This window comes from Phyllostomus hastatus, unplaced genomic scaffold (assembly GCF_019186645.2).
Source record: "Phyllostomus hastatus isolate PE091 unplaced genomic scaffold, TTU_PhHast_1.1 phas_contig_40, whole genome shotgun sequence".
Taxonomy (NCBI): domain Eukaryota; kingdom Metazoa; phylum Chordata; class Mammalia; order Chiroptera; family Phyllostomidae; genus Phyllostomus; species Phyllostomus hastatus.
This window is the reverse complement of record NW_025333872.1, coordinates 57505599-57621307: the sequence shown is the minus strand read 5'-3', so window position 1 is coordinate 57621307 and position 115709 is coordinate 57505599. Positions and strand designations below refer to the sequence as shown.

Sequence of the window (115709 nt, the reverse complement as noted above, 5' to 3'; positions counted from 1 at the left end):
AAATTTGGGAGCTCTCATAAGACTGTCAACTGATTTCTCAACAGAAATTTTGTAAGCCAGAAGGAATTGGCATGAAATAGTCAAAGTAGTGAAAAGGACCTACAACCAATCTTACTCTACCAAGTAAGGCTGTCATTTAAAATTGAAGGAGAGAAAAACATTTCCCAAACAAAAAACAGGAGTTTATCACCACTAGGCCAGCATTGCAAGAAATGTTAAAAGGGCTTTTTTAAGAAGAAAAGATATAAAATATGAATAAGGTGTGGCTTAGTTGGTTGAAGCATCATCCCATAAACTGAAAGGTTGCATGTTGGATTCCTGGTCAGGCACATACCTAGAATGTGGGTTTGGTCCTGGTCAGGGCATGTACAAGAGGCAACCGTTCCTCTCTCACATAGATGTTTCTCTCCTCCCTTTCCCTCACTACCCCTCTCTCTAAAATCAATAACCATGTGCACAGGTGAAGATAAAGAAATATGAATAAGAAAATATAGGAAAAAAGAAAATCCTCACTGACAAAGGCAAACAGTAAAAGCAGTGGATCAGCCAAAGTATAAAGCTGCTACAAACATTAAAAGACAAAAGTAGCAAAATCATATGTAATTACAAAAATAAATTAATACACACAAACACACAAAAGAAGTAAAAAATAATGAGCAAAACATAAATATGGAGATGGTGAGGTAAAATTGTAGTGAGTTTAGAATGTGTTCAAATTTAACCAACTATCACCTGAAAATAGACTGCTGTAAGCATGGCTTGGCAAATATGAGGCACACAGTAAGCACAAACCAAAAATCTACAAGAGATATACAAACAATTACAAAGAAAGGTACCCAAACACCACTATGGAAACTCATCAACATATAAGTGAAGAGAGCTAGAGAATAAGAAATGAACAGAGAACTGCAAAAAAAAAATCAGAAAACAATAAAATGGCAATAACTACATATCTATCAAAATTATTTTAAATATAAATGGACTAAATACTTCAATCAAAAGACATAGGGTTGCTGAACAGATAAAAAGTCCCATACTTTTGAGCTTGCTTCCTGCAAGACACCTACTTGAGACCAAAAGACATGCAGGCTGACAATAAAGAATGGAAGATGATATTTCACGGAAATGGGTTGAGGGGAGCTGGGGTAGCAATACCTTATCAGACAAAATAGACTTTAAAAAAAGACTAACAAGATCAAGAAGGGCATTTCATTATGATAAAGGGATCAATCAAATAAGAGGCTATAACTCTTGTAAACATCTCTCCATCCAATGTAGGAGCACTTAAATACATGAAAAATACAGGGTAGGGCAAAAGTAGGTTTACACTTGTTCATATGGAAAATAATACCAGAATAAACTGTGTTTTGCAAGCTCACAGCTGTAAACCTACTTTTGCCCCACCCTGTACTGACAGACATAAAGGGAAAGATCAACAGTATAACAGTAATATTAGGGGACATTAATGCCCCATTGACATCAGTGGATAAGTCATCCAGACAGAAAATCAACAGGGAAACAGTGGCCTGAAGTGACACATTAGACCAGATGGACTTAATATTTTTGAAGATTTCACCCATAAGCAGCAGAATGGACATTTTTTAAGTGCACATGGAACATTTTACAGGATAGACTACATGTTAGACCAAACAAGTTTCAATAAAGTGTAAAAGACTGTAATTATATAAGGCAACTTCTCTTACCACAGTGATATGAAACTAGAAATCAATTGTAAGAAGAAAACCGAAAAACACACAAACATGTGGAGGCTAAATAACATGCTACTAAACAATGAATGGGTTAACCATGAGATCAAGGAAGAAATAAAAAGATACCTCAAGACAAATGAAAAGGAGCATACAACAATCCTAAATCTATGGGACACAGCCAAAGCAGTTCTAAGCAATTCAGGCTTACCTCAAGAAACAAGAAAAATCTCAAACAATTTAACTTTATGCCTAAAAGAATGAGAAAAATAACAAACTAAGCCCAAAATGAATACAAGGAAGGATATAATTAAGATTGGAGGGAAAATAAAATAGTCTTAAAAAATAGAAAAGATCAATGAAACCAAGAGTTTGTTCTTTGAAAAGATAGAATTGATAAAGCTTTAGCCAGACTCATGAGGAAAAAAGGAGAAGAGCCAAATAAATACAAAGGGCTATATGAAAACACTATGAACAATTATATGGCAACAAACTGGACAGTCTGGAAGAAATCTATAAATTTCTAAAAATATACAACCTTCCAAAACTGAATCAGGAGGGAACAGAAATCTAAACAGACTGATAAATACTAATGAGACAAAATCAGTAATCAAAAAACTGTCCAGAAAGAAAAGGCCTAGACCAGATGTCTTCACAGGTTAATTAATATGTATCCTCAAACTTCCAAAAATTGAAGAGACAGGAAAGCTCTAAAACTCATTTTATGAGGTCAGCATTATCCTGATACTAAAACCAAGACCACTACAAAAAAGAGAGAAAAGTATAGGCCAATATGCCTCAAAAACATATTTAGATGAGAAATCCTCAACAAAATATTAGCAAACTGAATTTGGCAATACATTAAAATGATTATATACAATGATCAAGTGGGATTTATTCCTGGGATATAAGGTTGGTTCAATATCCACATTCAATTAATATGATAAGTCACATAAACAAAATGAAGGATACAAATTATATGATCATATCAATAGATGTAGAAAAAGCATTTTAACAAAATCCAACATCTATTTATGATAAAAATTCTCAGCAAAGTAGGGACAGAGAGAACATATCTCAACATAATAAAGGCCATATATGACAAATCCACAGCTAAGATCACACTCAGTGGTGAAAAACAGAAAAGCTGTAGCTTTAAGATCAGGAACAAGACAAGAAGGTCCACTTCTATTCAATATATTCAACATAGTACTGGAAGTCCTAACCACAACAACCAGACAAGAAAAAGAAATAAAAAGCATCCAAATTGGAAGGGAAAAAGTAAAACTATCATTATTTGCAAGTGGCATGATACTATATAGAGAGAACTGTAAAATGTTCACCAAAAAACTTATTAAAACTGGTAAATGAATTCAGTAAAATAGCAAGAAAAAATTAATATTCAGAAATCAGTTGTATTTTTATATACCAATAATGAACTATTAGAAAGACAAATTTAAAATAATCTCATTTATAATTATATCAAAAAAACAAAATATGCAGGAGTAAATTTAATTAATGAGGTAAGACACTGAAGAAAGATATTGAAGAAAATACAAATAAATGGAAGGCAAACAATTAGCATCATTAAAATGTCCACACTATCCAAAGCAATCTACAGTTTAATGCAATTCCTGTCAAAATACCAATGGCACTCTGACCAGTGTGGCTCAGTTGGTTGAGCATCATTCCACAAACCAAAAGGTCTCTGGTTTGATTCCCAGTCAGGGCACATGCCTAGGTTGCAGGTTCAGTCCCTAGTTAGTGTGTACAAGAGGCTACTAACTGATTCTCTTTCTCACATTGATGTTTCTCTCCCTTTATTTCTCTCTCTCTTTCCCTCTTTCTAAAATCAAACATTTAAAAAAAAATACCAGTGGCATTGTTCACAGAACTAGAATAACTGTAAAATGTATGTGTTATCACAAAAGACCCCACATAGCCAAAGCAATCTTCAGAAAGAAGAACAAGTTAGAGGAATCACACTACCTAATAAGAAACTATACTACAAGGCAATGGTAATCAAAACAGCATAGTACTGGCATAAAAACTGACACACAGATAAATGGAATAGAATAGACAGTCCAGAAATAGACCCACACCTATATGGTCAATTACTCTATAACAAAGGAGGCAAGAATATACAATGGGATAAAAACAGTCTTCTCAATAAATGCTGTTGGGAAAACTGGACAGAAAACAGGCAAAACAAATGAGACCACTTTCTTACTAAAAATAAAGTGGACTAAAGACTTAAAATGTATGATATGAAACCACAAAATTCCTAGAACAAACATAGACAGCAAACTCCTTGACATTGCTCTTAACTGTACACACACACACACACATATACACACACACATTTTGGATATATCTCTCCAGGCAAGGGAAACAAAAGAAAAACAAATGGCACTACATCAAACTAAGGAATTTGGGCACAGCAAAGGAAACCATCAAGAAGATGAAGAGACAGCCTACTGAACAGGCGAACATATTTGTCAATGGTACATCATGTAAGGGGTTAATATCCAAAAGTATGTAAGTAACTCATACATAACGTATGCAAGTAACTCATAACCTATAAAAAAAAAATCCTCAAGCAATGTGATTTAAAAATAGGCAGAAGACCTGAATAGACCATTTTTCCCCAAAGAGAACATACAGATGGCCAATAGACATATGAAATCATGTTCAACATCACTAATTATCAGGGAAATGCATATTAAAAACACAATGAGATATCACCTCACACCTGTCAGAATTGCTATTATCAATAAATTAACAAACTGTTGATGAAGATGTAGGAAAAAATAGAACCCTTGTGCACTCTAGTGGGACTGGAAATTGGTGCAGCCACTATGCAAAAGAGTATGGAGATTCCTCCCAAAAATTAAAAATGTAACTACCATATGACACAGTAATTCCACTTCTGGGCATTTATCCAAATAAATATAAAACACTAATTCAAAAAGATACATGCACCCCTATGTTCACTGCAGCATTATTTACAATAACCAAAATATGGAAGCCTCCTAAGTGCCCATCCATAGATGAATGGATAAAGAAGATGTGGTACATATTCAATGGAATATTACTTTGTCATACAAAAGAATTAAATATTAACATTTACAAGAACATGCACGGATCTAGAGGGTACTATGCTAAGTGAAATAAGTCAGAGAAAAACAGATGTCATATGATTTCACTTCCATGTACAATCTAAAAAAATTTTTTTAAAATAAACAGAAACAAATTCATAGGTGCAGAGAAAAACTGGTGGTTGCCAGCTGAGAGGAGTGTGGGGGAATGGATGAGAAGCTGAAAGGGAAGAATGAATTGCCAGTAATTAAAATAGTCACAGGGATGTAAGTTGCATTATAGGGAATATAGTCATTAACATTGTAATAACTGTATATTGTTGGATGCTAGATTTATCAGTGATCACTTTGTAAGGTATATAGATATCTAATCAGTATGTTGTAAATGTGAAACTAATAAAATATTGTATGTCAACTGTAATTGAAAAATAAATTTAAAATAAATAAAATAGTTTGTAAAATAAAAAAAAATAAAATGAAACACCCCCTTTTTTTTACAAAGAAGACATAAATAAGTAAAATCAGAAATGAAGAAGGGGTCATTTAAATCAATGTAGCAAATAAAGGTTTATAAGAGAATCCTATAAACAACTATACACTGACAAACTGGATAACAGAAACACTCAGCCTGCCAAGATTGAATCAGTAATCAAAAACCTTTCAGGACCACACAGTTTCACTGGAGAATTCTGTCAAACACTTAAAGAAGAATTCACACCAATCCTCCTCAAACTCTTCCAAAAGAATTGAAAACACTTTTTGACTCATTCTGTGTGGTCAGCATTACTTTAATACCAAAGCCAGACAAAGACACTATAAGAAATGAAAACTACAGACCAATGTTCCTGATGAATATTGATGCAAAAATCTTAAAAAATACTAGCCAAGAGAATTCAAAGAGCACACTAACGGGAGTAAGTGTGAAATCCCTAGAGTGCAAAGATGTTTCAACATACAAAAATTGATCAATGTAATATACCACATTAAAGAATAAAGGGGGACAAACCACGATTGTCTCAACTGATACATAAAAAGTATTTGACATAATTCAACACCATTTATGATTAAAAAGAAACACTCAACAAACTAGGAATAGACAGAAACTATCTCACAGTAATAAAAGCTGTACATAAAAAGCCCACAAATGACATCATACTCAATGAAAGACTTAGTTTTTCCTCTAAGATCAGGAACAAGACAAGGATGCCTACTCTTACCACTATACTGAAACTCCTAGCCAGAGCAATTAGGCTAGAAAAAGAAGAGGCATCTAAACTGAAAAGTAAAAGTAAAATTATCTCTGTTTACAGATGACTTGATATTATATATAGAAAAGCTTTAAAATTCTACACAAAAAATCCCTGTTAGAACTAATAAATCCAATCAAATTTAAAGATACAAAATCAGAATGCAAAAATAAGTTGCATTTCTATATACTAAAAATGAATAATCTGAAAAGGAAATAGAGAAAACAATTCCATTTATAATAGATTTAAAAAGAATGCTTATGAATAAACTTAACCAAGAAATTGAAAGAGTTGTACCTTGAAAACAAGAAAACAGTGCTGTAAGAAATTTAAAAAGACAAATAAATGAAAAGACATCTGTGTTCATAAATTGGAAGACTTTATATTGTGAAGATGTCAATACTAGCTAAAGCAAAATACATATTCAATGCAATCTCTTAAAAAATGCCATTTTTATAGAAATAAAGAGACCCATCCTAAAATTCATATGAAGTCTCAAAGGCCCTCAAACAGTCAAAACGATCTTGAGAAAGGACAGAGTTGAGAGTTTCACATTTCCTGATTTCAAAACATATTACAAAGCTACAGTAATAAAAAAATGTGGTATCAGCATAAAGGCACACATATAGACCAAGGTATAGAACAGATAGCCCAGAAATACCCTCACTGTATGATCAAATGATCTTTGACAAGAGTTTCAGGGTCACTCAATGAAGAACAGAAGACAGTCTCTTAAAAAATGGTGCTACCAAAACTGGATATTCACATGTAAAAGAATGAAGTTAGATCCTTACCTTACACCACATACAAAAATTAACTAAAATGGGTAAAAGACCTAAATATAAGAACCAAAACTATAAAATTTCTAGAAGAAAACATAGGAGAAAAGCTTTAGGACACTGGATTGGCCATGAATTCTTGGAAAAAACACCAAAAACAAAGGCAAAAGAAACAACAGACAAATGGAACTGGGTTGCCCAAAAAGTTCATTTGGTTTTAAAGTAAAACTAAAGGACACATTTTTCATCTTAACCAATAAGTTTATTAAACAACATTATTCACCATTCTGTTCCACTACTTTCTGACATCTTTCAGGCAACTTCATAATTTCATCTTCCCAAAACTTTTTATAGTTTTGAGCAAAGAACTCTTCCAAGTGCCTTTTGCAGTCTTCCAGGAAATTGAATTTTTTTTCATTAAGAGAATTTTGTAAGAACTGAAATAAATAACCCAAAGATGAGGTGTCTGGTCAATACAACTGATAAATCAGAACTTCCCAGCCAAGAGAAACATGTGGTCTTGCACTAGTTATCCTGATGGAAAGTTAGTTGACTAATTCCAGTCACTTTTTGTCAAGTGCTGCTTTCAGTTGGTCTAATTGGGAGCAGTACTTGATGGACTTAATTGTTTGGTTTTCCAGAAGGAGCTCCTAATAGAGGACTCCCTTCCAATCTCACCATCTACATAACATCATCTTTGGATGAAGATCAGACTTTGGTGTGATTGGTGATGGTTCATCTCACTTGCCCTACAATCTCTTCTGTTCCACATGCAGGGGTGTCCGACCTGCAGTTGGTGGGCTGCATGAGTCCCAGGATGGCTATGAATGCCAGTATATTTAATGTGTGCCCCAAGACAACTCTTCTTCTTACAGTGTGGCCCAGAGGCACCAAAAGTTTGGACACCCCTGTAAGTATCCACTTGTCATTACCTATCACAATGTTTTAAAAATGGAACACTTTCATTACATTTAAGTAGAGAAATATAGGCAAGAAGGTTTTTTTTGTCACTTAACCCATGTGGAACCCAAACATCAAAGTGATTAACAAAACCAAACTAGTGCAAATGATTTTTGATGCTTGATTTTGATATTTTGAGTATATCAGCTATCTCCCATATGGTATAAATTGATGGTTCTCAGTTAATGTCTCGATTTGATCACTATTGGCTTCCACTGGTCTACTCAACCGTGGAGCGTCATCCAGTGAGAAATCTCTAGCACGAAGCTTCACAAACCACTTTTGACACATTTGATCAGTCTCAGTACCTTCTCCACACACTGCACAAATCTTTTCTTTTTTGCATTTCAGTTGCATTTTTACCTTTCTTGACATAATAAAGTATAGTATACTGAAAATGCTGCTTATTTTCTTCCATCTTCAATATTAAAATGGCTACAAAAATTCACCAATTTTGATAAGTTTTTTAAATACACAGTGATATGACAGCTGTCACAATACAGTATAATAAAATTGGTTCAAATGAAGACATTTAAGTGTTACTAGAGCCAGCACACAGGTAAAAAACAAACAAACAAACTTTTTGGCTAACCCTAAATAATAGAGAACTGCAAATTGAAGCCATAATGAAATATCACTTAACACCCCTTAGCATGACTACTCTCAAAAAACAAAACAAAATAACAACAGTTGGTGAAGATGTGAAGAAATTGGAACTCTTATGCACTGGTGATGGTAAAGTGAAATGGTACAGCCTCTATGGAAAGCAGTATAGAGGTTCCCCTCAAAATTAAAAATAGAACTACTGTATGATCCGGTAATTCCCCTTCTGGGTATACACACGAAAGAACTGAAAGCAGGGTCTCAGAGAGATATTTGCACACCCATGTTCATAGCAGCACTATTCACAACAGCCAGGAGGTGGAAGCAACCTGAATGTCCCTTGATGGATGAGTGGATAAACAAAATGTGGTGTTTATATACGATGAAATGGTATTCAGCCTTAAAAAGGAAGGAGATCCTAATACATGCTACAACATGGATGAACTTTGAAGACATTATAAAATAAGCCAGTCACAAAAAGACAAATTCTGTGTGATTCCGTTCATATGAGGTAACTGAACGTCAAATTCATAGAAACAGAAGGTAGACCAGTGGTTTTGAGGGGTTCAAAGGAGGGGGAAATATTTAGAAGTTGTTTAATAGATATAGTTGCAGTTTTACAAGATAAAAAAGTCCTAGAGATCTGTGGTAGAACAATATGAATAAATATACTTACCACTACTGAATTGTACATTTAAAGACAGTTAAGGTGGTATATTTTATGTTGTGCTTTTTACCACAAATTTTTTTAAAGGCAGGTAGATGGGCCAGCTTGTACGTGAGTCTGAGGGGAAGGAGTTTAGTATGTAAGAGAACAGGTATAATGGTATTCCACCATGAATTATCATATTACTTATAAATAGTGAGGGAGCTTTTTTAGATCAATAGGTTGCCTCTCGCACACTCCAAGCCCAGGTACCGGACCTGCCCAAACTGGAAATCAAACCAGTGACCTCTTGCTTTGTGGAACAATGTCCAACCAACTGAGCCACACAGGTCAGGGCTAGATCCTTAAGTGTTTGTGAGAGATTAGCTCCTAACACTTAAAATGATGTCAACTGTCAGAATGAATCTACTAGCGCATGCGTATGAATTACAGACTATAATAAGGTGAGTGTCCCCAGCAATTTTGCTGAGCCCTAATCGGTATGACCCCCAGATTAAAAGAGCCCTTGGAAAATCTATTTGTTCCTGGAAATTTAGGTTTTTCCTAATAGGCATGGCAGGCCCGTCCAGTCTGCGATGCCCGCTCTTGTCCTGTTAGCCTTGGTCTTCTGTAAAGTGAGAGACGAATCATTAATATCAGCTCTTCTCCAGGCAGAGTAGTAAACCTACTTTAATGTCCAAGTCTTCATTTGGCTGGTATTGCATAATAGTAATCTCAATTTATGTGGTTTTTATTACTTATTCAGAGGCCAAACTTATCCTACAAAGAATAGCAAACTAATAAACTACCATCATAAGGTTATAATTTACTGAATATGTACTATAAACCAGACACTGTACTGGGCAACTTGCCCATTTATTTATTTTTTCCTAAAGTACCCTATAATGAAGTAGGTATCATTCTCGTTTTATAGTTGAAGCTCAAGAAATTAAGTTACTTGTCCAAGGTCCAAGCAGGGGAGAGCTAGAATTCAAACAGTGTATGTAGGCCATACACTTAAGCCTACATTCTTTTTAGTCCATTATATCACCTCCCTAGTCATAGAGAATTACAGTTGGAAGGACTGTCTGGTCTAGTGATTTTATTTCAAATGAAAAGAGGTAAAAATACTCCCTTTTTGACCAATTTTACTTATTTAATAAAGAGTAGATGGCCCAAAAGTCATCTTCCCTATGTTTTTGCTTATTTCTTCTCTTAACATGAGAACCACAAAAATACTGGTGCCTGACAAGAAGTTACTGGATGACATAAGAATCAGCACAGATGCTTATGCAGTAACGTATTCCTAATCGTGTGGACCACCACTCTTTCTATACACAAACTCTAACAGTCCTCATTGCACAGTTCGTTTAACTATTGGATTGACAAGCACTTAAATCCCTGAGTTGTTAAATTGGGGTTTTAAGTCTAGAACTAAATTACTGAATAGAATAAAAGAAAAAGTCATCTACTTAGAAAAACCATGTCTGTATGTTTTATCTTACATTTCTCATACCATAAAGTACATTTGTATTCATTTTCCCCTAATACCTAACAAAAAGGAATGCTTATTTCTTTTACAATACTTCGACTACTCACTAACACCAGTGCCTGAAAAACTTTCGATGTTTGTTAATACTGAAAAAAAAAATGTTCATGTTTGTTACCATTTCTTTAGAATGAAGGTGACCTGATTTCCTGGCGTTAATTTGCATCATGTTAGAAAGAAGGACTAGGCAGGGGCTCCAGGAAGGTACGATGAGTCTGAATTCGTTTTAGAAGCTGCTGTGCCACAGGTTTGAACTCTGTTTCCCAATGGAGTCTGTGATAGTTTTTTAGGTCTTGGTCAAAACTGCTGTCCAGTGCTAGTTCTTCGTCTGTATCAGAAAAATTAAAATTACAGCAATTATTTGGAAATGTAATCCTACTGAATAAAGTTTGATTGTTGATAGCATGAGTTAAACTCATCCTGGGTCATGCCTAATTCCAACATGATACAGACAAGATTTGGGGGTTCAAGGCTTTTTTTTCCTGTTTTTATTTATGATGGCTGTTTTATTGGAGAGTAAAGTTCTTTACTCTCTTCTGTTCTTTGCAAATATTTTAAATAAACATATTTTAATCTCTTAATGAAAAAGGACAATAGTCTTCTCAAAAGAATTCTAAACTGCACTGAGTCTTTATTTCAACTAATCTCTTATGTATATAAAATTCACATCCAAAAGTCAGATAACAATTGCTCAGAACAAAGTATTAATAGGTTACTTCCTTATCTTTGTATTTAAAAAGTTAGTTACTTTTTTAATGCACATACAAGAAATAAAGTGGTTGACAGATATAAAAGGAGCCAGGGAACCTTTTGGGAAAGCAGCACAGTTGAATTTGACAACTAAAACTTTACTAAAAGTCAACTTTGTAGTCTTCAAAGCAGCCTGGACATAATTCTTTAAAAGGACAACCTCTGCCCCTATGTTCTGATCCTCTGCACTACAAGAATCCCAAATGAGTCCATGGATAATGCAGAAAAGTACTTGTAAAAAAATGTGAAATTATAATTATAATTTGCTTCTAGTTCCAAAGACATCCTGAATTCTGTAAGCATAAGTATATCTATCAAAGTAGGAAAAGAAACGGCCACCAGGTTTTCTGCGCGGACCTGCCACTGCACTGGCCCTTGTTTAGACTGGCCCCAGGTGAAGCACTGAGGAAAATGCAGGGGTCTGCCGCTCGGAACACTGTGAACACTGTGGCTGAGGCAGACTGCTAATAGGTAACCACTAAGTCCTAAAATGACCACAAATAGTGCTCCTTACATAGTCTGAAAACTTTCGTCATAGGGCCAATTAAAATCCTATTACATATCAACTGCCTCATGACTGTTTACCTCAAATTTTCTACACTGAATATTTCTGCGCACCATGTACTTTGGCACTGCCGGCATTAGTCCCCACCCGGAATGAGATAAGGCAGTCTGGAATCCCAGCTTGTGCCTTCCCCTCCTCTTCTCCCAACCTAGTGCACAACTATGCAGCTCCGAGATAAGTTCTGGGCACACAAACACTTCAGCAAGGTGCTCCAGCGGGACCTGGTAGGCACACCTGGATCTCCCTGCCCACAAAATAAGCAGGCCCTCGGAAGGAGAGTGCTGATAGTTTGATGCCTCCACAGCCCTTCCCATTGGGCTACTTCTGGACAAGAGGCGTCTGTGAGACTCAGTGGTTTCCGATTTCTAGATCTTCTTCCTGCTCACTCTTTCCAGATTTTCTGAGCACTAAACATCCCGTAATGCCCTTGTTTTCTGTGCTTCTTTCTCAGGATGCTTAGGGCTGAGGGCTGCACAGGCACCTCGCAGTCCCCTCCTCTGCCCAGGGTTTTGGTTGGAGTTGGTGGTTTTAGCAATCTCTATTTTGGTGCTTTAAAAAAATCTAATATCAAGACCATGTTATTTTTCTTGAGGCTCAGACTACAATTAGTTAATAGATACTTGGACCCTATTAATTCTAAACTGGGTTAGACAAGATAATAAAAGTGGCCAAATAGCTAAAGGAAAGAGAAAAACAGGCTGAAATTTCAAAGTAATTATAGCAAATACATTTTCTTTCTTTCTTTTTTAGATTTTTATTTTTTTATTTCTAGACAGAGGGGAAGGGTGGGAGAGAGGGGGAGAAACATCAATGTGTGGTTGCATCTTGTGCACCCCCGCAGGGGACCTGGCCCTCAACCCAGGCTTGTGCCCCGACTGGGAATTGAACTGGTGACCCTCTGGTTCACAGGCCCATACCCAATCCACTAAGCTACAGCCAGTAGCAAATACATTTTCTAAATGCTGTATTCCACTAGGGATTAAAATTTGGAACTTTTATGGAGAAGAGTGACAGAGATGAAGAATTGAAAAATTTTGGAACTTTTATGGAGAGGAGTGACAGAGATGAAATCATGAAAAATTTTGATCTATGATTTTCAAGCTTTTTTGACTATGGCCTAAGATATACATATTGGATTATAACTACATATACCTATACAGGTAAACAAATGTTTTATAATAGAATACTTAACTTTACTACATGTTACAGATTCTAATATTTTCTCCTTGCTACTTCATTTTTTAAAGATACTGGTCACATTGTGGAAAGCACTGATTTAGAAAATCAGTCATTCCTAAGTGTTCTTTGTGCACAGCACATTTCCAAATGCTAGCATTTTAGTCAATCTATCAGAAAGAATTAAAGGACTCAGAATGACAAAGTTGTCGGTGACCATTATAACACAATCTCCATTATAGTTTGTGTCCTACAGCATCAATAAAAGCTTCTCTTACTCACCGCACTGTTTCCTAGCTTGCTGCTCAGCAGCTACTTGAAGGGATTGCCCTCTTTTCTTATAAGGCCCAGTCCTCACTTGTTGCAGAAGCACCTGTTGACCTTTTGGCACAGGCTAGACCCTGCGATCCTCTGACTTGAAGGCTGGGTCCCACTCTGACCCTCGTCATGAAACCCAGATGCTAAGATCCACGTACCTTATAGTGAACATACAAAAACCTAGTGTAGTTTACATTCACAATAATAAACTGCACACACTGATCACCAGTTGCCAGCTCCCCTGAGGGAAGCTCCTGGTAGACTACTGTACTAGGGCATACTATGTAAAAACTCCTCGAGAAACACACTGCTAATGAGTTTAGAAGTGACTGAAATACACTCCTTTTAGGCAACATTCTTTTTAAACCACTTTCCAAAGAGTCAGTCAACATCCCAGCACCCCAACCATGGTGCAGACCATAACTTCATCCTTTTATTTTCCCCCCAGTCACCCATCAAAGGAAAGTCGAGTGACTTACATTACTTCATAAATTGCCTTGTCATTATTTCTAAAATCAGTGCTCACACTTCAACACGAGACTCTGTTATTTAACAACTCATCCTGTGTTTCAAAGTGGCCTGATTTTTAGCTACCTTTGTAAAAGAACTGAAATTCAAATACACTCTCAAACACATACCCATTTTACTTGCAGCTGCCCAGCTGGCCAGAGCCGGCTACAACCCCATCCGGAGTAAGGGTCTGAGGCCCACACTGCAGAGATAAGAGCCAGGAAGCAGCCCAGTCCTCATGGGTCATAAGGAGGGGCTTGTGATCACATGAGAAATCCTGACACTGTGCTGGGACTTGGCTCCCTGGCCGACTGTGTTTGTTTTGGTTATGCATGCTGCAGCCCCCTTTCATGGGGTGGGGTAAGGGTGTACAATGTAATGGGACAGAAAAACTCAGGGCTAGAAGTTTATTTTCTGATGGAAGGTCCTGGCTTTGCTACACTGGGACAAAGAGGGCAAAACACTTAACCCTCTTAGATCTACTTCCCTTGTCTGTCATCTAGCTGATGACCTCAGAGAGATCCTATGAGGTTAAAATGAACATGCTTTTATAAGTAGATAGCACTATTAAAACAGAGGCACCACTAATGTGAGTCAGTCCACAGACATCTATCAAGAACCTGCTTTGCGTGAGACAATATCCTTTCTTTAAAGTGGTTCATCTGGAGAAGGGAAATAAAAGATGCAAAACAATAATACAGAAGTCACATAGTTCATAATTAATTGCTATATAAATACAGATTCCTATGATGAGACAGCGGCCTTGGAAAGCTCATAAGAAGGGCCTGCAAGGACAGACAGCATCTGGCTAGGCAGGTCAGGGATATGCATGGTAAAGCTGCAGAGACTGGGGAAGCACACACAGAAGCCTTTAGTGGGAGGCTGAGCATAGGCCATAGTAGGCAGGAGGCTCACTGCCATGCAAAGCCTGCTGGGAGTGCTGCTCCTGCTGAGAAGCTGGCCATGCCCATGTTCCCTTCTCAGCTGTCCTTGTGCCCCATGGCTCCACCATCCTCATTAGTTATGGTGGATTGCCCCAAACTTTGGTTCCAAAAGAAGTCACAGATAGCCTGTCGGGGAGGCAGCTGCTGCCTACGGCATGAAAGCCCTACAGCCCAGGAGAGTGACTGTTGGACCCAATCAGACCTTCTCCCCAAGGGAGAGACAGAAAGGTGCACCAACAACATAGGAAACTTGTTGCACACTAAAGGAAGCCTCGAGGCAGTTGAAGCTATGACCAAGCAGGAGCCTAGAGAGGCCAAGGGGGAGAAAGGATAATTTCCATAGAGCAGAGACAGAGCAGAGCTAGGTCTCCAGCAGGGTGGAGATGCCTGCTATACCGACAGGGCCACTCCGACAGGGGCTCCGGTTCCATCTGCAACAACCTCCCAGGTCCTCTCTGGCAGGCTCTGAACAATATGCTGGTTTCCTGGCTTCCCTCATCTCTGTGCACCCTTTCCTAAGCTCGCTTCCTCAACCAGGGCATGGGTTCTTCTCAATCCTGGCCGCATAACAGACTCACCTGTGCAGCTTCTTAAAAACACAGATTATCGACCTCACCCCAGAGCTTGTGAATCAGAATTCCTGGGGGTGGGGCCAGAATACCTGTGGGTTTCCTAAATTCGCAGCTGATTCCAATGTTCTGCCGCAGCAGAGCACTGAACCAAGTCAAGTGTGTGAACCTCAATGATTAAAAATCACACTTTTTTTTCTTACTCTTACATAAAATTATATTGATCTGGAATAAACAAATTTCACACCAACCTAGCAAGCTTTCTACTTCTGAGTTCCTGTTTAATATAATGTTATTATACCTGGGGTCTACAAAGCACTATACAGCCACGTTTTGAGGGCTTGCTGTGTGTCAGGCACCGTAGCAAGCTCTGTTCCATGTTTCGGCTCGTTTAACAAGTCGGCAGAGCGGACGTCAATCGCCCCCATCTCAGAGATGAGGAAACACACATTGAGGCAGGTTACAACCTGTCTGGTAAAGGCTAACAGAAGGACTTAAACTCAGAACTGACTTGGTCTTCCCATTGTGCTCTCAGGAGGTTTGTTTGATCCTCAAGATGATTCCCTACAGCAGGGCAGGGATGATCAGGTCCCTGCTTTAGAGATGAGGAGACAGATTCTGAGAAATTATTTTATCAAACGACACCACCTAAACCCCAGCAGCCGAGCAAACGGCACCTTTCCACAAGCCCTGGCTATTCCAAAACGGTGGCTGGAAAACAGAAGATATTCCATTTGGGGAAAAGGATCATTGAACACACTCATTCTCTGCCCCCAATCACTGTGGTTAGACTTAACCCAGTATGTGAACAATTATCCTGAAAATGGAAATCTTAAAAATGGAAGAAGCTATCCTCTTTCCTTTGCTGTGTATCAATGATTTCCCACCTTCCAAGGTATGGACCCCACTATAATGTCAAATAGTTTCACAGACCCTAAACAAAAGCAGACCAGTAAAGCTCAGGGTGTTCAGCTGATAATTAGCACAACTGCTAATTACAATGTATAGATTCACTTAAATGCATGGCTTAATTCAGAGTAGCCTATAGTCATCTTTTCTCAATTACAATGATGTCTGTATACTTTTAAACAGCATTTTGCACCCTATTAAAAATATAAAAAAGAAAAAGCCACAGAAGAAATCATGATAGTGCCCAATGAATTAAAAGTCTTTGTGCCCCATTGTAAATAACATTAAGCCTCTTCCAGATATTTCTGAATTATAATAATATTTGTAGATTATCATAGATGCTTAAAGAACTGTAGCCACCCAAAATACATACCAACCTTTTCCATACAGGGCACAGAATTTTTTTTTAATCTCACTGAGATCACAGAGTCACAGTGAAGAGGCTTACCCAGAAATGACGACAGCAAGACTAGGAGTGTGTTGGCGTCTTCATCTCCAAAACACGACGAAGCATTAGTCATATTTTCACTGAAGTTCCATAATGTTTTGCAGATCAAGCAGGCCAGCTGCCAATCAGTAGGACCAAAATCTCTTAGACACTCAACTAACCTGAGTTAATAAAAGTCAAGTTAACAAGGTATTAGGTCAGAATCTCTTTAACATTTATATTTTAGCACAATAATAATAATCAGTAATATTTAATATATATTGTGTGTAATTTAGTGATTATTTAAAATATGTTCATATCTGCAAATTCAAATAGCTACAAAGTGGCAGTAATCTACTTCTGAGATATTTTAAGTGCAGTGAAATCTAAGTCCCCTTTTCAGTCCTAACTTGGCTCTTCCAGATGTTCAAACACTTCTACCTGGAGGAATGGCGAGAGGGGCCTAAACTCCCTGGAAAACTGTGTCCTCCAAATCCTGAGAGTTGGAACACCACACCTTGAAACTTACTTTTTAATGCCGCCTCCTCCTTTTAGGATGACATGCTTGTCCTTATCCACAGTGAGATTTAGGAGAACGCCACAGGCAGAAAAGCAAATATCCTGATGCCCAGCATCCAGCAGTGCAATCATGAACTTGTGTACTGGGAGGGAAGAGAACAGACGCAGACCACTAAAGCTCGGGTTCTCAGCTGTACCTTATGCCCCCTTATTGAAGGGGAAAGGGCAAAGGGGAAATGGGGAGTGGCTTGCAAAACGGAAGTCCCTACTAGGGGTTTTAACCCTTCCTCCCTAAGTAAGGCATTACCCACTGCCCTGCAGTGGGTTCCCCAGCACCCACCACATCCAGAACCCGATCCCCACCCTCCAGGTCCCTGTCCCCAGATATTGCTGTATCTGACCCAGAAAGCAGCTCCCTCTCCAGGGCAGTGGTGGAGTCCCTGCTGGTGGAAAGGAGGAAACAATGGACGTCCAGTCACACAGGTGATGTTCATTTCTAACATCCCAAGGGCCTTTCAGAACCTCCAGCAGCAATTTTATCTACATACACAGCCCTGGGGGAGGGCTCCCGATGAGATCTTCCCTGAAGTCTTCCAGGGCCACAAGTCTGGATCAGAACACTGGAAACGGGCCTGTGGCAAGGCAGGACTTCCTGGGTAGGGGGCATCTCAGTGGGGACAGGCTCCCTGCCTCTGGGAACCAGTTTCCCCGACACCTAGGAAATAGAACTCTGTCTTGTTTTCAATCCCAGATCAGGGGCTGGGCGAAGAGTTACGGGGGAAGGGATAGCCCTGTGCTCTGCCTCCTCCCGTTTTCCTGCACACCTTGAGAGGTAGCCACCTCGTTCTGACCTTGGCCCTGTTGATGGATTCGACAGTGAGCTTGGCAAAGGCTGCGTCACATATATGTATTTTTAAGAGTCTAGAGAATGTACACCAAAATGTGAAGTTATCTCTGCGGTAGGGAGATAATGGGCGATGGTGTGATGCTGCTTTGTTTTTTTCTCTCTGTATTATCTAAATGTTTGATCGTGAACATGGGTGATTAGGTATTTGTGGACAAAAAAGGGGGTGCTGTAATAAATCGTAAATTCCTAACTGGGTGGGTCATGGTGGGTAGTCACACCCCAGCTCTATACCTTCTTCATGAAAACAAGCCCTGTCTGTTCTTGTGCATCTAGGTCAACACACCTCGGCGATGCCAGAAGTAATACCTCTCAAAGGGGCAATGTTCTTAAGAAAGCTCAGAATCCTGTAACCCTATCCCCACCTTGCTTTCTCCCACCCTCATGTAATTCTTCTTACATTCCCTCCTTAATTTCAAATGGGGAAGAAAAACTGCAAAACTGATATTCTTAGGAGCATTTGAGATCTTGTTCCCCAGTGTATGCCATCAGTTTGGCCCAAATAAACTTGTAAACCTCCTCTGCAGGTTTGGACATTTCTTACATCAACATATTTTTAGTTATTATTCTTACATGAAATATTTGAGACATATCAAGGGTGGTTAGTATAAAACTCTTGTGTACCTGCCACCCAGTTTAAGAAATAAGACATTACATATCTAATTTTATATCTGGGCATTCCTTTCCCTCCAAAGATAACTTCTGTCTTAAATGTGGAGTTTGTCAATTGCAAATACTATTTGTACCTTACAACATGACTACATGAGTGCATTATATAGACAGTACCCAAGATTGTTTTGCATATTTTAAAACTTACCTTAATGGCATCATTCTGTGTATATGCCCCTATCACTAACATTTCTGCTCCTAGATTATAAGTGTTTGAGTTTGAACCATGAACCTCTAGTTCATGTACTTTCATTGCTGTATGCAGAACATACTGTGGCATGAATATACCACAATGTATTTATCCTCTTGCCTGTTGATGGATTTTTAAGTTGTTTCCACTTTTTTGCTATTACAAGCAGTACAGTAATGAACATTCTAGTACATGAAGTAGCATGTCCCTTGAGTCTGTTCCCATGGGTAGAAATGAGAGTATAGATAACTTGTCCTTGTCTGTCTGTCTGTCTGTCTGTCTCTCTCCCCCTCACCCCACCCCCCCGCCCCATCTTGGAACTCAGAAGACTGCTCACGAGGGAGTGGGAACACGGAGAACACTGCCGAGTCCGTCTTGGCATCCTGTGCTGACAGCCTTACGTACGGAAGGAACAGAATGTTAGGCACTTACTCATCCCAAAGCGGAAACAAGTGTCACATTGTCATGACCCAAGCTCCGAGACCGCTTCGTGTTTATTGGCAAGAAGTGCATGTTTATGAATGTAAGTGTCATTCACTCACTATTCTTCTCCACAATGAAATCGCAGACATCATGGTCTTGGGAGAGATTTCCAAAAACACGCACAGCCTCCAGGATTCCATCCATGTTATTACTCATGAGAAGCTTTAAAAGCACTGGGTTGGGTGACCAGAGGAGGGGAAAAATCAGTGAATTGAAGCTTTGATTTTAAGGCTATTAGAAACCAATACCATCAGTTCAATAAATACTAATACTGCTAATTCAAAAATTAAAAATGATAATAAAATACAAACTTCAGGGGACTTCAGTAAGAACTAAGAAGCCAAGCTTTCCCCATATTCTAATTTTCCAGAACCAAATCAGGCTCTTCTGATTTTTTCCAGGAAATCAGAAAATATGAATGCTTCTAGTACAATGTTTAGTTAATAAAACCAAAACCTTAACTGGACATGCATCTACCCAAACCTAACTCTGAACCTTACATTCAGCAATATGTAGCTTTTTGTTTTGAATTATGGAATTCTTCACGTGGTAGTAAGATAAGTTGTTGATTGTTACTGTCGTATTGATCACCAGCTCCTCACAATCATCGATTGACTTGTATTCTGAAACAAAGGAAGGGTGTCACGGACTCACGGCAGGGCTAGAAGCAAGGCCATCCTAACTGCAGCAACAATCCCAGCTGCGGCAGGGGTGAGCCGCTGTCCTGGGCAAGGTCTGGGCAAGGGCAGTGCCTGCCCTTGCTGTTTGCTGCTTTATTTCCAGGACTCTTCCTGCAGGAAGTGCACCAAATGCAGGGGACCCCTTCTGCCCAGGGCTTAGAACACTCTGAGCTCCATCCTCACAGCCAGGGGCTCTGGAAATGTAGGGCTGATCTCGGCCCTGGGTCTATAGTAAAGCAAAAGTGCTAAACACACCAGTGAGCCCACCCATCTCTAATGCCCTCTGGCTTGCCCGGCCCCTAAACATGCAGCACCTGGTCGCTTCCCACCTACTCTGCTACCATCTACCCCATCCCCTCACTAGTTTCTCTTCATCTACCTCTTCCCTCCAGAGTCCATCCTCAGCATGGTGAGCCTTCAAAAGTTAGTCGGATAATGTCATTGGTCTCACTTGGCCCTCCGGCTGTCCCTGGGCTGCCCGGGTCCTGACCTCTCTGGCCTCATTCGGTGCTCTAACCCTCAGGCCCCCAAGGCCAGCCACACTGGTCTTTGTACTCTTTTTGAACTTGTCAGCATGACCCTTCCTGGGAATGTTTGCCCTGCTAACCCCTCTGTCTGGAATATATTCTTTTTCCGGTTATCTGCTTGGCTCGCTCCCCATGTGCTTTGGGTTGTTGCTCAGATGACACCTGGTTGGACAGACTTTCCTTAGTCACCCCATGAGAAGCGGCACCCATTACTCTCTCTCCCCCTTACTCCACTTCAATTTTCCCCATGGAACATGTGACCACTTGACTTGTATGTTTAAAGTATGTATGTCTTCTAGCCCTAAAAACGTGAATTCCATGAGGACTGGTGATTCGTCTGTTTTATTCATTGCTGCTTTCCCAGCACCTTGAGCAGCATCTGACACAAAGAGGGGGCTCAGGAAATAGTTGCTGAATACAAGAATAGGTGAGTGAAGGAAGGAAGGAAAGAAGGGAGGGAGGGAGGAAGAAGGAACCCTTTAGCTTACACACAGGACCTTCAGTAATTCTGTCCCTGCCTTCCACTCAGCCTCCAGACTTGTCTGGCCACAGTGCAGAGAAGGGCAGATGCGAGGATGCCAGTGAGGAGCCTCCTGTGGTATTCAGGTGGCAAATAATGTAGCTTAGGCTTCGGTGATGGTGGAGATGGAGCAGGTGGATGGACTGAAAAACTATTTGGGAAAAACTATTTGGGGAGAAAAATGGACAGTATGTGGTGAAGGCTGGATTGGGGGATAAGAGGGAGGAATCACTCAGCATGATTCCCGGGTCTCTAGATTACATTATTAGATGAACAGTGATCACATTCTCTGATTCAAGGTCATGAGGAGAGGGTCCAGTTGGGAGAAAGGTCATGAGTTGCTTCTGAAGTGCCCGCACTGGGTGAGGAGTGAGGTAGTTGGATGCATGGTCTGACAGAGGAAGATTCACACTGGTAACACTGAACTAGTTACGGCAAATTGAATGAGCATCTGCCTCTCACCTCTCTCACCGTGCCTCCCCCCACCTCCCGTAACTGTTCCAAGCCTGGGAGGGAACCACCTCAGCACCAGCACACACCTTGGGCCCTTGCTTGGTTAGGAAGTGCCTTCCACCTCTTGTATGAAACGAAACTTCCTCAGGGAATAAGAGAGGGGGTGCAGGCTGAGCAGCAGGACTGTGCTAGCTCCTATGCTCTCTGATTCCATCCTCCCTCCTTTTGGCTTTCTTTTCATTAAAGGCAATGGCCTTTTTAAAGCTTACTCTATTACAAAGGAAAATTCAGTCATTCGTATGCTGCAGAAAACATATACTCGTTTGTTGTTTCTTTCTCCAAGTGTTCCTGGAGGGTCTACCATGTCCTGCCCCCATGCTGGCCACCGTGGGGGAGGGGAGCACTGGCCAAAGGACAGTGTATGTGTGAAGAGCTTATGGAATTACTATCAGGCTTTGGACTTGCTTGGGACCTGACAGCCATTCCTTTTTTTCCTGCTTCTCCCTTTTGGAATGAGGATGGCTATCCTGGGCCTGTTCCATCACTGTGTTTTGGAAGCATGGAACTTGCCTAGTTTTAGAGATCTACAGCAGGAGAGAAATTTTTTTTCTCAGGACAAATCATACCTCAAGTCACACAATAGTTGATTTGGAGGGTACTGAAGTGGGATTATGGACCTTGGGTTTTAGAGTTGACGCTGGAAGAGTTAAGACTTTGGGGGCTGTTGAGAAGGAATTAATGTGTTTTGTACATGAAAAGGGGGTTCTAGGGACAGACAACTAAATTGACTAAATCATGTCCTCTCCCCCCAATTCATATACTACAGCCCTAACCTCTAATGGGATAGTATTTGGAGACAGGGGTTTTAGGAGGCAATGAAAGTTAAATGAAGTTGTAAGGATAGAGACCTTGTTAGCTCAAACTGCTGGAGTCATAAGAAGAGGCCATCCCCTCTCCCCTTGTGTGCACGCCGAAGGAAGGCCAAGTGAGTAGGCAGTCATCTGCACACCGGCAAGGGAGCTCTCACCAGGAACCACACAGGCTCACACCCTGACCGTGGGCTCCTAGCCTCCAGAACCCTGAGAAATAAATTCTGTTTTACAAGCCAATAAGTCTGTGGTATTTTGTTATAGCAGCTTGAGCTGACTAATACAGGGGAAAAGATAAGACCTGCACTACTGGGGGCTGTAATGACAAATAATGTGACAACCTAAAAAATAAAAAGATTGGACTTCCAGCCAAGATGGAGGCATAGGTGGACGCACCGTACCTCCACGCACAACCAAGATTGGAACAACAACAATTTAGAGGCAGAATACCATCCAGAACTGACAGACAATTGATCTGAATGGAAGTCGGACAGCCAAGAAGTTGAAATAGATCTGTTCATCCAGACCAGTAGGAGGGGCAGAGACGAGCAGCCAGGAGTGGGTTGTGGCACAGAGAGCAGAGAGAATTGGGCACATAAGGCATCCGGGGGTGCATAAGGCATCTGGGGTGTGCAAGATCGCAACGGGTGGACCCTGAGTATGCAAGCGGCAGCTGGCAGACCCAGTGAGGCAGCTATTTTGGAGCAGGGCAGAGTGTGCAACCCAGGATTCCAGAGAAGGGACTGAGGTCCCAGGAGCTCACCGCCATTGTTCCCTCCCGCCCCCACCCCCATCCCCACATACAGTGTCACAATCTAGCGACTGAGGTGCCCAGCCCTGGTGAACACCTAAGGCTCTGCCCCTCACCATAACAGGAGTGACCAGACCAAAAAAAAAGAGAGAGATGGCTCAAACAGAAGAACAAATCAATGCCCCAGAACTCATCCTTTTGAGCAACTGAGAGATAGCCAACCTATCAGATGCACAGTTCAAAACAATGGTGATCAGGAAGCTCACAGAATTGGTTGACTTTGGTCGCAAATTAGATGAACAAATACAGGTTATGGTAAAAGAGATGAAGGAAAATGCATAGGGAACCAATAGTGATGGGAAGGAAACTGGGACTCAAAACAATAAAGTGGACTAGAAGGAAGAAAGAAACAACCAAACAGGAAAGAAGGGAGAAATAAGAATTCAAAAAAAATGAGGAGAAGCTTAGGAACTTCCAGGACATCTTTAAACATTCCAACATCTGAATTATAGGGGTACCAGAACGGGGAGAGGAAAAGCAACAGATTGAAAACGTATTTGAACAAATAATGAAGGAGAATTCCCCCATTCTGACAAAGGAAATAGACTCCTAGGAAGTCCAGGAAGCTCAGAGAGTCCCAAAGAAGTTGGACCCAAGAAGAAACACACCAAGGCACATCATAATTACATTAGCCAAGCTAAAAATGCAGGAGAGAATCCTAGAAGCAGTAAGAGATAAGGGGACAGTCACCTACAAAGGAGTTCCCATCAGACTGTCAGCTGATTTCTCAAAAGAGACCTTGCAGGCAAGAAGGGGCTGGAAAGAAGTATTCTAAGTCATGAAAGGCAAGCACCTATATTCAAGATTGTTCTATCCAGAAAAGCTTTCATTTAGAATGGAAAGACAGATAAAGTGCTTCTCAGATAAGGTCAAGTTCAAGGAGTTCATCATCACCAAGCCCTTATTTTATGAAATGTTAAAGGGACTTATCTAAGAAAAGAAGATTAAAAAAACATGTATAGTAAAAGGACAGCAAACTAACAATTATTAACAACCACACCTAAAGCAAAACCAAAAGAAACTAAGCAAACAACTAGAACAGGAACAGAACCACAGAAATGGAGATCACATGGAGGGTTATCAACAGGGGAGTGGGAGGAGGAGAGAGGGGGAAAAGGAACAGAGAATAAGTAGCATAGATTGTAGGTTGAAAATAGATAGGGGGAGGGTAAGAATAGCATGAGAAATGTAGAAGCTAAAGAACTTATAAGTATGACCCATGGACATGAACTTAAGGGGGGGATGTGGGTGGGAGAGGGTGTGCAGGGTGGAAGAGAGGGAAGGGGGGAAATGGGACAACTGTAATAGCATAATCAATAAAATATATTAAAAAATAAAAATTAAAAAAAGTGAAAAGATTAAATACACTTTAATACATGGACTAACCATGGAAAAATTGGGGATTTTAAACTCTTTGTGGTTATGTTGGCTGATTTCTGGTAACTTATCACTATATTTTTTAAATATTGCAATATAATTCACATATCACAATATTCACTCTCTTAAAGTGTACATACTATTCAATGGGTTTTAGAAATAATATTACTATGTGTTCATTTTTTAGAAATCTGGATTACTTTTGAGGCAGTTCTGAACAGAGGAGGAATGTTCTTTCATAGGGCTGAGCCGTCTCGTTAAAGTGAGCCGATTGTACTAATAAATCCCTCAGCACACCCAACCTCAGCACAGCCCCTGGCTGCAGGGCACAGCTGCCGCTTGCGTCCACTTCAGCCCACTGGGCTGAGGGTCTTACCCAGCAGGCCGAGGGTCTTACCCAGTGTGACGAGGAGCAGGCCTACTATATACGGGTTGGCAGCCATGGCCGGCCCGATGCCCGGGTGGATGGCCAAGTTGGCGAGCACGCGGGTCAGCTTGATGAGCACGTCCTCCACCTGGGCCTGTGGCTTCGGTGCCTCGGGCTGCTCATCTCCTTCACCAGCTCGCCTCCTGGGATGCAGATCCAGTTTGTAGAACGTGCGGAATAATGACAGCAGAGTGGGGATGCTCCCTTCCTCTTTGAAAAACTGTTCACGAGCCTGGTTATTTTTCGCTGTCAGGTTGCCAAGAATGAAAACAATACGAACAACTAAGTCCTGAAATAAATGAGAGACGACGAGTTACAATTGCATAGCGGCTGGGGCAAATTGTTGGAAAGAATGCTGTATTTATTCATGATTTAATTAATAGTAACATTGGAACATGTCTGGCTTCAACTAACTTGTACAGGATTTGATTCCCAAGGCTGGGGCAGATCGACAGAGGCACTAAAGCGTTTGGCAGCACTGAAAGGAGACAAACTGATTGATGCCGTTAGAAGGTCTATTAACTTCAGATCCTTCGTCTGAAATTCTGGCCAGCATTTTCCGTTTTGTTTTGTTTTTTTCCGGAGACCAACTAATGGAGTGGGATATCGATATGAAGAATAATGTATTACACAAATCTAAGCTTTCATGCTAACAGGTTTCTGGAGCATCAGAATCTTTTCCTGAAAGTCCACCTCTTGCGGAAGCACTGTGTTTCTAGACACCAGGCAATAGATAATGGCTAGTCAGATTGTATTGACAGCAGGGTTTCTCGGCCTGGGCCCCACTGATGTTAGGGGCTGGATAACTCTTTGCTGGGGACAAGGGCACCTTGCGTTCAACAGCATTCCTGGCCTCTTGTGTTAGATGCCAGTAGCAGCTGCCCAGATGCCACAGCCAAACATGTTTAAATGACCCCTTGGGGCAACCACCCCCTCCCCCATTGAGAACTACTGCCTGGTATCTGTACAGCACTTTAATGTGGAACTGTGCTTGTCTTTCTTGACCTGGGTAGTAGGTACATGCGTGACACCTTTATAACTATTTGCTACCTGGTACATATGTGTGCCATGAACTTTTCTGTATATATGATATATTTCACAACCAATAAGTAAATGTTCCTAAAATCCCTAAAGTGTGAACATTTTACAACCAAACCAGACACAAAAACAATTATGTTCTTAATTCAACGACGATATGTGAGCACAGCAGGCCTTACAAGCAGTGGGCGAGGAAGTCCTGGGAGGGAGAAACTTTAAAGGAAAACTTAAGCCTGGCTACAACCAGCTTGGGTGCTAACACTTACTGTGGCTGGTGCTGTGCTATTTTAAAGAAAGGAACAGGTTTGGAGAAGTGCTGGGTCACATAGCCGGCAAGGGTGGAGTCAGGATTTGAACCTAGGATTACCCCAGCCTGGAGTCCTTTCTACACCCATGCCCTACTTTCCACAGGTTTGTCCTTTAATAATCTCCTCCTTGAACTTGCCTTCTTTCAGAACAGTTATGGAATTATCTCCTTTTGAAATGCAAATATGGCACAGGGAGGGATTCCAAAAAACCTTTGTTTATCAGGTTGGTAATTACCGGCAGCCTTCAGAAAAAGGGACAAAAGGCAAAGGGCTGGGCCTGTTTTCACGAGGAGCCAGGTTCAGGTGGGATGGGGGGGGGGGGCAGGAGCAGCGCAGAGACGGTGTGTGGCAAGAGACAAGGAAGATCTAGGACAAAGTATAAGACTTTGGGATTTGCCAATTCCAACTTGTTCCTGCTTGTTTTTTTTAAAAAAAAAGTTTTTCCTGGCCCTGGCTGCAAAGCAACGGGCTGCTGCTTGTGCAGCTGGAAACTATTTGCAAACATGAGGAAAGGACGGAGGCTGGGAGTCTGACACGGTGGCGAGAAGGGGCCCCTGGTCCAGGACGGAGCTCCCTGGGAAGAACCCCACTCAGCTCAGCGTGCAGCCAACTGCCGCAGCAGTCCGGTCGGTCGGGAGAGACCCCGCCGGGGGACCCCCACCCAGGGAGGGCTGAAGCTGGTCCTCACAGAACTCTTGAATGTGGGGGCTTTGGGGGAATGTGTTCTGAGGAAAGAGTGAAGATATGGAATACATAAAATGGAGTCACTGTATCTAAGATGATAAAATTATTAACATCATGAAGGTCGACTTCATTCTTGTTCTAAGTAGCCTGGGAACTTAAACTTTTAAAATCTTTCCAGTCCTGTGTCTATGTGTATGTCTGGAGAATGAATACACACACACACACATATTCTGGAGATTATATATAATCAAAATCTCCAGATTACCTTCAAATGTCCCCTGGAAGACTCACACATCTAGGCCACTGGGCATCCATCATCCAGACTGATAATTATCTGATGATAATCATCCTGGACCAATCCTAGGGCTCACAATGTAGGACTGATTTTTCTTAAGAATGCACTTTTTACTTGGGACACTTTCCTTCTTCTTTGGAACACTCACAGGTTTTGCCTAGCTGTGTTCCCAGTTTGCAAACTCCAAGACCTTTCAATAAATCCTCATCATTTATTCCTTGCCAAAGCTTCCAGACTCTTGGTTTGACAACACACATAAGCAAGCTCGAGGCAAGGCGCTCTGAAGAGCCTCTAACCTACTTGAGAAGACAAGACTAAGGAGGAAGCCGGACACCAAAAGGGATTATGACTCCCAGCTCGAGGGCCAGGCAGTCCGGGTTCATGTTTGTTACTTTGCTTAGCTTCTCTGTGCCTCCATGAACTCATTGGGAAAATGCGGAAAATAATGTATTTTGAGATTGAAGCAAAACATACAAAGCACAAATTGTAGTGAATAATGATTCAGGCATTGTTCTGAACCTTTTTCACGCACTATCAAAAAATTCTTAGTAGCAATAAACGAGGTGGGACGGGCCCCCGTGGTCCTAGGAGAGTTTAGATAAGAGGATGCTCAGTGAACAGTCTGTGTGTGGGGGTGGGGCAGCAACGTCACCACAAATGGGTTTGAGTTCAACTTTGAAAATATGTGAAATGCACATATGTGGGGGTGGGAGGAGGGTTTGCAGGAGGAAAGAATACCCTAGGACAGTTCCTTTGCTGGCGCCTGGGGTCCCCTTTTCTGCCCCTGATCACCAGAGGGTTCCCTGAAGAAGCTGAAGCCTGTGGGTCGAAAATCTAAAACAAGCACATCCAATTCCATTACAATACTTGAATTTCACTTCATGTAAAACCAGCAATTGCTCCAAGTAACTCGGGACAGCTGAGGCTCCTCCCCGGGCTCTGGAAGGAAAGCACATCTCCAGCCTGGCCATATCCAACAGAAAAGCAGACCGTTTCCCAACTAGCACAGGGATATTTCTGAGAATTAGGCTCCTCAAAGGAAAATTCCATTTTATATTTGCTAAGTTGAAGAACAGGAGCTTTTTGCACAAGTCGTGATATATGATTTCTGATTAAAGACATTCTAAAAAATTTCTACCCTGAAAACTGTAATAATACTAGTAGTAGTAGCAACTAACGCATGGTGGCTTACGATGCACCAAGCACTGATACATAAATTAACTAACTGACTCAAAGTGATAACTTCCAGTTCTTTAAACTGAACAAAGCTGTTCCCACTCTCTGCAGTCGGAGAGCAACTTCCCTCACACACTTGACAGTACTTATGTCAAACATTTTTGAACTTCATGCTGTTCCCTGGATTGTGCTCTTCTCTCACTTCCACAAAACATATCAAGTGAGGCAGGAAAGGCACTGCATGTGATTTTAAATGACTTCTTAAAGAATTGTAAGTAGCTGTACTCTATTCACTAAATCACTACCTGAACTAATCAATATACTTCCTAAAATGTCTCTGCCATCTTTTGAAGAATGCTAGATCATTTTTAATCCATATATATACACTTATATATAAACATATATTGCTATATATATAAAAATTACAGCTGGCCTTCCACATTATAGTAGCTTCAGGTGCCCAGCACACTGCTTAGACATTTCTGTAACTTAGAAAGTTCCCCTGTGTTTGCTTTTTCTGGCAGTCCAACTCAGTGGGCACCTGAGGCCCTGTACCACCTCCACCTCTTGTTGTTGACAAGTCAGGAGTATTTAGACCCTGGCTCTAGGTAAAAGCGGATCTCCTTAGAGATCATCATTCTTCAAAAAAAAAAAAAGAAAAAAACAAATGACCTCCAGCCACTGTCACGTGGTCTAATCTAGTTAGAGTAAGTGCTGCTTTTCTTTGAGCAATTTTCTCGGCCCCCTCCCACTGATAAGATTCTTTCATTTTAACATGTCTGTGAGTCCTAACGTGGTCTAGATAAATACAGCTGATGTGGGGAGGCTTTAAGGCAGGAAGAGTTAACACTGCTAGAAAGCCTCTTTCCCTGCCTTCAGAGGGAAAAAGGAGGGGGTGGTTGCTGGCAGCGTTCACGCCAACTGCGGGATGGCACGCGAGATCCACGGATGGGGATGGCAGATTGCGCCGTCTGAGGCAACTCACTTCCAGCAACTGCTGTGCTCGCTGCTTCTGTCCTCTTTACCAGGGTTGGCTAAGGTTTGCTTCCTCCCTCCCCCTTCTCCAATATATTCCCCAAGAATCAAGGGAGCACAGACTAGGCCAAAATGGGAGCAATCCCAAGGAGGTTGGCAGAAGTGGTGTTTCCTTATTCCCAAGCCAGTGCTTGTCTGGACTCATCTGGAGTCCCAACAGCGGAGGCTGAGCAGGGGGTGCTGCACGGCCCCCTCAGCTCGCCGTCAGTGGCCTCTGCACAGTGCAGACCCGCACTGGGACAGTATTATGGAGAGGTTATTATTGTTCCACAGCCACAATTCATCTCGAGTCTACAGAATATCATTTAATTAAAATCCTCTAAAGACTTGAAAAATTGGACAAAGGCCAAAATCACTGATTTGCAGAGACTAATTCCACAGCAGAAAACTCTTTCAATATGCAATTCTCTTTTGAGGTACAGATTCTCTCCTTCATTCTTAGACAAAATCTGAGAACCACATATAAATCAAGACTGCACTTTTATAGCATTTCTATTAAATTTAACACAAAGTTGCATATTCCTACCACAGCTTAGAAACAGCAAAATGAAGATGAATCGGGAGAGAGAATTATTTTTTTTAAAGGCAGTCTAGCCCTGACCAGTGTAGCTCAGCTGGTTGGGCGTTGTTCTGCAGTGCAAAAGAAAGGTCACCAGTTCCATCCCCAGTCAGGGCACATGCCTACATGCCTGGGTTGCAGGCCCGGTCCTTCCCCCCACCCCCTCCCAGGCTGGGGTGTGGGCAGGAGGCAACCAACCAATCAATGTTTCTCCTTTGATGTTTTTCTCTCTCTCCCTCCCTTCCTCTCTCTCTAAGAATAAATAAAGAAAATCTTAATAAAATAAAAGAAGGCAGTCTAGTATAACCAGTTCCTATTGACTTTCTAATTTTGCTTTAAATGCAATTGGCCTAGCAACAGCAATGGCCAATCAGAGCCCAAACAGGTATACCTGCTCTAAGAAGCCTGACCTCAGCTGTGAGTTCCAGTTACAGCCTGTGGGATGTTCTCTGGTTTCACATATGCTGGCCCTAATGAGTAAGCATGTCATTCAGTCTGAATGAGCTCCTCATACTGTAAGTAAAATTACTTTAACTGGAACAAAACAAAGAGGACACGGCTGAGCAGAATGGTCTAGGGAAGTCCAACCTGTGGCCCGCAAGCCATTTGCGGCTCAGGATGGCTACGAATGCAGCCCAACTCAAAATTGTAAATTTACTTGAAATATTATGAGGTTTTTTGTGATTACATGTTGCAATGTATTTAATATGTGGCCCAAAACAACTCTTCTTCTTCCAGTGTGGCCCAGAGATGCCAAAAGGTTGGACACCTCTGGCCCAGCAGCAGTGGTAGGAGTTGTTAAATATTATTTTCCATATGAGAGACTGGCCAAAAGCCAATGAAAGAGATTTCCCCTACGCTGGAAACTGAGGCTTCAAGAGGCTCACTGACCCCATTAGCCCATCTCCTCATTCCCAATGACCCTCACCTTCCAAATCTGCCAGACTCGGCCCTCGGGACACCTTTGATTCCTCCCTATCTCATTCCCCTCACCAACCAGTCACCAAGTTCCCTCCACTCTGTCATTTCAAAATCTCCCCCAACTACCCCCTTCCCATGCTCACTCTGGTTAATCTGTCCAGAGACTCTCATCAGAGACCCTTGACAGGCTCCTCCCCGTGAGATCAACATTAACACCACTTCTTGAACCAGTTCTTACATCATCCCCTTGCTCAAAACATGCACTGCCTATTAAAAGTGAAAGCTAGTATCTAATGCACCGTCTGGCTCCACACGACCACTTCTGGATGACCTCACACTACTACTCCCCACCCACGGCCAGCCGCAGTGAACATATTCTTCCCCGACTCCTACACCCCCCTATTGTTCCTTAAAATAACTGACTTGCAAACTGTTGACCATGGGGAGGGAACCACCTCATGCTGTCACCGAAAGAATAAACTATGTTTAGCGGACTTCACTTAGTAGAGAACTACTTGTAAGTAAAGGAAAACATTCTAGAAAGATTTTTAAGAATGGGTTGAAATTGAAGGGGTTGCAAATGTGCTTAAAGTTGGAAACTTCTCTTAACCAGAAAATTAAATTAATCACCATACTCTATATAAAACATGGTTAAAAACTTCTTGTACAGTCTGGATTTGAGAGCTGAATCAGAATTTGCGATTTACAAAGTTTACCCAACTTCCCACCCTCGATCAAAACCCCAATATAAATTGAGCTTACAGGAGGCTAGAAGACCAGATAAATTTTACCAGACTGCACTACTACAGAAATGCTAATTAACCCCAGGTACTGAAAGTGGGTCAACAGTTTGCATGAGTGCTGAACCACATACAAGCGTCTGAGACATTGGAGACTCAAAACCCAGAATCTAGTAAAAAATCATTTAAAAGCCAGAGGAGATTATGCTTGACACCTCCATCCCTCTATCCATTCCATTGGCAATCATTTACTGAGCATCCACTATATGTTTCTGAATGTGGTTATCGCTCAAAGCACCAAGGCAATGCTAGAATTTCACTGTGTTCCATTCTTTAAGTCAGCAGACATAAATCAGGCATTTGGGATCTGTACTGAGTGGGGGAAGCGCCAGTTCCACAAGGGCAAAACAGCAGGAGCTGGAAAGAATGAACAAGCTGAGGGCTTATTGTGCTGCCCGCCCACCCGGTCAGGGGTGCAGACCAAGGCCAGCACTGAAAAAAAGGAGCGAGCTCAGCCAAATGCTTTCGGCACCCACTGGGAATGTGCCTGCAGAGGGGCTGGGAAGAGAGCCACAGGGCACACTCCTGCCAGGCAGGAGGCAGAGGGCAAACCGGGAGCCAAGTTGCCATATAAAGGCGCCGGGGTTAGGGGTGGAGGGGCCTCCTTAACCAATCCTCACTGGCCCCGAAGAGGATCAAGGGGAGAGAGAGGTCATGTTATCTCTGGACAGCTTCAAGACTGTGCTTGCATTTGAGATGCACGGCTAGAAAAATGGCAGATGTTTGTGTGCATTCGTCCTGCTCTGTCCAGACATTCCAGGTCTCGTTTTCAACACCATGGATGCCTAAGCACTCCAGATCAGATGGTGTTCACATGGTCGGAGACAGCCACTTCAGAGGAAGTCTGAATGGAACGAGAGAGGCATGACATTCAAAGCAGTACAAGCAAGGGCATGTCCAGTGACTCCCAGACAGGGCTTGTGAGGGCTCTCATTATGGTCCTACATCTGGAAGTTATATTTCAACGCCCCTCCCCCCAAATTGACCATTCCTAATAGTGGAGATGTTATTCAGACAGTTACTCAATGCATACGAATGATGAGAATATAGATAAGGATTATTAATTTTTTCGGACGATGACCTTTGCAAAATATTGCCAGTCTTAAAAGTCACATTTGAGATCTTTTACCAGATATCCTGCCCAGTAGGTATTTACAGAAGAAATGGGAAAAAACCTTTTATGTTCTTTTGAAACACAAACCCAAACGTATTTCGCAGAGATGCTAAATGCAGCCACGCTGACGTCAGAGGCACCTCCCGAGGCAGACTCTGCTTTGCAAGGCTGCTATCCACCCTGCTCATTCCTCCGTTACTAGGCCCATCTGTTTCACATTTGGTTTGTAACAAATGCCGTTTCCATCACAAAGTATACAATATGTGCTTATTTCTTAAATGAAATGTGTCATTGAATTGAATTTTGGTCAGCATTTTTAATAGATATTTTACTTAATGCTAAAGTTTAGTTTTCAAACTCTGTTAAGCCCACTGAAATGTTGTGTTTCCCTCTCACTTTGTGTGTGTGTGGAAACTGGAGTTATTAGCTGTACTGTGGATCTTGGACAAATTAACCTCACAGACACGAGCCAAAGACGTTCCCCTCATGCTTCCTGAGGAAGCCCTTTGTTAGAGCTGGGAGGAGTGGATTCCTTTTCTCTGAGACTGTTGAAGAACTAGAAACCGCTGGCTCATCCCATGACCGTCCTATACAGACAGGGCCATGCCACTGGGCAGAAGGGGGTGTAAACCTGACCATGTTTTATTTTAAATAAACTAATGTTCCTCAAATTTACTTCTTGCAAACTTACAAAGCCCAAGCTTTCTCAAAGCAGGATATCTGCAGGGGTATTTTATGATTATTTTAAAATAAAAGTTGGTGGTTGTTTAACAAAGGAACAACTCATGACTGGTCTGGCCAAGTTGAGGTTAATGAGTTCTCCCTTCAGCAGGCAGTTCTTAGGGTCCCAGAGGGGAGGCCCTGTGCTCACCTGTAGGGGAAACGGAGTCAGTCAGGCTCCCTTACCAGGTGGATAAGCAGTATTTCCATAGCCTTGAGGATGGGCCCGCATGCGCAGAATCATGCTTTGTTATGTAATATCTTCGTATCCTGCTGGCTTTGTGTACATTTAGGATATAAGGGAGTCGGGACTTCCCGAGATGCAACACTTGGCTTCCCACCACGCAACAAGGTGTGCGTGGATTGCTCCACCCATGAATAAAGGCATGTCTGGCATTCCCACGGCTCTGTAAATTTTCTTCCATCTTCCTGAATCCCAAGTGAACCTGCCCAGCCTTGAAAGGCTGCAAGACGTCATCGCCCCCATGTAGTACACTCTGGCTTGTGCCTGAAGCCTCATCATTATGATGGTTATCAATCTGTTATCAGTGTTCTCAGTGGGTTTGGTCCCAGGACCACTTGTTCTGACAGAAGTCCAGAGGAGAAAAGTCACAGACAAGTCTACAGCACCATCCCATTTTCTCTAGCTAAGAAAGCACCCCTCAGCTGCTGCTGGTGCAAAAGGCAGAAGGCATGTGGTTGTCACCACTTACTGGGGAAACTTACACCAACCCTTGGCATCGCTTAGTTGGTTCCTACTTGACGAGATTCACTTTCAGCCACATACCTATAGGGAAGGATGACCCTGTGTGGCTCCTTCGGTTAATCACTATAAAATCTCTTGCGGTGTTGTGGAAAACTCTCTGCTATTAATATTGGAGAAAAATTCTTTTAAGGAACCACCTTAATTTATACCATAGGTTCCCAAACCTGCTGTTCATTTGAATCTCTTGAGGAGCCTCTTAAAAAATAGGTTCTTGGGCCCCATCCCAGACTTGAATCAGAATCTTCCAGGGAGGGGCCTGAGAACCTGTATTCTTAAATCTCCCCAGGTGATTGCAATGATGACTCACTGATTTAAATCAAGAAAGAATTAGAAATCTCATCACCTTAATAGCTACTGTTTTTTAATGATATCACTATATAAGAATAATCTTAATCTGTGATCCTTGTAAATAATTCTCACAACACAGATTATGTAGAAAATAAGTGAAAATCTCATAGACACAGATTTAAAAGACCCATCCTATATGCTGAAGTCAGACTTTACCTTGACAAAAATAAATATGCAAAATGTCAAAAAATGTTTACATGCTTACTTGGCTCCAAGCAAGATACCTGAATTTGTGGGCCTTGGGAGCAGCTGACCACAGCTTCCTGCAAAACTCCACACCCAGTATTTGTAAGATATTTTATTTATTACTAGAGAGGGTTTCTTTCTCCCTTCCTTCCTTCCTTCCTTCCTACTTTCCTTTTTTCCTTTCTTTATGATTTTTGTTTCTGTTCTTTGAAAATATAGTTAGCTATAAACATGATTTAAATGAAAAATGAATCTCAGAAAAATGAAATCTCTGCTGGTTCCAAAAATGATCTTCAGGCTTTTATAACAGATACAACACTAACTTCTTAGAACATGGATAAGGTACAAAGACTCTTTCTGACTTCTAATCACTTGGTGGTTGCTGTGCATGTTAAGAGAATACAAAGCTTCTAAAGTCTATGTCTATGACCCATAGCTAGAGTTGCAGAAACACTTCCTGAAGCTGGAACACAAATAGTTATAGGAAGTGATCATTCTATTTAAAAAGTTACTGGAGAGCTGATTTATGTTTCAAAGGTCAATTCCAAGCCTCAACTTTTCAAGTAAATCTCAGGTGTAACAAAGTTTTTAACCATGGCAGACTGCACTCACATCAGATCAGGGTGTGGAATTTCTGGAAATTACTTTTCTTTCTAGGAAGAGACCAAGGGGAATGAAAGAATTTTAAATCGATCACTTCTGTTTTGCTCTTGTGGAAGGCAGCCCACCAATGTGAAAAGTGTGGGGAAAAATTCTTTTTTCCTCCTCCTAGGAAGAAAACTAGGAAGAAAGTAAATATTTATGGAAGTACTAGAGCACTAGAAAAAAATATTTTATAATACTTTACAGACTTCAAAACATTTCACATACTTAAAATTCATTCTTTGAACACTTCTCATGAGCCTACTATGTCAAGTATCATCTCAGGTTCATCAAGACAGGGCTGTGCCCCTGAGGAGCCCCAGGGGTGGATGAGGCAGCTGGACGAGTGATAACCGTTTGTAGAATCACAAAAGAAATATGTATTTGTAAAGACCTATGGGAACTTTGGGTTAATGATTTTAGGAAGTAGTGTGAACACATAACAACTTCCTTGTAGTCTGAACAACTTCCCTGCTCTCCTAAAACAGTTTGGTTTTGAGGAAAATATAAACTATGTATCTATTTCTCTTACTGAAAAAGATACTATGTATCTATTTCACCTTATTATTAAAGATGGTTCAAAGATGGTTCAATATTCTCTAATATATGTAGAAGACAGTAATTTTAGGAGAGTCAACAACATGATCCTCATACAAATATGAAATTAACATATTTAAAAATTATTTATCTCATTAATGAAGAATCCAATACAATGATAAAGTTGGTTCCAAGAACAATCAGAGAACTGGGTGTTCACCAGCACTGAAAAGAATGTTGGGATAAGATTACTAGATTAGATACATATCTGGCTGATAGTCTACAGCAGTGACTTTCAACTGGTGGTCTGCAAGAATTTTTAAAACATATAATACACCTGACTACTTAGTCGGGGGCACTGATCTCTTTTTCCTTAGATTGTCAAATTAAAAAATGACAACAGCCAATACAACAATAGCTGTCCAGTGTGAATGAATCAAAATTATACCTATTTTGTTGGCAGACTGGCAAAAAATACATATTTTTGTGTGTGTCATAGAATTTTAGTAATTAGTTTATGTGTGCCATGAGATGTAAAAGGTTGAAAATTGTTGGCCTACAGGGCAATAAAATCATAACTTTTGAGGTTATCTTGTCTACCAGAGAAAAATCTACAAGCTAATGTGTAACTCACAGAGTCTGGGTTCCAGTCGAGCAGTAAATAGCAAGTTTAAACACAGATGCATTCTCCTAGAGAATTAAGCCCTGCCCTTCAAACAGTGCCCCAGCTTGACTTTGTCAGGACGTGCAGCCTCCCACACCACACCTCATTTCTAAGTTTTGGATAATATTTGTTTTCTTCTTCTTTTAATCCTCACCTGAGGATATATTTATTGATTTTTTTAAGAGAGAGAGAGAGAGAGAGAGAAAGGGAGAGAGAGACATTGATGTGAGAGGGAAGCACGATCAGTTGCCTCCCAGGTCCGCAGCCTGCCCAGGGACGGAACCCGCAGCCTTCTGGTGCACAGGACGACGCTCCAACAGACTGGCCAGGGCTGGAGATCGCAGACATACTGCTTGGATCCCTCACGCTGCGTATACTAGCTAGGTGAACTAGCTACATTAAAGTCTTTAAAATCATGTACTGATGAGGGAGGGATTGACTGGTCCTGAAAGGTTTCACAGAGAAGTGACATGAGAGGTACATCTCTGAAATATAACCTGGCTTTTGAGGATGAGAAGTGACAAGAGGAATTTCATCTGAGTCCCCTAGGCCCTTCTCACTAGGGGCCTATTCATAGTCAATTTTATTTTAGACTTATTAGGTGCTACTTTTAACAAGTTTGGCTATGATGTTTCCCTACTAATTGCAAGCAAAGACATAATTGCCAAAGGCAGGTAACCATTACCAAAGGCAGAGGTAACAACCATTAGAAGGGGAAGAGAGAAGTGTACAAAAAGGAGACAAACACATTGAAAGAACCTCATCAGTAGGCCCATGCTCCCAAGGTAGACGACGAGCCTCTAGAGCGTCAAGATGAGGCTAAATCATTTTTAATAACTTTTGTGATATATTTATAATATGGTTGAATATGATTTTCACCACAATGATTGAAATAAGTTTGGTGACTAAGGGGGTACATTATGGATTTTCTTGATGGTTCTGAATAAACAGCATATCACTATATAGTTTGTGAGGTGAACTTTATTCTTTGGACCAAAATAATTTCAATAGAAACACAAAATTGTAATGTGACTCGATAGAGGAAATACGTCTCTTACACACCAATTTTGCTTTCCAGATAACTATTGGGCCAATAGTTATCTGCAATAGATAACTAAGGAGAAAAGTAGTTCAATGCGAAGTGTGATACAAATGTATGCCAATTAGATTTCAAGTCATTTAGCCTCTGGAACCAGAAAAAGCCTACCTTCACCACACCGACATCTCACATGTCTTGTCTTGGCAAGACACCAGAATTTGTGTGTGTTTATTAAACACGGCTGTCACCTGAGCAACAATCAGAGAAACAAACTGTCTGTTAGGGATGCCATAAGGCTACTTGTCAGTACTCAGCTGATGGGTTTTCCTTCTTTTTAAAAAATTATAGGTTATGACAACTTGAAATCAAACTGTTAAAAACAAGGGTTTTCTTTCATCCACACTTGAACATTCTAGTGCAGAGCAAAGAGGTCCTCTCCCACTATGGTCATTAAGCCATGCATGATCAAAGTGTCAGAGCAAAAAGGAATGATAATACTAATAAAATTACAATGAAAATCCATGAAGTAAACTCATAAAATAAAATTACAAAATAAAATCCACAACTAAATCATTTCTATGTAATCTAAAATAATTCTTTTAATGCTATACGAAACTATCTTTTCTACCATTTTAATTTTTTCCTTAAAAAAGAAAACTAGCCAGAGTTCCTAAGCTTTCCATGTGGTCAGTTCACTTGCCCAAAGATTTCAGTTCTGACAAGATATTACACCAAAATCTAAATTAGTAATGCTTAATAGATACTTACATTAACAGCAGACTGTGAATACTTTAAGGTAGCTTAATCAAAATTCATTTTTTGGAACTTCCAGCCAAGATGGAGGCATAGGTGGATGCACCGTACCTCCATGCACAACCAAGATTGGAAGAACAACAATTTAGAGGCAGAATAACACCCAGAACTGATAGAGAATTGATCTGAATGGAAGTCGTACAACCAAGAAGTTCAAATAGACCCGTTCATCCAGACCAGTAGAAGGGGCAGAGGAGAGCAGCCAGGAGCAGGTCGCAGCACGGAGAGCAGGGAGAGTTGGGCACATAAGGTGTCCAGGGGGTAAGGCATATGGGGCGCACAAGATCACAGAGGGTAGACCCTGAGTATGCAAGTGGCAGCTGGCAGACCCAGTGAGGTGACGATTGTGGAACAGGGCAGAGCACGGAACCCAGGATCCCAGAAAAGGGACTGGGATCCTACGGAGAATGGAGCTACCACCATTGTTCCCTCCCAACCTCGCCCCCACATACAACGTCACAATCTAGCGACTGGGGTGCCCAGTCCTGGTGAACACCTAAGGCTCCGCCCCTCACCATAACAGGAGCGACCAGACCCCCCCCCCAAAAAAAAGATGGCTCAAACAGAAGAACAAATCAATGCCCCAGAACTCATCCTTTTAAGTGACCAAGAGAGAGCCAACCTATCAGATGCACAATTCAAAACAATGGTGATCAGGAAGCTCACAGAATTGATTTTGGTCACAAATTAGATGAACAAATGCAGGGTACGATAATAGATATGAAGAAAAATGCATAGGGAACCAATAGTGATGGGAAGGAAACTGGGACTCAAAACAATAGAGCGGACCAGAAGGAAGAAAGAAACAACCAAACAGGAAAGAATGGAGAAATAAGAATTCAAAAAAATGAGGAGAAGCTTAGGAACCTCCAGGACATCTTTAAACGTTCTAACACCCGAATTATAGGGGTACCAGAAGGGGGAGAGGAAAAGCAACAGATTGAAAATGTATTTGAACAAATAATGAAGGAGAATTCCCCCATTCTGACAAAGGAAATAGACTCCTAGGAAGTCCAGGAAGCTCAGAGAGTCCCAAAGAAGTTGGACTCAAGAAGAAACACACCAAGGCACATCATAATTACATTAGCCAAGCTAAAAATGCAGGAGAGAATCCTAGAAGCAGTAAGAGATAAGGGGACAGTCACCTACAAAGGAGTTCCCATCAGACTGTCAGCTTCTCTTTTGATTTCTCAAAAGAGACCTTGCAGGCAAGAAGGGGCTGGAAAGAAGTATTCTAAGTCATGAAAGGCAAGCACCTATATTCAAGATTGTTCTATCCAGCAAAAGCTTTCATTTAGAATGGAAAGACAGATAAAGTGCTTCTCAGATAAGGTCAAGTTCAAGGAGTTCATCATCACCAAGCCCTTATTTTATGAAATGTTAAAGGGACTTATCTAAGAAAAGAAGATTAAAAAAACATGTATAGTAAAAGGACAGCAAACTAACAATTATTAACAACCACACCTAAAGCAAAACCAAAAGAAACTAAGCAAACAACTAGAACAGGAACAGAACCACAGAAATGGAGATCACATGGAGGGTTATCAACAGGGGAGTGGGAGGAGGAGAGAGGGGGAAAAGGTACAGAGAATAAGTAGCATAGATGGTAGGTTGGAAATAGATAGGGAGAGGGTAAGAATAGTATGGGAAATGTAGAAGCTAAAGAACTTATATGTATGACCCATGGACATGAACTTAAGGGGGGAATGTGGGTGGGAGAGGGTGTACAGGGTGGAGGGGAGTGAAGGGGGAAATGCAACAACTGTAACAGCATAATCAATAAAATATGTTTTAAAAAATTCATTTTTTGACATGGAAATTCTTACACTTTGAAATCTTTCAAAGTATGTAATTTAGAGAAAATATAAAATACATAAAGGAAAGTCTTTGTAAGTCAAAAACTCAATATCAGAAACTTAAGTGCATATTTAAAAATCAGTATTTAACAATTAAATCAAAACTTAAGCCATTAAGTGAGGTTTTATCTTTAAAATGAAGTAATGATATAATAAGAACATAGAGTTTCTCCTGTCATCTATATAACCTAAACGAGACCTGTAACCTTTTAAAAACCAGCTACTAATAATGGAAAGTCTGACGAATTTTGTCATTCTCAGCAGAAGCACTTGGTTGGGTACAAATAAGCTCAATGCTCTTTGTGGCAAATAGGGTTTATGTCTTGAGGTGGCTTTGATGTTGTTAATGTAGTAACAACAAACAAATATTCTTAGTATGCACATAACTTATTTGTCAACTGATGAAACTTACTATGTGATTTTGAAAATTTACCACATATGAAATGTATATATATAATCTTTGTCTATAAAATATCTCTTCTAAAGAGTTGATGTCACTTTAATCATTTATAGAGATAAATAAAATTAGACTTCATTTAATGACTATTTAAAAACTTATAATAAAAATTTATATTTGTACTAAGTATTATAGTTGTATTAAGGGGAAGTCTTTGTGAGTTCTCCCCTGCCCCGCTGCTGTTTTTTAAACTACAGAGGTTTTTGCCCAGTCCATTATAACCTATTTGTTTCCTTTAAATACTTACCTAGAAATTTTATCTAAATTTTCTAAATAAAAGGTCAAAGAACCCAAGAATATCAGTGCTAGAAGAACTTCTAGGGCATATCAAGTGTATAGGTGTCCCAAACCAATCTGCATCAGAAGTCCCTACAGTCTTTGTTTTTTTAAGTGCAGGTGGCCAGGCCCTGCCCTGCCCATCTGACTGAGAAGGCTTGGGGTGTGTTCTGGAAATAACCAGGGTACCCCCACCTCACCCCAAAGTGGTTCTCACGAAGAGGTCTACAGATCACTGAGAAGAACAACACTATGGTGGTCCACTCACTGCCTCCCTAAATCAGGAATCCCCCTACCACATAGACATTTTATTGAGGCCTTTGCGGCCTCAAACAACCCCTTCCCGAACTCCTGCAGGTAACTGCCTTCTGGGGCAGCCCATTACATATCTAATGGAAGCTTCTAATGGAAACCTTTACATTTAAAACAAAGTCATTCAACATGGGCTTGCATGAACACACCAATTAGAAAACACACTGAAAAATCAAATGCATGAAGAACCAACCTGTTTCTTCTGGTATTTGTTTATCAGATTCAAAAACAAGGCATAACATCTGGAGCAGCTGGCCAAAGCAACACAGCAGTCGTGGTAAGTAGTGAGTTTGCTGCAGAAATGCCAAAAGGGAAAATAAAAATAAACTTTGTTCTTCTATAAAATTCAAGTACACATTGTTTTACTTTAAATGAGGACCTTCAAAGCATTGCCCAGTGCATGAAAAGGAGTCTAGAAATACTCCACATTCCAGAGCAGAGAAGCCTCAGGCAGGTTTGCTGTCTGCTGCAGATTCTCGGGGCATGGAGTGAGGGAATGAAAAAAGGTCTTTGAAAAACAGAAACCTGAAGCCTGTAACACATGTATATGGTATGAATATATGCAATCTACAAAACCCACATGATTCAGAACATGCAAGGCAAGAAATTTACACAAAATCTGGTTGGACACCAATCAGTGAGTTCTGGGACCCCCTCAGCAGCAAAGGCTCTAGAGGAATATACCAGCCTGGCAGTTGTCTGGCGAACAAATACCTGGCAAAATAGACCTTAAGGGAAAAAGCCTTGAAAATAGCTTCCAAACTTCTAAAGCAAGACAGCAAGCAGGAAAACAGACAAAACTAATACAGTGAACTCACACCAAATTAGAAGATATTTATAGATTTCTCATTAACTGATAAATCAGTAGGTAAAATATTAATATTTGAAAGATGTGACCAAGTACCAGGCTACTAAGTCTCAGTAAATGTTCAGAGAACTGGTATCTCGTAGATCACATTCTCTGGTCAATGAAATTAAATTAGAAATCAATTTTTAAAAATACCTTAAAAATATACTTTTAGAAATTTAAAAACACATAATTTGTGGGTCAAATAATCATGAAAATAAAAAAGCACTTAGATATACTACTACAAAAACTACAAAATGCTACCAATCAAAAGTTGGAGGATGTAGCTAAAGCAGTCTTTACAGAAAAATTATAGCCTTAAGAATGTTGAAAAGACAGGAATTAAGTTTCTAACTAAAACAGAAGAAAATATATCAAGGACAGTAGATGAAAGGGATTAGTAAGGATAAGAATAGAAGGAATAAAATAGAAAACAACATAAAATAGGGTGGATCAATAAATATATTGGTTCTGCAAAAATCGGTAAAAAATATTGGCAAGACTGATAAAAAAACATCATAAATAATAAAAATTAGGAATTGATATCAACAGTGAAGAGGTGGTAAAGTAAAGGAAGTAGAGGAAGTAAATCATGATTAAATGTATGAATTCTAGAGCCGGACTAGCTGGTGTGAATTGCAGCTCTGTGATTTGCTATCTATGTGACCGTGGAAGAACTACCGAACCTCTTTGTGCCTCAGTTTCCTCATATGTAAAATGGAGATAATAACAGTAGAACCTATATTTTAAATCCGTTATATGGAGTAAATGAGTTAGTATTTGGCAAGCGCTTAGTCTACTGCCTGGCATGTAGTGGGCACCAGGAAGCATTTATTAGATGAGTAAAATAAGTAAAAGGGGACATAATTAGAGATGTAACAGAGATTAAAAGGATAATAAAAGAATATTTGAGACAACTTTATATTGTTTGAAAATTTAGATAAAGTAGATAGATTCATATAAAAATATAAGTTTTTGAAACTAACACCAATGCAATTAGGAAATGTGGTTACATATTCAAACATTAGAGAAAGTACTCAGTAGTCAACAGTATTCACTCCTACATGCACCAGGATAAAAATAGCTTTTCAAGCAAGTTCTATAAGCTTTTCAAGAAAAAAATGTTTAATTTTCACAAATTCTTCTAGAAAAGAGAAGTCCGAATACTTTCCAACACATTTTATGAGGCTTATGCACACCTGACGGGAAAACCAGACAAGGCTGGTGTGACACAGGACAGACAAAGGTCTAACTCATTACTGGGGTGAAATATCCTAAACTGAATGTCTGTGAACCAAGCCTAGCAAGACGTAATGGTTCGACACGAGAACATCTGTTACATGTAATCTACTACATTAAAGACTTAAAAAAAAAGAAAAAAACACATAATATAAATAGGTTCAGGACAATCATTTAAGAAAATCTAACAGCCATTAGTGGGGAAAATTTTTCCTTAACCTTCTAAAAGGAATCTATAAAAACCTACAACAAATATTATTTTCAACTGGTAAAGCCAGAGAAGTACTTCCTTTAAAGTCAGGTTAGAGGCAGCAGGCAAACACTCTCTCAGCTTTTTGTTGGACTAGTTGGATACCCTAAGCAACGTGAGAAGAGGTAGGGACATGGTAGAAGAGTTATAATAACTGGGAAAAAATTATTCTCCAAGAGAATCTATCAGTAAGCTCTTAGACCGAATATGGGGTCCAACACAAATTAACACCCCCTTTTTATGAGTGGTAATCTATACCAAATATTTTATTACAGAATCATAAATATGTAATTCTGCAACATAACAATATCACACTCAAACACACCATATGACATTTTAGGTGAAATGTTCAAATTGCTGTCCATCTCATGTGAGACCCTACCAACCACACTCAATGGCATTACTTCTGCCAGACACTGTATGCATCAAGATGCCTGGATACTTAATAAGCAAACATCAGTATTATTCATAATACCAGGAGCAACCTATTAGAAAACAATTTTTAAAGATTATATTAATAATCACAGCAAAAGCTATGAAGAAACAAATCTCGGAAAAGATGTGCAAAATACTTTTGGAGAAAATTGTGAAGTGTTATTGAAAGATTTAAAAGAAGACATCATAAATGTCTGTGGATGAAGGATTCAGTATCATAGAGATGTCAATCTCCCCACTTCCACACCAGTTACTCTACATACTCAGTGCAAGTCCATGAAAAACCCCAGAGTTTTTGGACCTTAAGTCATGGACCTTAGCTGATTCTCCAATTCAGAAGGAAGAGAAAAGAAGAATTTGGATTTTAAAGGAGAAAAGAAGTGATGGATTCATCTTCTAGCAAGACGAAGTAAATCTGTAATAGTAAAATAGCACGGTGCTGGTCTGAGAATGGACCAAATGAATGCCCAGAAACAGACCTACAAGTGTACGGAACTTTGTGTTTGATTGACGAGGCATTTCACAGCAGTGAACAAAGGGTGGTGTGGTCAGTAGAAGGTCCTGGGACAATGGACCATCCATGTGGGAAAATACCAAATTGGATCCCTACATGCCACCATACTCAAAAATAGACTTTGTAATTTACAGTGCTTCAAAATGGGAGTTATTAAGTACTCAGCACAAAGCTCAGTAAAGTGCGTTCTCAAACTGGGGTCAATCACCAATTCAGTCTTCAGGAAATTCTCCATTTCTTTAAACAACCACAGTAGTATATAGTTCAAGCAAGGGCCAGGTCTCTTGAGAAGGATCATTACAGAAAAACACTGGCAAAGAGCATGAAGAAGGAAATGTAGAGGCATAATTTAAAGACAGTTGTTAAATTTGGCATTTTGCTTTGAGGCAACCTGGCTTCAGGTGATCATTATTTCTGCAGTCAAGTAAGGGTAAACACAACTAGTTAATGAATGAACCGAAGCTCACCCAAACAACTGAAATAAAATAAACTTCTCTTACAAATGGTCAGATCAGACTTTCTAAGCAATAGTCCCCTTTTTTAGTTAAAACCCTTAAGTACTGTTTTTAAGTGTATCCGAAAGTTTGCCATGTTTTGTGATAGAGTTCTTCATCTCCAAGAAACCACAGAATTCGTTTTTGTTTGTTTTGTAAGAACACTAGGATAACTCACAACTCACCAAAGAACTAAAGCAACTTATAATTGATGACTTTAAAATCACATTAGAAATACATAGGAAATGGAGTCATTAGTTTAAATCACTCATTTTAAACGTGGGTTGTTAGATTTACCTTTGTTGCTAGGTAAAGTAAGAAGAAAATAGGATTCCTTGCCTGTCACACACACAAATATTAAAGAGGGCCTGAAGTCTAAGCATTGGCATTTTTGGTAAGGTAATTTGTTTTCTTAGTCTACCTACCTGAATATTCTGGCAATATTGGTGCAGACGTCCTTGTCACTCATGTACTGTTCCATCACTGTGCAGAGCTGGGTAAGGGCACCAACACTCAGCAACTTACTTCTTGCCAGTGGCGAATCGACCAAGTTTCTCAATGCAGCAGTCACCTAGGATAAAAGCATGTTCGGGCCATATTTTTTTAAACTGGAAGATATAGCAACACCAATCAGCACAGCACCATTCACCCCTTAAGTTTCATGGTATCTGTTATGCATCTCCCGCCAGAGACCACAGACCTAAGCACAAATGGAGTAAAAGGAAAACCAAGAAATGAATACAAAGAAAACCTACATGGATTCAAATGTAAAGAGTGAAATACTCATGTTAATAATCAGTTAGTAGAACAACCCATACAATCTTCCGCTGACTCTGCCGCATGCCACATCAGTTCCGCAGATCAGAAACACCTCATTCCAATAATGCTGTGGCCAAAAAATACTATTTAAGATCATTAGTTTCTTTATACTATTTAAGACCATTAGTTTCATTTTCTTCTAAGTGGCAGTTGCTGATTTCTTACAAATTCGTCTTATTTTGTAAAAAAAAAATGTTTGGGAAAGCTCTCTATGGTAGCCTTTGTCTAAAAGTGGAAAAGAGAACAACTTAGTAAAGCCATAAGACTAACATTGCTGTTACCTAATAATGTTATAACATGCACTGTGCTCTTTCCTCACAGGATAGCATAGGCAGGCTACCGGTTAAGAGAGTCACTCAGGCGTTGGAGGGCCTTGTCAAGTCCCAGCCTCACCACACACTAGCTTGAGTCAGTGAGTTAACCCCCAGAGCACATTCTCCCTCATCAGTAAAGTGGGGGCGGTGGTAACTGCCATGGAGTTGTAAGGAGTCGGTGAGATGAGATGTGGGAATGGCTTTGCCAGTGCCGATGACCTAACAATGGCTCAGAAATCCTGGGTGTTATCCCCACCTTTGTTGTGTGACTTCACATCCAAAATGCAAGGGAGAGATCTCGGGCCCTAGAGTCAAATGGTGGAGATGCAAGTCCCAAATCTCTTCCTAGTTATGTGACTGAGGCACTCAGTTTTTCTCAACTTCCCCATTTCCTTACCTGTGAAAAGGGCGTTACAATCCCTGCTCACTTCTAGGGGGCTGTGTATCTCCAGTGGAAAACACGTGACACTGCTTTCGTATACTGTGAGCATTATACCAACATAAAACAGCAATTTTCAACCTTTTTCATCTCATGGCACACATAAACTAATTACTAAAATTCTGTAATGCACTGTAATGTATTGAATCCCCACCCCCCCTGGTTCTGACAAAAAAATAAGTATAATTTTGATTCATCCACACTGGATGGCTATTGTTTTGTTAGCTTTTGTCATTTTTTTTATTTGACAATCTAAGGGAAAATGAGGTCAGTGCCCCTGACTACATAGTCAGGTATTGAATGTTTTAAAAATTCTCACCTATAAGTGGAACCTAATCAACAAAACAAATAACCAAGAAAAATGTAACCAGAGACATTGAAATTAAGAACAAACTGACAGTAACCAACAGGGAGGGGGAAGGGGATAATGGAGGGAAAATAGGAAAGGGTCATTAAGGAACATTTATAAAGGACACATGGGCAAAGCCAACTTGGGTGGCGGGGGATGGATGGGGGGGAGTGGTGGGGGGAACATGGAGAAAACTGTATTTGAACAACAATAAAAAAAAGAGAAAATTAAATAAAACAAAATAAAATAAAAATCTTAAAAAAAATTCTTGTGGCACACCAGTTGAAAATCACTGACATAAAGCATCATTATAGCCATAGTTAAAGTCAATTATTAAAATGATATGCTTCTTTGATTAATTTTTCTTTGTAATAACAGTAACAAAAATTTTTATTAAAGTGTAACTATCTTAAAAGCTGGAAAAAATAAATACAATGCTTCAAATAAATGTGTGTAAGTCTTTTGCAGTCAATTGCACAATTCAGTAAATGCTTCCCTGAAAGTTTCAGCACCCAAAACATGGGAGGGGAAGCAAACCAGGAGAGCATTCCACTTAGCCGTAAATTGACAGTGTGATCTCCTAAGCTAAGGAATGGGTCTTTTGTGAAAACTAATAAACCATTTTAGGCTTCCCAGGCCAGCACCACTATACAATGGAAAATTCTCATCATCCGAGCCTGGCTCTACCTGTTCTCCTTCTTCAGAGACAGCCCAGACGGTCCGGCAAGCGCTGCTGGTTTCCGTCACTCCAAGGGATGACTCACCAGCTTTCCACTCAGACTCCAAAGAGCATAGAGGCCCACATGAATACTGACCTAACCTAAGTGCTCAGAGACCATGGAGACTGTGGGACACTCATTCTGCCCTGGCACACAGGGGCATTCCCTTTTCCCTGGTCCCAAGTCTCCACAGATTGCTACCTTGATCTACAGTCACCTTGCTCCCCACATCTACCCTCTAGCGGAACACACTGTCAGCTGAAGAGACAGCAGCTTTCTTCGGAGCTTTTATTTTCTTGTTTCAACCTCAGTGTTTTCTCCCTCAACCCTATTTCTCACCACATTAGAAAAGATTAAGAAGCTCAAGGTTCTTTTGCCTCCAAAATGCAACTTTTACAAATGGCCCAACATAAGAGTGAAAGCACACGTTCGTACAGAACACACCGTCTGATTGTAGATCCCTGTGCATTTTCTGCACACTATGTGGAATGCTCTTAGTTCAGCCAGGTACAATACCTTGGATATTTCTACACTGGCAGTTGTGATGCTCATGGAATAACATGTGAAGCATATACCTCACACTTGAAAAATACACAGTAATACCTCAATGTATGACACCACCATCAAGTCAGTTGCTTAAGTTCCAGGCCTCAGAGATATCTCAGAATTCTGCCTTTCTGCTTTCAGTCACCCTAAGCCCTGCTGGCTTTTTGTTCATTGCTCTGAGGATAAGACTGAATCTTCTGTCTGAACTGAACCTTCTGTTTCCTGAATATGATTTACAAGGGCCGGCACCATCTGACTATTATTAACCCCTCATATTTCCTCTCATACCATATACAAACTATTTAGTATTAAGTTATTTAACATTAAGTCTTATTGTCTGTCTACTCCTCTATACCAGAAGCACCAGGGAGGGCACGTAACTGTCTGTCTTTCCATCATTTGTCCCCAGACCAAATCCAGTGCCTGGCACACACTGTGTCCTCAATAAACATTTGTGGATGGAATAAATGGAAAGGTGAATGCCTACAAAGAAAAGACTTGGATGAAAACAGAAAGGTTAGGATATCACAAAACCATGGATTAACCAATATTTCTGAAGTAGATGCATTTTAAGATGATTTTAAAGGAGAAGAGGAATAAAAAATAATGGATAAAAGAAAAATGGACTTTCTAAAGGGGGACTCGTCCTCTGTGTTTCCCTATTTTATCTCATTCATGACAGTAACTTTCTTCTAGGTACTAACTCCCTTCCCCCTTTCTTTTGTCACACCCGATGAGTCAACTGGTCTACCTCTTCTTTCCATCACCAGGTTGCTGGTTTCAATGTAAGCCTGCTTTATCTCTTCCCCAAACTCTACAGCTCACTGACCGGGCTCCATCCACAGTCTCTCTCTTGTCAGGTTCATCTCCCCACAGTGTCTCCCTGCTGCCACAGAGAGCATCTCAAGACCCAACCTTTCCTGTTCAAAGACATCCTTTGACTTCCGGTGGCCTATTGGGCAAAATCCATATCCTAAAGGTGCTTTGCTTTCTCAAGTACAGTTCAACCCTCCAGGCTCATCTCCTCCTCCTTCTCCCTGTCTTTCAGACTCTGCACCACACACAATGTCCTCATCCTTTCCCAGTCCCAAGCCTTTGAACAGACCATTGCCTCTGTCCACAATGTCTTCCTCCATCAACTCCTGTGCCCTTTCTCTAACCTGCTCACCTCCTGCTCATTTTTCTGGACCAATCTCAGGCTCACTTCTCTATTGAGAGATTTCAGCAATTGATTATGTCCTCTCCCAGGTTAACAAACCACCCTGTCCATGCCTGCACCACACCCATCACAGAGTCATAACTACTTGTTTCATGCATCTTCTCTCCCATGATTAGCTCCTCTGGGGTACAAACCATTTCTTGCTCCTCTTTCAACTCAAGGGACAATAAATATGCCCACGAAAAGCTGGCTGGATGAAACACAGAAGCAGAAGGGGGAGAAAGAGGAGAGGAGGAGGAGGAAGACAGGAAAGGGGGAGGGAGGAGATAAAGGGACAAGGGAACCGGAAAGGGAGGCTTTTCCCCTGTAAGGAGCCTCTGGCAAGAAAATGCCTGGATTAGCAGAGGCCTGGTGGTAAACTGGAGTTTAAACCCCTGAGGGAGGAAGATGAGGAGGAGGTCACCAGGCAGATGGGGCCACGAAGGCCCCCCATTTTGAGAGGCCGGCTGTGAGCCACCAATCTCACTGCGGGGGTGGTGTGAGGTGAATGCTGAGCACAGTCAAGTGGCTTTTTCTGGGAAAAATGTAAAAAGATCAGTGGGGGAGAGTCTAGCTAAATACTGTGGTAACAGGAGAGGCGAATTCCAAGTCAGCCCACTTAACTCTCAACCTTGTTCCAACTTTTAAGAGAGATAAATTTGCGGAAATCATTATTAATGAGTCCTGTGCTCTGTGGCAGTCTTTGTTCCTAGCCCCCAGGAAAGTCCACCCACTGGGCCTGCAGGAGGTCACCAAAGCTGAGCTTTCTGCTCAGAAAAATGTATCTGTTTCCTTCTTAACTTTCTATTCTAATTTATAATGTTGCTAACTCTACTTAGTTATGTACTTTTATATTTTATGTAATCTTTTAAGCCATCTCAAATAGTTTATGACAAAAAAAAAAAAGAAGTAAAAGATGTCTACATGGATGCTTGATTAGTTTCTAAAGGACTTACTGGAACAATTCCCAATCTCTTAACTCATCTCATAAAGAATGGCAAACTGAAGAACATGAATTTCAATTTTTATTTTTCCCATCTCCTAATCTGCAACCCCTTGGGACAGCTGTACCGAGTCAGAGGGCAACCAGTGGGAAGAAGGAAAAGGAGAATGTGGAATTGATAATCCACATTCTGGATTAATTTATTAATCCTCTTTATTGAGAGGATTAATAAAATTTTAAGTGTCCTTGTTTGGTAGCAGTTGTTAGATGATGTCTGGGATAAAAGGGGACCTAAATTTTTGGTCTTCCTTTATATGTCAAGGAAGAAACATTCCAGTGTGATTCTGGTTACTTATCTGTTGAAAAATGACTGAGCTACCCTCTTCATGGTATTCACTTCGAGGCAGCTCTTTCTCTTTGTATTTCCCCAGATTCCTTGACATAAGAGGCACTACTACTCCTTTCCCCCAGTCAGAATGTGCAAGTGAAATGCCTGGTGAGTTTGGCCAAGCTGTCCTATCGCACATTGAACTCGTTGAGCCTCAAAGTTCTCACTGTGCAGTCCACATTAGGAGAACCCATTTTAAAGGGAAAATTAAATTAAGAAGTGATTAGATGATTTATAAAAGCTAAAACAGTATTTTAACACAGCAAAATAAGAAGGCAAAATATTTAGCATCTATTTTTTTCCAATCGATTATAAGTACTTGATTTTCAAATTTGATTAGTTTTCAATTATTAATTGAAAAACCTTAGTAAACATGAGAAATCTTAAAATATGAAGCCCTTCTGATTTAGAACAGTGGACTGATGAATGACAACACAGACCAGCAGGCGTGGCTCCATTCCCAGCATTCTCTATGCACTGGGGTGGGCACAGGTGGGGAGGGCTGGTTGGCCCACCTGAGCCTCCACATATTTCCCCAGTGGATGACCCTCTCTCTTTTGCACTATTCCTCCATCAGAGTTCCCAGCCTCCAGGGAACCCACCAGATTCTGCCCAAGAAGGCATTTAGCCATCAGAGCTGCCCCAGAACAGAGGAGCCTGTAGCTCACAGGCCCCCACAGAGCTCCTGTTTAGGTGCATCAGAAATTAAAATGGCTTTTTGGCTAGCCTGAGAAATTCACCATCAATCATTACATTGTTTGTTGGAGAAATGTTTTCCCAGTTTCTAAAAACCAGCTTTCAAAGAAATCTTTGGAATGTAATACAATTGAAAACTATGCCATTAATAGTTTGAAAGTTGTTTTTCTTCCTTTACCAAAATTAGCATCAAGATTTAGTTTTATTTATTTTTATACATTGAATGTTATATGAAAGGGATTTGAGCAACCACGTCAGGGTTTTTAAGCTATCTTGTGTGCTTGATCTTATTTGCTCCCTAAACCAACCCCAGGAGGCAGACAGAATGGCATTATGAGCCTCACTTTTCAAAAAAATTATTTATTTTTAGAGAGAGGGGAAGGAAGGGAGAAAGAGACAGAGAGAAACATGGATGGGTGAGAGATACATCAATCGGTTGCCTCTTGTGCTGCCCCAACTGGGGACCTGGCCTGCAACCCAGGCATGTGCCCTGACTGGGAATCGAACTGGCGACCCCTCGGTTCATGGGCTGGCACTCAATCCACTGAGCCACACTGGCCAGGGCAAGCCTCATTTTTCAGGTGAGAAAACTGAAGCCCAGAGAGTTCACCAGCAGCCAGGTCAGTGAGCGTCCGGGGCTCCAACTCCTTGCCTGCTGTTTCCCCCACTTATTTGGCTATCTCTAAAAGCATTTTATCCCTCAATCATCTGGAATATCCATAACCAAAATCCCTTGAGCCTTATCTGAACTTAACTGCTAACTGCAAAATGGTTCACTTCCCACTGATGTGAAAGAATAAACACAGCAGCCAGAGACCACAAATAGTGTCAAATGATTTAAGACCAAAGCCACACCATTTTCCAACCTCAGCAAAACCATGTCCCTCTATTAATAAAAGCACATTCATTTTTTGGATTTGTGCCCAACTGAGACCACATATATGCCCAAACCAAAGCCTATGTGGTAACCCAAGAAGTTTCATATTGTCTCATATATGATTAGTACAGTTCTGGCTGAGAAAAAAGAAACCAATGACAAGATGCTAGTATACACATGAAACTGCCAGTATCAAAAATTCCTAAGCATTTCATTGGAGTTAAGATATATGCATGTGAAAGTAATATTAACTCATAATCCCCGATAACGTTTGGTGCCTGGCTACGGACCCTGTTTGGGGCATTCCTTCCGTGGGTGTCCTGTGTGGGCAGGAAGTGGTTCTGCCCTCCTCTAACCCTCCGTGTCCTACTTTGAGACTCTGTTTAATGTCTGCCTATGTTTATTATTATTTCTCCATTTACTGCCCCTAGGTCAGTTACCTTGGAAAAGTGAGTGGGTAGCTGATTCTTTTAGTTGTGGCTATTAAATGTATCAGTGTAGCTGAAATTCTGAATGTCATATAAACTATATTGAAGGCCAACGCAGTAAAATGAGGAAAATGAGTCTGGAGGGCATGCATAAGAATTACCAAGTAATAACACTGATTTTCACAAGTACATGTTAAAGGTACTGATGTTTCTCTATTGCCACACTAATATGTCTACAAGGAAGAGATGAGGCTGGAGCTGATATGACAGCAAATGAAAGCAAATGGCTCTCCCCAGAAACTTCAGGAGTAGGAATACTTATTTCCCATTCTCGATGTTCCTTCCTTGTGAGGAGACTTCCTGCAGCATAACACTCTCGGCCACTCTCTGCCTCTCACTTCCTCTTGGTGAGCACAGGTGTCCTCTGCTCCTCTAGGGGTGGCAGCTGCCTGTGACTGCGTGGGCAAATCTGACTTGGGGGCTCAGGGGTAGAAGGTATGCCTGCTGCAGCTGAAGCTACAGTCCTTCAACCGCGGTGATAACTGTCTCCTCTTCCTCTTCTGCCTTAGTTTTTCTCTTATTTCCCAGTTCAAAACCTCAGACATTATATCTTTGGGGCCTCTGAGTCTCCCCGAATCTTCCGACATGTTGTCTCTGGAGAATCTGAGGTACAGTGAGTTGCCTACATGTAGCTCCACCCCAAGAAAGGGAAGAGTGAGGCTCTGACTGCCCCCTCTCCCATGGCGATGTGGAGGGGCGGTGGCGGGGGGCGGTGGGGGGTAGGCTGCTGGGTGTCCTTTACAGGCATGCAGGAATGCTAGTAGGTAGGAAACAGCTGTCCTGTTCCCACTAACAAGTACATTGTTAAAACATTAGCAAGCCTAATAAACACTACTAAAGATTGTGACCACAAACATTTTCATCTAATCTCAAACTATATGCTAATAAGCCAAATAAGCCAAATAATCATGTCACACCTGATCACTTTTATCCTTATTTTAGTAATGTACTATAATTATGGCAGAAGCTGGGCGATGGGTACACAGGACCGCTCTGTACTATTTTTGCAACATGTTGTGAATCTATACTTAGTTCAAAATGAAAGTTAAAAAAAGGCAGACACAAAAAAGTACACACTGTACATTTCATTTATATTAAATTCTAGAGCAGCAGAGCTTATCTATAATGAGAGGGATCAGAAAAATGGTTCCCTTTGGTGGGGGTGGGGAGTAGGAGAGTGGAATTAACTGGCAAGAGGTGGGAGGAAAGTGTTTTGAAACCTTCATCTCGATAGGGGTGTGGATTACATGGCTGTATGCTTTTGTCAAAACTCATCAAACATAGGAGATCTGAGCATTTCATTGTATTGTAATAAATTATATACCTCAAGTAAAGCACTTAGAAAATACATAGCCTCATCCGCTGCTTTCTATTCAAGCAAAATCTTTAAAAAAGATGCTTCAAAATTTTTTTTCAAAATTTGTACTGTAAACAGTACAACTTATTGTACTGTTTAATTAATTATCAAATATCCAATAAAATTATCTGTATGAATTTAAGAAATATAATCATGGGAATAGTTGCTCCCACTTTATAGGCATGCAGTTTATTTCCTCCGAACACCAGAGCAGGGTTCACTGGGGGAAGTTACTGCTGTGGCCCTGATCTCATGGTCTGGAGTGAGGCAGGCCTCCCACGGGCAGGTTAAGCCAGAAAATGAGAATTAACATACTTTCCAGCTTATTTATGTATCTCATAATAATTAATTAACTAAATACACATTTGTTAAGCTTTACATTTAAAAACTACTAAATATAAGTAAAGCATGATTTAAAAGACCCAAATCACCTTGGTACAATCCTTAATTACTAATATAATTTAAATCACTGTTTAATCGAGTCCACAGACTTTAGTCAAAGGCCTTGCTTAAACCCCCCAAATCCATAAAGGAGAAAATAACTGCCCAGAATTCTGTTTTGCCAATATAATGCTCCCCTCCCAATTTCAGTTTCTCTTCAGCAGTCTCCTCCACACGGCTTGTCAAAGCCAGGAAAACAAAAAAAGATCCAAGATTTGAAATCTATCTCTAACCCTGTCATCTTAATTTCTTGTGATTATTTTTTTTAATCTTATAAGAAGTCGTTGCTCTTTGAAACTTTAAATTTTGGTCATTCTGATCTTTATTTAATAAATTTCAGTTGAATGCCATAAAAATCCTAGAAGAAAACACAGGCAATAAAGTCTCAGACATTTCTCTGAGTATCAGATAAATATCAGTAACATTTTTATTGATATATCTCTTGGGGCAAGGGAAACAGAAGAAAACATAAACAAATGGGACTACATCAAACTAAAAACCTATTGTACAGCAAAGGAAACCATCAACAAAATAAAAAGACAACCTACTGAATGGGAGAGCATATGTGCCAATGCATTTCAGGGGTTAATATACAAAATTTATACAGAACTTACGCAACTCAACACCAGGAAGACAAACAATCCAACTAAAAAATGGGCACAGGACATAAATAGACATGCAGATGGCCAATAGACATATGAAAAGATGTTTGAAGTCATTAATAATCAGAGAAATCTGTATTAAAACCACAATGAGAAATCATCTTACACCTGTCAGAATGGTTATCATCAATAAATCAACAAACAACCAGTGCTGGAGAGGATGTGGAGAAAGGGGAACCCTCGTGCACTGTCGGTGGGAATGCAGACTGGTGCAGCCACTGTGGAAAGCAGCATGGAGTTACCTCAACAAATTAAAAAGTAACTGCCATGTGGTCCAGTGATTCCACTTCTGGGTACATATCTAAAGGAACCCAAACCACTGATTCAGAAGAATATACATTCCCCCGTATTCACTGTAGTGTTATTTACAATAGGCAGGCTATGGAAGCAACCTAAGTGCCCATGAATAGATGAGTAGATAAAGAAGTTAGGGTACATATAAACAATGGAATATTACTCAGCCATAAAAAGAGAATAAAATTTTACCATTTGCAACAGCATGATTAGACCTAGAGGGTAATATGCTAAGTGAAATAAGTTAGTCAGAGAAATAAAAATACCATATGGTTTCACTTGTACGTGGAATCTAAAGAACAAAATAAACAAAATAGAAACAGACTCATAGACACAGAGAACAGACTGATGGTTGCCAGATGGGAGGAGTGTCAGGGGACCGGATGAAGAAGGTGAAGGGATTGAGGAGTACAGATTGGTAGTCACAGAATAGTCATGGGGATGTAAAGCACAGCCTAGGGAATACAGTAAACAATGTTGCAATAACTGTGTATGGTGACAGATGGGTATGGGAAATATCAGGGGAACTACTTGTGAAGTATAAGATTGTCTAATCAATATGTTATGCACCTGAAGCTAATATAAACTAATAATGAATGCAAACAGTAATTTAAAAAAATTTTTAAAAATAAAGAATTCCTCTGCTCCCATGCGCTCTCCACAGTATTTGCCAAAGCTGACCAATCCTTGCTTTTAAAACCTCTACTCTCTCAAACATCAACATCCTTTCTTAATTTGCCGATCGCTTCTTTTTCCTCTTCCCAAGCCATGAATTTGGACATTTTACCAAGTCTGCCCCCAGCCCTCTCCATTCTCTTTCTACACTCTCCCCCTGAGTAATCTCTTTGTCTTACTGGACTTCAACTCCTACCTCCACATTGATGACCCTAAACTCTCCTCTGGCCTTACTTTCTCCGCTAAGCATCAAATCACGTCTCAAACTGCCTACCAGACAGTCCCATTTGGCTATTCTGCTGTCACATTAAAGTTTTATGTTGAGACTAACTGCATTATTTCTTTCTTTCCTCTCACCAAATCATTTCCTTGTATAACTCTCTAACTTTCAACAATTATATTACTTTCTAAAAGATCCAGGCTCAAAATGTTTGAGTCACCTCTCTTTGTTCGAGTCACTTTTCTTGTGCCCAAACTCAAGCCAAAGCAAAGGGATGGAACAGGGATTGACAAAGGTCTGAGGACAGGCCTTCCGAGAAATCCCCACTCAGGGAACAGGAACGGGAGGAGACTACACTGGAGACATGCTGAGCAATGGGGGGAATAACCCAGATCTGAAGGGCCCCCTGCAGGCTTAGAGGCCAGAGAAGTGAGACAGGTATGAGAGGAGGAAAAGCAAACAATGTTGAGTGGGGTGCTACAGAATGGTTTTAACTTCAAAAACATTGTATTTGGAGCAGGGAAAGAATGTATTTCTCTAAGGATTGAACTCAAAATCAAATGAGTCAGACTGTAAAGAAAAAAGATTGGAAATACAAAAGAATAATAAAAAATAGGAATGTTCTAGTCAATCTGGGTTTTAATAGTTACATTATATACCTTTAAATTTCCCAACTATAAGTGTTAGTACCTTGAGATTTTCTACAATTACAGTAAAGCAACTTTATACATAGTGTTCTCAAGAGACAAAAGGACAAATGAGGTACCAGGGGAATTTGGGATGGGTTGCGATCATAACATAGACAGAAGGCTGTTTCCTACTCCCCAGAAAGGGGGCTGGGTAGAGACCACAGACTTTCTGATGGAGGTAACTCCAGCAAATTTCCTCGCTCCTCTGTTATGCTTTCTGACTGTTAGCCTTTACAAGTTGGAGAGGAATCCCAACACCTCAGGATAATCCATTCTAGCTCAATGAAGACAAATCTCTATTCCCATCGGTCACCTCCTTGGGGCTTTAATTTACTACTGGTACTTTGCAGAGCTTGCTTTTTTTCTGGCTCATGTTTCTCTTTTTCCAAGTTTCAGAGAGCTCTCCCAAAATTCTAGAATTCTGGAATTTTGTGAACATGCACAGTTTAATCTTTATTCTCTTTACAGACATACTCATATCTCAGGACTTGCCAGACTGGAGGTGTTAATGCTTCCATTTCGGTCACAGGTGGTGGCCCCTCAGTTCCTCTGAGCATCAGCAATGATCCTTTCAACCTTCTCAAAATACTATTAGGTATCTGACAGGCAGAACTGAATGCAGCATTGAACATGTGGAAGTACCATGGCTTGGTAGAAGAATAAGGTATCAGAATACTGTTACCTAGATATGAGGATCACCAAAAAGTCAGCTCTTACTGGCAGCTACCTTGTCCTCCACTATCTTATTCAGCACCCAGAACACACCTTACACAGAGCAGTTGCTCCACAAACACTTGTGTCACCAATGTCTCCTGATGGCAGCCACATGGTGAGATATACATATACACACACATGCGTGCACACATATATACATAAGAAACAACATGAAGAAAACCTTCAAAATCACAACACTTCAGTATTATTTCCTCTAAGCAATATCAGCCCATACACTGAGGAGAAACTTTTCTTTCACACCCATTCCTTGATCTCTCTTATTTAGTAGCTCTAGTATAATCAGTCTAAAATCTAACAACTGCAAGCATACATCTTAACCAGGGCTTCTGTGTGTGATATCTTAACTTTCCAATCTGTCCATACCACTAACACATCCTCCTTCTGTCACTTTTCACCTTTTGGTCTTTATCAGTTTAATATCTTGTACACATTCATCTTTCTGCCACTCTGATCTCATTTTCTCCTTCCCACGAATGGACCTCCAATTGCTCCCTGTTGCCCTAACACACTCTGCAGCTGATATTCAAGACCCAAGACCATAGCCTCTGAATCACATCTGCATGCCTCACCCACAGAATCCTTCTAGACTGACCCACTTACCTTTTCAGTATCCCCCAAACACACTTTGTCCCATTCCCTTTCCCTTTCTCTAAATCCTACACAACCTGTGTGGTCCAGCTTCAGATGTTTTCATTCATTCAATGGCCCCCAGTGGGACTGCTTTAGGGAAATAGGATGACTCTAGCACTCTGCCAGATGCTAGAATGTACAAAGTTTTACAATAGGAGGTCCCCAGAAAGGATGCTAAAGCTTCTGAGGTTCTCTGGGTTGAAAGTCATAAAGGACAGGAAGTCCTGGCTGTCCAAAGTTGCCTGCCTTTATCTTTTCTGCCTTGCCATGTTCTCTCTGGCTTACAGATATTATTTCATTAGTGCAGCTACAAACAACTTATTTTTTCAGTTAAAGTTGCCTTTTAAAAAAATGCCTCAGGAGCTAGAGTTACCAGGTTCTACAAGTTGGTGTAAGCAAACAAGTCTGCACATGGCCAGATCTGTTTGGTTGAATTTGCACATGAGCAGGCTGGTCAAAACCCAGTCAGTGTTACACATTCACAGAGTAGAGATTTCCCTCTGCGCTCCTAGTGAAGTTCTGTTGCTTACTTCTTATCATTCGTATAATACAAAACAGTTTCTCTTTGTTTTAATTATACATATATGATGAAATGTCCAGTTCAGGGGATTTTGCAAATGAAACATCCTGAAACAACATCTCCTCCCTGTCCAAATCTGTAGACACACATACTGACATTGTATAGTTGATGCAAAAGGCAGTTGGTGGCCATGGGCCAGGCCCCACTTTCTTTTGCTGGATGTAGAAGTGGGGTGCTGACTATGCCTCTGGGACGGTACTCAGTCATGTGGGCAGTAGATGCCAGGCAAGTTCAGAGGACAGTGCCTGGCGAGAGCTGGTGGGCAGTGAGGAGGACGTCACTACAGGGCTCCGCACCACAGTGCCCTAGAGGGGTGCGTGCATGTGAGGAAAGAAAAGGGGCATCTGACCTAGTGAGTTAGTGTGCACCGGATGAAGCTGAGGTGAGAGAACAGGGAGAGAAAAGAGAAACACAGGGAGAACACTGTACTTGCTGGTATACCAGAGGTCCTAGTTCTTGATTTGATATACTCAATGCTCCTATATATTATATAGTTACATATTTTATTATGTATAAATAAATGAGAAATATAAGTATACATAAATTTATATATTTAAATGTATAAATTATGTAAATATATTTATATAAATATAAAATATATAACATTATATAATTGTTTAAAAATACACAATATTATATATAAAAATAGGTTGAAAAGAGCTCTTTTTAAACCAGGCTATCTATCCACAGATATATAGAGGTATAGACATACAGTCTACTTTATATATATTATAGACACAGATATATAGTCAATTATATATTTGTGTACACACATATATTGAGAGAGTCTGGTTTTAAAAAGCTCTTTCTGAAGATGGAGGCATAGGTAGACACAGTATGCCTCATTGCACAACCAAAAGAAGGACAACAACAAATTTAAAAACAAAAAACAACTGAACTGCAAGAAAATCGAACTGTATGGAAGTCTGACAACCAAGAAGTTAAAGAAGAAACATTCATACAGACCTGTAGGAGAGGCAGAGAGGGGCATCCAGGGCGGAGAGGACTTGTGGCAAGGCAGCGGCCGGTAGACTGGGCAGTCCCACATTTGAGTGCGCATGAACCAGGAGGAGCAACTGGGGAGCTAGACAGACCATGTAACCCAGGGTCCCAACGCAGGGAAATAAAGCCTCAAAGCCTCTGACTAAAAACACCCGTGGGGGTTGCGGTGTCAGGAGAAACTCCCAGCCCCATGGGAGAGTTCATTGGAGAGACCCACGGGGGTCCTAGAACATACACAAACCCACCCACTCGGGAAGCAGCGCCAGAAAAGCCCAGCTTGCTTGGGCGTAGCCCCGGAAGTGACTGAAATCCGGAAGTGACTGAAATCTGGCAGACAGCGGAACAAGGAATTGTGTTCCCTCTTGGACCCCTCCCCAACGTACTGAGTCACAACGCAGTGACGCAGTGACGTGGGGGTTGCTCCACCCTGGTAAACACCTAGTAAAGGCTCCACCCCTTACTACCTAACATCACACCAAGACCAAAAAAAAAAAAATTGCCCAAATCCGAAAGAACAGATGAAAGCTCCAGAAAAAATACAACTAAGTGACAAAGAGATAGTTAACCTATTAGATGCAGAGTTCAAAACACTGATGATCAGGAAACCCACAGAATTGGTTGACTATGGTCACAAAATAGAGGAAAAAATGAAGGCTATGAAAAGTAAAATAAAGGAAAATGTTACAGGGAACCAACAGTGGTGGGAAGGAAACCGGGACTCAAATCAATGGTTTGGATCAATGGAAGGAAGAAATAAACATTCAACCAGAACAGAATGAAGAAACAAGAATTCAAAAAAATGAGGAGAGGCTGAGGAACCTCCAGGACAACTTTACCTTTCCAATATCCTAATCATAGGGGTGACAGAAGGAGAAGAGGAAGAGCAAGAAATTGAAAACTTATTTAAACAAACAATGAAGGAGAATTTCCCTAATTTGGCAAAGGAAATAGACTTCTAGGAAGTCCAGGAAGCTCAAGAGAGTCTCAAAGAAGTTGGGCCCAAAGAAGCACATACCAAGGCACATCATAATTACATTAACCAACATTAAAGATAAGGAGAGAATCTTAAAAGCAGCAGGAGAAAAGGAGACAGTTACCTACAAAGGAGTTTCCATAAGACTGTCAGCTGATTTCTCAAAAAAAGAAAAAAAAACACAAAAAAACCTTGCAGGCAAGAAGGGGCTGGAAAGTATTTGAAGTCATGAAAGGCAAGGACCTACATCCAAGATTGCTCTACCCAGCAAAGCTATCATTTTGAGTAGAAGGGCAGATAAAGTGCTTCCCAGATAAGGTCAAGCTAAAGGAGTTCATCATCACCAAGCCCTTGTTATAGGAAACGTTAAAGGGACTTATCTAAGAAAAAGAAGATCAAAATATGAACAGTAATATGACAGCAAACTCACAACTATTAACAACCAAACCTAAAAACAAACAAACAAACAAACAAAGGAAACAACTAGAACAGGAACAGAATCACAGAAATAGAAATCACATGGAGGGTTATCAGCGGGGGAGTGGTAGGTGGACAGAGGAGGAAAAGGTAGGGAATAAGTAGCATAAATGGTAGGTACAAAATAGACAGGGAGAGGTTAAGAATAATATAGGAAATATAGAAGTCAAGGAACTTCTATGTACGACCCATGGACATGAACTAAAGGGGGGGAATGCGGGTGGGAGGGGGTGTGCAGGGTGGAGGGGTATAAGGGGGGGTAAATGGGCCAACTATAATAGCATAATCAATGAAATATTTTTTAAAAAGCTCTTTCCAATGCATTATATATGTGAATATATAAATATAAATATTTATATTTAATTATACAAATATTTATATTTTACAATTTATGATTTTCTAATTCATTTTATTATAAAAATATACATAGATAAATAATTTGAAAAAAGATTCTTTAAACTAGATAAGAATTCCAGAAATTGTTGAATCAAAACTAAAAACAGAGTGAATATCTCAATAGAAGAATGGTTAATTATTTGAGGTACAGCCTAGTCACAGAATATTATGCTACCATTAAAAAAAATAAAATAAGTATGTGGAATTGACTCAAAGGGGTTTTACTATTGCTGAATGAGAAAAGACAAGGGCTTTTCTACACTTTTTGAAGCCTATGAGTATAATAGAAGGCTCTGAGTACATCAGTGTGAACAGAGATGGCCAACTGGGTGGACCGGAGGAGAAACAAGGAGGGAAAAAATGATGGAAAACAAGCAAATATAACTATTAAAAAAACAGGTTCCATGATAAAAAGCAAGAATTATATATAATTATACATATGTAAGTATACATATGCATGAAATGCTTCAAAGAATGGATACTAAAATGTTGGAGGTATGTTGTTATCTCAGGGAGAAAATAAAAGCTGTTTTATTTTTATACACTTCCTTATACTTTTTTGCATTTTAACAAAAAGTGTAATTATATAACCAAAATAATTATTCACTGAGGGAAAATTTGAATAACTAAATAGTAACGCTGGCAGTGTGAATATAATGTTTCTTAAGTCTTCCTAGCCAAAAGATGGCACAGCCAGCAGAATTGTGAATCATTTGTGACAAAGAGGTTTCTACAATCTTCAAAATGGAGACAAAACCACAAGTCCAAAATTAATAATCATCATAAACACTTTATGCATCTTTATACCAGGGCCTAGATCTAATTTTTAACACATTTCCCTAAGGGCTTCAAGGGCTCTGAGTACTTAATCAATCCTCATTAATTGACAAGCACATTTCAAATCTCATTAATTATTACATCAAAGATGCTATTATCTGACATACAAACGCTATTAAAGAGTAAAATCTCATCTAAAAAAGAATATGAGAGCTGAAGCAGCTCCAGTGAAAATAATTTATCTATGAAATTTAATCTGCCACAAAAGAAGTAATAAAATTCTAACACACAATGCCTTTTTTCTCCCTGCCCTGGTCCTATTAAATGTATTCACTCTTTTCTCCTTCGTTCCTGTAGTCTCAGGCCTGCATGCCATCTACATATGCCCTCGACAACTACCCACTCAATCTCATTAACTTTCTGGTTTTTATTGTAGATACAAGATTCATGACATTTACCACCCATCGTCATGAACAATCTCCATATAATTATAATTCTGATTATGACATGCAATTGTTTTCCAAAAAGGTGCTGCTTTTTCATGCTCCCAGGCCTTCTTTCTCTGCAGGGTAGTGGAAAATTTGTCTGCAAGCTGTGTGGACAGCTGCTCCATGCACAGGCATGGAAGAGCCTTTCCAGGGGAAACAGGCATACGTGGGGAGGAGGTGAGGCACTGGCTGCTGCCCTTTGTCCCCAAGGCCAGGCACCCCCGCCTGGATGTAGGCAACAGCCCACCTGTTGTTACCTGTTGTAGTCACTTGGCAGGTAACTGTTACTAGGTAACATGAAAACTAATTTTACACATTTTACCTCTTTAAGTAAAATACTTACTTGAACTAACAAGTGGCCTGAATCAGGCAAACACGTACTGTGTTTCTTGGTGTTCTCATTTATTTGCTTTATCAAATTCATCAGTATTTCCACAGCACCTTTGCTGACCATTTCATTGAGAAATCCTGGGTTTCCAGAAATGAACTTGATAGCCCCCATACAGTATAAAAAAGCTTCAGTGTTCGCTTGCAGGTCTTCCCTTCTCAGGACCTCCAATAACAACTCTGTCAAAAAGATGGAGTATTACAAATGTGTGATTATATCAGCTGGACAGAGATATATTAAAGTGTTTGTATGTGAATGTCAAATACAATTTGTAGAATGTAAGTCAGAACCTAAAGTCAAATGCTTGTTAGGGATTATTGATTAGTATAAAGAGGAAAACCTACTTTTAGCTAAATCTTCATAATAGTAATGACAGTAAAAGGACGGGCTATAATATATAAATAAGAAAGTGTTCTTTAAATGCTAACCCTTGTCTCTTGCTAACATTTACCAACCTTTATTTTGATTACACACATTTTGAATTATTGTAGAATAATTAATTATTAAAGAAATTTAGGAGTTACATTTCAACAAACCATGAAGTGTATACCAGTTGCTGTATGAATGGAAAATTAATTGAGATAGGACCTTTTAAAAAATCTTGATCACTGTAGAAAGGAATGCTTCAGATATAATATCCACCCTTTCCCAAGACAACTTCAGAACATCCATCCAAAAACATACTATTACTAGGTTTTAGGAATAATCCAAGCAACTCTGATAAGGTTTTTTATGCCTCCCTCATATTTTATTTTATTAATGTCAGAGTGATCATTTATCAGAATCTTTGTTTTTAGTCTACAGTTTTCAAAGAGCTGATTCAGTGTTTGACTGGGCCTGTCCCTGTTTACTGGGGTAGAAAAAAAGCGGAAGACCATTTGCCCTCTCATGTTGCAAAAAGAGGACTCAAAGTATTGCCATGCTGCCTTCCTTTAGATCAGCAATGCTGTTTCATAAAAGACTTCTATTTAGGTAATGATTTAAGCATCTTAATTATCTAAGAGCACATCAAGAATTAGATTTCATTAGCTAGGTAGTTAGAATGTAGTAAAATTTCTCTATCTACATATTTGAAACACATTTGAGACACTTGGATGACAAATTTCTACAACAGTTATAGAAGTCTTCCAAGTTTTAGTCATTCTTACTATATACAAAAGACACGAACTTCAATTATGTTAAATACTATTAAATGTGGTGTGTGTTTTTTTCCTGATAATAAATCTAAGACCAGGAAATGAAATTTTCAATAGGGAACACTTTGCAAAGTCACATATACTACAAGCATTACAAAAATAGCAGACTACCCTCCTAGCTTCCAAAGGATATATTAAATGGAATGTGGAAAACATAGAGAAGGATAGAGTACAAATGTCACATAACTTCCACATAATACTAGGAGATAAAAAATTCCACATGTCGTTAATTTTAACTTTACACTCAAGTGCAACATTTAGTCAGTGGTAGTGCTGAATGATACTCACCCAGAATGCTGTCATTTTGAATGAGAGTATCATTCTTCTCATTTCTGCTAATTTTAAATATAAGTTTGCAGACACTAAGGAGATTCTTTCTGCTCACTTTAAGCTGCAGAGAAGGAAAACACATGTCTGTCACGGAGGGAAGGAAAGGCATGCCATGATTTCTAAACACAAACTTCTCATTTTAAAAGTGCAGCAAGAGTATTTTTAAAATATAAAACAAAGCTCTACAGAAATTAACTTTCAAAAGTTTTGGCCACTTATTTGCCAACTATCTAATATAAATAATATTTAGGATTAGCACATTTTAATAATAAGTGTTTATTTTTTATTTCATAAAGGCACATGCTTATATGTGAGATTACTAGTTACTTTTTAAAGAGTATATGAGGAAAAAGGGGAGATAATGTTGATAAATTTAATTAAATGGAATAGTTGCTTTAAAACACAAAAGTAAAGAAAGATGGATACCAACATTTCAGATTAAACTACCTTCAAAAACATAGTGGAGGTGAAAGTTAGAAAAGAAAGGGGAAAAGTACGATTCTTTTTATCATTTGTATAAAAGAAAATTAAAAAGTCATTCTTTCATCAGGTAATATACATATTTCTTTATTTTTAAGGAATTTTCTGGAATGCTTTGAGATAATGACAAGTAATGTTCAAAGTTTAAAATTACCTTCTAAATCACAGAAAAAATTCAAGTAAATTAAACATAGGGGTGATAAGGAAGTATACAAGGTCTGTCTAGAAAGTATCCAGCCATGTAACACAAGGTACAAGAGACAGGAAACATTGTACACAGGACAATGATGCCTCAGTCCCCTTCAGAGTAGGCACCTTGGGACATCACACAGTTCTCCCAGTCACCGTCAGCTGCCCCATCATATTTTCCCAAATTTCACTGGTGGTCTGAAATGTCTTCCCTTTCCAAGGTGATTTTAGTTTTGGGAAAAGCCAGAAGTCCCAGGGACCAAATCTGGGCTGTAATGGGAGATGAGTCACCTGGGTGAACTGGTGTTTCACCAAAAACTCTGTACGAGATGTGCATTGTTGTGATGAAGCTGCCAATCACCAGTTGCTCATAGCTGTGGCCTTCTGCATCATCAAATAGTTTCTGCAGAGGAATGTTCAAGCTTAATGTAAAATTTGTTGCAGATTCATTGCTCTACTCACTCAGTCATTTTGAATGTGATGGCCACACAGTACACATACTCACTCGGTGGCATCTACCACCCTCACTGACTGGTACAGTGAAGTCATCATTGTTCACACATGTGCATTCCAGTCCCTTCTTTCTTGGCTGCCAGGTTACATCAATGTCCTGCAAAATGTTCTCATTATATTAACAATGGCTAGACTTTTTCTAGACAGACCTCATATGTTTTTTAAAAAGCACAGTATAGCAGGACTAACTGAATCATCTAAATCAGCTGTTTTTTAAATTTAAAGTAGTAAAGATTAAAAAGAAAATCCTAAATATCCAATATCCTAAAAATCCTAAAGATCCCAATGTTAGGGAATAATTTGATAAATTGTGGAACATCAATACTACTCATATTAAGCATTCACAAAAAGTATAACTGTGAACACTATGTTTTAAAAAAGACATTTATAAGCTTTTGATATTTCTATTATAAAATAGAAATATTACATTCCCTCACTGCACAAGTATAAAATAGGTTTGTAGGATTAAGGTCATCTGAGCAAATAAATCTATCTGTGTGAAAAGGAAGGCATAAGGGTCATTATGTTATCATTAAAGAGTATCTTTCAAATTATCTTTAATATTGTTTATTAATGAGTTTTGGTTAGTTTAAAAAAGAGAATGGAATTTGTCAATCATACTTTTTTAAAGACGTGTTTTGTGTTTGAGCCATAAATATTACTGAATGCCCATTGTGCACTGTGCACCCGCTGTAGGAGATACAGTGATGAATACAATCAGCCCCACTGGAGGAGGGGGGGCACATTCTCCATGGAGTAGCTTCTGTCTGGCCCCTGCTCTGGGCCCTTTACCTGTTATGCCAGAGCCACCCTGCACATTAGGTGTTGTCATTCCCATTTTGCAACTGAGGAGTCTGCTCCTCAGACAAGTCATTCAACTCCTCTTGGCATCACCTGGTCAATATTAGAAATGCAGAATCCCAGGCCCTGCCCAACAGGACTGATTCAGAACCTGCACTTTAACAAGCTCCCAAGGGATCCTGCGCACGTTTCAGTCTGAGGAGCCCTGTTGCAGAAGCCTCAGAAACAAGCACATATGGCAGAATGGAGATTCCTGCTGTTCTCAGGAGGAAAAATGGAAATGGGAACTCATACACATTTTTAATGATTGAGTGCTTAAAAAAATATTGTGTAAGCACTCAGAAAACAAGTGAAAGAAAATAGAAAAAAATTCTACATCAATGGAAAATATAATGTTCTTAATACGTAAGAATTTTTAATTAGTCAACAATATTTTTTATATTTTAATTAGTCAACAATCTTCCATAATGTTGTGAGACTTTGAGGTCAAAAATCACAATTTACTGCTCTTTCAATGGCAGTGCGCAGCATGTGCTGCACGCTTGATAAAGCCTGTGGGATAAATGAATGAATACAACCAACCCCACCCTCCACACACCCAAGTCTTATATTCTTAGTGAAAAGTACCAAAGGGGGAAAAAGTGTCAGAGTTTTCATTAAAGAAAACAACAAATAACTCCCAATTTACAGGTCTGCTATAAGGCCAGTTTACATTCAAAGCAAATTCTTATACCTTATCTTTTGAAAACTGCAAAATTATGACTTTGAGACATGAAAAGTTAGTAAAATATTACATTATATGCAAAGCATGTAGACTACCTTACATAAAACAGCACTCTCCCCCTCCCCGCCCTGCCCCCCACACACTGTCCATTCCCTTTAATCTGGTTAATGTTCTTCCCGCAGCACACAGCAGCCCACTGGGCACTTCATGTGTTTACTGTCTGTCCCTCCGGCTGCGGGGCCAGCCTGGAGGGCAGGGGCTCTGCTAGTCACTTGTATTCCCAGTGTCAAGAGTCCCTGGCACAAAGCTGGGTCCTTTGGTGGGGTATTTTTCTTATGTTAAAAATAGTAGTCTTTTCTATTTAAAGCAAATTTGAAAAATTAAAGAGAAGTTTTAAAATCGCTCATAACACTACCACTATATATAATCACTGTTGATATACTGGTGTTTCTTTTCTGTTTTGTTTTGTTTTTTTTTACCCTCATACAGGGTGCTAAATGTTTCCCCCTCCTGAATATAGTTACATTCATAGTGTACATATGCTTATACTCTCAAAAAAATCTGAATATAGACTGATGTGTTTTTGTAAGATTGTTCAATACAAAGAGTAAAATTAAAGTGGTCTGACAAACCTCCACTAAACCAAAGAATGCAAGAAATCAGAACAACTAACATTGCGCTCACTGAATTTTTTAACTACAAATAATTTAAAATGTCTGAATTATTACATTAAATTGATAGATAAACTAAATGTTGGCAAAAGAAGTTATTAAAAACTTCTTAGTCCTATATACCTTTAGTTTTTTGCTGATTGTTTTCAACAGCATTTTATGTGGTCTTTTAAAAATTCACATAGAACCCCATCATCAAGGCCGAAGCGAAACAACATCTTGCCTGGAATGTTAGAGGAGATTCAGGAGGCAAATGGGAAGTTGAGCCTGATGGGCTGGCCCAGTGGGTTTGTAGTTAATTAGAAGGGACAGCCTACCTGTCTCTGCACTCTGGAGTGGGGCCCAGCGAGTCTCGCCCCTGATACAGCAAGGCAGGCAATGCCATGGAGAGGGCTTCATCTAAACGTGCGTTTTGTCCGGAACATGTTCACTGCCTGCCAGACCACTTAGCGGCTTGCCTTAAAATTGTTAAATTGTGTCATGTATATAATTCATTTGAATGGCACCTTTAGTAACCAAGATAATACTTTCTCTGCAAAGCATTAACAAATTCATACCATCTTCCTTCTTTCTCTCACTCCTTGATTTACTGATTTTTTTTGGCTTTGTATGGCCAGGATGTCTAGGATCTGGATGGAAAACCAAAGGCAGTTCCTGGGCAGCTGGCAGCTGCACTGGCAGAGCCCTCCAGACTCACACCGGCGCTCTCTTGGGCCAGAAGGTGCCCCAAGTCCAGGGCCAGAAAGGGAACTGGGCAAGCATGCTGATATCCTGTTATCTCTACTTACAACTTTTGACTTGAAGTCCTCCCTGTGGTTTATGCTCCTTTAGTTTCACTAAAGGGATTGATCAATTATCATCAAGGAAGGGGGACTTAAATAATACTGAACACACTAGTTCAAAGAAATGTTGTTTTCTGAGTCATATATCATATCACAATTTTTACAAGGGGGTTGGTGAATAGTTTAGGATAACAGCTGAATAAGCATGTAGCTGCTCCAAAGAACTGCATAGAGTATACAGTCCGAATATTCTTCCGCATGAAAGGTACCAAAGTAAGAGACGGTGGACACTCTCACTACACTGTCAGCAAGTATGCCAATGCTTACTTTCACTGTGTACTTTAGGATTTTAAATTATATAAATTATGGGTTGTTAACATAATAGCTTTTACTTCTATGAAACTGGGTAAACAAAGCTTCACTTGTTTTAGCGGCTGTCTTAGAACATTCTATAATAACTGTGACTTATCTTTCGGTTCCAACTGTTTATGGCTATGACAACAAAGTGCTCCCCTCAAACAATGATATCATTTTGTCTGAGACAGAGTTTTTACGCTTTCATTTGGTGTCTGGCTTTTTCTTCCGACACCTCACAGGAGCCTTCTATGATCACCTTCCCACGCCCGCATGCAGCTGTTTCTCTGCTTCACGCCAGTTCATAAAGCACCTGGCCACTGTATCCATTGCTCAAGTTATCTTAAGTTATTTATTAAATCACGTGGCAAAATCAAGCACCCACCAGAAACCGCAGAGCAGAAACCACAGCCTGCACTCTCCGATACTGCTCTCCAGTCCAGTTATTTGAGCAACCGTTCTGAATGTATTTGCCTATTGTCACATTTTTAAACCTAGCCACAGTCCACATGTAAGAGTTTTTTGAACATTTTCTGTGTCCTCAGGCTTAGTTCCTTAGACAGTACATTCTAGTCAAATTCTGGGATATAAGTTTAATGCCTTAATTTTTTTCAAGATTCTAAGCAAGTATACTGCATTTCTGATCATCTTTGTAATATTTACAAGTGAAGCATTAAACAAAGCCTTTATGTATTACCATCTACTAGGCCAGAGGAAAGAAGAACTTACTGCTAGAATAATTTTTGCCAGTTTAAGGCTGAGCGGGTCTGAACCAACATCGACTAGCTTATACAAGGTCTTCAGGAGAGTACTTCTTCTCTTAAATTTATTTCCAAGCATGTGTCCTTCCTCTAAAGCGTGATGAAGTTCTGTGCAAGCAGCACACATCATTTCAATGTTTTCCTCTGTCAGGGCAAAGAGAGGGAGGCAGCACTTACTAATTAAGGTCAAGTTCTCAAGTGTGTCAAACACAGACAGTGTAAGTAAAAACCCATAATTATTTCCCTGGACATCTTCAAATTCCTGAACTATGCTCTTCCCCTTTTCTTATCATTGCTATCAACTTGATTTTTTCATTTTGTCAATCCATCTCCTACCAAGTTGACTTACTTACTAATCAGTCAGCTTATAGAGCACACACGGTCTTTTCAGGAGCATTTTGAAGAATGGAATTGTACCTATTTCAGTTGGTCTCTTTTATTCTAAAAACCCTCCACCTCAGCCAGGGCTCTGTTCAGGCTCATGGAAGCAGACCACTTGCACCTCCATATTCAGCCCTTTGGGGCACAGCTCTACTGGTCTAGAATGTTCTCCTCCTCCTTGTTTCTACTGATTCAGGTCCTTCAAGGCTCTCTTGAGGTTCTGGCTTATCAAGAAAAGGTGCACTAGTCCACATACAACAAATGCCATTTTGTACTATTATTTCTCACATGTATGTACATGTATGTTATGCTATATGTCTAGGGCCCTCAAACAGATGTCACGCTTTGTGGTGGGAATCCTGTCTTACGCACGTTTGCATCCATCGTGCGTGGTGCCATGAGAACACTGCACTGACAACCGGCAACACAGACTAATGCATATTTGTTTTCTAATACATCTTTGATTAAATCGATGATCAATATTTTTCTGAGAAGAATGCTCATCATCTGAGAACAGAGGGCTCACACAGAACAAAATCTCAAAGTGTCACCACACCCACCATTATTGAGAGGTGGTTATTAGAAAAGAGGAGAATAAAAAAGAGGTCTTCTGTTAGAATTCTGAGGAAAGCAATTTTTTTTTAAAGTGGCAGCCATTCTAATAGGCACACAAGGAAGAAAAGCAGGAGACATGAAACGGGAGGAGAAATATAAGAATCCAAGGTCTAAGGCCTTCAGTTGAAAAATATTATCTTTGATAGATTCCATCACGAAATTTAAAAGTAGGAAACCAATCTTAAATAAATACCATAATGTGCTCTTAAAAGCCCACATAGAGGAAGTGTGCGCCTGCAGAAGGAAATGACTCAGGCCATTTTTAGCTCTTTTCAACAATAACATCTAAGAAAAAGGTTTAAACCTCAATGGGTAAGTAACCTTCAATGCCTTTCAGTTATGCACTGAAATAAATGAATTGATGGGAAATGACTTGGACTAACTTTAAATAAAGGGAAAAACCTGAGCTATTGTAAAAAACATTTTTGTTGTTTTATTCTTCTGTGACTGGCAGTTTCTTCACAAACCGGAGGCCAGGCCACAGGCCACTTTCTGGCAGTGGGTGTAGACTTCAGTGCATTTTCCTAATACTTCCCTCCACAAAATCCTCAGCCTGGTGGGCTGTACTCAAGAGTATCTGTGTTAGCTTAAAAGAAATTTAAAAAGAAGGCTCAAGGATCACATTTTAAACTATTGATCAAATCAACACTTTATACTCTTAGGTTTTTTATAAATACCATATAGCCTCAGAGACAACTTGAATCCAAGAGCTAGCAAGATTCTCAAGGGGCTAAAGCTAGTGGGTGAAAGTTCAATGAGTAGTAAAAACAACATCATCTCAAACATGGGGGAAATAGTGATTTTCCAGTGGAAAAATCTGGCAGACGCCACCTTCCTCAAGTGATCCAAGGTCACATCACAATCAGTCACAGACCGAGTCGGTTTCACACGCCTCCTAAGGGGGTGCACTGGGGGCCCGGCACTGCTCACCCCATGCACCTGCCTCAGATGCCTACCCTCGATTTATCAGTAACTGTCAGATAGTTACTGATCAGTAACTATCAGCTGGGAAAGTACCAGACAGACCCAATTTGCAAGGCAGCCTGTAAACTCCTCAAATATATTAAGATTATAAAAGAGACACAACAAATAATTGGAACTTGTGATCCAGGATTTTCTTTTATCTATAACGGAAATTATTAGGATAACTGGCAATAATCTGGATCAGATTCATCATTTACTGTATGGTAATTTCCAGATAGGTAACAGAATGCCCTTGTTTCTAAAAATACACACCACAGCACTTAGGGCTATGGGACATCATGTGGGCAACTTGTTCTCAAAGGGTTTAAAAAAAGGAAAATAAACAATGTGCATGTGTGTTGAGGGGTGCGGTGTAGGGAAAAAGTGCAAGAAGGGGAGGAAGAGAGAGAGAATGATGAAGCAAATGTAGTAAAATAGTAATATCTGGGAACCTGGGGGAAGAACATACAAGATTTCTTTGTAGCATTCTTGCAACTTTTCTAGAAGCCTAAAATTACATCAAAATAAAAAGTTAAAAAAGAAAAAAAAAGAATCTCGAAGGGTCAAGTAACCCAGCCCTGCCCCCTTTTGCTGTTCTTAAAGTTGCCCATAAATGTTCCTTCTGAGGAGGGAGATTCACCCACGTTTCTGGCCCCAAGCTCCTGCTGACTCCCGTTGGCATCCGCGGTGGCAGAGCCCTTGGACCCCTCTTGAAATCCTTCAGGCTGAAGACTTGTTCCATGGTGGGCCTCTGCACAGTGGCTCTTCTCCCCGCTGCTGTGTTCTTCCTAGGACACTTTCTTTCCAAACTCCTACCCAGACTAACTGCTCTCCTCACCAGCCTTTGCACACATCTCCTAAAAAAGGGCTGCCGTTGACCTGGTCCACTAACAAGAGGGTGAAAATGAGTCCCTCCAGATGGGACAAAGTCATCCCACTCTCACCCTCAGGGATCTGAGCTGCAGGGGACTGTGGTAACGATCTAGTTTCACTCACTGCTCACCTGGCAGGCAAGAGCCCTACCGAGCACAGATTAGGTGATTCCCTGTGGCCATCTGTCCAGGGCTCCCGCTTTAGCCATGAACACAACTAGGTGCCTACAGGGAGCCAAGGTCATTGGAACCTTTAGGAAGTAGGTCTTCTGCATGACTTTCCTGTTTGGCTTGGCTGCTGCGGGGGGCCTCATTTACCCTACTTCTCCCAGGGCCCCTTCCTGTGGCTACCATGCTGCTGTGCTTATCCAAGAGACACTCAAGCCACGATTCCCAGTGAAGGCCGGTTGGGCGCTGTGCACTGGGCGCTGTGCATTGGCCGCTGAGCTCACCCCTGGGGCCATCACTGCAGCTCCCCCGGAGCCTGTTTTGACTTCAGAAATGGACTCCCCAGCAGAGGCAAAGTGGGAGAAGGGTGGCAGGAGGGGCGTTCTGACAAGATTCCCACAGGTCCCTTTTGCAGAGACCTGCTGATCGTGGGCCTTCCCTGCTGGGCACCGCAGAGTGCCAGGGCACTTCCTGCTCTAAGCGGCATCCCTAATGGGCATGCTTGACCTAAGGAGAGTAGGACATGTCCGTTTGGATCTAGAAAACCAGGGGCATGCCCGCTGGGGATGCCAGTCTATGAGACTTAGTCAGAGTCTCGGAGACCTGAAATGTTTTAATCGTTCGCTTTCTTGCTTAACTGCCACCCTAAAGAGTTCAAATCAGCACTTCCTTGGGCAGAATGGGTGACAGTTAATGTATACGCCAAGGGGAATTTTAGAACTAGGTTCTCTTGCCACATTTAAGGTATAATTTCACTCACTAGAAATTAGGTTTACATGTAATATTTAATACATACAACCCTTGGTAGATACGTAGATGACTTCATTTGCTTTTGAACATGTTCACAGAAGTGATAAAGTATACTAAAAATATCAGGACAATGGGGACATATAAATAACCACAGATATTTTTGATTTAAAACAAAAACTGATTTTTATTACCTTTTTCTAATTTATGCAGAATTGGCACTATCCTTGTATTCCAAAAGACATCGTCTACTTCCATTTCCATGTCCTTTTCTTGCGGGTCAGCCTTTGAAACTGCAAAAGAAACCCAGAGCAGGAGAAACCGCATTGAAAGAAGAACTATAGCTGGAGCACCGTCAAAAGTCTTTGCTATTTATCACTGAAACTAATAAACTCTAGAATTAAATTATACTTTGCTCCCAAGCTCAATAACACTAATTAGGACTACATGTCTTCTGATCAGATCACCCCAAATTAAATTCAGATAAGATAATGGAAAGACATCAGAACTTAAAACTCTGACTGGGACACTTCATAAAAACTCCAGCTTTGTAAATGTTGAAATTATTGTCAATAAGGCAGACAGTTTTGAGTTATTTTTACTTAAATGTATCCCTCTGTAATATAGAAAAAATAAAAAATGATAGATATGTAAAGAATAAAAATCTTGAAGCCCTGGCTGGCGTAGCTCAGTGGATTGAGTGTGGGCTGCGAACCAAAGCATCTCAGGTTCGATTCCCAGCCAGGGCACATGCCAGGGTTGCAGGCCATGGCCCCAGCAACCGCACATTCATGTTTCTCTTTCTCTCTCTCTCTCTCCCCGTCCCTTCCCTCTCTAAAAATAAATAAAATCTTAAAAAAAAAGAATAAAAATCTTGAAAATGTTGAATGAAAAGTTTTCTGAAAGGGAGGCCTGCAGAGATTTTCTGTCCTATATGAAATAAAGTGTCCATGTCACTGGGGACGGATTTTGTAGGGGACAGTGGGACAAACCTGGGCTCTGGGTGCGACAAATCTCACTTCAAATTCCAACTTATTATTGATGCAGTGGGTGACCAGGGGCTGGTTTCTCATTCTTTCTGAGCTTCATCAGCAAAAGAGAGACCAGAATGTTTGCTTTCAGGGTTATGTGAATAGTCTCTGACCCCAGTGCCCAGCATCTAATAACACTCAATAGATAGGAATTTCTTTCCTTGATTAAAAAACAAACAGGCCATCACTGTCTGAAGAGCATCAGGCTGTGTGATACGCCAGATCCTCAGGGGCAGGTTCCCCCCGGGGGATGCGGCTGTAGAGAAGGGACAGCCACCAGTCACTGCGGGCCTCAGATGCAGCAGGCCTGTCTTCAGGTTTTGTAACAACCCTGTGTGAGGTTCGCAGACTGTCCCCATTTTCCAGGTAATGAAAGTGGGGCTCAGGAGCATTAAGTCACCTGCTCAAGGTCAGGTAGCTCCATAGTCTTTGCACTTGACCTCTATGCTGTTATGCCCTGCAGCATATCTGCAAGCTAAAAGGTAACTTTGAAGGGAAATATAAATCATATTAGAAACTGTAAATCGTGATTATATCTCACACAGGAAATATCTCAAGATCCGACACCGGGTCTAGCTGGAGACAGCCCTCAGACTGAGTGTGCTGCCCTCAGGCTGAGTGTGCCACCCTCAGGAGCGGTGCTGGAGGCACATTCTCGGGTCCTTTCCCAGAAGTGGCACCCAGTCTGTACTGGACCAGGAAAGCCATGCCCTTACAGGGTGGACCCAATACCAATTACGTGACCACACAGTGGGTGCCTGGACCCTTAAAATGTCACGTGATGAGTTACAAGTCATAGGGACAATCAGAGGGTTCCCAGAGAGAGAGAGAGAGCACAGAAAGGGTGTGTGGCCTGTATACGTTTAGGTTACTTTAACCAGAAAAAGGGCAAGCAGAGCAGGGAGGCCTGGGAAGAGCACAGGTTCCACCGGCACCCTCTGGGCTTGAGTCCCAGCTCGGCTGCTTTGCTTTCCCTCTGTAAAATGAGATAACAATGGTCATCTCAAGTATTGAGATTATGGGTTATCTCAATTTCTTTTCTGTGCTCTTTTGTATTTTCCAAAACCTCTAATACACTTGTATTAATGTTGAACAGAAAATGTGCAATGCATGTTAAATTTTCCAAGCATGAGGTAACGATGCAGAGAGGCAGTTACCAGCCAGCACACAGGCCTCCCCCCTCCCCTGCACTCACTCCCTGCTGCGAACAGCCACTCCCAGTTGCCGCGAGCTTAGGCTTGCCTTGCCTTTCATTAAACCTTCCTAATACCAGGAGGGTTGGTGTACACTAGGCAGGAAGAGCACTTGAGAAGCAAAAGTAGACAAAAGGCGTTGTCAAAAAAGCTGTAACTAAACAGTGTAGGTGCTGTTAATAGTTTTAATTGCAAGGTTTCACATAGTCTGTGTAACCCATAAGCAAGAATTCACAATAAAACACAGAGTTGAACTGGACAAAATCAGTCCATATCTTCCAGATCATCTATGGACAATCCCTTTTCCAAAGCCTTTGGGTCCAGATGTGGTTTGTGATCCAGAAAACTTTGAATTTTCATAAGGCAATATGGTGCATATACTGCATATTACCTACCACGCCAAGCAGGGTCTTTGGGGCAGCCCCCCTGTAGCAAAACATGTGAATATTCACACTAACAAATCAAAGACTACATCAGCCTTGGATCAGTACAGGTCAGGCATTGTCACTGAATGAGTTTGAAACAGATTTCAGCTTTCAGAGCTTTTGGTATTTTGGAACAGCAGATAAAGGATTGCAGACCACCGCTGCAATCTTTTGGATCATTACTTTTATGAGTCTGCACTCACTGTGATAAATTACGAATATGGATTCTAAAAGTAAACATGAATATTCAAGCAGTATAAAAAACATAGTTGTTCATATTCCCAGGTATGTGACATCTTCAAAGCCCAAAGTATATGAATAAAACCAACATACATCAAGCAAAAAGCCAAAAGACAATGCCAGAAAAATAATTTAATTAACAAATATGCATGATGCACTTAAATTTACTAGAAATACAAATTTCAAGTCCAGTAAGTTCAAATCAGCCTTTTTACCTTCTATGCAATATACTCCTTAACAGAATAGCTTTATGAGAAACCAGGGTTATCGACTCTTCTCTCAGGACAAACAGAATTGGTAACATGCTCACCCCAGGAAGAGTTAATTTACAGGGCTGAGCCAGAAATCACAGAACAGTTTATTTAACCTTCAGAAAGGAAAGGCCCTCATAGGCTCTTCTGAATGTTTCTAAGGTTTGTTTCTTCTCAGAACAGAAGTTAGCCAGACGCTATGGCGTAAGGGTTTGCTTTCAACTCTCTCCTAGACACCCTTGCATGAGCAGTGTCTCCAGTCCAGCTTCTCCCCTTCCCCACCCTCACGCACCTCCTCCAGCTCTGCTCTCCCCACAAATCCCTTTGTACATACTACACAAACTCAGTTTCTGTTCTAGAAACTGAAGCCTGGAATCCTATGACTACTTTTTAGGAGCCACAAAAATTAAAGTTTGTCTCAGTTTTGGGCAACCACCTAACATTATAGAAAGCACTTTTATCTAGGTTTGCTAAATATAAAAATTATGATTCAACAGGAAATTGTGTAAGTTGAGCAGAAATTTCAGCATGTTTTTTAAGATTTTGCTGTCTCAGTGGTTATAGCTCTTAACCACAGCTTTGCGTTCTGGACACAAAAACTTGACACAGTGTTTATTGGCTGGTGTTTTTAGCATGTAGATGTAAAGTGCTCGGCAACAATGCTGACACGGAAATCAGTCTACCTAAGGTTTCTCATTGGCCACAAAAGTCATTTTATCTATAAGAAATTAGTTTTGAAGATAATAAAATATTCTTTGAACTTAATATAAGTTTGGTTTTGTAAAATTTCATGTATGTAACAAAAGTACAAAGAATATAACAAACACCTGCATATCCAAAACTACTTTGGTCAAATATTAACTCTACTTTCATTCTCCTTGTTTTAAAGAACCAGAACGTTACAGAGACACTTGGTGCCCTCTGTGTTACTCCCCCACCTGTCCCCTGCTCCCTCTCCCTCCGATGGTTGCTACCATTTTAAATCAGGAGCTTATTTTTATTTTTATCATGCTTGACTTTACATGTTTACAACATAAATCTGGATCCATGAAAAACATATTTTGCAACTTAATTTTTCACATAATGTTATGTTTATAGTCATTTCACTCAGTACTATAAATATAGCCTAGTTCACTTTTCTAATTGCTATACTCCATGGCATGATACATTTTGTATCATTTCTAGTCTGTGATTTATAGTGTTACATATCTTTTTCAATTAGTTTAAACACCCAGAGGGCAGTTATCATACAGTTGATATAGTTTCACTTAAGTGAGTAATGATTCTAAACTAAATTTTTGAATTCAGTAACCATGTTGGAGTCAAGTTTTGAAACTTTCCAAATACTATCACAAAATAATTTCATTAAGATTATAATCTACAGATATTTGAGCTGGGAATAATGGTAAGAATGGTAAGACTACTGTGAAGATAATAAAAAGTTATAAAAATAAATGTTGGCATGTGACCAAGTTGGACAAATCACCTGGAGTTTTCAAACAAGGAGCCAACATCAGATGTTTTCGGTGCAAATGTTTTTTCTATGAACAGAGATGCTGGAGGTGAAGGCAAGGTGGAGACCTCTGAGAACACAAGCACCTCACCTGCTCTGGTTTCCAGCCTGCTCGGGTCCGAGCTGTTGGGGCACGATGTAGCCCTCGAACCCCTCTTCGCCTGGTCCCTAGGAGGAAGAGGAATACACACAGCACTCAGCACAAAAGCCAAAGCGTTTCTCCTTCTGTGAGTGTCAAGAGTCGGCCATATACAGTTTCTGAAGAAACCACAGAGCCTGTTTATAGAGTGGAGCTTGGTCCTCTATATCCTGTTTTAATCAACTTCTAATTTTCAACTGAGATTTGTGTTTTGAAAATAAGTCACATTTGTTTAACAATATGAAATACAGTTACTAGAAACAACAAAAATAAATCCAAAGTTTACTTTGCAAATCAAAAAATTGATTAAGGATACATGCCACAAGAGGTCACTGTTAGAAAAAGAAAGAATCTACTTTGAATCACAAAAGCCTGGCATTTATGAACTGGAAGCAATCCAGTCCTCTCCTCTCCTCTCCTCTCCTCTCCTCTCCTCTCCTCTCCTCTCCTCTCCTCTCCTCTCCTCTCCTCTCCTCTCCTCTCCTCTCCTCTCCTCTCCTCTCCTCCCCTCTCCTCCCCTCCCTTCCCTTTCCCTTCCCTCCTCTTCTCTCTCTCTATCTCTCTCTCTCCAGACCCCTCCTCTCCAATAAAAAAGTTCTCAAATTTGTCAGATGTGCCCAAGGTCACAGAGCAAGGTCAGATCTGGAACCCAGGTCTCATAATTTTCAATTCACTGCACTTCCTACTACATCACAGAGTGTCCTGTTTCCATTTAAAAATTAAACATATGTTCTCTGAAAATGTTGAATTTTTAGAAATAATTTAAATGTTAAAAAAATGGGAGGTACATTCAGGCAGTCCGAGCTGACAAATATTTTGTTGTATCAAACAAAAGTGTAATGGATAGCCAATAGCAGGGTTATGTACCTGCTATTTTTTAAGTTTACATTCTATATAGAAATGGTTTATGAAGGATATAATTTCTCTTTAGCTAGAGCTGATACTTAAAAGTACTTACTTTGAAATACCTATGTAAAATTCCAAGACAAAAAAACAAAATGAAAAACAAACACCGAGAGAACAGTGAAAGTTTTAAAGCAAACTTTTATTTGTAAAATATGACATTCACTATGAAGGTCGTAAGGGATGCATGTACGTGACACGGCCAGGGCTCCCCGCGAACGTCCGCACGCTCGCGCACCGCCCCTGCTCGCTGTGCCCTGACGCCCAGTGAGCGTTCAGCCTGGTCCTGCTCAACCTTTACTGCTGACCTTTGCTGGGTGGGCTTCTCCAAAGATCATTTTTCCATAGATATGTCCTTTTTCTTTAATACCTGATTTAACACTTCTTTTTATCCTACAAGGGAAAAGATCAAGCTAACCTTCTAAAAAAGTCCAATTAGTTAATACTCTGAAACAATTACTTTATTTTTATACGTATAAAAGCAGATCTGGTAACAAGGTGTCCCTAGTCAATCAAGCAAAGAAATGGGGATGAGATCTTTTTTGTCAACACTCTCAGAGTTGAGATGTAAATGAAGCAGATCTCAAAGAAGATAGAAATAAAGGAAATCAATCCTCTGAAAAGATAAAATGCCAAAAGTTTGGCAGGGTGTGAGATTGGAAGTTTCCATATCTATCACCCCTAGAAATAACAAGAAAGTGTGAGGCCCAGAGAAGCAAGTCCTTCTTTTCATTATTGTCCCAAACAACCGTTAGTTAAAATCGGGCAAGACTACCCTCCCTGAGGACACGGCCAGTGATGAGACTGCCTTTCTAAACACCACATGTGTGTACCCCCATTTCTCAGGGGAACAAAGAAGGGTTCTTCTTACCACACACAGCAGTTTGACAGCACTGGGTCCCACTGGTCCTCGAGAGCGGGGCAGGACTGGAATTCACCAGGACTGCGCAGGACTGCGCCCGACCACCACGGTGCTGAGGTCGAAGCGCAGGCTCTGGGCCCAGCTGACCTAGGTCCAAATTCTGGGTCCAACACTTAACAGCTATGTGGACTTGACCACGTTATTTAACCTCCTGGCCTTGGTTTCCTTATCTTAAAAATGAGGGCAATGCCTCTGTTTGGTACAGTAATCAGTACACTTGCAGAACTTAATAAATCGCCCATATTACTTTTTTCTTTAGGTCTGAGTCAACGAGCACCTGTCCGAGCAGCCTGGTGCTGGATGTCAGTGCGATGCAGAGCATACAAGGAGCTGCCCTAAAGAATTTTAAATCTACTCTGAAGAACTAAGGGGCTTTTTAAATGTAAAATTCCAATGGAGTCTTTACTTCCCAAGTACTAGAGTGTGAAATGGAGCAGGTTACAGGAACCGGAGGGATGCTGAGAAGGAAGCGAATGCTGAGAGGAAGACGTGAACCAAGCATGGGCCTTAAAAGAAGACAAGTTGAACCAGCAAATGACAGGTCTGCCCTCAGGAGGAGAGCAGCATGAGTGAAGGTGGGGAGGGGCAAGTGGAGCCTGGTGCTCGGGGCCGGGGATGACCACACTGGGCCGGCAAGACAGAAGTGGAAGGTTTCTGCTGGGAGCTCCTGGAACCCAGGAATCAATGGACCTAATTCAGTGGGCAATGAGGAGCTGTCGCTGGTGCTTACACAAGCGAGTGAAGATGGGATTTAGAATGTGCAGTGGCAAGAGCATTTAGGAGAGTTGCAGAGGAGTTACAAGGACTAATCCTTTGAGTGTTAGAGGGGGACTCTAGAAGAAAGAACAAATTCAAGAGATCCTATAAAGGAGAAGTTGATAGGACTTAGTGGTTGATTTCAGGCCGAAGAACAAACAGAAGGTGGATAAGGAAGAACAGGATAGTAGGGTTGCTACCAACAAAAATGGGGATGTTAGCCCTGGCTGGTGTGGCTGAATGGATTGAGTCTGCGAACCAAAGGGTTGCTTGTCTGATTCCCAGTCAGTGCACATGCCTGGGTTGTGAGCCAGGTCCCCAGTAGGGGGTGCGCGAGAAGCAACTGTACATTATTTCTCTCCCTCGCTTGCTCCCTCCCTCCCTTCCTCTCTCTGAAAACAAATAAGAAAAATCCTTTAAAAATTGGGAGGTTGAGGTGTAGAACAGTTAGACGGGTAAAGTAAGTTTGAGTTTTGCCACATTGAGTTTCTGATGAAATATGGAGCATCTACAAAGGAGATGTGGTGATCAGACAAGGAGCCCTATTCATCAAAGCAGCACACACAGACCAGTGCCATCAGACCAGGCTGGCTTGGAGGCTGGACTCCCTGAACAGAACTGTCAAATGCTCACAGGAAGAGGGCAGAAAGGGGAAAGGGGGTCCAAAGGAAGAACAGAAATAAAACGTGCTCTCATGTAGGCCAAGCAACATGTCATGAAAACAGGTGTGATTATAGGTCCAAGAAGATGAGGACTGAGGAAGAACTGTCCAGTCTGGCCAGGGTAAACCGGAAATTTTGGGTTGAGTCAGTGGTCTTCAGAAAGAAAATCCCCTCTTGGCTAAAAAAGAAGAGACTAGATGGTCTTATACTCAGTGGAAATCCTCCTGTAACTTCTACCCATTGGTCTCGGTTCTGCTAATCAGAGCCATGTGAAACAAATCTTTATCCTTCTCGAAAATCCAAATACCTAAAGGTGTTGTTGCATTTACCTCTTAAAGCCATCTCCTATAACTAATAAATCCCATGGCTCTGCCACTTATCAGCTGTGTGACCTTGGCTAAGTTTTTTTTTCCCCCTAAGCTTTGGTTTCCTCACCTGTGGATGCAGGGGTGGTAAATAATGATATGCCTCAATGTAAGGTGGTTGCGAGGATAAATGATATGATGTAAAATTGCTTAGCATAGTTCCAGGCACATAATAGTGAGTATTTAAATGTTTACTATTATAACAGCTGCTATCATTGGTGTCATTCATGGGCTTCTCCAGTCCCTTCAACTCTTCCTCATTTGATATGGTTTTAAATGTTCTCACCAGCTTGTTTAGCCACTCTGAGTGCCAGTTTGTCTGGATGCCTTTCACAGTCTGGGACCCAGCACTGAGCTAAAGGCATGGCCTGAGGAGCAAAGAAGAGACATTCTAAATAATGCAGCCTAAAAACGCATTAGTGGTTTTGGTGGTCACATCACAGTGTTGGCCAGTCATTGCCTTTTCTTACACATGCAGCTCATTCTTATTCATATTCTTAAATGCATTCTTACTGAATTTCAGTGCTGTACTTGATAAAGTGTTTTTGCCTATCAGGAGTTTTTAGATCTTGATGCAGTCATCCAATATAATTGCTCCTCTTCCCAGCTTCCTGGTCCATGTTGTTAACCATAAATTTTTTTTTACAATGATTCTGATGTACAAAGGATAAAACAATTCCAGAAATTATTCCTCAAAGGTATTCTGTGAAATTCTTCTTAGAGGTAGAATAATACCATTTTATTAGTAAAGACAGCTTTATGTACAAATAACACAAACCTAATTCTAATGACAAACTATAAATGAAATTTATTGGCTTATCTAATAAACAGATATCTACCTAACCCAAAAGTCAGGTGCTAGGGTGGGTTTCAGGTATGGTGTGATCAGGGCTTTGGCTCCATCTCTGCACTCTCTCAGATCTGCCCTTCCTGTGGTTCCATCTGTAGTCAGGTTGGAGTCCTGAGGAAAGCAGCCCACATGTTTCGATGCAAAAGCAAGGCCTTTGTGTCCCAGTCATTGATAAATGTCCTATGTTTCACTCTGAAACATCAGAATAAAATTTTGTAGCCAAGGCAATGCCCTACTCAGACTAAGTTACTAATGCCCATCCATGAATCAGTCACACTAGCAACATCTCCTGCTGGACCAAATATACAGCAAATATAAAAATATGTTTCTTTAAAACTACTCTCAAATTCAGATTTCACTACAATTCAGAGACTTCTTCCAATTATTATGACTAAGGTTTTTAAGTCAGGGGTCAGCAAACTTTTTCTGAAAGACCCAAGTAGTACGTATTTTATGCTTTGTGGGGCAAGTGGCAAAATGGAGGCTGCTATGTAGGTACTTTTATAACCATTTAAAAGGTAATGATTGAAAAATGTATAAACAATTCTCATCTCAAGAGCTGCAACAACAACAACAAAAACAGATGAATGGCCAAATTTGGCTCCAGGCTGTAGTTTATTGAGTCCTGCTTTCAAGCAATAACTAGATATTGAGAAGCAAACTGTAAACTAAGTGGAAGAATTTGGAATTAAGGGGAAAACAAAGGAGAAATTTATTTCTCTTTGGGAAAAACTTACATGTTCACATGGAAAAGGAAATTTTAAAGGACAATTATGATAAAAAGAAAACTTGGCAAATTTTGAGCTAAGATTTCCTCTCAATAAGAAGATGACACTTCATTTTTAGAATTAGACTTGAGTGTATAGATTTAAGTCAGGCAGTAAATATCTCGGGCTTTGAGGCCACACTGTCTTTATCACGATGCTCAGACTCTGCCAGTGCCGAGTGAAAGCAGCCACAGACAATAGGTCCATGAGTGTGGCTGTGTTCTGATACAATTTTATTTACAAAAACAGGCAGTGGGCTGGATTTAGTCTGTGGGCCTTAGTTTGATGACCCCTGCGCTTCATCGTCTCTTAGATTCTCTGACCGCGATTTGGAGATGCCACCAAGGGGTGGCTGGTGGTCCCTTCATCGGGTCTTTGCAGCCTGAAGCACCAGATGCACAGTTTCCATCACTCTGTCTTAATAACATTAAAAACAATTCTACTTAACAGTTATATACAAACAAGGAAATTAAAGAACATGTTTTTAAAGAAATGTTCATAAGATCAAAATTTTAAGAAAGTCCTTCGACGTATCTACAGCATTCATCAGTTTATGGCCCAAGATTTAAAATATATACATTTAAAGGTTATACACATACTCTAAGTGCCTTTTTTAGTCATCACTAACTGGTTATTATTAAAATTCTATATGTATAAACTTGATTAGACATTGCGTGGTAGCTAACCGTGTTAGCTCAGCTTAGTTAGGCTTAAATTTCCTTAGCGTAGAGTAAAAGCCCACAGTGTCATGCTTCCCTTGACCTTCAGAGCTCCACAGTTTGAAGGAACCTCATGGGAAAAGCCCTCGTAGCTTCTCACTGTGCACTCCAAGAACTTCAGCACCGTTGCTGTGGCTGCCCTCTCCCACGGTGCGCGTTGCTGTGCACACTCACTGACATCACCATCTCCCACCAGACCTGCTGCAAATGTTTCCCAATGGTCACCTCAGTCTCAGGCCCTCCCTTCTCCAAACCTCATCCACACTGCTGCCAGAGGCGCCCCTCTGCTGGAGGCCCTCAGAGGCCCCCTGCAGTCTGTAACCTCAGGCGCTCCCCCTCCTGCTCTGCCAGGCCACCTGCCTTTCTTTGCACGTGCCCACAAGTCAAATCCCCCCATCCACTAATGCCGCTCCCTTAGCAAAGTACACAACACTTTCCCCCTATTGAAACTCAGCCTTGGGAGACACCCCATACCCTTAAACCCCAGGAAACCTTCTGTGATCTTCAGTCAGAATCAGGTGCTCCCACCCGTACACGCCCAGGACCTTGCTTCCAGTTCTCCTTTCGTCCCTCTGGCATTAGAGAAGTCATTGTGTACATACAAATCACCTGGATATCTTATAAAAATGCAGATACTAATTCAGCAGATCTGGGATGGGGCCTGAGACTCTGCATTTCTAACCAGCTCCCAGGTGATGTTGATGCTGCCCTTCAGGGACTACACCTGAGCAGCCAAGCCAGATGCATCTGTAAACTCCTCATGAAAAGGGTCCATTGCTACAACTCCCAACCCCCAGCACATGGCTTTGCTTACCAAAAAATGCTTACTACATGAAAGCTGTCGAAAAAGGTGGTAAGTGACTGTACCAAATCACTCTGGCCAATGACTGCCTTTTCCAAATTAAAACAGTTTCTCAGCCACATTACCTTCAATTTCTTAAAAGAATAATGAATTCATTATTTTTGGAAAGTGATATATTTATTATTAATTTTTAAGGCTAGGCAATGTAAGTACAAAGGAAATTATAAAAAATCACCCAGGATCCAACCATTCAAAAATAAATATTGTCAATATGTAGTAAACATCATTCCAGACATATTTTGCAAAAGTTCAGATAAAAAGGTAAAAGAATGAATAAACAGAAGGGGAACTTGGAGGAAGTGCAGGTAAAGGATACATATAAATGGGGTCACAGTACATATCATTGTGATTTAAAAGTATTAAGTATAAATTTTACTTGAGTTTAACAGAGAAACAGAAATTGAAGTGAAACTGAAGGAATTGTAGAACTTCAGATGAATGGGTCTTCCCAAAAGATTTTAGTGTCTAAAAGATTTCTCTGAAGTTAAGAAAAAAAAAATAATGAAAAACATTAGGATGTTGAAATCATTCTTTTTAAAACAATATATTTCAATTTCAGACCATAGCTGCTGAAAAATCTACTCCCCGCTACGAAGAGAAGTAATCGGCATTCACACTTCCTCCCAAGTACTGGCTCTGATCACGTATGTCACTATGACGTCATCGGGCATCCCGTCCCACGCCATCATCTCCAGAGGTGTTTAGTTTTGGTTCAACATGAAAACAAAGTCAATACTCACCACAAAGGATCTTCCTGTAGCTTCTTCATTTCTGAGCTTTGAATTTTGACTCACCATTTTGTTGCCTAAGAGTTTTTTCCTAGAAAGTGCATGAGTACTGTAGTGCCCAAGTTCATTCACATTTGAAAGTGTCTGTCGCCTTTCTCACTGAAGGCTGGCCGTACAATTGTTGGGTTATGGCTCTTATACTTAGGAGTCCGTAGACATTACTCTACTGTCTTCTGGCCCTGGGGGATGCTTTCATAAAGCCAGAGGCAGCCTGCCTTTTTCTCCTTCTAGGTAACTGCTTGCTCTGCCTGCATGGCCAGAGGAGACGTCTTGCACTTATCCCCCCAGTTGACAATTACTAATCAAGTGTGTGCGCATATTGGGTAGTGTTCGAGTGCTGCGCACTCTGGGAAATGTCTCCGTGCGGATTACTGCACATCAGATTCTGTTGTGACACGATGTGTCCATGTGAGCTTCGGATTCAAGTCTTTATCTCGGGAAGTTGTCTTCTGCTTTATGTCTTAATATTTTTCCGGTTCTTTTCTCAGTGGGTTGTTGCAAATATCAAGTGAGTTAATGTATGGAAATCACTTGGAAGAGTGCCTGGCACTTATTTCAAAGTAAGATAGTACTGGGAGCAGGAGGAGCAGGAGGAAGATGATTCTCCCCCTCAGGAAAACATGCCACGCCTCCCATATTTATCTCAATCTCTCTCTCATTTTCCTATCTTTGAACTCATTTTTTTTTTTTGGAATGATTTCCTGTAGTCTGTCCACTAGATCTCATTGCATTTCCAACTGTTTTTATTCTTTTTTTATTTCTAATGTGGCTGTCCTCTCCACATTTATACATTTTCTTTCATTTTTCAGAATTGCAAGCATGCTTTTAATCTCTTGATGCAGGATTATAATCTCGAATTTGAATTCTTATAATCCAAATAAGAGCTCTTTTTTCCTTTTTAAAAAAACAGATCAATAACATTATCTTTAATTTCTTTGAGGCTATGAAAAATTGTCTTAACTCTCCATTTTCTTCATCTTTTTGTTAAGTTCTTTCCATACCTGTGCTCCAGTCCCATGATAACTCCTGTCTAACACTATTTATCTTTAAACAGAGCCATATATTTGTTGAACAATGAAAAGGGTCCACAGAGGGAGAGAGCCAGGATACGTGTACCTTCGCTCACCAAGCCTGTTATTTCTCTCAATTTGGAGTGTGTGTTCCCTTGGTTTGTGTGTAGCAGGTTGCCGTGACTCACAGAAAAGCTCTGTTATGCTCCTTGAGTTCTGACCATCAAACTATTCCCTTCCACCCTTCCACACACACACACACACACACACACACAGGCACACACACTAGATGGCTCATGGGAAATGAGAGCTTGTCGCCCTCAGTTTCATCCTCCCCAGATGCTTCATGACCTGGATCTTGGAGGGGGTCTTTCCAGTGGCTTCCTCCCTTCTCCAGTGGCCTGCCCACACCTTAGATCTCACTTCTTTCATTAAAGACTATTGGATACACCTTTCTGAGCTGACAGACTCAGTTTTACTGAAACCTGTTTCTTGTTCAAGATCTGAGGAGGTATCTGCTCTCAAATTACGTCTTGTTTTCATCTCCAGTTCATCAAGTCTGACAAGCGAACTAGACTCTTTTGGTTGCAATATTCCAAGTAACAAATACCTAATCTGAAGTACCACAAGCTGTCCCTGTCAAAAGAAGTAAATAAAAGAAAGAAGAAAGGTAAGAAAAGGAAGAAGAAGGAAGGAAAGAAAGGAGGGAGGGAGGAAGGAAGGACGGGAGCGAGGGAGGAGAGTGGGAGGAAGGAAGAAGAGACAGAGAGAGAAAGGAAAAGGAATGTGTTGGCTCAAAACAGAGCAGTCTAGAGTGTGGATGTGGTGGCCTCAGGCACAGCTGGATCTGGGGGATTATATGGCATCTTTGAACTTGGTCACTATCTTCACTCTGTTTCTTTATACACTGGCCATTGTTGGCTCCAAGACAATATCATCTTTATAGCTTGTGAACTTGGAGAAAGAGCACTTTTCCCAAAGGCTTCAGCAAAAGTACCAGGGAAGAAGTCCATTTGCCTTGCCTGGATAACCTGCCCACCAAGTGCTATGGCTGGTGGGTTGGAGGATTCTGAGCAGCCAGCTGTGGGCCACTTAACCACCTCTAGGAAGAGGAGTAGGAAAGACAGGGACAGCCCTCTTCCACATATGGACTGGGCAGGATTTAATATACAATGCAAGACAGCCTGCTTTCCAAAGCAGGAGAGACGGGATGAAGGCCATCATGCAGTGTAAGGTTTGCTTCATGTTTTGTAGTTTGGGGTTGGAACCATTTTTTGTTTGTTTGTTTCATTGATGACATTTACTTCTCTGTTTTTTATACTTTGTCGCTTTGATTGGGTTTCTGCAGAATAACTTTGCTTTGCCATCTTTAACCAAAAGCCCTCTTTTCTTATTTTTGACTCCAATAATACTAACAGCACTTGCTGGTTTAAATATAATCCTTTCAAGGCTTATTAATTATTCTACCTCCCACAGTGAGAGCTGGGAGGATATAGAAGCGAAGGAGCAAGGGTATTTCCATATCACAGATTAAAAAACTGAGCCCCCTAAATTGTTCAGAGACTTGCTGAAGAGTATTCAGAGAAATCACGTGGCTGAGAGAATAACCAAATCCAGGGGCTCTGCTCCCAGCAAAGAGTTCTTGTCTCTCTACAACGGACTGCTCTTGGCCTTTCCTCCTAAAAATTACATTTCCAAATCACAGTAGTGTGAACAATATTTACACAGAAAACCTTACAAGGCTTTTAAGCAGCTATATAAAGGATTTCATCAGTTTGAACTACTGGATGGATAGATGGATGGATGAATGGACAGATAAACGGAAGGAGATTCATACACATACGGGGGTTGGCAAAATTAGGTTTACAGTTTTGAGTACAAAACACAGAGTCAATAAAACTATTGTAATAATCATAACCTGCACGCCTTTTTCCACACAAACAGCCATAAACCTACTTTTGCCCACCCCCCTACACATCGCTTAAGGAAAGCTGTTTTCAATCCATACAGCAAAGAGAAAATGGAGTGCCGCTGCAGAGCAAGCCTGCCAAACTTTAAACGAATCCTTAAACGAACACACAGAGACTGTTGTAACTGGCACACTGTTTTAAGATGATAATTTGTTAAGCGCTTGAGAGTATGTTCTCTTTTGGAAAGTTAAATAGTTCCCCAAGATCTTGTTTGAGATGATACCTTGTGTAGCAAATCCTTTTCCATCACAATCAGCACAAAGGTAGACTCCAGTCCACCCCATGCCTGAGTCATCTACATTCTGAGTTAAGGGCGCACAAGTCAATGCTGTTGCACTGAGATAACCTGCACCTTTCTTTCCCCAGCGAGAGCTCTCAGCAGGAAGTGCAAGGACCCTGCACGGGGCGCACGTCCTCACTTCTTCTGTCCCCATTACATGATTGCTCTGTTCCTCTCCACCCGCTGTCATCTAACGCCTCTCCCTGCTCTAGTTACATATTCCCGGCCCTCCCTTCTTCTGACAGCCCAGCTCACTGACAAGACTTCATTCTCCAGTTTATGGGCTACAGACACACACAAAAAAGTTAATGGAGGGTAAGGCTTTAACCTCAAAACTGGGAATACTCCATTGCAAAGCAAAGATCATTTCTTGGAATTATCCTCTTAAATGTTTACAAGAAATAATTATCAAGTGTCCCAGATTGATTCACTAATGTAATTAATGAAAGAATTGCTAATAGTTTCCATTTGCTGGTTGGTTTTAATTTTACTGTCTAAAAATTTTTTTTGGCACCTCAACAAAAACCCATCCCATGATTAAAGGAAGTAAAGATTCGTAAAGCAAAAAATGTTATTGGAAGTCAAACTTGCCAGGGTGTACTGCAAACCCAACTCAGACACAATCATTACACGATGCAAAAGTCATGCTAACAAAACAAAAAGAAAACAATTAACAATTAGCCCCAGTGCCGCATAATTTTGGACTGTCAGGAAGAAGTGCGTCCAGTCCTAATTGATTTCCCCTTTGCTGTTTGAGGGATGAAATAAGTAACTGAAAATGCCTTTGCTGTCTCAGACTTGGGAAGACATGATGAACTCTGGCTTGCCAGATTATTCTACAACATCTGAAGGTTTGCAAAAAATAAAACAAAACAAAACAGCTCTTGTCTGGTTTTCCTAGTCAACTTTAATTACTGTAAGGATGGGTGCAGCAGGATAAACGTTTCCTTTTCACTTCAGCGCTGAAAGAAACACAAGTGCTCTGGCTGCCTTTTATGTTAAAGCTCTGAGGTCTGCAGTCTATTCTTACTCACCAACTGGAAGAGATTTGTTGCAATGGCCAGTACAATGTTTTGTGCTCAACTCCCAAAGTCCCAGTTCGAAGTTTGTTCTCTTCCACTTAAGGAGACATTTCATTTTTCCTTTCATTTAAAAAATGTTCTGAATGTGAAGTGACATTACAAGGACTGCTAGTTTGCCTAATATAAATCTGGCGTGTGGGACACTCTTCAGGCTGTGTCAGCAGACAAGGTCAGTTCAGCTAAACTAATCAGTGACCTAGCAGCCAGTTCGGGGAACAGTTTTAAGAACGTAACATGTGTATAAACCAAAGTCAGGCCTGAAATCTAAAGTGAGGGGAACAAGCTCTTGGTCTTAAAATGGCCCATGGAATATAATCTTGTTAGGCAAATTTGAACTGGGCAGTTGTCCATAATGACCCAATGGAAAGTCAGAGAAAAATATCTTTGAGTGACCCTGTCCGGTCCAAGACCTTCTGCCTTTCTTAGCATCATTAGTGGCTGGGACTTGAAAACAGAACCTGCTTGCGCCCTGGCCCCCAATTACTCAGGCTACCTTGGGAAAACACCAGGTAAGAATCCATGTGGTCCATACAGTAAACATTTCTCACAAATCCCTAATGTGGTAGGATATTTGCTCCCAATTTTCTAGACAAAGCCCTATTGAGGAACACTGGATGAACTTAGGGGTTCACAGATGGGCAGGGGGAGTGGGAGGGTGGATGAAGGTGTCGGTGAGAACTGGGGTAAAAAAGAAAGTTCTGTCTAGGAACATCATATGAAATAAAGTTAATTCCCAATCATTCATTTCATGTGGGATTAGTAGAGGGATTGTCTCATAACTGAAATCCACAGGACTCTCCTGTTTTAGCTATTAGTTTGCAAAATAAATATTTTAATCCAAGTTTCTATTGGAGAAAAATAAATAAATTAAATGCCTACTCTTTTGTGGAGTTAACAATAGTAAGCTAGCCGAAAGGGAGCTAATGAGATGCCAGTCCAGGCAAGAATCCCAAATAACATAAACAGAATCATCAGTTGTCACTCAAGAGCAGGCTGGAGCAGTCCCACCAGAGCAAAGCCTTTCTTCTGACAATCCTATCAGAGCGGCATATTGGCAAGCATGAATAAATGTTTTCCTAAGGATTAAATGGGGAATGATGTAAAACCAACTCCCCTTAGCTGTGAGGAGAAATCTTTCCTGCTCATGTATCATTAACTCAACATTTGCTGTACACAAAAGAGAACATGCAAGCCACCCGTCTACATAAGATAGAAAACAGACTGGCAAATGGCGTTGTTATCCTCACCAGGAAATGAAATAGGAAGAATACTGACCCTCCGCTTCCAAGATGAGGTGGTGAGGATGCTGCCCCCTGGAACAGCCCTTGCTCCTTGACGTCGCTGAAGCCACCATCCTCAGCCAGGGGAAGTGGCGGCCTCTCCATGAGGCCAATGGCCTTAGATTCCGTTACGTGAATCCCATTGGTTTTCGTCAGAGAGCCCCCCATCCTGGCTGTTTCTCTGGATTCCACTGTCTTCTTTCCTGTAATAACCAAGGAAATGTTTTGTCAAAGCATTTCTTCTTTTAGGAATCACTATCTTTCAATATTTTTTTTCAATCTAAGAGCTTGCACAATTTAAAAATTATATATTACTTATAATCAAGTCTGCAACGCTATGGATAAAACCTCCCTGGACAAATAAGACCACACCCCTATTTTAGGCTTGGCATCATCAGTTCAGCAGGTGAAAATGAATGAAATCTCCTTCCTGTTAGTTTGCAGTCTACCTAAGGCAAACACTTGAATTTAGGTTTATGATCTACCTAAGTCCACATATATACTCTGCATCCCATACAATAACCCCTATTTGTAAATTTGCTCAAGTTAGTAATTTTTGATTCAAAAAGTATTTATTGAGTACTCTCCTGATGTCAGGCACTGTCCTGGGCACTTAGGATGCAGCAGCGACAAAACAAAAAATCCTCACCTCATTTACATCCTAATAGGAATATACAGACAATAATGAATAAGGTATGTAAAATAATAAGTGCAGGGGAAAAGAGCAAAAGTAGAATAGTGAAGAAGGGTAAAGGTGGCTGGGAATGGGGTCCAGTAACAATTTTGAACAGGGTGGACATGGTAGGCAGACCCTTAAAGGAGGTGAGGCGCCTGGCCGTCAGATGATGAGAACGGTGTTTCCAGCAGCGGGAAGAGCAGTTCGGAAGCCCTAGGGCAGGAGTGTGCCTGACGTGCTCAAGGGCAGTGGAGTGTGTGAGGGGGAAAGAGCAGGAGAGGTAACCAGAGGGGCAAGGCTGAGTCCTGGAGGCTAGCAGACCACTATGTGAACGGAGGGGTGCACTGAAAGCCCTATAAGGCTGGCTAAAGGGGAATAAGATAGAGTTGCAAAAAGATGTCCAGTTTGTAAACTGAAACATCTATCTTGTTTATGACTGTAGAATCTTAGGCTTATAACACTGTTTCTTCATCAGCCATTGACATCACGCTGCTACTATGCTCTAGTCTGTGATAATTTTTTTTTTCAAAGGCAGAGGGGGAATGAGCTTCACATAAAAAAATGCCTTTTGCAAACTTTTCTAAAATGACTCAAGACTTTCTTTTCTGCACTTGAACCGACAAAACAATGAAAACCAACAACAAAACCACCTAGTCTACTGCCATGACCCAGCACCTTGCTTCCAAAACACTGAATTTTAAAGCTGAAAGAAACCATAGAGATTGGCTAGTCTAACCTTCATTTTTTCTAATGAGAATTGAGAACCCAAAGGTTCAGTGACTAGTTTAAGGTCACAGAGGAAGTTTGGGGAGAGCAGGGCTATACAGTGGGAAGAGTGTAGGCTTTACACTTCATCAGACTTGGGGTCAAGTACAGGCTGTGTGACTTGGGAAGGCCTCTCAACTTTTCTCTCACCTTCCTCAATGGTCCCCACCCCTTGGGGATGTGGTGAGAATGAAATGATATGGCCTAATGACTTACATGACGCCAGCACACTCAAAACCTAGATGTTACCGTCATTATTATTAATGGAACTCAAGAACCCTGACTCCCGGTCCCAGCCTCTCTCCATAGCACTATGCTATCTTAAATATCTTTACTACTGAATCATAAGGCATGTATTTTGTTTTAGATTACAAAGCATCTTTAGCCTGTGCCTATATTTTAGCATTTATTTCTCTTATTCATTTACTCCATAAATATTTATTCAGCACCCACGGCTGTGGGCCAGATGCTCTTCCAAGTGCTGCTGGTCCAGTGGTGGACAAGATGCCCCAGTGTCATGGGGCCAGTTTTCTATAGGGGGAACACCCATCCTCACAGGTGAAGGAGCTGCATGCAGCCCCTGTATCTTGACAACCTACGAGATGAGCTGCCAGCCACAGGGAAGAGGTGCCCTGGGGCTCACTGTACTTTTGCAGGATCTCCACCATTAAAGTGAGCGTGACTAAGGATGCTCTGTATCTGCCTGGCAAGTATCTGCAGCACACTGCAGTAATTTTGTAATGGATCACGGGTAAACTTCAAAGGTATTCTACTTCCAGTAGTATTACCCAGCAGACACAGTTCCGTTTCACAGACCTTTCTTTAGCACCTACTATATACTAGCCTAAAACCCTGTTTTAGGCTCTTGGGCTACATAAATAGAGAAAATCTCTTTACTTGCTGAAGTTGCTCAGTCTAGTAAGGGAGACAAGAGAAGCAGGCACGTGTAAGGAGGGAAATGTAGTACAGAGAAATGCAATGGTTTGAGCAAGGTAGGGAGGACAGAGAGAGCAGGGGAGTTCTGAGGGGTTAAGAGTTGGTCAGGGAAAGAGCCACAGAGGACGTGGAGCCTGCAAAGCATTCTGAAGGGTTAGCAGGCAGCACAAAGGAGTTTTGAGAAGAAGGAACAAAAGCCTGAAGTCAGAGCCAGCCTCACGTGTGCACAAGCTGGACAGTCAAGCGGGCCCTGTGCTTAGAAGGGCCCCATGCTGGTTTGATGCTCCCCTGTGGCCATCTTGAGGTTCTGAACAATTTTTGAACAAAGAGCACCACATTTTCATTTTGCACTGGGTCCAACAAATTACATAGCGGGTCCTGCATGAGGCTTGAAACAGCAGGATGGGAGGGTATGGAGAACAGCAAGGAGTTCCACATTGCTGGTGCACAGATGATGGACATGGGTAAGCAAGGGGAGTCGAAAGAAGGTCCTGGGAAGGTAGGCTGGGGCCAGGTCACAGCATAGCTGTGCGTACAAGGAGTCAGCAAACAGCTACCGAATCTGGCCTACCTCCTGTTCTGGTGCAGTCTGCAAGCTAAGAATGGGTTTTATATTCTTAAGTGGTTGAGGGTAAAGATCAAAAGAAAAAAATATTTTGTAACATATAATTACATGAAATTCACATTTCAGTGGCCATATATCAGTCTCTGGTTGATTTCCCACTAGAATGGCATGGTTGAGTAGGTTGATCCAAGGCTGTGTGGCCTTCAAGATATAAAATATTTACTATCTATCTGACCTTCTGTAGAAAAAGTTTGCTAACTTCTGTGTGAGGTCGGTATTCCCCAAGCTGTGTTGCCCAAAAGACAGATTCCACAGCCATGAAGATTTCTGAAATGCTGGGTTGAATTAAAACGAAACAGGTTTCTTTACAGATGGCTTCACCAACCCTTTAAATACACTCATGTGGATTGCGACTCTCCAAGAGGGAAAGAAAGTAGGCAGACTTATTTCAGCACTGAACACTTTTTCCAAGGAAAAGCTATTAATATTTTGCTAAAATGTTCCCTGGAACTCAGTTTGGCAAACACTCCTTCAGGCACAGTGAGGGTTTTCAGCAAGATGATGCAATCTGATTTCTGTTTGCTTGCTGACCGCTTGTCCCTATGGCACACACAGAAAATGATTTTTCATGGTCCATTAAGATAAAGGGATAAGACCACTGCTCATGGCCACGTCTGGTTGGGAGGTCGGCTTCCCCCGGCTCTGCTGGCTGCTCTGAGGGCTGAGGGTCCTTGGGTTGACCCACTTGCAGGCTCTGGCTGTGAGCAAGACGGGAGGGCTGGATGACCAGGGACAAGGCAAGAAGTGATAAAGGCAGAAAGGCAGTGGCGGGAAAGGAGAACACAGACACAAGAAGTGCTTGTAAACCCATTTAGAAAGCCCATTGTTGGGGCCGAGGGCGGGGAGGTGATGCTGGTGACGGCAAGGATGACAGGGATGGGTGAGAAGGTGAAGGCTGCACCGAGGTCCCCGTCTGGCTTGAATAACCAGGGCAGGGTTAGCAACACTGTCCCCCTCCAGCCAAAAGCCCTAACTGGAACACAGAGCAATGAGACTGCTGGTCCTGTCAGGATGACTGCACACACATCCTCCCCTTTCCTGTCCTTAAATCAGAAATTCCGAACCTGGCACCACACCTCTAGCCCTGCCTCTGGCAGTGTCAGTTGCAAAGGGCTTCGCACCAGAGGGAGGGAGGCACCCCTGTCTTGCACGGTCACCTTTACAATAACCCAATAAAAGATGCCTTTTCTGAACAACAGAGGCTCGGAAACAGGCCCAGGGAGCTCCTGTACAAGTGACAATGATCCCAAGGCTAGAACGCTAAAATATATTTTTTAATTGGGCCTTTAAAATGACAGTGACTTTTTACTGCCATTGTCCCCGGAGTGCTGACGCCACAGGGGTGAAGGAAACGGTGAGGCTGGCCTGCAAACGGGGGTGGGGGGGGTGGGGGGGTGGTCACAGGAACCCAGCGAACAGGTGCTTTGGGGCACTTGGAGGCATGAAGGTGGCCTCAGTGCTGGGATGTGACACTGCAGACGGCACCTCCCAGAGCACAACTGGAGCACTGTGGCCAGGGGCCAGGCGGCCCCGGAGGGAAGGCACTAAGCCACAAGGAAAGCTCAGAAGATGAGGCTAGGGCGTAAAACATCCATCTCTTCAGTCGCCTCCACAAACAGGTGACCAGGTCAGCAAGCAGCAAAGCTCTCAGGGCGAGCTTCCAAGAGTTAAATGCCTTAAACATGGATGCGGCATTTGGGCTCAGAAGCAAAACCATCCAATAACAACTGTTTGGTAACCCAGCTCTGCATCCTGTTTACAGGAAGTGGCCCTGCTCCTGTCTGCATCTGACCCCACCCCCAGCCTTGAGCTGCAGATCCCATCCCCTCTCCTCTTCGTGGAAGACCTGGCTCCTGCAGCCACCAAGCCTTTCTGAGTTAACTGGTCTGGCATGCCCCCCACCCTGCTCCCTCCCCACACACCCTGTGTGGGACATGTGACAAGTTCCTCAGGTGACTGTCATGTGCAGCTACAGTTGAGAAATGTTAAGTTGGATGATGTTTCTCCCTTGCTTAAACCCTGCTTTCCGCTGCCAGCAGAATAAGCCCGGGGCCATCCCCCAGCACCCCGGCCCAGTATCACCTGTGGCCTCAGCTCCCTCCAGCTTCCCTGGGGTTAGTAACCTTCCAGCCACACTGGCCTTCAGGCCCTCTGCCACCCAAGATTACTCCCATCTCCGGCCTTGCTGTCCCTTGAGCGTGACACTGATCCACAGATGTCTACATGGTTCCTTCCCCTCATCACGCACATTTCAACCCAGGTGCCACCTCCTCAAGGATACTTCCAGAGTCAGGAGCGAACCCAGATTCCTCCTGTCACAGTTACTTGTCATCATCCCATTGTCTTGCTTATCTTCTTCGCAGCACTTGTCAGAACCCAAATTATCCTGCTTCTTTGTGTTCCTGTTTATTGTCTGTCTCCCCTCCCTGGACTGTGAATTCTTTGAGGACAGGACCCTGGTGGCCTAGAATGGTGCCTGGCACTTCGTTGGGGCTCAGTACATTTCTGATTGACTGACTGTTAGAACAGAAACAAATTGGAACATCAAGGTAAAGTGAGTTGCCTAATTATAAACAGTTGTCCCTCCATATCTGTGGGTTCTGTAACAGCACATTCAACCAGTCCCAGATACAAAACAGTCAGGAAACAATGGTACGGTGTTCCTAATGTGTGCTGTGTTATTAGGCCTAAGATGGTTGCATCTATAGACTTTCTTCTTGTCATTGTTTACTAAACAATACAGGAAAACAAGTATTTGCATAACATTTACATTGTGTTAGCTATTAGAAGTTATCTAGAGATAATTTGAAGTACCCAAGATTGCATATCTTATATGCAAATACTACGCCCCTTTATATAAGAGACTCGAGCACCTGCACATTTGGGTATCTGCAGGGGCCCTAGAATGAATCCCCCATCGATACTGAGAGACAGTTATACTCCAGGACAGCATCACCGTGTGACACACACACTCTGCACTGCCTGTCTTTTCCTTTCTCCTTGATTTTGCCTCTTCAGTGGTGTCAGGGATCACTAGGGGTCACAGGACCCAGGCAGGAAATGAGCGAAGTGGGCCGGGGGACACGGGGCACAGCAGCTCCTGTCCTGGGCCAATGGGGGCACACACACGCAGCTCCGATCATTCTCGTGGTGGCTGCATAGAAAGGGGGCCTAGAGCTGCCAGACCTTTTGTTTTTTCATAAGAAGTCACAACGCTGGACTCCTCCATGAGATCTACACTGAAATGTCGATGACTAAAAGATAATGCCTGAGTGTGAAACAAGCAGGGCCCTCAGGTGGTGACTTGTGACCCTCGGCATCCGAGCTCACGTCCCCTCCTCTCCGGAAGGTGACCCACGCCCCCTCGGCAGTCCTCGCACCGAAGGAGGCCAGGTCCGTCAGCCCCTGGGAGGGTGGCTGTCTGACCTTTTGTCACATACAGTAATCATAAGTTTATTATATGATTCAATATAAAGGTACTAGGTAATGAATTTATAATGTGGCTCTAAACACCCATGTGTGTCTGAAGCAAACTCTCCTGAAGCAAAACTTACCTTTACTGTCTGCAGCGTGCCCTGATATTTTCCGTCACATGCAAGATTACTTCATTTTTTTAAAAAATGCTGACGTGATCCACTAAACGGATTGTCATCCCACTAACAGGGATGTTACTACCTACAGTTTGGAAAACTCCTAGCGCGCCCTGGACTGCATTTGTTAGGGATACTCCTTAGAATTTCAGGTTTTCAGCCTCTCTGTTCCCAGGTGTAGATCCCTGCTAGCAATTCTGTGAGGGCAGGAAAAGCCCCATTCAACTTTTGCTTAATTTTTCCATGGGATCATGGGTATTTTCAAAGAGCCAAGCTTAGTGTACATTGTATGAACCTTAAATATGCATAACAAAATTAACAACTTTTTAAACAATACTTTAAAAATCATTTCTCCAATATAGATAATAAACCTATTCATTAGAAAATACTTAAACTAATATTCTCTTTTTACCAAGTTATGATTTTTTGAAAACTGTGATATTTAGGTATTCTTTATAAACACCCAGAAAAATATATGAACAAATATATGAACAAATATTTCTTACCCAGCTTCTGTACAAAATTAAGTCTTAGCCACCCTAAAAATCACATGAGGTTTGAAAAATTATGTAAAAATCGCTTTTGTGTGCAAATTCAAGAGACATGCCTGCCCCCAGGTTTTAAAGAGTGTTACTTGGCCTTACGCTCCACGGGAAGAAGGGTCCTGTCTGGCAGCAGAGCCCCCTGGGAGGCCGCCCTGAACAAGCGCGCCCGGGCGCTGCTTATTCTTCTGATCTTCGCAGGGTCCACTGGGGGTTTAGGAAAAGAAAGGCAGGGGTCCTCCTCTGTGGTGGGAAATGCTGGGGCTTTCGGTTTCTGGAAAGAGAGTTTTCAAAAGGTTGGCATGAGTTTCTCCATCCCAAATAAGTTCAGCACCCTGGAGCTGGCTCTCACCTCCCAGATGAGTGCAGACAGAGCTTCCTGTCTGGCTGCACCTGCACCCGCCCACTCCCCCTGGGACCTTGTGGCTCACTGGCCTGTCGGACTCAATATGTTCTATACATAACACTTTTTCATTGTTCTTGCTAAATATATTGTATTATATACTCTACTGTTCTGCCTTGTTTGTGTATCTAAAATAAAACAAAAACAAAACCAATGCTAGCAGGTATCTGTATAAAAAAACTAAACATCTTGGTGGAGTATATTCAATATGCTTTGCAAATTTGGGGTTCAGTTCAGCTCAGACAACATTTATTGGACACCTATATGTGTCAAGAACTATATGGAATATAAATACTACCTTTACACATTTTGGATTCCAAAAAATACTTTTTAATGATATAAAAACTTTTAAATAATTTATAGTTACAAAACATAAGAGCAAGAAGTTGTCTTGGACTTAGGATATAAATATGTTTTATTTTCCATATCTCCAGAATTCTGTGCTGATATCCTTAGAAAAGAAACATTGCTGGCAAAATTCCAGTTCCTTAAAGACTTTTAGAAATACCTGCACCGAGCACTGTGCCTCCGGGATCACCCCTGGTCTAACCTCCAGACGGCGGCGGCCTGAGCCAGGGCCAGGGCTGCACGGAGACCCGACCCTCACTCCCAGCGTTGCCTGCCGGGCCACCCCTGTGCTCTCCAACTTGAGCACGACTGTCTGTGTGTGCAAGAGTGACCTTATGGCAGCAAGTGCTTTTCAGCTCTCTAACCAAAAATAATAAAGTTCAAGCTCCTCAAGTTACTTACATAATATGTGAAATGTGTGACTGTCAATCCAGCAGGTTAGTCAACAAATATTTTAACTATCCAGTATGAAATTCAAGTCAGATAATTTGGAAAATGGGGTGAAGTCATCTATCATATATGATGCGTAATTTTAAATACATATGTTCTCATATGATTAAGAGAACAATGGCATTTATATTAGAGTTCTCTTTCCAAGAAGTGGCTTATTTCAATAATGGTGGCACTTTTCAAAATAATTTTGTTTTGTTTTTCAGGTGTACTCAAGATATTTTTGTATGCCCTTGTGTTCATTTGCATCTGAAATTGGCTCAGGAACCACATAAGAAATTAGTTATGACATCAGAGACACATTCTTCCAAACATGGAAAAATGATAAATAAAATAACACAATATAGAGGAAGAGAAAACGACTTTGGGTCAGATGGGTCTGAAGTGGAATTCACTTACTCATTATGTGAGCCTGGGCAGGCCGCTTACTTCTCTGAACTTGCCCACCTACCAAACAGAGACAGTGGTCCCCTTCTTACAGGGACACTGACATATGTACAGCTCCTGCTACGGAGACTCAAGAAATGCTCGCTCCCTTCCCCGTGCAGGTTACTCACCCTTTATTTACTGAATTTGGTTCTAAGTTACTCTGAAGTCTCACAGCCAAGGCCCAAGCCTCGGACACAACCTTGCTGGAAAAAGATCCTAAATTCAGAGAGCTCTATTCTGAAGGAGACAACACTTTTTGTCTGTTTAACTTCTGCTATATTTGTTTGATAAATACTCCTTTTACTTTTTATCCTCACTAATTTGTTGTAAAAGATTCATTAGAATGTGACTTAGGCCATGAAGCTAATAGTCACAAAAAAGCTAAGAATATAAAACAGGAAAATAAGTGCTTTAGGTATAATTATAAAAGATAAGATAAATAAGGATAATCTCAACATTGAGTGTAAATACAAGGTTTTCTTATCTAAAAACACCTGTATTCTGCAGGTACCTTAAACTGGAAGCGAAGATCGAGAAGGCTGCCAAACACCAATAATGAGGATGAAGGGAACATTTTCTTTTACAGATGCCTTAACTGTTACAAGCGTTTTGTGTACTAGGTAAAAGATCTTATAAAAAGGGAAAATATAGTTTTGCAGAGGTCATTTTTACCCACGAGAGAAGAACAAGGTGCGGTTGGATGGCAGGACAAGCCCTTCAGCTACTCCTTGACAGGCGGCATGATCTTCCTTGTGCAAAATCAGTCACTGTTCACGTAACAAGATGTTAGGTCCACTTTTTCTACACACCTCTACTGAATTATTTATCCCTTTGAAGCATGCATCTCACTGGACTACTTAAGAGGTAAACTGATACACATAAAGCATTTTTAATTCTTCAAGGCAAAACTACTAAACAAGCCACGATTTCTCTCATGCCAGGCTCTACAAAATGGTCTTTCACTTTGTGGAGCAAAATGGCCTTTATAAAGCAAAACAGTCAAAAAATTTTCGTATATAATTCATGTCATTTTAGAATTCAGAGACTGTTGCAGGCAACTTGAAATCTTCACTTGAGAATCTCACTGCCCTCATGTCTCGTGTCAGGGCACTAACCAGGGACTCGAGTACAGTCAGGGACACTGGAAAGTCAGATGTGAAGATGTATTCCAGTTGATAAAACTGCTAGAGTCGGCCCTGGCTGGCATAGCTCAGTGGATTGAGCGCGGGCTGTGAACCAAAGTATCACAGGTTCAATTCCCAGTCAGGGCACATGCCTGGGTTGCAGGCCACAGCCCCCAGCAACCACACATTGATGTTTCGCTCTCTCTCTTTCTCCCTCCCTTCCCTCTCTAAAAATAAATAATAAATAAATAAAATCTTTAAAAAAAGAAAATTAATAAAAAAACTGCTACAGTCCATTGAAAACTGAAAGACTATTTTTTAGATTATTTCTTGATTAGAAAACCTAATCAAAGAAGACAAAATTCCTAGAACATTTAAGAGGTCTGTCTGTCTTCAACATTCCTCCAAGCACCTGGGCCTTGACCAGTTCCTGACGTGGCTCCTTGGGAATCACCAGATGGGAAGGGGCGTCTCCCTTATTCTATGTGAAGGCTGGAAAAGGGAGTCAACGACATCCTACCCAGAAAGCTGCTGTGATTTAATTTATAAAGCAACAGAACACACACACACACACATACACACTGACCTCTTGGAAGTTAGAAAGCAAATATTAAAAATCCCCCCAAGCACATAACCCCGGAGTATGGCAATTGTATGTCCATTTCTCCACAGGTGCTCTGGGATGCACTGCCTCTCCTGGCGTGTGACTCACTGCAGTAATGTCACTGCTCCTTTCAGAACTAGTGAAAGAAAAACCACCACTTTGACATTCTTATTCTGCTTTTTCTTGCCCTGGATTCTTCTCTATTCTCAAGGTGTAGATGTGTTCCTATGTCCCTTTCTTTTTAAATACATCAAATTGTGTTTTACTTGTCAAATACTTGGAGCTTGGTTCCTATGAAATGTAAAAAGAATGGCTCAAACAGTCTCCGCTGTGAGGGGTCAGGTCAGCTGTCACCGTGGGGAGGTGGGGTCTGGGCACTGGAGATAACCTATTTGTTCTTTTTGAATGCTGGGTGTGCTGAGCTTGTATACATTTATCAAGCTGCACTCTTATGATCTGTGTCTTTTCTGTATGTCAACAAAAAGTTTAATAAAAATACCTGGAGCTTAAATGACAAGGCTTTGTAAGAAGACACAGGGAGAATTCTGTTTTGACAAGGATAATGAAGAAAGACAACATTTCCTATTTATTCACATGGTCACATAGCTTTTCCTACATACAGTCCAAAGCATGAGAGCAGCTGCTCCTGAGTGGATCAATCTGAGGACCAGCTAGCTGGAGCCACAGAATGAAAATAGGAGTAACTACCACTACACAATAGCTCCAGGCTCAAAGCTGTGGTAGGGGGTAGAGATGGCTAAGAAGGACAAAAGGTTTACCTGAGCATTCCTACAAAGCAGGTATAAATGTTTGTGGAAGACTGTAAATTGCAGGGCTTTCCAGTCTTAAAAGTTATAGGTGCTAATGGGAACCCTGAGGAGCCAGCCAGCCCAGCCAGCTGAGGCCTGAGTGTCAGGACCAGGAGCACCAGTTTTTCCATCAGTCTCTGAAGCCCAGGTCATTTCTGGGTGCAGGAAGCCCACTGTCAGATGTTGGGGTGGGGAGGGGAGGGAGAAGGGTAGGCGTGCAAGCGCGGAGTTGAGCTGATTTGATAAGTGTCGAGCTGAAATGAGTTGCCCTCTGGGTCCCTGTTCCCTATCTGACTGCGAGCCAAGGAACTATGAAAAGGTAAACTAGCCAGAGAAAGTGTCCTAGATCCACAAAGCACTGAAATTCAACTGGTTAGGTCTTCCCCAATTCTTTCAGCAAGGGGCCCCTAACTATTAGATACCCCAGCCCCACCTTACTGCTTTATCCGTCTCCTTTAGGCCCTCCTCTCCTCCCACTGTCAGTCAGTGCTTACCAGCGTCAAGGGGACCATTAAAAGGTGGAGTGAAAGGAGGAAAGAACACAGGAGGGCAGGTGGTATGAGGCCACTTTCAGAATTTTTTGACTGGGAGCTCCAAACTTTAATTACTGTATAAAATAAAATATACTTGAGACCCTTACATAATCTACTATAACAAAAATATTTCTAACTAAAGGGGTTGTTTAATTTAACATGCAGATTTCTTAGTCCATGCTTACTTTTCAGATAGTACCCAGACATCCTGCAATAAAGAAATTTAATGGCAATGATGCTAAACTGAGGCAAATGCCAACTTGTCTTTGCCTGACACCTAGCCCTGCACTCTTAGAACTGTAACAGCTTGACGAGGACCAGGTTAGCTCTATACACGGGGATTTTCAGGAAAGAGTGGGTGAAAACTGAGTGAGTCCCCCAAACTACAGAAATATTAAAAATGATTTATGGCAGTCAAAAGGCAGAATCACAGAATAGAGAGCCATTCTACAGCCAGGTCAGCCCACTGGGCTGCCAAACCGAGGGGCCTCTTACTGCCGCTGACTCAAAACCCAAGTGGTTTCCAAGGCTGTGGCCACAAACAGCCATCAGACAACAATGGCTGGCAAAATGTTTATTGTGCATTGGTTCATAAGTACTATTTTGGAATCTTATTTTTGTCATCTGCAACATAAGAACAAGTATAATCTTCCTCACAGAGGCATTTTGATGAGTACTTTAAGAATATAAGATACCTTTTGAGACAATTAGGGTCATTCAGACATGGACTGTACATTAAATGACTATACATTAAATCTGAGATGTGATTATAGCATTATAGTCATACAGGATACTATGCTTGTTCAGATGAGACACACTCACATTTTTATGGACAAAGTCTTATAAGGTCTGCAACTTACTTTCAAAGAGTCCATCAAACCCTCTCTCTCACACACACACATGCACACACACATCCAGTAGTAAAAGCTGAGAAGCTGCTTGAGTGCCACTCCAACTCCATCAAAGCCTAAGGAATTGGTATCACTGGTACTTGAAGTTGCAGGAGCCCAGGGGAGGGGTACCTAAAATAAGAAGGACTGGCTGCCAGTCCTTCTTATTCCCATCCCACCCCACCCCCAGCTCTATGTAATCAGGCTACTGGACTCAGGAGCAGATGGGAGGTTTGTTCTTTCAAGAGAGTAAAACAGAGATATCTCTGAATCAGGCTAACCAGGCATAGGGGAGGGGAGGGCTGCTTTTTGTAGCATAGATACTAATGGAACTTTCAAATACTGAATGTTAGGCACTCCTACCTTCTTCCTTCATCTGGCTGCTGGCAGTTAGCAGCCAGCCTTTATCCTCCAGACAAGAGTTTTGAAGATACTTCTATAGAAAATTAACCAGCCCACAAGGAAAGTGCTAAAGATACTGTCATTGCGAGTTTCATAAACAGCACAGCTCAGCCAGACCCCTCCCTTGCAAATGGAGGTGTAGGAGGTAGCACCTGTGGGTTGACCTGAGCATTCTTACTCCACTCTCCAGTAAGGGCAGCCAAACAAGCAGCACGAACTACCCAGGGAGAGCCTCTGATATAAAAAACAGACAGAAAAATGCAACAAGACTGAGGAAAGACCATGTGAAGACAGAGAGAAAAGATGGCCATTCATCAAGTAGAAAGTCCTCAGAAGTAATCAGCCCAGCTACCACCTTGATCTTGGACTTCTAATCTTCAGAACTGTGAGAAAAAAAATTAAAAAATCAAAACTATCATCAATGTATGCAGATGACAGGCTACAGCCATGAAACAAGAATTGACTACTATATATACATATATACACATTATGTATATATAGTATACATATATATAAAGATAAGTTTAAGAGGGGTTAGACATTAAAAATAGCAGAAATAAAAAGAACTCAGTAAAAGGATTAGAAGATAAAATCTCTTCTTAAAAAATGATGAGAAACAGAAAAGAGAAAACAAGAAAATTAAAACACCAGTCCAGGCGATTCCACATCCAAATAATAAATTCCAGAAAGAGTGAACAGAACAAAAAAGAGAGAAAGACATATCGAAATAAGTCAAGGGCTTTTCCAAGGTCTGAAATCAGACACGAGATTTCTCACTGAAAGTTCCCAGCAGGACGGATGAAAATGGACTAACACAAAGGCCAATTATCATAAAATTCCAGTACAGTGTGAACAAAGAAAAACCCTACACACTCCAGAGAGAAAAAACAGGAATCAAGGTCTCAAATAAAACTTACTTCCCATACACTCTTTCTCAAGAAATTGTTGGAGGGAGTGCTCCACCAAAGCAAGAGTAAACCAAGAGAGAGAAGGACTTTGGATCCAAGAAGCAGGAATTCCAGGAAAGAGGGAAAAGCCAGCTGTGTGCCAGGTGTCCAGGGCAAGTGGTCCAGGAGGGAGGGTGGAACATTCTCCACAGAGGCAAATCAACAGAATACCTCGTGTCTCTGAATAGACAAAAGAGATTTAGAGCACTGGGGAAGAGCTTGAAATCCCTTCTCCAGTTGAAATAGTAATAATACCAAACTAAAAAAGCAGGCAATTATTAATGCCAGAAGGAAGAAGTAATCATCATTAACCATTGCTAGTTCAAGGCTCTGCTGTAAACAGGGTTTCTATAATTGGAGAAAAAAATATCTAACCAAAATTATGATGCATCTCTACTGGGAGTAGGAGCAGGGACAGAAAGGGGGAACTACTGTGAGGAGGCTGGGAGGACAGACAAGAGTTAAATCTCCTTCCTCCTCCAAGGAAAGTCAGTCATGAGATAATTCTTCAAGCTCATAAGCCACAGAGCAGCAGCACACTGTGTTATTTGGGAATTTCAATCTAAATAAAAATAAAAAGTGCCAAAAGAATTTCAACTCATGCAGGGGTGTCCAACCTCTTGGCGTCTCTGGGCCACACTGGAGGAAGAGAGTTGTCTTGGGCCTCACATGAAATACACTGTGACACGTAATAACAAAAAAACTCAATGTTTTAAGTAAATTTACTATTTTCTGTTGGGCTGCATTCACGGCCATCCTGGACCACATGGGGCCCACGGGATATAGGTTAGACACCCCTGCGAGGGCCTCTGGGGAGGGGAGAATGAAGAATAAAGGGACAAGAGACTGCTGGAGTTGTTTGGGTAGCAAACAGTTGTCTTTTATGTACATGTATCTATTTGTATGCAACTATTAAAAATAAAATAATATATATGCGTAACTTTTTTGAATTAAAAAAATTCTATGACACATTTTGTTTGCCAGGTTACTCTGTATTTTTAATAAAAATTATTATTAAACTATAGGTAACTAGAAATGTTTTATTAGGTACTAACCATTATATTTGAAAAAGTATAAAAGAATTTGCATTCATACTCAATTATTAGCATTACATGTAGGTCTATGTGATCATTTTCTCAGCATCTGTAAGTGCTGATTCCAAGTATTTTTGACCGAGTCCATTTCATAGCATTCATGATATTATAAAGTACTCACAAGCTCCAGTGGGCTGAGACGTGCACCAGAGATGGGCCGGGAATCAGATGACTCAAAACTGGACGCATGGAGGCTAGCACAGGAGATGGAACAGGAGTGTTAGTCTGGGAAGAATCACTTCTTTTACTTTCAGTGTATATTAGTTAACACTAGCACCAAACAAACATATTGAATGCATAAGTCTTGAGGAAGAAGAAATCTTAAAAAATCATGGTACTTAAAACATTTTATTAATAACTTTTCATTCCTTTTAGAAGACTTAAAAATATTGAATAATGAAAAGAAGAAATCCACATAATGATTTTTTAAAACTTTGTATTGCTTTGTAAAGTAGATATGACACCAGTGTTAACCATTGCAGACCAAATTCTTGGGCCCCAGGCCTGGAATTATCTTTGGGAATCCTGACCAGACACAAGAGATATAACTGATAGAAGGAGCAGAAGTCACGGGGAAATGTCAGCTGGTGGCTTACATATGCGAACCCAGAGGCAAGAGAAAGGCCGTATACCTGAAGGAGGAAGGGGGTCTGTTTTCTGGTGTCCTTGAAGACGCAGGCCCGAATAGTTTCCTTTGGTCTTCCTGTGGCGTAAATGGTCTTTGGGTCCTCACTGTTCTTAATGCATTTCGGGCTTCACTTATGATTTCTGCACTGGTCTTCTGCTTGGCCAATGAAGGCCTATAAAACGGATCCAGGTTTTGCAACTTTTTATCATTTGGAGACAACATCTTTCCTTTTAAAGTAAAATGTCCTTCAGTGAGAGGACACTCCCTAGAAATATAAGATACAAAATATCAAATATTTTCATCCAATAATTTAGAAAGTAGTACTTAACTCCATCCATATAGACATAAACCATCCCTCTATATTAAACCTGAAAAACTGATAAATACATTTGAATTAAAAATCTTCTAGTCAGTTACAGTTCGAAGATCAGGACGGGAGAAGAGCTTTCAAAGATACAGGTTGATGGGCATTGTTATGCACCTGGGCAGATATGTGATTAAGGAAAGTGATGTTCAGGGAGGAGACCCAGAATGAAAGCTAAACCCAGAGAGAAAGAGGCCAAGTCATGAAAAAAAAAATGGACTAAGAAGAGAAAATCATCTCATCTCCTCCACCCCCTTCCCCTATGAAATATTGGGGAATATTCTCTTCCCCAAGAGAATATTCTCTTCCCCAAGAAACAGGAATGGCTTCTCTTAAAACTCTAAACTAAATATTCCTTTTCTTTCCTGCTGTCCTCCACACAAAATGCTAGCATAAGTTTAAATTTAAATAGATGGGATCCATTTCCAAATTATATTTGCTTTTGTAAATGTAACTTGTAAACTCAGAGAAAGGCTCAATTCCAATTTGCTCATATATTTGAAAGGATTATTTCAAATCGCCTTCAATGTGAGATAGTGTCCTAGATGAATAAATGCCAAATATCAGTATCAAATGACCCCTTTCCAGGCCACCTAACCCCTGTCCAAGACGAGAAGTCACGCACAAGGGTCCTGAGAATGCGGATCCTTCTCAAATGCTGGTGTGTGCCACGGAGACCTGGTTAACTTGGCCAGGCACCTCTGACAGCTCTGAACCTCAAGTAGTCGAGATTTTAAAAACTTAATTCTAATTAGTATATGGTATTAGGTGTTCATTAAAAAAAACCCTCTGATTCCCTGAAAATGTTATAATTCTAAGGACACAGAGGTCTAGAAATTATTCATATGTTTCAGCTGCCCAGTTTTAGAATAATCTGCCAAAAAAGAAAAAAGTTGGTGACATGCCAAAGGAAGCTAAAAAGACTCTATTTCCACAAGTACAATCAACAGGTGATTTCTTAGACAAATAAAGATTCACCGTATCATGGTTTTACATGTGAAGTTGTTGCATAACAACACACAACCAGAACATCCGTTTAGTTCTACCCAGGCCTCACCCTTAGAGTTTTTGAGGAAAGGCGTCTGACGAAAAGTACCAACAGCATGCCATTCCTTTCACGTGGGAAGGCCAGGTGTCGAGGCAAAAGAGTACAGAAATCACTAGGCAAGCAACACTCTTCTAGTAATTTTGATGTAGGAGGTTGAAGTGAAAGCAAGGTCTCCAAAACCACTATGCAAATTAAAACAACTAACAGAATATACAACAGACCTGGTACATTTTACTTCTAATAGAATATGGTATGATGGGCTCTTTAGTAAAAAATATTCTATGGTAATTATTAAAAATATGTATAAAGTGTGTTAAATATGCATGGAGATTATTTTTGGGTGCACAGTGATATAAATTCATTCCTACACCACCTGACTGGAGTGGCCGTGACAGGTCTGTGTGTTTGGGGAGGCCCACTGCACTAAGGACTCATACTGCTCAGTGAGAGAAGCTTCAGTGTGGTGAACCAGCTTCTTCCAAATCAGGTTTGCAACTCTCTTGGCTCCACATGTCGCTATTAAGTCTAGCAATGTCCAAAGGAGATCTGGCAGACCTAATAAAGATGAGAGAAAGGGCTCTGGTTAAGTAATAACGGACCATCCCTCCTGACTAAGGTTCTCCCTGGCTGTGTTAGTTGGCACTGAAAACTATACTCTTCCACAGAACAACAAAGCAGGAGCATGGACTCAGGTCAGATTCCAGGGGGTTGGTAAATTAGTTGGGCATATGGGTGTTTAGACTGATCAAATACTGGTAGAAATGCAGATAATGGCTTTAAAATTTTTTTGTCTCTAAATTTTTATCACAAAATCTCATGCAACTTTTTCACCTTTCCTCTTTCTTCCCCTCAAATCTCACATTAACAATTATATTGTGAAGAATCATTTTAACAATATAATATCTGCAGTTAATCTATTAGTATATTAATATTAATATATTATTAACTAAATCAAACATGAAAATGTTCAATAATGCAAGTGAACTAAGTTAGAAGTGGGGTTTTTTAAGGTGGAGATTTTTTTATTTGTTAAATTTAAAATTTTTGTTATAGATGGTTTTCACCTACTTAAAAAACAATCAGAGTTTGCAAGCTTGCCTCTTTATATCAAAGTATTACACAATAGTGTAACAGAAATGTTAACTTTACAGAAATCCTCCTGACAACTGGAACACATTCATTCAGCTAGAACTGACAAACTGTTTCTCATGTGCAAAAGCCGGTGTTGGGATCTCTGGGAATGCAGACAGGAATATATACTATCTTCACTCTTGGGCAAGAAGGACCACTAATGCTAGTTACCATTTATTTCAATACCAAGCACTGTGCTAAGTACTACTCTCGAGTACATCATCTCAATTAATCCCCACAACAATTCTGAGGTGGACAGGGTCTTAAGTAATAGCAAAAAGCTATGATGTATACCCAGGGATGATATTCAAATTACCCCCCACTAGAGGGGTGGTCGGAGGAGGGGTACTCAGAGGCCTGGGGCTGCAGCTATTTACACACCAATGTAGAGACATGCTATATTTTCACAGCTGGAGCGTTTTTGCCGTGTACCAGCTGAGAATCAGCCCTATTTGTACCCAGATGATTTTAATACAAGGTAGAAACTGATGGGGGCAATTAAAAAAAAATAATAAACCACCATGTGGTTACAAAAGAGGAAGGAACTTCTGACTGGAAGAGGGTGTCAAGTAGACTTCCTGGAGGAGGTGATGCTTGATCTGAGTTCTGAAAAAACTAGCTGAATTTGAGCAAGTGGCAATGGCTGACACTGGGGTTTGAGTAGAGAAGGAATTTTCAGTGAAGTCAATGAGTGAGCCAAGGCAGAATGTCAAGGACATATGGGGTGTGTGCTGGATAGGAAGGAGGTCTGGAAACAAAGACTGAAGTGGGAACAGAGAGAAAACTGAATGGTAGGTCAAGAAAGTAAATAAAAGCTAATGATAAAATTAAAAGATTTTTGAGGCATGATGTGACCTGGCAGGGACTGGCAGAATGGAAAGAAGGGAAAAGACTAGGAAGAACAAAAACGGTTCTTATATAATATAATCACCCAGCATACTCCTAGAGGTCCACACTAAAGCTTTCCTGGACATGCCTCTCATCCCCCCCAGCCTGCTAGGTGTCTGTTCTCCACACTTCACAAGGCCCCCAGCTGGTCTCTGCCAGTACCCCTTCCCACTGTGCCTCTGTTACTGGTGTTGCCCCCCCAGACTCTGAGCCCCAGCTCTCCATGTGAGGCACAGCCGAAGGTCAACAATTGTATATATTGGGCTGGCCAAAATGTTCGTTTAGTTTTTTTCTGTATGATGTATAGTGGTGCTTGTCTTACACTTTGTTCAAAAACAGTTTTGTTAGACTGTATTGTAACAGCTGTCATAACAGTGTGCATTTAAAAAAACATCAAAATTGGTGAATTTTTGTGCAGCCATTTTAATATTGAAGATGGAAGAAGATACGCAACATTTTTGGTGTATTATGCTTTTTTATTTAAAGAAAAGTAAAAACACAGCTGAAACACACACACACAAAAGATTTCTGCAGTATATGGAGAAGGTACTGTGACTGACTGAATGTGTCAAAAGTGGTTTGTGAAGTTTCTTGGTACTATTGACATTTTGGCCAAATAATTCTTTGCTGTGGGGTTGTCTTATGCATAGAGGATGTTTAGTAACACCCTTGGCCTCTACCCACTAGAATCCAGTAGTGGAAGATAGCCAACATACTCAAAATATCCAAATCAATAAAGTTATTGGTGAAAGTAAAAAAACTGTCTTTTATTTTACAGACAAAACTAAACGGACTTTGTGGCCAACCCAACACCTAATTACAAAGATCTGTCTTCACCTTTGCTGCCAACAGTCACCTGAATCAGCGCCTTCTTGCTAAATGCAACACTGCCAAGAAGTTTGCAACAGGGGAAAGACTGGCCATCTCCACACTCTTTTCCCTGCAAACCAAATAAATGCTCAGGACCCTTACCTGATTGTGAATTTCTTTTATGTTAATATGAGCATCCAAAGAGGCAGTGGTTAAGTGCTTAGACGCTGGTGGAGGGGTTCCAATACTCTGACAATTCACAGCTATGTAACCTAGGGCAGGGCTTCTAACATCTCTAACACTCAGTTTCCTCATCTATAAAATAATTGAAATTGCCTCATAGAATTATTTCAAGAATTAAATAACATAATTCCTGTGAAGTGCTTTAGCATGGTGCCTGGCCTTTAAAAAGCATCAGCTATTGTTCAAGTGCTGTGTGATGAAAGAATACAACAGAAATTCCTTCCATGAATGAAAAACTGCATTTAAAAAAACAAATTGGAAAAGAAAAGGAATGACATTTGTTCAGTGTTTTCATTCATGTGTTTTATAAGTTTTAATTTAAATGAGAGGTGTTTTCCTTTATGAACACAATTTTTATTAAGTATTTTATTTGACATCATCTATGCTAACTCAACAACTAATCAAAATTTAATAAATTCACAACAAAGGATACAAGTGGAGTGGTACTTGCTTTTCTACTAAGTGAAAGTAATGTCAAATCAGAGTGAGAGACCTGCTGTAATACTTGAGGGAATGGATGATGAAATGCGTTATATGTACATATGATATATTTTAATGAATATTATAACATATACACTTATTTATTGAGGCTCTATCTGTTGCATAGAAGAGCCCAGGTACCACTTGTGCGACCTTGGCCGGGTCACTGTCTGTCTAGACAAAGCCCCTTAGTCTACCATTCTCTCATTCAACGAATATTAATGAGTATCTACCAAGTACAGAGCACTTGGCTAAATGCTCAGTATATAGATATAGACAGCCAGGCCCAACCCTGAAAACATACACAGCACTCTCATCACCTCTTTTCCCCATCGGGGAACAGAAAGGGAGACGGCAGCAGGAGGGGGACCCCGGTGAACGGGCGATGGACGTCTCAGGCCTCGTCGTGCGGACAGCGGCTACCTCACTTTCAGCAATGCCCCCTCCTCCACCGGTCCAGAGGTGGAGCAGCATCTTCACCTGCGGGTCCGCCCCACCCGCTGGCCAACGTCTCCATGGCAACCGTACACAAACTCCCTACCTGGGACGCTTGCTGTAGAGCCAGGTCTCTGCTGGGCTATCCCGAGGAGCCGGCCAGAGAATGAACTGGGAGTGGGCGCAGAGAAGGGGGCTTCTGGCCAGACCCAAAACACCTGTGCGATTAGCGCTGGAGACAGCAACAGATGCGAGGCTTCAGTTCATTTTCCAGTTTTCCCAAGGCAGCAGAGATGGAGAAGGCGGAGCCGGGCGAGGTGGGGCGGGGCGGGGCGCACCGGTGAGAAGGGTGGGGTAGGGTAGTCCCCCGGAGCCACTCCCTGTCGCTGGGCTGGCGCCCGCCCCCCAACGCATGCGTAGAAATGCCGAGGTGTTGAAGTGGGAGGAGCCTGGGCGAGGACCGGAGGCGAGGAGTGCGAGGGTCCCTTGGGAAGAGGGGCAGGGTGAGGCCTCCGCTTGGACCTACCACGGTGGAAAAGCGTCTACTTTTATTTAGTAATTTACCGATCCGCATTTGTTGAACCCCTCTGAGAGTTCAACGTCTCTATTAAACAGCAAGAAGGAAGGCTGCTTAATGCTTAGGGGTAAGAGGATTTACTGGTTTAAGTTGTGGCGCGGTGTGATGTAGAACTAGTTGCTTAACCTCTCCATCTGTAAAAAGGAGGGAAATAATAGTGCCTAGCCAGGTCTTGCAGTGCCGAAGACCGAGAAAATAGATTTAAAACGTTATGCACGTGGCAATCAACGAAGTGTCAAACGGTTGCTGTTACTGAGCCCTTGCATTTGTGCAGGACTTCAGAGATTACAAAGGGTATTACTACACTGTGTATTATGTTTTTGAGCATCCCTGCCATTCTGAGCTAGCCAGCTTGTCATCCCTATTGCACAAGAGACAAAATAGGGGCCAAAGGCCTAATGAGTGACAACCTAGATCCCATTCTAGGCCTCCCATGGGCAATCATTTTTGTTTTTACTGCACCATCACAGTTGAGTGGCAAAAAGAACCCCACACATATTTCTGGTTTAAATTCCGTTCTCTCCCCTTACACCATTTAGCAACACTTTCCAGTGTTAAATACAAGTGAGACCATAATCACTCTCCATTCAGGTTTGCACCACATTTTACTAATATGGAGATTTTTCAGCTGAAGTGTTGCTGTCAACATTGGAAAAATGCCACATCCCTTGGTGCTAAGTATATGGCAAAGAATAATTAAATGGAAAATATTTTTGAGCACATACTATGTGTTAAGTCATTGTGCTAGGCGGGAAATGATACTAACCTGAACTAAAAGAATGTCATTGTTCTTCAAAGTACTGAACAGGATTTCAAACATAACTGACAATAAATATTTATTAGTTGGTTGGATAATCTGAGGACCTGAAACAAAGTATTTGTGTTTTTCAGGGTTGAAACCTTTTTTCCAGTGATTTAATATGGGTTCTCACACCAAGTCCCTTTTACTCGTGAATTTTTGAATTCACAGCTTGTGGTGTGATCAAAATGCAACTTCATTTCTGTGTCTCACTGTCATTTAAAAATATATTCAGTGTTGTTATATTCTGCTGCCCCTGGATGGAAAGTTGGGCAGAGTCCTTGTATATTCTACTCATTTTTGGAAAACTCATAGTCCTATGTAGTAACTACATCTCAACCATAGCTTCATTTCAAAATTACAAAGTACAAGACACAGATAAATGCAGCAAACTTCACTTGACAGTAAGGCTTCTGCTGCCTCTCCAAGATTCCAGCTTAAGGTCTGTCCTTGTCTTTCCCAGAAGGGATACAGTGACTTAGGCTCACCACTCCCCCATTCACAGGGGGCTTCT

At 41.0% G+C, this 115709-nt stretch overlaps 1 protein-coding gene across 2 annotated transcripts; it reads right to left on the bottom strand.

Moving 5' to 3' along the window:
* Positions 1–10758: 10758 nt before the first annotated feature.
* On the bottom strand, positions 10759–108667 carry ARMC2 (armadillo repeat containing 2). 2 transcript variants are annotated; one of them, XM_045843817.1, is made up of 18 exons: positions 108425–108667; positions 107914–107986; positions 99862–100033; positions 96825–96829; positions 92621–92820; positions 79362–79438; positions 74812–74910; positions 70840–71015; positions 65555–65657; positions 64026–64249; positions 45936–46081; positions 41925–42024; positions 25156–25474; positions 20022–20144; positions 19581–19694; positions 17286–17418; positions 16778–16938; positions 10759–10916 (listed from the first exon to the last, which is right to left on the bottom strand). In XM_045843817.1, exons 1-18 carry the CDS (start codon positions 108640–108642, stop codon positions 10759–10761), a joined length of 2601 nt encoding a protein of 866 aa, XP_045699773.1. In that variant the 5' UTR covers positions 108643–108667. The 2 variants fall into 2 exon arrangements, with proteins under 2 accessions (XP_045699773.1, XP_045699771.1); XM_045843815.1 differs by lacking the exon at positions 96825–96829 and having other exon boundaries at positions 92621–92828.
* Between the last annotated feature and the right edge of the window lie 7042 nt (positions 108668–115709).

Coding starts and splice junctions, on each gene's coding strand:
- ARMC2 (XM_045843815.1), bottom strand. CDS start 108,642: ATGTTGTCTCCAAATGATAAAAAGTTGCAAAACCTGGATCCGTTTTAT. Junction 64,250..65,554: donor TCAAAATGACAGCATTCTGG/GTGAGTATCATT, acceptor TCTTTTTGACAG/AGTTGTTATTGGAGGTCCTG. Junction 20,145..25,155: donor CCTGCTCCTCGTCACACTGG/GTAAGACCCTCG, acceptor CCTTTGTTTCAG/AATACAAGTCAATCGATGAT.